This window comes from Macaca thibetana, chromosome 2 (assembly GCF_024542745.1).
Source record: "Macaca thibetana thibetana isolate TM-01 chromosome 2, ASM2454274v1, whole genome shotgun sequence".
Classification (NCBI taxonomy): Eukaryota; Metazoa; Chordata; class Mammalia; order Primates; family Cercopithecidae; genus Macaca; species Macaca thibetana.
In genome coordinates this window covers 52,917,713-53,054,191 of record NC_065579.1, presented here as the reverse complement: position 1 = coordinate 53,054,191, position 136,479 = coordinate 52,917,713, and the positions used below count along the sequence as shown (strand labels likewise).

At 37.8% G+C, this 136,479-nt stretch overlaps 1 protein-coding gene across 3 annotated transcripts; it reads right to left on the bottom strand.

Moving 5' to 3' along the window:
• Positions 1 to 62,899: 62,899 nt before the first annotated feature.
• TSC22D2 (TSC22 domain family member 2) lies at positions 62,900 to 120,805 on the bottom strand. Of its 3 annotated transcripts, XM_050779769.1 has the most exons (4): positions 118,286 to 120,805; positions 105,766 to 105,837; positions 71,934 to 71,985; positions 62,900 to 70,688 (listed from the first exon to the last, which is right to left on the bottom strand). In XM_050779769.1, exons 1-4 carry the CDS (start codon positions 120,241 to 120,243, stop codon positions 70,428 to 70,430), a joined length of 2,343 nt encoding a protein of 780 aa, XP_050635726.1. In that variant the 5' UTR covers positions 120,244 to 120,805; the 3' UTR covers positions 62,900 to 70,427. The 3 variants fall into 3 exon arrangements, with proteins under 3 accessions (XP_050635726.1, XP_050635727.1, XP_050635728.1); XM_050779770.1 differs by lacking the exon at positions 105,766 to 105,837; XM_050779771.1 differs by lacking the exons at positions 62,900 to 70,688; positions 71,934 to 71,985; positions 105,766 to 105,837 and adding an exon at positions 82,105 to 90,836.
• Between the last annotated feature and the right edge of the window lie 15,674 nt (positions 120,806 to 136,479).

The following is a 136,479-nucleotide window of genomic DNA, read 5'->3' as shown; positions in this document are numbered from 1 at the left end:
GTGTAATAAATGTATGTATTTACCTTTCTTTTGGATGCAGTTTGCACAGTTTTTTTCTACTCATTTATGTTCAATATCTCTATGTCCTTGTGTTTTAAGTATCTAGTATAAATATGTGGATTATAATTATGTTTTTATGTAGTTTAAAAATACTGTTTAATTCATCTACATACATTAAAATTAGTAATGTTTTGGACTTACTTTTACTATTATATTTATTGCCTTTGTGTTTACTGTATGTTTTAGTTTTTATTATTTTGCTTACTTTTAAGTTACTTCTGTTGGATTGATTGGGATTTGGGATTTCTCGCATGGCATATTCTCCCTTCCTTCCTTCCTTCCTTCCTTCCTTCCTCCCTCCCTCTCTCTCTCTCTCTCTCTCTCTCTCTCTCTCTCTCTCTCTTTCTCTCTTTCTCTCTTTCTCTCTTTCTCTCTTTCTCTCTTTCTCTCTTTCTCTCTTTCTCTCTCTCTCTCTTCTCTTTCTCTCTCTTTCTCTTTCTTTCTTTCTTTTTTTCTTTCTCTCTTTCTCTCTTTCTCTCTTTCTCTCTTTCTTTCTTTCTTTCTTTCTTTCTTTCTTTCTTTCTTTCTTTCTTTCTTTCTTTCTTTCAACAGATTCTTGCTCTGTCACCCAGGCTGGAGTGCAGTGGTGCAATCTCGGCTCACTGCAACCTCCGCCTCCTGAGTTCAAGCGATTCTCGTGCCTCAGGCCCCCAAGTAGCTGGGATTACAGGGATGCACCATCATGTCAGGCTAATTTTTGTATTTTTGTAGAGACAGGGTTTTACCATGTTGGCCAGGCTGGTCTCGAACTCCTGACCTCAAGTGATCCACCCACCTCAGCCTTCTAAAGTGCTGGGATTACAGGTGTGAGCCACCATGCCCAGCAACATTTTGTTTACTATAATGCTTACCTGTGGCTCTTGTATTTCGGAAACTGGTGGGGAGCTTTTCATTAAGTTGTATTTCTTTCCTCTCTCCCACTTTAGGGATAATTTGAGAAAGGCTTAATTTGTAGAAATTAACATGAAATTGTTTTTTTCATTTAGAAATCATAATTTATGTTTACATAAAGTACAGAAAACTGTAGCTTACCATGTAGCTTTTGGGGTGAAAATGACATTTTTATCATAATCTTTTGTACTGTAAAAATAATATATGTAATGCTTACTATAAAAAGATAGACTCTTTTGAATAACCCCATTATTGGGAAATACATGCCAAAATATTTAGGGGTAAAAACCCATGATGTATATAACTTACCCACAAATAGTTCGGGAAAATAATTATATCCAGAGAGAAAGAGAGAAAATAATGAAATGAATGGTATAAAATGTTGAATAGATAAATCTGGGTAAAGGGTATATGGCTGTTTTTGGTACTTGTAACAAAGTTTTTGCAGAATTTTATAACTTTGAAATTATTTCCAAATAAAAAGTTTTAAACTCCATATTTAGCAAAGGATTACAAAAATCCCTTCTTTGTGAAATTTTTCATTCACATTAAATTTTAAAAAGTGAATGATAGTATTTTTTATAATGATTGGGTTCCCCCTAGTGTTCAATTTTCACAACTACTAATCTTACAAATTCAAACCCAACTTCTTACAGCTGTATTTAGAAATGCCTTTTTGTTGATTTTTTTTTTTGTGGTGACAACATAAGATTATGTTTGTTTGTTTTTTTTCTTGAGACACAGTCTTGCTCTGTAACATAAGATTATGAGAAGAATGCGTATAATATCAACATTTGTATAAAAGAAAAATAACCACAAGCTACTAAAATATGAAACCAGACCCATGCATTATGATATCAAATGCAGATTTCTGCCTCCCCTAGGACCTTAATCAGTACACAAACTAGTTAAAACTGCAGTTTTTTACATAGTCTATGATAATTATAGGGCATAGAATTATTCAAAACATCCATTTACTGGAGGTGAAGTGGTCACAGCAGGAAAACTAGCAACACATTTTCTCCTTTTTTCTTTAAACAGCAGATGTTATTGTCTTTCATCCAAATAATTTCCTTACGACAAAAGAACAAGTAGGTTTAACATTTGTCTTAAGGTAAATCAGTATCGTAAGTTGTGAAAGAAGCATACAATTTTAAAACAAACATCAAAAATCAGTCTGCTTTAACAAACTTCACTCATTCTGATGATCTTCTAAGTCTTCTTCATGGATTGTGGCTATCATCAAAATTGTGCAGCGATTCTCTGAAAAACCGGAATGTAAAATGTTGAGTTCAATTTAAATATCCCTGGTATCTTCATCATTTCCTGTGTCATTGACTGGATTTAGGCATCATCTCCTGGAACAGAAGTAACCTGCTTTTGACAGTGGTTTGTCCTGGAAGCTCAACATGGACCTTTAGATGTCCAGCTTTATTAGTAATGTAATGTGAAATTATGTAACTTTGTTGTCTAGTAATCTTGCAAGCCCAGCCATATAATGTCCAAAGTCTTTATCCAAACCTTTTCTTTCCATTTCTTTTGACCAACAAAACATGTTGTTTCAGTTGGGTGCAGTGGCTCATGCAGGTAATCCCAGCACTGTGGGAGGCTGAGGCAGGCAGACCACCTGAGGTCAGGAGTTCGAGACCAGCCTGGCTGAGACAGGAGAATCGCTTGAACCTGGGAGGTGGAGGTTGCAGTGAGTTGAGATTGTGCCATTGCCCTCCAGCCTGGGTGACAAGAGTGAAATTCCATCTCAAACAAACAAACAAACAAACAAATGTTGTTTCTAACTGTCCATTTGCCAACATGTACATTAACTGAGCTTACTGGTCCATTCTCCTTTTCAGATTCATTCTCATTTCAGATTCATTCTCATTCTTACCACCATACCTATTTTTACCTTTGTTCTGGGCAGAGCTGGATGGAGGGCTGGGTCTTTATCTCCCTCCGTGGTGTGTGGGGCACAGCAGTCACAGGAGGCCTGGTACTGTGTGTGGGAGAACGTTGGCGCATGTGGGAGAGCGTCCATTTGAGGTTTCCTTATTATATTCTCCCCTCTGTATTTTTCATAGTTACACGCTCTATCTCTATTCTCTCAAAAACACCTTTTAAACATAATCAGGTATGTTTGATGAAGTCTAAAATGAATCTTTGTTTCTACTTTCTTCTTGAACAAAGCCTGTAAAATACTTTGATTTCAATTATCTCTTCCATATTTTACATTAATGTCATCTAGTATTTTTGCCCAAATTAGCTATTATTTTTTTTTTTTATAAGCATGCACTTTGCTTATCATTCCTTCTTGCATCTTATTCTTTCTGGGTTCCATTTTCTTTTTCCTGAAGTACATTCTTTAGTGTTCTTTCAGCAACCATCAAGGACAAGTTCTTGAATCTCTTTGTATGAAAATGTTTTGATTTGCCTTCTCTCTTGAATGAGTTGGGTATTCACTTCTAGGTTGACAGTAATTTTCCCTCAGCCATTAGATGTTTTTCTATTTATTTATGTATGTGTTTATAGACAGGGTCTCACTCTGCTGCCCAAGCTGGAGGGCAGTGGCATGATTGTGGCTCACTGCAGCCTCAACCTCCCTGGACTCAGTGATCCTCCCACCTCAGCCTTCCTAGTAGCTGGGACTACAGGTGCATGCCACCACACTCGGCTAATTTTTGCATTTTTTGTAGATATGGGATTTCGTCATGTTGCTCAGGCTGGTCTTGAGTCACCGTGGTCACCAATCAGATTATTTCCTGGCCTCTCTATTATTACTGTTATAAAGTCAGTTATCAGTTTTATTGTCTTTTGGTTTTTTTTTTTTTGAGACAGAGTCTTGCTCTCTCGCCCAAGGCTGGAGTGCAGTGGCACAATCACGGTTCACTGCAGCCTCAACCCCCCTGGACTCAGTGATCCTCCCACCTCGGCCTCCGGAGTAGCTGGGACTACAGGCGTGTGCCACCACACCCTGCTCATTTTTGTGTTTTTAGTAGAGATGGGTTTTCACTATGTTGGCTAGGCTGGTCTCGAACTTGTGACCTCAAGTGATCTGCCCATCTCGGCCTCCCAAAGTCCTGGGATTATAGGTGTGAGCCACTGTGCCTAGCCAGTTTATTGTCCTTCTTTGTAATATATATTTTTTCTCAGGGTCTTTAAGTCTTAAAAGTATTTTATCTTTGATTTTGGTGTTTTGAAGTTTCACTAAGGTACATGGAACAGTAGTTCTATTTTTTACTTTTCTGACTTTGTGAACATAGTGATCTCTGAATCTGGGGTTTATGTCTTTGACCAAGGCTAGAAACTTTTCTGTCCTTTATCTTTTCAAATGTCTTTGTTTTTATTTCTTTGTTTTATTTTACTTTTCAGAGACAAAGTCTCTCTCTGTTGCTCTGGCTGGTGTGTATTGGCACCATCAGGGCTTACTGTAGCCTTGATCTCCCAGGCTCAGGCCATTGTCCCACCTTAGCTTCTCAAGTAGCTAAGACTACAGGCTTGTGCCACCACTCCTGGTTAATTTAAAATTTTTTTTTTGTAGAGTTGAGAGTCTCATTATGTTGCCCAGGCTGGTCTTGAAGTCCTGGACTCAAGTGATCCACAAATGCAAGCCACTGTGTGCCTAGCTCATCTCTTCAAATTTCTCTCTCTTTCCCTCCAGAATTTCTATTAAAATGTTTAACCTTCTCATGTTGCCTTTACGTTTCCTAATCTCTTTGTTACAATCCTTTCTTTTTATCTCTCAGCAATATTTTGGATAATTTTCTCATATCTACCTCCTAGCTTGATAACGATCTCTTTAATTTGGTCCAATGGATTGTTTTGCTCATCCTTTGTGGCTTTGAAGTTCCAATAATTCCTTTTCACTTCTAAAATTACTCTTTTTTTCTTTTTCTTTTTTCGTTCTTTCTTTTTTTTTGAGACAGAATCTTGCTTTGTTGCCCAGGTTGGAGTGCAATGGCACTGTCTCGGAACACTGCAACCTCCTCCTCTCAGGTTCAAGCAATTCTCCTGCCTCAGCCTCCCGAGTAGCTGGGATTACAGGTGCCTGCCTCCACACCTGGCTAATTTTTGTATTTTTAGTAGAGACAGAGTTTTCCCATGTTGGCCAGGCTGGTCTCAAACTCCTGACCTCAAGTGATCCACCCACCTCGGCCTCCGAAAGTGCTGGGATTACAGGCGTGAACCATCATGCCCAGCCAACTTCTAAAATTTCTATTTGATTTCTTTTAAGATTTTTTCTGCGCTCGTGCTTGTTTTTTAAATAAGGTCTTATTTTCCTTGGTTTTTCTTTTTCTTTTTTCTTTTTTTAATTTGGCTTTCTTCAGACCAGAGGTTTTGATTTTTTAAAAACATATTTTTAATAATTTTAAACATAATTATTCTTTTTTTATTGTCTCAAGTTTTGGTACTTGTGTTTACTGACTCTCACTTCTGGTGGAATAATTCATTGTGCTTTAACAATTTTTTACAGTAGGACATCTTTAGTGGGGGCTCTGTTTTCCTTGAAAATTATCAGTGGCTTGAGTTGTAGAAATATTCTTTCACAAAAGGGCATCGGCTTTGCAAAGAGCCACGGGACCCAAGGATATTGTTAATCTCACATTATTTTATGTTAATTTTTCAGCCAAGGTTTGGGGGTTAAAGTTCTTGGATTCTAAAATTTTACACTAGACTGGGTGCAGTGACTCACGCCTGTAATCCCAGCACTTTGGAAGGTTTAGGTGGGCGGATCACCCGAGGTCAGGAGTTTGAGACTAGTCTGGCCAACATGGAGAAATCCCATCTCTACAAAAAGTACAAAAATTAGCCGGGTGTGATGGCAGGCACCTGTAATCCCAGCTACTTGGGGGGCTGAGGCAGGAGAATCACTTGAACCTGGGAGGCAGAGGTTGCAGTGAGCCGAGATTGTGCCACTGCACTCCAGCCTGGTCAACAGAGCAAGACTCTGTCTCAAATAATAATAATAACAATAATTTTACACCAGATCTGGGGTGAGGTAATTAGGCCCAAGATTTTAAAATTCAAACAAATAAATAAATTTTGTTTTCTGGACTCCATAGTCCAGAAAAGAGAAAGATAAGCTCCCTAATTAAGCATCTTTCTGACTTGGTAGATACATTTCATGCTGCTCCACTTTTTTACTCAAAGATCTCAGTATATTCACCTTCACCTCCCTAACCTTTGTGGATTCAAGAGTTTATCTCTAGTCCCTTTGTAGCTTCTAGGACAGCCACAGGATTATCTGCTGTGCTCAGTTTTCCATTCCTTCTTCACTCTGGCACTTGGAGATTCTCCTTTATAACTTGTGGGTTTAGCTACTCAAGAGGATTATTGTATTTTATTTAGCAGTTCTTTGAATGTAAGGGTCGATTTTCCTAGTCCTCTTATTGAAATTGGAAGGCTTGACCTTGTTAAAGGATGGTTTTCACTATATATATATATATTTTTTGAGACCAGGTCTCTGTCACTCAGGCAGGAATGCAGTGGCACAATCACAGCTCACTGCAGCCCTGACCTCCTGGACTCAAGCAATTCTCCCCCTTCAGCCTCTCAAGTAGCTGGGACTACGTGTGTCATCACATCTGGCTAATTTTTTATTTTTATTTTTTGTAGACATGGGGTTTCACTATGTTGTCCAGGTGGTCTCAAACTCCTGGGCTTAAGTGATCCTCCAGCCTTGGCCTTCCAAAGTGCTGGAATTATAGGCATGAGTCACTGTGCCTGGCCAAGGATGATTTTCAAAAAGAGGTAAAATTATGACTCTATACAGATATAAAATGAATGTGTTAAAGATTTTATTTAAGTCATTATAAATGAAGACATAGTAAGATGTTAAACAACGAGTTCAAAGAAGAAGTCAAAGAAGCACAGATTTATGTGGAGCAAAGCAATACTGCAATGAATTTACAAATGGATAGAGAAACTGACTTTTTCAACAGGGAGCAGAAAATTGGATCTCTAACAAAATGTCTTTGTAAACAACACTAACTTAGCACCATTATCATTTATTGACAATTTACAGAGTTGTAAAATAATTCAAAAGCAATGGAAAGGTACAATCAGATAACCTGATAGGTGGGTTCTAAATAGTGCTTAGTTTTCCATTTGAGATACCCAATAATCTTTTTTGCTATTTCCAAATGTTCTAACCCTGGATTTTATAGGAATTTTTCAGAGAAGACTTTCTTATACTTTTTTACCTTCATAGTGAAAGAAAACAGTATTTTTTCCTGTATCTTTTGCTCAGTTGATAGAGCCAAACTTTGGAGTAGGAGCCGGGGATAAAGAAAGAAAAGGAATTATAGTCAGGTACTGTATAGTAATGTTTTAGTCAACATTTGACCACATATATGATGGTGGTCCTATAAAATTATAATGAAATTGAAAAATTCCTATTTCCTAGTGACATCATAGCTGTCATAAGCCATCGTAATGTCATAATGCAATGCACTTACTTTTCTATGTTTATATATATTTAGATACACAAATACTAAACATTGTGTTACAATTGCCTACCACATATTGCCAGCAACATGCTGTATGGGTTTATCGCCTAGAAGCAATAGGCTATACCATGCAGCCTAAGTGTGTAGTAGGCTATGTTATCTAGGTTTAGTACAGTATAAGTTGTTCCCATAACTGTGAAATTGTGACATATTTCTCAGATGTTCCTGTTGTTGACACCTGACTACACTTTAACATCATTATTCCCATTTTCTCCAGAAACTTCTGAGAAACTCTAAGGGGCCATTAAATGAACACTTGATTCTAGCCACTGTCAGGGAGTTACCTATCAGGTGCTTTATCTGTTTATGGGAGAATTGGTGATGGGCAGTATGGAGCTATTGTTGATTTATGGAATATGCACAGAGTATACATATTTTAAGGTTCTGGGAACAGAAAATCCATTCTCCATTGACCTATGCCAAACAGTTCCCTGTGAAACGCATTTTGGAAACCACTGCAGAAGCTTGAAAGATGAAGTTGCATTCAGGATTTTCATCCAGATTTCAAGGTTAGGCCTTATCACTTTTGTTTCTAGGAAGGGAGATTCAGCAGATTTTGCTCCTATATTATTATCAGAGTTCTGAAAACACTTTGTGGACACCTCTGTGTGCCCAGCCCAGGGAACTCTAAAGGCATTGAGGGATAACTTGTTTTGAGGTGGGATAAAAGGCAGGAGAGATGACCTCTTCCTCTAGCAGTGGGCAAGCAGCTGGCTCTGCTTTTCACTGATTTTATGGCTTTGTCTGTGAAGCAACAACAGTGTTCCACAGAGAGGCACTTGACTGAGACAGTTGCTGTTAACTGAGCAAAAGAGAGCCAGGGGTACAGTAAAATGTGGAAAGCATTCTGTTTCCTCTAAATGTGGGAAGAAATGAAAAACTTACAGGGGAGAAAAGACTGGTAATTTTGCTCTGAATACTTAAGTAGAGTCTGAGGAGTGGAATTAATAGGTTGAAGGATATGTGCATATTATAATCAGTGTCATGTAGACCCTGTAAATTAATTTCATAAAGCTTATGTGGCAACAAGGTGACTTGGTAACATGGAAATCAATAATAAGTGAGAAGGGCAGGACATAAAATGTGTACTGATATATACATACTAAAATGGGAAAGGAATATGGAAAACATTAGCTTGGTGGATTTTTTTGTGGTAGGGTTATGTGGGTGTTTTTAAAAAATGTATAATACATTTGTTTGCTTGCTTGTTTTGAGACAAGGTCTCGGTTGCCTAGGCTGTAGTGCAGTGGTGTGATCAGCTCACTGCAACCTCTACCTCCCCGGCTCCAGCAATTTTCCCACCTCAGCCTTCGGAGTAGCTGGGACTACAGGGACCAGCCACCACACCCAGCTAATTGTTTTACTTTTTGTAGAGATGGGGTCTTGCTAAATTTCCTAGGCTAAATTGTTTATATTTTGATTACTGTGTCCATAATTTGATAATTTTAAAAAGCAAAACTAAAGAGGAAAAACGTGTTTGCTTATTGCTGTAATTCGTTGCAAGCTTTCACATTTTACCCTTATGTATAACCCTGAAGTGTATTAAATAACATATGATGTCAGGTTACTTAGATAATGGTAGGAAGCACCTACTATCCTGCAGCAAGATGATTTTGGGACTTGGTAATTTGTGTTCTCTCCAAATTTCGGTTCCGTAGGGCTTTCAGGAATGTTGCAGGATTAAAAGCAGAAGCAACCACAATCCAAACGTTCTCCCGACCTCTTGTAAAAGCCGGAGAAGCGAGGAAACCCGGCGTTGTGGAGGGTGGGAGAGCGGAGCTGCGGGTCCCCTGGGGCTGGGGGTGGCCGGGCGGGGTTTGGGGCGACCGTTTGGACGAGATCGCCGGTCCTCCAGCGAGGTGTGGAGGATGAGAGCGCCCTTACGACCACCGCGAGCGACGACCCTGAAGAAGTCAGTGGAGGTCGTGACAGACTGCAAGCGAGACCCACCCAGTTCTATCTGTGCTGCAACAGCGGAGGAGAGACGACACACGACCTAGATGACACCAGGAGGGAGGGTCTGAATTAAGGTAATAATAAGTCCGAGTTTGTGACCTGAGATTCATACAACAAACCCCGAGGAGAACGAGGGGGAGGACCGAGAGCTTTTGTCCCACGCTCGTGAGCTGAAGCCAGGTGTTTGATATGTTTGATCTTCTAGAAAGTCCTTGCCCACCTAAAGTAATTGGGTGCAGCTGAGGTTCTCAAATTTGAGCGTGCACCGCAATCACCCGAGGAGTAATTAAAACCTGGAGTGCACTTTGGGAGGCCGAGGCGGGCGGATCACGAGGTCAGGAGATCGAGACCATCCTGGCTAACACGGTGAAACCCCGTCTCTACTAAAAATACAAAAAATTACCCCAGCGTGGTAGCGGGCGCCTGTAGTCCCAGCTACTCCGGAGGCTGAGGCAGGAGAATGGCGTGAACCCGGGAGGCGGAGGTTGCAGTGAGCCGATATCCAGCCTGGGCAACAGAGTGAGACTCCGTCTCAAAAAACAAAACAAACAAACAAAAAAACACCTGGAGTGCTGGGGACCCCATCCCCAGAGTTTCTGATTCAGTGGGCCTGGGTTGGGGCCCGAGAATGTGCATCTCTAACAGGTTCTCAAGTGAAGCCGATGCTGCAAGTCCCGAGAGGGTGCTTCCACAACTGGTGAATGCTATGCTTTTCAGATAATTTGATATCAAACGTTTGCATGGCTGCAGCTACCTAAAGTGGTGTGTCAGTTTCACCAGAGGTTACTTTTCTTTTTTTTTTTGAGACGGAGTCTTGCTCTGTCGCCCAGGCTGGGGTGCAGTGGCCGGATCTCAGCTCACTGCAAGCTCCACCTCCCGGGTTTACGCCATTCTCCTGCCTCAGCCTCCTGAGTAGCTGGGACTACAGGCGCCCGCCACCTCGCCCGGCTAGTTTTTTGTATTTTTTTAGTAGAGATGGGGTTTCACCGTGTTAGCCAGGATGGTCTCGATCTCCTGACCTCGTGATCCACCCGTCTCGGCCTCCCAAAGTGCTGGGATTACAGGCTTGAGCCACCGCGCCCGGCCCAGAGGTTACTTTTCACTTTATATTGGCTTGGTTTACTTTCAGATTTAAGAGTGGAACATTTAGAGTGTGTTATTAATAGATGCATTCACAAGGCTCATTTGGAGGAAGCTGTTCCAGTGCTTTCACTTACTTTATAGATGACCGTAATTTTTGGAGATTTCCATGATATAATTAAAACTATGTCTCGGTCATTTGTGTGACCTCTTTCATATCTGTGTTATCTGGTTATGGTATTTCTCTTAATGTAAATATTTTAAAATATGTCTTTGGGTCTTTTTAGCAGCACTCCCATGAGGTAGAGCATTTGTTTTGCTTTTACGGTGTTAGTCACAGATCTAGGCTTAACTTCACATTGTTTCCCAGTGAGTATATGTGCAGGTAACATCACAGGTGTGATAAAAAGGGTGTGGTTACTGAATAATGAGAGGAAACCCCAGGCAATACAAAGGACTGTTAATTATATGACTCTTTGGGACTTCAAATAACGTAGCCTGCCCAGCTTGCTTCCTGGGAACCCTCCTTCCTGATAAGCCTTCAATTGGAAAGAGAAAGAGGCCTCAGCCATAAAGGAAAACCTTTCTTAGAGGGGTTCTGAGACCTAAAGGTCCAAATTCTGGCAATCCCTGAAGCCGCAAGGTTTCTCTGCCTCAAGGTTTCTCTGAAATCAGTTAGTGACTATCGAAGGCAGCCATGAAGAGGAAAAGTTAAAAATATACGGACTATGTGGCCCTGTAGAAGAGGAGAGAAGCATTTTGATCCAGTTTGCTTCAGTTATAGGGAAGTTCCCAAGCTAACTAGATTGGTGGGATAGCGCTTTTTATTTTATCTACACAATTTTTGTTACTGTGCTTGAACTTACATAGTAAAGTGAACAAATATTCAGTATACAACTAAATGAATTCTTTAACATGTATGTGTTCACAAACATACATACTCACACTCACTCTTGTACCCACCTTCAAGATCAAGATAGTAGAGCATTCCCAATACCTCAAAAGGCTGCTTTATTCCTACCCCCAGAGGTAACAGCTGCTGACTCTATTGCCATTGAATGATTTTACCTGTTCTTGAACTTTGTATAAATGGAATCATACAGTATGTACTATTTTGTGTCTGGATTCTTTCACTCAACACTATGTCTGTTAAATTCATCTATACTGTTGGATGTAGCAAGAGTTTGTTCTTTTTCACCCCCACCCTGATCACCCATTTCCCCAGCCCTAGGAAACTATTAATCCACTTTGTCTGTATAGATTTGCCTATTCTGAAATTTTCGTACAAATGGAACCATGATATTTTGTCCTTGTCACTGGCTTCTTGGCGTGTTTTCAAGGTTCATTCATGTTGTAGCATACATTAGTAGTTCATTTCCTTTTATTGCTGAAAAATATTGAGTATACCACATTTTATTTATCCATTCATCAGCTGATGGACTTTTGGGTTGTTTCCACCTTTTGGCAATTATGAATAATGCTGCAATGGACTTTTTTTTTTTTTTTTTTTTTTTTTTTTGAGACGGATTCTCCCTCTGTCGCCCAGGCTGGATGGAGTGCAGTGGCTTAATCTCGGCTCACTGTAAGCTCCGCCTCCCGGGTTCACGCCATTCTCCTGCCTCAGCCCCCTGAGTAACTGGGACTACAGGCGCCGCCACCACGCTGGGGTAATTTTTTGTATTTTTAGTAGAGACGGGGTTTCACCGTGTTAGCCAGGATGGTCTCGATCTCCTGACTTCGTGATCCACCTGCCTCGGCCTCCCAAAGTGCTGGGATTACAGGCGTGATCCACCGCGCCCGGCTGCAATGGACATTTGTATACAAGGTTTTGTGTGGAGAGTGGAAATACGTTTTCATTTCTCTCGGATATGTATGTAAGAGTGAAATTGCTAGATCATATGGTAACTCTATATTTAACTGGTTCAGGAGTTGTCAAACCATTTTCCAAAGCAACTGCACCATTTTACATTCCCACCAGCAGTGTATGAGGATTCCAATTTTCCCACATCTTCACCAAAGCTTGTTATCTGTCTTTTCTATTTTAGCCAGCCTAGTAGATGTGAGTGGTATCTTTCTGTGGTTTTGATGTACATTTTCCTGATAGCTAATGCTATTGAGCATCTTTTTGTGTGCTCATTGGTTATTTGCATATTTTCTTTGGAGAATGTCTCTTTAGATCATTTGCCTATTTTTTTAAAAAATGGGTTGTTTGCCTTTTTATTATTGAATTGTAATAGTTTCTTATATATTCTAGATATAAGTCCCTTATCAAATATACAATTTGTCAAGTTTTTATCTAATTCTGTGGATTTTCTCTTCACTTTATTTTATTTTAACTTAAATTAATTAATTTAGAGACAGGGTCTTGCTCTGTTGCCCAGGCTGTAGTGCAGTGGCACAATCATAGCTCACTGCAACCACAAACTCCTGGGCTCAAGTGATCCCTCCTGCCTTAGCCTCCCAAGTAGCTGGAACTACAGGTGTGTACCACCACCACTGGCTAACTTTTCACTTTTTCGATAGTGTTCTTTGATGCCCCAAATTTTAAAATCTTGATAATGTTCACCTTCTCTAATTTTTCTTTTGTTGTTTGTACTTTTGGCATCATATCTAACAAACCCAAAGTCATAAGATTTATGCCTTTTTTTCTAAGAGTTTTATAGTTTTAATTCTTACATTTAGATCTTTGTTCCATTTTTGAGTTAATTTTTGTATATATTGTAAGGTAGGGGTAAAATTTCATTCTTCTTCATGTGGCTATCCAGTTGTCTTATCATCATTTGTTGAAGACTATTCTTTTCCCATTGAACTGTCTTGGCACCCCGTCAAAATCAGTTGAGAGAGTTTGTTTCTGGACTCTGACTTCAATTCCATTGATCTGTCTGTCTAGTTTTATGCCAGTACCACTATCTTGATTTCTGTAGCTTTGTTGCTTTGTTGTAAGTTTTGAAATCAGGAAGTTTGAGTTGTCCAACTTTTTTTTTTTTTTTTTTTTTTTTTTTTTTTTTTTTTTTTTTTTAGACAGAGGCTCGCTCTGTCACCCAGCCTGGAGTGCAGTGGCACAATCTTGGCTCACTGCAACCTCCGTCTTCTGGATTCAGTAATTTTCCTGCCTCAGCTTCCTGAGTAGCTGGGATTACAGTGCATGCCACCATGCACGGCGAATTTTTGTATTTTTAGGAGAGATGGGGTTTCACCATGTTAGCCATGCTGGTCTTGAACTCCTGAACTCAAATGATCTGTCCGCCTCAGCCTCCCAAAGTGCTGGCCGAACTTTACTTTTTATCAAGATTGTTTTGGCTATTCTGGGTCCCTTGTAATTCCATATGAATTTTTCAGTTTCTACAAAGAAGCCATCTTGTATTTTGACAGTGATTGTATTGAATCCATAGATTAGTTTGTGGAAACATTGCTCTTTTAAATTAAATATTAAATCTTCCAATCTATGAAAATAGGATACTTTCCATTTAACTAAGTCTATAATTTCTTTCAACAATGTTTGTGTTGAGTGTATATTTTTGTTAAATTTACTCCCAAGTATTTTATTCTTGTTGATGTACTTGTAAATGGAATTGTTTTCTCAATTTCATTTTCTGTTGGCTCAGTGCTACTCTGTAGAAATACAATTGATTTTGTATATTGATTTTGTGTCCTGCTACTTTACTGAAAATTTTAATTAGTTCCAGTAGTTTTTTAGTGGAATCTGTAGCATTTTCTATCTACAGAATCGTATTGTCTACAAATAGAGAGAGGTTTACTTCTTTCCAATCTGTATGCCTTTTACTTCCTTTTACTTCTTGTCTCACTGCTCTGGCTAGAACTTTCTGTGTAGTGTTGAATAGAAGTGTTGAGAGTGGACATCTCTGTCTTGTTTCTGATTTTAGGAAAACAGCATTTGTCCTTCACCATTAAGAATGATATTAGCTGTGGGTATTTTGTAGACGTCCTTTATCAGGTTGACGAAGTTCATGTTTGTGGTTGTTTTTGTTTATAATCAGCTTAGCTTGCTGAAGAAAGTCCACTTCTATTCCTAGTCTGTTGAGTGATTTTACCATGAAGAGCTGTTGAAGTTGTAAATATTCTTATACATTCCTTTTTGGGTACATATTAAGTACTCATTTCTGTTGTAGCTATAACAAGGACTGGAAATGCTGAGTCATAGGGTATGAATAAGTTTAGCTTTAGCAGACATTGTCAAACAGGTTTTTGTTTGTTTGTTTGTTTTGAGACAGGGATCTGTCACCCAGGCTGTAGTGCAGTGGCTCGATCATGGCTCACTTCAATCTCTGCCTCTGGAGCTCGAGCCAACCTCCCACCTCAGCCTCCCAAGTAGATGTGACTACAGGCACGCACCACCATGCCCAGCTAATTTTTGTATTTTTTGTAGAGACGTGGTTTCACCATATTGCCCAAGCTGGTCTCAAACTCCTGAGCTCAGGTGTTCTGCCCACCTCAGCCTCCCAAAGTGCTTGGGATTACAGGTGTGAGCCACCACACCTGTCAGTTTTCTAAAGTGCTTGTACTAATGAACACTCCTACCAGCATCTTATGAGGACTCCAGTTGTTTTTGCAGGTTGCTGCTTTATTAAACTACTCGCTAAGGGCACCATCTGCTCACCTTTGCCATAAAAAATAGGGGACAACTGCATGCGCAGCCAGCACTATGGCTGTGAGCAGTGGTTCCTATACTTTCACAAATGCAGGAGTAGAGTCACCACTTCCATGGGCGCTTTGGTGGGAGTGGTTAGTAGGGTGGGGAAAATGAAGGGTTTTAACTTTTGCCAATATAAGGTGTGAAAAATAACACATTTTTGTTTTCCAATTTTTTAAAACTATTAATGATATTGAAACAAATTTTCGTAGCTTTCTTGGTCCTTTGTATTCTGTGGTTTTTTTGTTCATGTTCCTTGCCTTTAAAAAATAAGATACTTGATTTTTTATTGGGTTTTAAGCCTTCTTTATTAATAAAGTTGTTGTTCTATTATCTGTAACATTTATACATTTTTATTAATATTTTTCCAGAGCTTTTGTTTATTTTGGTGGTTTTATTTTATGGATGTGGAACTGCCAGTAAATTGCCAACTCTGTATGATTTTTGGCATTGGTATCACGTTAAGAAAGGTTTTCTCATCTAGAAATATACAAATATTCTATCTTTATCTTAGTATTCTTCTCTGTTTTTTGAGAAGGAGTCTCGCTATGTCGCCCAGGGTGGAGTGCAATGGCTCATCTCGGCTCACTGCAACCTCCACCTCCTGGGCTCATGCAATTCTCGTACCTCAGCTTCCTGAGTAGCTGGACTTATAGGCACATGCCACCATGCCAGGCTAATTTTTGTATTTTTTGTAGAGACGGAGCTTCACCATGTTGGCCAGGCTGATCTCAAACTCCTGACCTCAAGTGATCTGCCCACCTCAGCCTCCAAAAGTGCTGAGATTATAGGTGTGAGCCACCGTGCCCGGCCTAAACATTTATTCTTTAATGCATCTGAAATTTATTTTAATGCATGGTGCGAATTGGGGATTTAGTTTTATTTTTCTTTAATATGGAAAAAATATACAATAGTCTGTGAGTTTTCATTACCTTTAACAGGAACTGTGCATCTTTGCACTAAATTGATTAAGAGATAATTGCTACAGATTTGAAAAGAGAAGTTGTACTTTTTTTCCTGAATAAAGTGGTGATATTTGTTCATTGTAGAAAATTTGGAAACCATAAAAATATCTAAAACCTAAAATCAAAATGAGGTAATGATACTTGCCTCTACTTCAGTCTTATCTCAGTCCTGGCTCCACTCCTGTGTATTCCACGTGCACACTGTGGTAGTTTTCCATGACCACAATTTCATCTCTTCTTTCCTATTATCAGGTGAATTGGTAACCCCAGGGGCTCCTGCCAACCTCAGTTTAAGTTCCTGAGAATGTGACTAATCTTAGTTAACAAAAGAATCATGGAGTCAAAGGAGATCTTGATGATGTTTTTCTATTCATCCTTTTGACCTTGTGCAGGATGATATCAACAACATTCCAGAAAACTTTCATTCTGAGCTTTTGCATTCACCCCAAATTTCTTAGATGAAATGTAAGCTTATCATTGTTCGTCCCTTTCTCAAATCGAACACACAGCCACTGCTCATTATCTCTCATGGGACATTCTTGCATATATTTCAAGACTTTAGCTGTATTCACAGGGTCAGAGAGAGGCAGAGTATCTTCCTATCTGTAGGACAGCAGTGGTGTCCTGAATTGACAAGGAGCATTTTCTTATTGAATTCATCTCTCCTTGTTGAAAGAATGTTATTTAGTTTGGCATTTATGAAAGCAGATGCTGAGGCAGACTATCTAGGTTTTATTTTTGCGTGGCCTCAGGCAGGTCAACCACTCTTTCTGGGCTTTTTTCTCTGAACAAAAATAAAAAAGTTATTATTTCTGACCTGGTGCAGTGGCTTGCATCTGTAATCCTAGCACTTTGGTAGACTGAGGCAGGTGGATCACTTGAACCCAGGAGTTCGAGACCAGCCTGGGCAATGTGGCAAAACCCCACCTCTACAAAAAAATAGAAAAAATTAGCCAGGCGTGGTGGCTTGTGCCTCTACTCTCAGCTACTTGGGAGGCTGAGGTGGGAGAATCACCTGGGCCTGGGAGGTTGAGGCTGCAGTGAGTCACGATTGCAGCACTGCATACCTCAGCCTGGGTGACAGAATGAGACCCTGTCTCAACAACAAAACAGAACAAAAAAGAAGAAAAAATAAAAAATAAAAAATTATTAATATCTACTGTCCAATAGGATTGTTTTTATTATTTATTTATTTATTTATTTATTTATTTTGAGACAGAGTCTCACTCTGTTGCCCAGGCTGGAGTGCAGTGGCACGATCTCAGCTCTCTGTAACCTCCACTTCACACATGCAAGTGATTCTCCTGCCTCAGCCTCCCAAGTAGCTAAGATTACAGGCACAAGCCACCATGCCTGACTAATTTTTGTATTTTTAGTAGGGATGGGGTTTCATCATGTTGGCCCGGCTGGTCTTGAACTCCTGACTTCAAGTGATCTGCCTGCTTCTGCCTCCCCAAGTGCTGAGATTACAGGTGTGAGCCATGATATCTGGCCGGTATAGGACTGTTTTTAGACCCAAGCATAAAGAAAAAAAGTGTAGGGTTCTTATGTGGCACTTTGGCTTTTTGAATTAATTTTTTTTGCATTTTAAAAATTATGGTAAATATATAACACAAATTTATCATTTTAACCATTTTTTCTTTTTATTAGTCATTGTTACTATTTTTAATTGACATGTAATAATTATACACATTTATGGGGTACAGTGTGATATTTCTGTACATGTGTACAATGTGTAATGAATGACCCAGGATACTTATCATATCCATCCCCTCAAACATTTATCATTTATTTGTGTTGAGAAGATTTAAAATCTGTCCTTCTAGCTATTTGAAAATATGTAAGTTGTTGTTTTACAGTAGTCACCCTATAGTGCAATAAAAACACTATATCTTATTCCTCCTATCTATATGTACTTTCGTTTCCATTACACAAAGCAACTCTACTCCTTCCCTGCTCTTGGCCTCTAGTAACCATTCCTCTACCTCTACTTGTATGAGATCAACTCTTTTGGCTTCCACATAAGAGTGAGCACATGCGGTATTTATCTTTCTGTGCCTGACTTATTTTGCTTAACATAAAGCCTTCCAGGGTTATCCATGTTGCCATGAATAATGGAATATTATTCCTTTCTGAAAAATCACTAAGTAGTATTCCGTTGTGTATATATACTACATTTTCTTTACCTATTCATCTGTTGATGGACACTTAGGTGGATTCCAAATCTTGGTTATTGTGAATACTGCTGCAATTAACATGGGAATGCAGACTCTTTGACATACTAATTTCCCTTTCTTTGGATAAATACCCAGTAGTGGAATTGCTGAATCATATAGTAGTTCTATTTTTAGTTTTTTCAGAAACCGCTGTACTCTTTTCCATAATGGCTGTACTGATTTACATTCCCACCAACAGTGTATTTAAGAGTTCTCGCCAGGCACGGTGGCTCACGCCTGTAATCCCAGCACTTTGGGAGGCCGAGACAGGCAGATCACGAGGTCAGGAGATCGAGACCATCCTGGCTAACACGGTGAAACTCCGTCTCTACTAAAAAATACAAAAAACTAGCCGGGCGAGGTGGCGGGCGCCTGTAGTCCCAGCTACTCGGGAGGCTGAGGCAGGAGAATGGCGTGAACCTGGGAGGCGGAGCTTGCAGTGAGCTGAGATCCGGCCACTGCACTCCAGCCTGGGCGACAGAGCGAGACTCCGTCACAAAAAAAAAAAAAAAAAAAAAAAAAAAAAAAAGTTCTCATTTCTCCTCATCCTCACCAGCATTTGTTATTTTTTAGCTACCCTAACTGGGGTGAGATAGTATCTCATTGTGGTTTTGATTTGCATTTCCGTGATAATTAGTAACATTGAGTATTTTTTCATATAGCTATGGCCATTTGTACATCTTTTTTGAGAAATGTTTATTCAGCTCTTTTGTTCATTTTTAAATTAAGATTACTTCTACTTTGCTATTAAGTTCCTTATATTTTCTGGATATTAATCCCTTGTTAGATAAATAATTTGCAAATGTTTTCTCCCATTCTACAGGTTGCCTCTTAACTTTGTTGACTGTTTGCTGGGTGGAGGTTTTTAGTTTGATACCCCATTTGTCTATTTTTGCTTTTGTTGCCTATGTTTGTGAGGTCTTCTCCATAAGATTTTCGCCTAGACCAATGTCTTGAAATATTTCCCCTGTTTTCTTAGAATATTTTCATAGTTTTGGGCCTTACATTTAAGTCTGTAATCCATTTTGTGCTGATTTTTGTATATGATGAGAGACAGAGGAGTCTAGTTTCATTTTTCTGCCTATCAATATCGTTTCCCCAGCACGATTTATTGAAGAGACTGTCCTTTCTCCGATGAATGTTCTTGGTGCCTTTGTTGAAAATGAATTGGCTGTTAATACATGAACTTATTCTTGAGTTCCTTTGATCTATATGTATATTTTTATGCCAGTAGCATGTTGTTTTGGTTACTATAGATTTGTAGTATCTTTTGAAGACAGGTAGTTTGATGCCTCTGCTTTGTTATTTTTGCTCAGTATTGCTTTGGCTATTTGAGGTCTTTATAACTCCATATGAATTTTAGGATTTTTTTTTCTATTTTGGTGAATAATGTTACTGGTATTTCCTTAAAGATTGCACTGAATCTGTAGATTGCTTTTGGTCGTATGGTCATTTTAATTCTTCCAATTAATGAACATGAAATGTCTGTCCATTTTTTGTGTCCCCTTAAATTTATTTCGTCAGTATTCTGTAGTTTTTATTGTAGAAGGCATTCACCTTCTTGCTCAAATTTATTCCTAGACATTTTAATTTTTGTAGCTATTGTAAATGGGATTGTTTTCTTGATTTCTTTTTCTGCTAGTTCATTATTGGTATATAGAAGATCTTGATTTTTGCATGTTGATTTTTGTATCCTGCAACTGAATTTATCAGTTCTAAACGTTTTTTTTTGTGTGTGTATGTATGTGTGGAGTCTTTAGGTTTTTCTATAAATAAGATCATGTCATTAGCAATGATGGAAAATTTGACTTCCTCTTTTCCAATGTGAATGCCTTCTATATCTTTCTCCTGCCTAATTGTTCTGGCTAGGCCTCCCAGTACTGTCTTGAATAATAGCGTTGAAAACAGGGCCGGGCGCGGTGGCTCAAGCCTGTAATCCCAGCACTTTGGGAGGCCGAGACGGGCGGATCACGAGGTCAGGAGATCGAGACCATCCTGGCTAACACGATGAAACCCCGTCTCTACTAAAAAATACAAAAAACTAGCCGGGCGAGGTGGCATGCGCCTGTAGTCCCAGTTACTCGGGAGGCTGAGGCAGGAGAATGGCGGGAACCCGGGAGGCGGAGCTTGCAGTGAGCTGAGATCCGGCCACTGCACTCCAGCCTGGGCAGCAGAGCGAGACTCCGTCTCAAAAAAAAAAAAAAAAAAAAAAAAAAAAAGAAAACAGGTGTCTTCGTTTGTTCCCATTCTTAGGGGAAAGGTGTTCAGGTTTTCCGCATATATGACCTTTATTATGTTTAGGTATGTTCCTTTTATGCCTAATTTGTTGAAGAATTTTTATGAAGGGATGTTAAATTTTATAATTTTGTTTTTTTTCTGCATCTATTGAAATGGCCATATCATTTTTGTTTTTTATTTTGTTGATGTGATGTATCATATTTATTTATCTGCATATGTTGAACAATTCTTGCATCCTTGGGATGAATCACTTGTGATCATGGAGACATGATGTGTTGTATATAGTTTGCTAGAATCTTGTTGAGAATTTTTGCATCTATTTTCATCAGGGATATTGGCTTGTAGTTTTCTTTTTTTGTTGTGTCCTTGTCTGGTTGGGTATCAGAGAAATACTGGGCTTATAGAATGTGTTAGGAAGAATTTCTTCCTCTTTAATTTTCTGGAATAGTTTGAGAAAAATTGGTTTTAGTTCTTTATACTTCTGGCAGAATTCAGCAGTAAGGCTATCCAGTCCTGGAATTTTCTTTGAGAGGAGAGTTGTTATTACTGATTTAGTAATACTGATTGCTCATAATTGGTCTGTTCAGGTTTTCTGTTCCTTCTTGGTTCAATCTTGTACATGTTCAACAATTTATCCATTTCCATTAGATTTTTCCAATTTGTTGGTATATAAGTGTTCATAATAGTCTAATAATTTTTTGTACTTCATGGTACCAGTTGTAATGCCTCTTTTTCAGTTCTGATTTTATTTGTGTTCTTTCTCTTTTTTCTTGGTTAATCTAGCTAGTTGTTTACCAGTGTTATCTTTTCAAAAAATGAACTTTTTGTTTTGTTGATCTTTTGTATTTTTTAAGCCTCAATTTCATTTGTTTCTGCTCTTTTTAAATTCTCTCTACTAGTTTGGGGTTTGGTTTATTCTTGCTTTTCTAGTTCTTTGAGATATATAATTAGGTGGTTTATTTGAAATCTTTCTATTTTTTTGACTTAGGCATTTACTATTGTAAACTTTCCTCTTAATACTGCCTTTGCTATATCCTATAGGCTTCGGTATATTGTGTTTCTATTTTCATTTGTTTCAAGACATTTTTAAATTCCCTTCTTAGTTTCTTTGTTGACCCATTTGGTTGTTCAGGAGCATGTTTAATTTCCATGTGTTTGTAAAATTTTGGAAGTTCCACTTGTGATTGATTTCTAGTTTTATTCCATTGTGGTAAGAAAAGATACTTGATATACTTTCAGTTGTTTTAAATTTGTTCAGACTTGTTTTGTAGCCTAACATGTAGTCTATCCTTGGGAATATATCACGTGCTGATTTTTTAAAAAAGTATATTCTGCAGCTGTTGAATGAAATGTTCCATAAGTGTCTATTAGGTTCATTTGGTCTAAAGTAAAGTTTAAATCCAAAGTTTCTTTGTTGACTTTCTGTCTAGATGATCTGTCCAATACTGAGAATGGGGTATTGATGTCCTCAACTAATACTGTAGTAGAGTCTCTCTCCCCTAGTAGATCTAACAATATTTGGTTTTTGTATCTGGGTGCTCAAATGTTGAGTGCATATAGGTTTACAGTTATATCCTCTTGCTGATTTGATCCTTTTATCATTATATGATGACTTTCTTTGTCTCTTTAAACAATTTTTGACTTAGTCTATTTTATCTGATATAGGTATAGCTACTTCTGCTAGTTTTTGATTTCTATTTGTGTGGAATATATTTTTCCATCCCTTAACTTTCAATCTATATGTATTTTTACAGGTGAAGTGAGCTTCTGGTAGGCAACATATTGTTGGGTCATGTTTTTTAATCCATTTAGTCAGTCTATATCTTTTAAGTGGAGAATTTAATTGGTTTACATTCAAGGTTATTACTGATAGATGAAGATTTACTTGTTTAATTAAAAAATTGTTTTCTGGTTGTTTTGTATATTCTTTATTTCTTTCTTCCTCTCCTACTATTTATGATTGTGGTTTAGTGGTTTTCTGTAGTGATAAGGTTTGATTCTTTTCTCTTTCTCCTTTGCGTATCTGCTCTACCAGGGAGTTTTATACTTTTGAATGTTTTCATGATGGTGATTATTGTCTTTTTGCTTACAAGTATAGGAATCCCTTGAGCATTTCTTGGAAGGCTAGTCTAGAGGTGATACATTTCCTCAGTTTTCCCTTGTCTGGCAAGGACTTTATTTCTCCTTTCTGAAAGATAGCTTTGCTGGGTATAATGTTCTTGACTGGCAATTTTTTTTTCTTTCAGTACTTTGAATATATCATCCCAATTCTCTTCTGGCCTGTAAGGTTTCTGCTGAGAAATCTGCTACAAGTCCAATGGGGAGTCCCTTATGTGTAACTTTTCACTTTTCTCTTGCTGTTCTTAGAATTCTGTTTGTCTCAAAGGGATCTAATTAAACGAAAGAGTTTCTGCACAGCAAAATAAACTATCATCAGAGTGAACAGGCAACCTACAAAATGGGAGAAAATTTTTGCAATCTATCCATCTGACAAAGGGCTAATATCCAGAATCTACAAAGAACTTAAACAAATTTACAAGAAAAAAACAACCCCATCAAAAAGTGGGTGAAGGATATGAACAGATGCTTCTCAAAAGAAGACATTTATGTGGCAACAAACATGAAAAAAAGCTCATCATCACTGGTCATTAGAGAAATGCAAATCAAAACCACAATGAGATGCCATCTCATGCCAGTTAGAATGGCAATCGTTAAAAAGGAAACAACAGATACTAGAGAGAATGTGTGGAAATAGGAACACTTTTACACTGTTGGTGGGAGTGTAAATTAGTTCAACCATTGTAGAAGACAGTGTGGCAATTTCTCAAGGATCTAGAGCCAGAAATACCATTTGACCTAACAATCCCATTACTGGGTATATACCCAAAGGATTATAAATCATTCTACTATAAAGACACATGCACACGTATGTTTATTGCAGCACTGTTCACAACAGCAAAGACTTGGAACCAACCCAAATGCTCATCAATGATAGACTGGATAAAGAAAATGTGGCACATATACACCATGGAATACCATGCAGCCACAAAAAAGGATGAGTTCATTTCCTTTGCAGGGACACGGATGAAGCTGGAAACCATAATTCTCAGCAAACTAACACAAGAACAGAAAACCAAACACCGCATGTTCTCACTCAGTGGGAGTTGAACAATGAAAACACACGTACACAGGGAGAGGAACACCACACACTGGGGTCTGTCAGGGAGTGGGGGACCAGGGGAGGGATAGAAGTAGGAGAAATACCTAATGTAGACGATGGGTTGATGGGTGCAGCAAATCACCATGGCACATGTATACCTATGTAATAAATCTGCAAGTTCTGCACATGTATCCCAGAACTTAAAGCATAATTAAAAAAATATTTAGAAACAAACCATTCTCTTTGTCTCTTTGTCTTTGACTATAATATGCATTGGGGAAGACATTTTCAGGTTGAATCTATTTGGAAACTTTTGAGTTTCCTGAATCTATGTGTCCATACCGCTCCCAAGGCTTGGGAAATTCTCAGCTATTATTTCATTAAATATGTTTTCTACACTTTTTGCATTTCTTTTCCTGCTGGTATTCTTATAATGTGAATATTTGTTCACTTAATGTTGTCCCTTAAGTCCTGTAGACTTTCTTCACTGTTTTTCATTTCTGTTCTTTTGTTTCTGACTGGATAATTTCAAATGACTTACCAAGTTCAGAGATTTTTTTTTTTTTTTTGCATAATCAAGTCTGTTATTGAAACTCTCTGTTTTGTTTTTTATTTTATTAAGTTTTTCAGACACACAATTTCTTTAGTTCTCTTTTATGATTTATCTTTGTTGAATTTCTCATTCATATTGTGAATTGTTTTCTTGGTTTCATTAAATTTTGTATCTGTATTTTCTTGTGTCTTGTTAAGTTTCCTTAAGATCATTATTTTTGCACTCCAGCCTGACCCTGACCAACAGAGTGAGACCCCGTCTTAAAACAAACAAACAAAAACGTCATTATGTTGAATTCATTTTCTGGAAATTCATGATTTCCTTTTCCTTGGGGTCTGTTACTAGAGAGTTGTTATGTTCCTTTGGTGTGTCGTATTTCCTTTTTCATGTCTCTTGCCTTTTTGCATTAGTGCCTATGCATCTGGTAGAACAATCACCTCTTCCAAACTTTTTAGAGTGGCTTTTATACAGAAAGACTTTCACCTGCAGTTGAGTCTTAGTGTGCTGGTTGGGAAGGGTGTGGTGACTTTGTATCCAGGTAGGTGCAGTGGTATAGACTCCGTTCAACTTCTTTAGCTCTGTGCAACATCAGCAATAACTATAGCCACCTCAGTTGTCTAGGCTGTAGAAGTTTGTTGCAGAGACCATGGTGGTGTAGGTTGTTGATGCCCTTAGTAGCAAGGAGTTTGGGGAATCTTTCTCTTTTCATGGGGACACAATGGAAAGACATAGCCAAGATGATCCTTCTTGGTGTCAGGTCTGACATGGCCTACAAACAGCCACAGTGGTGTTGGGTTCCAGGTGCAGGTGTTTGGAAGAACTGTGGGGCCAGGGTCCTAGGCTCAGAGTCTCACAAAACTATTCTGGTACGTGGGTCTTCGGGTGCAAGTTTTCTCTCTGTGGCTGTGTTGGATATAGGTTACCCACAGAGCCAAGATCTATGACTCTGGGACACCCCCTAGTAGCTCAGGTTCAGGGGGCCAGGTTATAGCTGTGATTCTATCACTGGAGGGAAGGACACAGCACTGGCCTATTTCTGGGAGAGATGTGCTCTGAAGGTTTGGGCCTGGGGAATAAGGTAAGCAACAATTTGAGAACCTGAGCCAATAGGGTTCAGTAGCAACTTGGGTCCCAGGGGATGAGGCACCATGTGGTGTGATGCTAGGCCCTGGGGTGGTAAGGCTTGGCAGTACCCCAGACTCTATGAGGCCAAGTGCAGTAGCAACAAGTATCCCCAGAACGGTGGAGCACAGCTGTTTTTTGGGCTCTGGGGGCCAGGGACCATCACAACAAGGACTCCACTCCCTAGGGAAAGAAGTGTCTCAGCAACTCATTCTCTAGGGGGCTAGTCCAGCTTCAGAAAAGCAGATTACTAGATTTGGTTTTCCTGGATGGCACTGTGTCTCAGCACAGCCACTGCTTCATTTCCTTGGAACATGGGGTACTGTGTCAGGTCAGCTCCAGGATGTGCATCTGCTCAGTTCAGGTAAGGCACTAATTCTCTGGGAGTGATATGCCACTGCAGCTCAGGCCTGGGAGTGTGACTGTTCTGGGTGGCCCAGGCACCATTTCCCTGGAATGCAGGGCACTGTCCCAGCTTAGGTACCAGGGTACATGACTGTGCTGGGTGGCACCATTTTTTGAGAGGCAGTGTGCTGCTTCAACTTAGGCACCAGGGAGGTGTGGCTGTTCTGGGAAGCTAAGGCACCATTTTTTCCCGGGTTGCCTGGTGTTGCTTTAGCTCTAGTACAAGGGGGAAGGGTGCAGCAGTGACTAGGAGGGTTATGTGAAGTGGCTCTGCCAAAGCACTATTTCTTAGGAGGTAGTGCGCAGCTGCAGTTTGAATCCTGTGGGGCAAGGCACAGCAGCAACTAGGAGTTTTTGGAGGAGCTCTGCTAATCTACCATTTTCTCAGGTGGAGGTTCATGGCTTCAGCTCATGCCCCTAGGGATAGGGTGCAGCATCAACTGGGAAGGGCAGGTGGTACAACTCTGCCAAGATACCATTTCACCAGGAGTGGGGACTCAGCTTTAGGTCTGGCCCTGAGGGGCCGGACACAGCAGTGACTAGGGGAGGTGGATGAAACAGCTCTGCCTCAGCACCTTTTCTCCAGGAGGACATATGTTGTTTTAGCTCTGGTCCCTAGGTGTAGGGCACAGCAGCAGCAGCAGCAGCAGCAGTGACTGTGAAGGGTGGCTGGAGTAGCTCCACCAAGACGCCCTTCCTCCAGGAGGGAGTGTGCTACTTCAGCTCCAGCCTGGGGGGGCAGGTTCCGCTACAATTATGAGAGGTAGATAGAGGGTTCTGACAAAGTACTGTTTTCCCAGGAAGGATTGTACAGCTTTGGCCCCAGAGGAAAGGGTGTAATAGCTGCTTGCAGTTCAACTTGGGGATGTGAGGCCACCAGGTGAAGGTGGTTTGGTAGCTTAGTCTCAGGGATGAAGGCGTGCCATGGCTACTTGTACCCAGAGCAAGACACACTCCAACATTTGTTCATTTGCTCCAAGATAAGGTAGTGCAGTAGCCCTGAGGGCCACTAGGGGCAGGGCACAGTGTCAGCTCCTCGTCTCAGTGGGAAGCACAGCTGTGGGGACTCCACGTGGCTCCCTCAGCTGGTCTTAGTGCTTGTGAGAACTGCAGGGGATCCCAATGGTGAAGACTTTGCATGTCCAGGGTGTTGATGGGGGCTGCTGGGATCCTCCTGCTTACCTTTTTGCCATAGGGAGAAGTTTCTCCTGGTTCTCTGCTGATGCAGCCTGAGGTATGTGGTGGTGGAGTCCCTTTGTTTCCTTCTATGCTGTATGTGGCTACCCTCAGTTTAAGTGCTAACTTGGGTTTTGGTCACTCCTTCGATGTTCTCTGGTGCTATTCTTTATTATTGCTAAAATGTAGTTGTTTGTTCATTATTTTGGCTGTCTTTGTGGTGGGGATGAGTGTCAGGATTTCACTCTATTTTATCCCATTTTAACTATTTTTCAGGGGAAGCCTAATTTTTAAAAAATTGTGGTTAAAACACACACACACACACACACACACACAAGGCTGGGCGTGGTGGCTCACGCCTGTAATCCGAACACTTTGGGAGGCCGAGGCGGGTGGATCACAAGGTCAGGCGTTCGAGATCAGCCTGGCCAACATAGCGAAACCCCGTCTCTACTAAAAATATAAAAAATTAGTCAGGCATGGTGGCAGACACCTGTAATCCCAGCTTAGGAGGCTGAGGCAGGAGAATTGCTTGAACCCAGGAGGCGGAGGTTACAGTGAACTGAGATCGTGCCACTGAACTTCAGCCTGGGCCACAGAGTGAGACTCCATCTCAAAAAAAAAAAAAAAAAAAAAAAAAAAAGAAGTACCATTATAATAATTTTTAAGTGTACTGCTCAGTAAGGTTAAGTATATTCATCATTATGAAACAGATCTCCAAAACGTTTTCATCTTGCAAACTGAAACCCATTAAACAACTTCTTTCCCCACTCCCCAGCCTCTAGTAACCACCATTCTACCTTGTTTTGGTGAACTTTGAATACTTTAGGTATCACCGGTAAGTGGAATTATACAGTATTTGTCTTTCTGTGATTGGCTTGTTTAACGTAGATAATGTCTTTAGGTTTTACCTGTGACGTAGCATGTGTCAGAATTTCCTTCCTTCTTAATGGCTAAATAATATTACATTATATATATGTAAAATATTAAGACATCATATTCCATTGCATGTACATACCACATTTTATTTATCCATTGATGGATAATAGGGTTGCTTATACTTTTGTTTTTTTAAAAGTAATTTTTGCTATAAGGAATACTTTTGTGATTTGAGGACAACATTCATTTGAAGGAAAAGTACATGGAAAAAGAATTATGGGCGACTTCGCCGGGTGCAGGTGGCTCACACCTGTAATCCCAGCACTTTGGGAGGCAGAGGCGGGCAGATCACCTGAGGCTGGGAGTTTGAGACCAGCCTGACCAACATGGAGACCAACATGTCTCTACTAAAAATACAAAATTTGCTGGGCATGGTGGCACATGCCTGTAATCCCAGCTACTCAGAAGGCTGAGGCAAGAGAATCGCTTGAACCTGGGAGGCGGAGGTTGCGGTGAGCTGAGATCACACCATTGCACTCCAGCCTGGGCGACAAGAGCAAAACTCTGTCTCAAAAAAAAAAAAAAAAAAAAAAAAAGAATTATGTGCCACTTCATGGTATTTATTTATTCTAAGCATCTACACAGTCTTAGAAGAAAGTCTCTCCTAGTACATTGTGTTAGTCTTTGTGACACTCTGATCACTTGTGTTACCCACAATTGTAATCCCCATTATCCCCACGTTTCGTGGGAGGGACCTGGTGGGAGGTAATTGAATCATGGGGGTGTTTCTCCTATGCTGTTCTCATGGCAGTGAGTCTCACAAGATCTGATGCTTTTATAAGTGTCTGGCATTTCCCCTGCTTGCATTCATTCTCTCTCCTGACACCCTGTGAAGAGATGCCTTCTGCCATGATTGTAAGTTTCCTGAGGCCTCCACAGCCATGCAGATCTGTGAGTCAATTAAACCTCTTTTCTTTGTAAATTATCCAGTCTTGGGTATTTCTTCATAGCCGCATGAGAATGGACTAATATATGAGAACAGTACTGCAGAGAGTGAGGTGCTGCTATAAAGATACCTCAAAATGTGGAAGTGAATTTGGAACTCTGCAACAGGCAGAGGTTGGAACAGTTCAGAGGGTTCAGAAGAAGATAGGAAGATGGAAAGTTTGGAACTTCCTAGAGACTTGTTGAATGCCTTTGGCTAAAATGCTGATAGTGACATGGACAATGAAGTCCAGGCTGAGGTGTTCTCAGATGGAGATGAGGAACTTGCCGGGAACTGGAGTAAAAGTTACTCTTGCTATGCTTTTGCAAAGACACTGGTGGCATTTTGCTCCTGCCTTAGAGATCTGTGGAACTTTGAACTTGAGGGAGATGATTTAGGGTATTTGGTGAAAGAAATTTCTAAGTGACAAAGCGTTCAAGAGGAAGCAGAGCACAATAGTTTGGAAATTTTGCAGCCCAATGTAGCAATAGAAAAGGAAAACCCATTTTCTGGGGAGAAATTCAAGCCAGCTTCAGAAATCTGCATAAATAATGAGAAGCTGAATGTTAATCACCAAGACAATGGGGAAAATGTCTCCAGGACATGTCAGAGAACTTCACAACAGCCCCTCCCATCACAGGCCCAGAGTCTTAGGAGGGAAAAATGGTTTTGTAGGTCCGGCCCAGGGCCCCACTGCTGCTCTGTGCAGCCTTGGGACTTGACGTCCTACATCCCAGCCATGGCTAAAAGAGGCCAAGGCACAGCTTGGACCACTGCTTCACAGGATGCAAGCCCCAAGCCTAGGCAGCTTCCACATGATATTCAGCCTGTGGATGCAGAGATGTCGGGAATTGAGGTTTGGGAACCTCTGCCTAGATTTCTGAGGATGTATGGAAACACCTGGATGTCCAGGCAGAAGCTTGCTGATGAGGGGGAAGCTCTCATGGAGAACCTCTGCTAGGGCAGTGAGGAAGAGAAATGTTGAGTTGGAGCCCCTACACAGCGTACCCCCACAGGAGCCCTGCCTAGTGGAGCTGTGAGAAGAAGACCACTGTCCTCCAGACCCCAGAATGGTAGGTCCACCAATAGCTTGCATTGTGCATCTGGAAAAGCTGCAGACACTCAATGCCAGCCCATGAAAGCAGCTGGGACGGGGGCTGTACACTGCAAAGTCACAGAAATGGAGCTGCCCAAGGCTGTGGAAGCCCACCTCTTGCATCAGCATGCCCTGGATGTGAGACATGGAGTCAAAGGAGATCTTTTTGGAACTTTAAGATTTAATGAATGTGCTCTTGGATTTTGGACTTGCATGGGGCCTGTAGCCCCCTTTGTTTTGGCTAATTTCTACCAAATTTTTTTTTTTTTTTTTTTTTTTTTTTGAGACAGAGTCTTACTTTGTCACCCAAGCTGGAGTGCAGTGGCTCAATCTCAGCTCACTGCAACCTCTGCCTCTGGGTTCAAGCGATTCTCATGCCCCAGCCTCCCAAGTAGCTGGGATTACAGGCACCTGCCACCATGCCCAGCTAATTTTTGTATTTTCAGTAGAGACAGGGTTTCACCATGTTGGCCATGCTGATCTTGAACTCCTGACCTCAGGTGATCCACCCACCTCGACCTCCCAAAGTGCTGGGATTACAGGTGTAAGCTGCCATGCCCAGACAATTTCTCCCATTTTGAATGGGCGTATTAACCCAGTGCCTATATCCCCACTGAATCTAGGAAGTAACTAACTTGCTTTTGATTTCACAGGCTCATAAGCGCAAGCGACTTGCCTTGTCTCAGATGAGATTTTGGAACTTGGACTTTTGGGTTAATGCCAGAATGAGTTAAGACTTTGGGGGTCTGTTCGAAAGGCATGATTGTGTTTTGAAATGTGAGAAAGAGATTTGGGAGGGGCCAGGGGCCAAAAGATATGGTTTGGCTTTGTTCCCACCCTAATCTCACCTTGAATTTTAATCCCCATAATCCTGACATATCGTGGGAGGGATCCAGTGGGAGGTAATTGAATCATGAGGGCAGTTTTCCTCATGCTGTTCTCATGGTGGTAGTGAGTGAGTTCTCACAAGATCTGATGGTTTTATGTGTCTGGCATTTCCCCCTGCTGGTACTCATTCTGTCTCCTGCCACCCTGTAAAGAGGTGCCTTCCGCCATGATTGTCAGGTTCCTGAGGTTTCCCCAGCCATGTGGAACGGTGAGTCAATTAAACCTCTTTTCTTTCTACATTACCCAGTCTTGGGTATTTCTTCACAGCAGTGTGAGAATGGGCTAATACAGAGAGGTTAAGTATCTTTCTCAAAGTAACATTGGAACTAAGTGCCGGTGCTGGGTTATGAACTTTGGCAGTCAATTTCAGAGCCCATGGGTTTAAATCAACGTTTATAATATGAAGTAATGTGTTTGAGAATTTGAAGTGAGTAGGCTTGCATACATTTTGCATTTTCTTGTAGTTATAAAAACTCAGAATGCTTAAGAAAAAAAGAAATGTTAATATTAAGCCAATTGTGCATTTTACCCCCATGTCTATTTTCATTTACTGGCCCCCATTGAAGACCAGAATTATGAAGAATATCACTAAGTTTTTTTAACTAAAAAATTTAAAGAAGACTCATCTCTCAACATGAGGAGTATTCTTGCATATTTTCATCTTCTACTTCCCTTTCTTTTGAATCCTCCATCAATCTTCAGTCAAAGTAGTATCTACTTCATGCACTCTGATCACCCATGAAGATGTGGTTTATTATTATTTTTTCTCTCTGAAGAAGGGCCCTTTGTCTCTTTCTCTGCTCCACCGCTGTTGTAATCTAGGCTTTTCCAAGAGCAGAAACTAAAATATTGAGAGGTTGCTGCTTAAATGAGTATACATTGACACAAAATGAGCTCCTCTTGGATCTCCACACCTGTGACCATGACAATTTAGAACAGAAGAAAGGTCTTGAACCCATACTATGGTATTTCATCAATTCTAAGATGACACTGATTGTAGGAAGGACCATTATTTTATATGTCACTAAGAACAAAAGGGAATGTTGCCAATTAAACTAGGATGCAGTGTCTTAGCTGTAATACTTATGCAGTAATTGATTATACTAACCTCTCATTGCTTTAACAATTCTTTCATCTATTCTGAAGGATTTGGCAAGATCTCCAAATATATTCAGGATGCATTTCATAGCATGTGCTATGCCAATGTTTCTCACATTTGACAGGGCAGATAAATCACCTGAGTGTCTTGTTAAAAAATGTTAGGTTCTGACTGAGTAGGTCTGGGGATAGACCTGAAATTCTGCATGTCCGACATGTTTCCAGGTGACATGGATGCTGCTGGTTGCAGACCAATCATTGAGTAGCAAGGTGACAGGTGATCTTTTACATACATCTCCCTAACCAAATGTAGCTCCTCTTCATCTACTTGTGGGTCTCTTCCTTTCTTAGATCTCATAAACTACTTGCTTGTTGCTTCACAGAAAAACAGGGTTATGGTAATTCCTCCAACAACAAATATTTCCTTTACAAATAATCAAACTTACTTTCCACCTTTGCTACTAGGTCTTTCTTTGTATGCCTTTTTGTTTTAGCATTGAATTATACTGTAAAATTTTTGAAGACATTTTAAAGAGCAATTAAGCTGAACATATCCAATAGGAACAATGCACATGACTCAACAGAAGTGAAGGTAATATGTCAGGTGCAGTGGCTTACACCCGTAATCCCAGCTACTGGGAGGCTGAGGCAGGAGGCCAGGAGTTTGAGACCAGCCTGAGCAACATAGCAAGACCCTTGTCTCTAAAACCAAAAAAGAAAAAGAAAAATAGTAAAATGAATAGAATATAAACAACTATGGCCAGGTTCATGAATCACAGGCAATGACATCTCTATCACAGCTACTGCCTGGCTAACAGCAAACACAAGACACCATCAGATTATATGACTCATCCCAATTTCTCTGCAGTATTAAAATAAGAAGACAGTAGAATTGTGAAAGACAGTATATTTAAAAGAGCAAGACAATAAGAGGGCAAGAAAAGATATAAGAAACAAAACTACATGAAGTGCTTTGCATTTATTTGTTCATTCATGTTATATTTATTGATTATTGACCATAGGTAAGGCAGTACACGCTGAGATAATAGTGATGAACAGCACTTCCACAGCTCCTGCCCTCAGATACCTTACAATTCAGCAGGGAGACTGACATTAAGGAAATAGAGTCAATCCTCATTATTTGTGGATTCTATATTTGTGAATTCGCCTTTGGGTCAGTCTACTAGGGCTGCCATAACAAAATACCACAGACTGGGCGCTTGAGTAACAGAAATATATTTTCTCACAGTTCTGGGGGCTATAAATCCAAGACTGAGGTGCTAGAAAATTTGGTTTCTAGTGAGGCCTCTTTTCCTGGCTTGCAGATGGCTGCCTTCTCACTATTGGTCATATTGTGAAGAGGGAAGGAAAGAGATGGAGGCAGGGGAGATAGACAGGAGAAGAGAGGAAGCAGGAGGGAAGGAGGGCTCTCTGGTATCTCTTTATCTTCTTATAAGTGCACCAGTTCTATCAAATTAGGGACCATTCTTATATAAGACTGCATTTAACTTTAATCGCCTTCTTAAAGGCCTATCTCCAAACACAGTCACATTGGGGGTTAGGTCTTTAACATATGAATTTTGGGAGGATACAGGACAGTCTATAACAGCCTGCCTGCTAAAATTTGCTTGTAACCCCCAAATCAATACTTGCAGCACTTTGTGGTCATTTACAGACATGTGCAGAGCAGTAAGAGATTTGTGTTGTCCATTGCACACATTCTTAGCTGAGGCTGAACGAGGCGACTCCCTGACTTCTTATTTCGGCTCCCATATTGTAAACAAGTATTCTTTTTGTGGTCTATTAGTCCCATATTTTTCTCATTTTTGTGCTTTTTGTTGATGATTTCACTGTTTAAAATGGCCCCAAACATCATGCTGAAGTGCTGTCTAGTGTTCCTAAGCAGAAGAGTGCGATGTGTCTTACATATAAAACATATGTTAGATAAGCTTCATTCAGGCATGAGCTGGCCATGATTTCATTGCTAATGAATCAACAACATATATTAGGCTGGGCGCAGTGGCTCATGCCTGTAATCCTAGCACTTTGGGAGGCCAAGGCGGGCGGATCACAAGGTCAGGAGATAGAGACCACGGTGAAACCCCGTCTGTACTAAAAATACAAAAAATTAGCCGGCCGCGGTGGCGGGCGCCTGTAGTCCCAGCTACTCCGGAGGCTGAGGCAGGAGAATGGCGTGAACCTGAAAGGCGATGCTTGCAGTGAGCTGAGATCCGGCCACTGCACGCCAGTTTGGGCGACAAAGCGAGACTCCATCTCAAAAAAAAAAAAAAAAAAAAAAAAAAAGAAGCTTTCTCTATTCTTGGTTCTTACGAGGAAGCAAAACAAAGAAAGAAAAGCGTAGATCAGTTTTTAAAGTTTTTGTGATAATTACCTTTTTTTCCAGTTTGAAAACATTTTCTAATTAAATAATTTGATCTCATGTACGTAAGGGAGGCACTGAAGTGATTATTTTTCCAGTTCCATTAAGGGCTTGTGTTCTGATTTACAACCACCAGGTGGAGACAAAACAAAACTAACGTATTTCCCATATTTTGTGCTTTATATTGAATTTGAGCAATTCTTTAAATCAGGAGTAAGGAGAATTTTGTTTTTTTCTTTTCTCTTGTGAATAAGCCACTGACCTCATAGGGCCAAAAACTTCATAGGTCAAAGATCACATACAAATTCAAAACAAGCACAATTTTTGAAGAGAGTCATAATGTGTTCAAATCAGTGTTAAAATTAAAATTGGGAAATATGTATATTTTAAATAAGTTTTTAAAAAGTAAATATATTTTCATCCTGCAGGAGCCAGATAAAAAAATAAAATAAAAAATAAAATTTCCAGGTGACACTATGGCCAGTTACAGAATGTGAATGATGAAGTAGAGAAAAATAGGAAAAAACAAAACAACAAGGAGAAGAAAGAAAGAGGAAGAGCAAAAAGCAGACACAGACACAGACAGGCATACACAGAGTGAAACACTGAGTGGCTGAAGCTGGCCTAGAGTGTGAGATTGACACACAGAGGTGGCCAAGGCCTATGCCTATTATGGGGCCAGCATGGTTTTGATCCTTCTTCTCCAAGTGTACTGAGGGTATCTGGGTCAATAGTCCCACAGAGTTCTTTAACGGGCTGATTAACCTCCAATCATCCCCTTTCTGAACTGGGAATTGGTTCTGCTTTTATTTTCAAACTTCAAAGTTTAATTTCAAAATGAAGATTTCTCTTTCCACCAAAAGTGAAAGATTTTTCCCACCCTATGTAAAGGGGGTAGGAAAACCCCTTTAAAAACTCGAGTTTCTAAAAGTTCCCTCTTTGTAACTTTAGAAATTTGGGGGTGATATAGTTAATATTCACAGGTGGTCAGGTAGCTTTATTTCTATTATTTTATATTTAGGGGTTTTTCATTTCATAGTAGTTGGAAGTTGTAATTCTTGTGGCCATATACTTGTTCTGAACCTTATTGGCAATCAGACCTATTGTGTGCATGTGTGTGTATGCTAGCAGTCACATGCCTGTGTGCCTAATTAGAGCCCTGTGAAGATGTTCTACCATAGGAACAAAGACAAAATTTCCTCTCCAGGAAGATGAGGTAACAGCAGACCCTTCTTTCTGCCTATTGAAGGATCCAAGAGTTTCAGTCACCATAGCTCACCACAAAGAGGAGGAAATGGCCCTCGGTTTGCAGCTCACTTCTCATTATTTACTAGGAACTGGATGCAATGAAGTTAGGAGCAAGGTCCCAGCAATGAGCTGAACTTCTCCATGAGTCTCATTGTTCAGATGAAATGTCTGGCACAGTTTGTCATGGTACCTACAAACTAACGGGGGGGTATTGGAACGAGCCTGTTTTAGAAAAACTCATCTCATAGGCATTGTGAATCATTACAATTTACCACATTTGAGACTTTGGTAAAATTATATGAAAGTTGGTAGCCTTTTGACAAAAATGTCACATTTCTTCCAATAACACTTGGGGATTTTTAAAAAATTGGAGCAAAGGCCGGATGCATGGCTCATGCCTGTAATCCCAGCACTTTGGGAGCCCAAGACAGGCGGATCATGAGGTCAGGAGATTGAGACCATCCTGGCCAACATGGTGTAACCCCATCTCTACTAAAATACAAAAAAAAGCCGGGTGTGGTGGTGTGTGCCTGTAGTCCCAATACTTGGGAGGCTGAGGCAGGGGAATTGCTTGAACCTGGGAGGTGGAGGTTGTGGTGAGCCAAGATTGCACCACTGCACTCCAGCCTAGTGACACAGCAAGACTCCGTCTCAAAAAAAAAAAAAAAAAAAAAAAAAACAACTGGAGCAAAAAAATAAAGTCAACACTGTCTTGTTATTTAACAAGTACCTACTTACTTTTTAAGAGCATTAAAATTGCCTCACTGGAAGCCACTGTGTGACCTTGGGCTACTCACTCAACCTCGCTGGGTGTCTGAGTCTCAAAGGTGGAGCATGCAGTCCCGGGGACATGGGTAAGATGACCCACTGAGGAGCTGGAGGAAATGTTAGAATTTACTTATAATTTTCCATCGAAAATGTAAGGGAAAATGTTAAGGTTTACTAATATTTGATATATGGATTGACTGAGTACAAGTATATAATTTGTACATGTACAGATTAGGGGATGTGTGTTCAAACATGCTTTCCTGTTACTGGTGTATGATTCCAAAATATATGGAGATTACTGAACTATATCATTCAAAGATTAAGCCAGATTTGGTGTTTTTTTTTCTTTTTTCTTTTTCTTCTTTTTTAGACAGAGTCTCACTTTGTAGCCCAGGCTGGAGTACAGTGGTACAATCTCAGCTCAGTGCAACCTCCACTTCTCAGGTTCAAGTGATTCTCATGCCTTGGACTCCCAAGAAGCTGGGATTACAGGCACACACCACCACACCTGGCTAATTTTTGTATTTTTTTTTTTAGTACAGACGGGGTTTCACCATGTTGGCCAGGCTGGTCTCGAACTTCTGACCTCAAGTGATCCACCTGCCTCAGCTTTCCAAAGTGCTGGGATTACAGGCATGAGCCACTGCACCCAGCTGATTCAGTGTTTTTTCAGATTGCTAGTTACAACCTGCTTGATGGGTTGTGCAAACAATTTAGTGAATTTTTAAAGAGTGAAATAAAATATCAATGTCATTGCTCATAGTAAGAATTAGGTGTTATCCGTGAAAATTTACAGATGAACACATGTGTGAGCTTTGGGTTCTGATGTAAAGTATATCTCCCATTGTGGGTTATCTTTTGAAAAATTGAAAGCAATGGATGAGAGCAGTGTTTCTCAGAGTGTAGTCCTCAGACTATCAGCAGCATCACCTGGGCATTTATTAGAAATGCAAATTCTCTAGGACCATCTAAGATTTACTGTGTCAGAAATAGATTATTAGAAATGCAAATCTCTAGGACCATCTAAGGTTTACTGTATCAGTCCACAGCTATTTAATGCTTAGGTAATTTTTTTTTTTTTTTTTTTTTGGTGTAGTTCTTTTTTTATTTTAGTCAACTATTTTCACCTCTAAAATTAAAATTAAAAAAAAAAATAGGCCGGGTGCCGTGGCTCACACCTGTGATCTTAGCACTTTGGGAGGCCAAGGTGGGCAGATCACTTGAGGTCAGGAGTTCAAAACCAGACTGGCCAGCAGGGTGAAACCTCATGTCTACTAAAAATACAAAAAAATTAGTTGAATGTTGGGGGTGTGGAGGTGCCTGTAATCCCAGCTACTTGGGAGGTTGAGGCAGGAGAATCACTTGAACCCAGGAGGTGGAGGTTGTACTGAGCTGAGATCACACCACTGCACTCCAGCCTTGGTGACAAAGCTCAAAAAATAAATAAATAATAAAAACATTGTATAATGAAAGTTTACGTTTATGATATCTTCTGTTAATCTCAGTACTATTTTTACCTTGTATTTTTATCTGCATTTAATGACATATTTTTGCTTTTTGCCATTTATTTTATTTTTTAATCCAGTCAATTTGACACCTAGCCATTTATTTTAATTTATTTATTTTTGTTTATCTTTATTGTGGTAAAAATACTTAAAGTGAGATCTACCCTCTTAACAGATTTTTAAGTGTACAATACATTATTGTTAACTATAAACACAATGTTGTACAGCAGATCTCTAAAACTTATTCATCTTGCATAACTGAAACTTTATACTTATTTCCACCTCCACCCATCCCCAGGCAACCATCATTCTACTCTCTGTTTCTATGAGTTTGACTATCTTAGATACCTCATATAAACAAATCATGCAGTGTTTTTCTTCTGTGACTGGCTTATTACACTTAGCACAATGTCCTCTAGTTTCATGCATGTTGTCACATATGGCAAAATTTACTTGTTTTTTAAGACTGAATAATATTACATTATATGTATATGCCACACTTTCTTTATCCATTCATCTGTTGATGGACATTTAGGTTATTTCCATATCTTGGCTATTGTGAAAAATGCTGCAATGAACATGGGAGTGCATGTATCTCTTCATGATCTTGATTTCAATTCTTTGAATATATACCCAAAAGTAGGACTGCTGGCTCATATCAACTGAAGAATAACGAGGTTCATAAATTTGGTAAGGATAACTTCATTTCTCATAAAGTGTTGCAGCCTGCAGGGTGACCATTCTGAAAGGCTGGGAAGTGTAGCCTCCAGCCAGAAGCCAGAAACACACTTCAGGGAGGGGCAAAGGGAACAGGAATTTATGCTGACCAGGGTGGCTGAATATATATATATACATATACACACACACACACACACACATATTTAATAAGCTAAAGGAGGAGTCATGAATATTTATGAAAGGAGAAACTTGCACATGCATAATTGAGCTTCAGGCCTTTCCATGGAACCCATGTTCAAAAAATGGCAGTATTAGCATAATCTGAGGGTGGAGTTTTTGGCCCTCTGATATCAAAAGGTGAAGCAGAAGACACAAACCTTTACTATGCATCCTCTGTAGACTAGTCATGAACCACTCCAGAGTTGGTGGTCTCTTATCAAGAAGGGGAATGCTAATTGTTTGTTTTGTTGAAACTATAAAAGAGAGGGGCAGTGTAGGGCAGTTGGTTGATATCAGAGGTGGAATGAGTCCAAAGGGCTGGTTTCTGTTTAACTCTTAGGAAAAAAGGACTAATGACAGTAGGAAGGGAGGGAATACAAGGTGTGTCTGAACTCCCATCATGTTATTATGGCTGGAACATAGCTCCCAAGGTTTCTCTGGAGTCCCCTTGGCCAAAAAGGGGGTCCTTTCAGTCAGTTGGGGGGCTTAAGATTTCACTTTTGTCAGTCATATGGTAATTCTGTTTTTAATTTTTTGAGAAATTGCCATACCATTTTTCATAGCAACTGCATCATTTTACAACCCCACCAACGGTGTACAAGGGTTCCAATTTCTCTGCATCCTTGCCAACACTTATCTCTTGGGTTTTTTTGATAAAAGCCATCCTAACATGTGTGAGGTGATAACTCCTTTTCATCCAGATCTTCCTGATGATTAGTGAAGTAGAGCATCTTTTCATATGTTTCTTGGTCATTTGTATGTCTTCTTTGGAGAAATGTCTTTTCAAGTCCTTTGCCCATTAAATTTTTTTTTTCTGTTGAGTTGCAGAAGTTCCTTGTATATTTTGGATATTAATCTCTTATCGAATATATGATTTGTAAATATTTTTCCATTATGTAGCTTGTCTTGTCATGCTATTGTTTCCTTCCTTCACTGTGCAGAAGGTATTTGGTTTGATGTAGTGCCATTTGTCTAATTTTGCCTTTGTTGCATGTGTTATTGGTGTCATATCCAAGAAATCATTGCCAAGATCAATATCAAGAAGATTTTTCCCTATATTTCCTTCTAGCAGTTTTATAGTTTCAGTTCTTATGTTTAAGTCTGATATGTTGATCTAAAAGGAAAAAGCTGAGGCAAAATTATTATAAGTAGAGAGTTTATTTGGGCCAAACTTGAGGATTGCAACCCAGGAACATAGATTCAAGTTGCCCTGAATATACACTCTAATTAGCAACAGTTACAAGTACGTTGTTAGAGGAAAAGAAGAGGCCATTCCTAGGTTGCTTACTGAGAATTTACATTAAAACAACATAAGCTATTTATTGGATATACATTGTTCTTTTTATCACAAATTCCAGGAACATGAAGATAATGGGGGAGAGAGCCAGTCAGGAAAAAAATACCTTTAAACAATTGTCCCAGGCATGTGTGTGGGAGGGGGATACAGGGTAGGCAGAAGGGAGAATGATTGAAGTCCCATATGCATGTCTCTCTGAACCTGATACCTCACAGAGCTCAGATGGCTCTGAGTTTTCTTTTTTCAAGTCTATTTTGAGTTCATTTTGTATATGGCATAAGATAACGGTCCAATTTCATTATTTTGCATGTGGATATCCAGTTTCCTTGGCACAAAGAGACTATGCTTTCCCCACTCTGTGTTCTTGGAATCCTTGTTTGAAGATAAGCTGACTGTATATGCATGGGTTTATTTCTGTACTCTTGACTCTTTTCCCTTGGTCTATAAGACTGTACTTATGCTAGTACCATAGTTTTAATTAATATAGCTTTAAAATGTATTTTGAAATCAGGAAGTATGATGCCTCCAGCTTTGTTCTTCTTTCTCAAGATTGGTTTGGCTACTTAGTGTCTTCTATGGTGCTATATAAATTTTAGGATTTTTTTATTTATCTCTGTAAAAACTGTCATTAGGATTTTAATAGAAATTGCACTGAATCTGTAGATCACTTTTGGTTCAATTCATGAACATGGTGTATCTTCCCATTTATTTCTGTCTTTTAACATTTCTTTAATCAATGAATTGTAGTTTTCAGTATATGATTCTTTCATTTCTTTGGAAAAGCTTATTCCTAAATATTTAATTATTTTTAATGCTATGACAAATGGGATTGTTTACTTATTTCCTTTTCAGATAGCTCATTGTTAGTGTATAAAAACTCAACTAATTGGCTGGGTATGGTGGCTCATGCCTGTAATCCCAGTACTTTGGGAGGCTGAGGCGGGAGGATCACCTGAAGTCAGGAGTTTGAGATTAGCCTGGCCAACATGGCAAAACCCTGTCTCTACTAAAAATACAAAAATTAGCTCTGTGTGGTGGTATGCACCTGTAATCCCAGCTACTCGGGAGGGTGAAGCAGGAGAATTGCTTGAACCTGGGAGGTGGAGGTTGCAGTGAGCTGAGATCATACCATTGCACTCCAGCCTGGGTGACAGAGCGAGACTCCATCTCAAAAAAAAAAAAAAAACAAAAAAACAAAAAACACTCAACTAATTTTTGTATGTTGATTTTGTATCCTGCAACTTTACTGCATTTGTTTATTAGTTCTGACAGTTCGTGTGTGTGTGTGTGTGTGTGTGTGTGTGTGTGTGTGTGTGTGTAATTTTTGGGATTTTCTGCATATAAAATCATGTCATCTACAGAGATAATTTTACTTCTTCCTTTCTGACTTGGATGCCTTTTATTTTTTTCTTACCTGATTGCTCTGGCTAGGACTTAAGTACTATGTTGAATAGAAGTATTGATGGTGGTGCTATGAAATTCCCCTTAGTACTGCTTTTGCTGCATCTCCTAAGTTTTCATATGTTGTGTTTTCATTTTTATTTGTCTTGAGATATATTCTAATTTCTTTTTGGATTTTTTTGACCCAATGGTTGTGCATATTCATTTCTATGTATTTGTGAATTTTTTCTTTTGTTTTTGATTTCTAGTTTTATTCCATTGTGGTTGGAGAAGACACTTGATATGACTTTAATCTTCTTAGACTTGTCGAGACTTGTTTTGTTACCCAAAATGTGTACTATCCTAGAGAATGTTCCAAGTGTACTTGACAAGAATGCATATTCTGCTGTTGTTGTCATGTTCTGAATATGTCACTTGGGTCCATTTGAAATATAGTGTTTATTTTCTGTTGCTTCTTTATTGATTTTCTGTCTGGATGTTCTATTATTGAAAATTTGATATTAAAGTCTGCTACTATTATTGTATTACTATCTATTTCTTCCTTTAGGTCTGTCAGTGTTTGCTTTATATACTTAGGTACTCTCATGTTGGGTGCATATATATTTATAATAGTATATCTTTCTGATGAATTGTTCCATTAGTTATTATATAGTGACCTTGTTCTCTTGTGACAGTTTTTGACTCAAAGTCTATTTTGTCTGATATAAGTATAGCCATTCATGCTCTCTTTTGTTTACCATTTGTGTGGAATATCTTTTTCTATCCCTTCACTTTCAGCCTTTGTGGGTCTTTGATTCTAACATGAGTCTGTTATAAACAGCATATAATTGCATCTCATTATTTTTTAATCCATTCAGCCCCTCTATTTCTTTTGATTGTAGAATTTAATTCATTAATGTTTAAAGTAATTACTGATAGGTAAGGACTTAGTATTGATGTTTTGTTAATGTTTTCTTTTTTGTAGTTGCTCTTTTGCTGTCTTCCTTTGTGATTTGTTGATATTTTTCTTTTTTTAGTGATGTGCTTTGATTTCTTTTTCTTTTATGTATCTATGATAGGAATTTTCTTGTCGTTATTGTGAAGCTTACATAAAACATAATTATAACTTTCTCTTTTAAGCTGATAGTTTCAATTGCATACAAAAACTAACTTTGCCTTCCATATACTTTGTTACTGATGTCATACTTCACATATTTTTATATTATGTATCCATTAATACTTTTTTTGTATTTATAGTACTTTTTAATATTTTTGTCTTTTAACTTACTGGAGCTAAAATTATTTACATATCATGATTATACTATTACAGTATTCTGTATTTGTCTATAAATTTACCTTTACTGAGTTTAATGCTTTTATATGCTTTTATGTCACTGTTTAGTGTCCTTGTATTAGTTTGTTTTCACACTGCTGATAAAGACATACCTGAGACTGGGTAATTTATAAAGAAAAAGGGGCTTAATGGACTCACATTTCTACGTGACTGGAGAGGCCTCACAATCATGGCAGAAGGCAGAAGGCATGTCTTACATGGCAGCAGGCAAGAGAGAATGAGAGCCAAGTGAAAAGGAAAACCCCCTATAAAACCATCGATCTTGTGGGACTTATTTACCACCATGAGAACAGTAAGGGGGAAACTGCCCCCATGATTTAATTATATTCCACTGGGTTTCTCCTACAACATGTGGGAATTATGGGAGCTACAATTCAAGATGAGATTTGGGTGGGGACACAGCTAAACCTTATCAGTCCTTTTTTTTTTTTTTTTTTCTGAGACAGAGTCTGGCTCTGTCACCAGGCTAGAGTGCAGTGGCATGATCTCGGCTTACTGCAACCTCCGCCTCTTGGGTTCAAGCGATTCTCCTGCTTCAGCCTCCCGAGTAGCTGGGACTACAGGCATGCGCCACCATGCTCAGCTGATTTTTTGTATTTTTAGTAGAGATGGGGTTTCACCATGTTGGCCAGGATGTTCTTGATCTCCTGACCTCAGGTGATCTGCCCTCCTTGGCCTCCCAAAGTGCTGGAATTACAGGTGTGAGCCACTGCACCCAGCCCATATGAGTCCTTTTATTTCAACTTTAGGAATTCTCTTTAGCTTTTCTTATAAGACAGGTTTGGGTAGTCATGAACTCTCTTAGCTTTTGTTTGTCTTGGAAAGTCTTTATTTCTCCTTAATTTTTAAAGAACAGTTATACTAGATATAGTATTCTTGGTTGACAGTTTTTTTGTTTCAGTGCATTGAATATATCACTTCACTGCCTTCTGGCCTGCGAGGTTTCTGCCAAGATATCCACTGATTGTCTCATTTGACAGGTGGCAGGGGGGGGGGGTGGGGGGCTTGAACATGAGAAGTTTATAATCATTATTTCTTTTTTAATTTTTAAATTATTAGTATTATTATTTTAAAATGTTTAATTTTAGATTCAGAGGGTACATGTGAAGGTTTGTTACAAGGGTATATTGTGTGATGCTGAGGTTTTGGCTTCCTGTCACCCAGATAGTGAACATAGTACCCAATAGGAAGTTTTTCAGGCCTTATTTCCCGTCCTCCCTCCATCCTTTTGGAGTCCCCAGTGTCTGTTATTCTTATCTTTATGTCCATGTGCATCCACTTGTAAGTGAGAACATGGAATATTTGGTTTTCTGTTTCTGTCTTAATTTGCTTAGGATAATGGCTTCTAGTTGCATCTCTATTGTTGCAAAGGGCATGATTTTATTCTTTTATATGGCTGCATGTTATTTCTTTAAATAGCCTTTTTGTTCCTTCCTTTCAGGACTCCCATAATGTGTATATTGGTTCACTTGATGGTGTTTCATAGTTTACTGAGGCTTTCATCACTCTTTAAATTTCTTTTTCTCTTTGTTCCTCTCAGTAATTTTAAATGACCTGCCTTTGAGTTTGCTGATTCTCTCTTCTGCTTGATCAATTGTGCTGTTGATATTCAGTCTAGTGAATTTTTTAGTTCAGTTATTCAATTCTTCAGCTCCAGAATTTGTTTGTTTTTTTCTTTATCACTTCTATCTCTTTATCAATACTTTTGTTTGGTATATGTATTGTTTCCCTGACATTTTTTTAAGTTGTCAATTTGTGTTCTCTTGTGACTCATTGAACTTCTTTGATTATTTCAAATTTCTTATTAGGCAATTTGTAGATCTTCATATCTTTAGGGTCAGTTACTAGAGATTTCTTTTGTTCATTTGATTGTATAATGATTTCCTGATTCTTTATGTTCCTTGTAGATTTGCATGGTTTCTAGCACATTTGAAAAAAGTGGCTGCCTCTCCTAGTCTTTATGTACTTGCTTTGACTGGGAAAAATTATCACCAGTTATCCCAGATATAGATTCTGGGTCTTTGTTCCTAGCTGTGCCAGGCATCATCCAGTCCTTTTTTTTTTTTCAGATGGAGTTTCACTCTTGTTGCCTAGGCTGGAGTGCAATGGCATGATCTTGGCTCACTGCAACCTCTGCCTCCCAGGTTCAAGCAATTTTTCTGCCTCAGCCTCCCAAGCAGCTGGGATTACAGGCATGTGCCATCATGCCCAGCTAAGTTTGTATTTTTAGTTGAGACGGGATTTCACCATGTTGGTCAGGCTGGTCTCGAACTCCTGACCTCAAGTGATCCACCTGCCTCAGCCTCTCAAAGTGCTGGGATTACATGTGTGAGACACCACACCTGGCCCCTCTTTAAAAAAATGTCTTATGTCACTCTGTGTGAGGTGAGATAGAGCCTGGCCCTTTGGGCAGTACACTGAAAGGTGGGGATGTTGGGGGCATATTCCATTTCACCCTCCCTCGTGGAGGACAGATCTCAATTCTCTGCTGTCTCTAAGCCTCTCACAGCTATGCTGGCCTTGGGAAAGTGCCTATCCCCTTAGCTGCCCCAGGGATCTGGACTATGCAGTTCTTTTGGCACTTTTGGTAAAATGAGGTAGAAGCCAACTCTGTGGGTATTATACTGAAGGAAAAAAAAAAGAAACAGGGACATTGGATATTTGCCACACCATCTCCTCTAGCCCCTCAAATAGAGTCCCAATCCCAATCTCATTGTTGAGCTATACAGCTTGGGGGAGGGGCTGATGCAAGTAAAGTGAAATTGCTCTTCTTACCCAATTCAGTGCAGCTGATCTTGATTTTATGCTTGTCTACAGTCCTGTAACTTCCTAACTGGATTCTAGACTTCTCATAAAGGTATTTTATTACTTATGTCATTGTTAAATCTGTGTTTTTGTGGGAAATGAGGGTTGAGACTTCCTTTTCTGCCACCTTGCTATTGTCACTCTCCAGGTGATTCAGATGAATGCTAAAGTTTGGAGCCACTTGTCTAGAGTGTTTCTTGGACTAAACCAGTTGCAAAAACTTAGGACTCTACTAGATATTTGTGTAACTAACTAAGGCAGTGTTTCTGAAACTTACCTGATCATAAAAGTCACCTGCGGTGATTTTAAGATTCCCTCACAGATCATAATTAAGCAGTTCTTGAGGGAGGGAAGGCCAAGAAATTTTATTTTTAACAAACATCCTTGGTTTGTGACTTTTGTGATCAGGTAAGTTGGGGAAACACTTTACCAAAAACTATGAAGATTAGAGACAGAGTGTGTAGACAGTAACTATTTCACAGAGCAGAAAACAGTGTTACAGAGAAACCAAGTATAAGTAAGGGAAGTAAGCAATTTAAAAGAGAACCCAAAAGGCTAAGAATTATCTGAGTATTTCTAAACTGAATGAAATGAACTTTGTTTCATTTTGAGTGCTAAGACTAAGATACTCTCTTCTGAAAAGCTTGCTCTGAACTTTTTTACAGCATTTCAAATCAAGAACATGGTAGATAAAAGGGCTAGTTACATATCAATAATATCTATTCCTTAGGCAGGAGTCTCCTGTTCTTGGACTCAGAGAGCTTGAAGCAGGCACAGAGGAGGTGCTCTTAAATTCCTTCACTGCTGGATTCGGCAGATTTCAAAGATGTTGTTAGGCTAAGGCCTCACTTTTAGAAGTAACTGTTAGCTGGATGCAGTGGCTCATGCCTGTAATCCCAGCCCTTTGGGAGGCTGAGGCAGGTAGATCACGAGGTCAGGAGTTTGAGACGAGCCTGGACAACATGGTGAAACCCGGTCTCTATTAAAAATACAAAAATTAGTCAGGTGTGGTGGTGCATGCCTGTAATCCCAGCTACTCAGGAGGCTGAGGCAGGAGAATTGCTTGAACCTGGGAGGAAAGGTTACAATGAGCTGAGATTGCGCCACTATACTCCAGCCTGGGCAACAGATCAAGACTTTGTTTTAGAAAATAAAAAAAAAATAAAAAATAACTGTCACAACTGACTTAGTTTTCTTACTGCTGAAACTGCATTCCCAATTGATTTTAATTAAATATACATCTTTATATCAGAAAAATTATGTCTGCCCATTATAAAAATATTCAATAAAAATATGTATAAAAATCTAAAAATCCTCTGGTACCCCTTTCTTCTCTGCCCTAGCCCAAACTTAATCATTGCTGACACTATGGAGAATATTTTTCTGATTTTTTAAGTACATATATTAATACATACAGAGTTTTGTTAATAAAATTATTATTGATGTATTCCATAGTTCTTCAGTAAACCTAGGTCCTGAATAGTCATATGTATCTTTACATATCTATGCAGTTCTTTTGGGCAGTGGGTGATTTTAAATGTTTAACATTTACCAAATGTATTTGAACACTTTAAACATTAGGATGTATTTTCACTGAATATCTACAAGAGAACAAGGCAGATAATGTGTGCTTGGTTTGATAGAGACTAAAAAATGTCTCCTAAACAGATTATTACTGCAAGAAATTATATAAATAATGTATTGCATTTAAAAATCTTTATACCAAGAACAATATTAAAAATGAAAAATCCTTGTATTTCTAAGATCAGTATGTCTCATATTGATATGAATAAAATGTTGTCATTTTGTTTTGTTATAAAATGTGACCTAAAAGCCAACTCTTAAAATAATAGTGTTTTGGGGCCATTTTATCCATAGTGTAATAGCTGCAATATTGTTTTGGGGTAAGAAATGTTTTATGTGTTAGAATGTCAGATTTGTTGCTACATATTGTCTCATCATAGCACAATATAGAAAAATCCTTTTTTTTAAATATAAGAATGCTGTAACAGAAGAAAGAAGGGCATGGACACAGTAGAAATATTTTACAATCTCTATGTATTCTTGATTTACATGCTCTAAAAAGTCTTAATTATATCATCTTTTATAGCTCTCTGTTGATTTTCCTAGAACTTTATGGGTACTATCATTCATTTTTATGTTTAACCACGTTGCTCTTTTAATTCACACACAGATTTTGAACTATAAGACGAGTTTTCATTTCTTCTGTCAGCCTTAGATTCATGAGGAACAAGTTTGTATGTGTTTCATAATACCATAAACATCAAATAATAACCTCAAATATGTGTGGCAATTATGAGATAAGACACCTGGCAATGGAGCCATCATACAGGAGAGGATGTGCAATGAGACAGTGGTGTGTGCTTCCCAGCATGTGTGCACTCAGGAAATAGTTACACACTTTTGCATGAGGTATTTTTCTCCTTCCATTTCCTGGTATTATGGGATAGGAAGCAACCTTAGTATTCTCTGAAGCGCTATGGTTTAGAACACAATTGTTATATTTAGTAAGGGAATAAATAAATACTGATAAAATGCTATAGATTTAACTTTTGGGTCCAACTAACGTCTGATATCAGAGTCAAACTCTTGAATCTGGGTTATTTAACCTAGGACTCAGGCCCAAGGGAGGATATTCCTTTACTGAGATATCTATGACTAATTCAATTAATACTGGGGGACAAGATGGAAATATATTACTTTCAACAGGATTTATAGCTTTGTTTTGTAGTCTACAGAAGCATTTTTCTATATATTACCTCATTTAGCCCTTAAAAACACCCTATGAAGTAGGTATTACCATTTTACAGATGAGGAAACTGAGGCTCAAAGTGGTAAAGTGACTTGTGCAAGGTCCCTAGAATTCAAATTTGTATTTGTTTGATATCAAAGCCTGTACTTTATTCACTATGGTGGGATTCCCTATGCTTCAGTCACTTGGCCACCATTAAGATTTTTGCTTTATGTACCACTGCTTTATTTCTTAAGATACATTTTTAAATTGACCCATTTGGGGGGCATTAGAAGCATATTTTGTTTTATTATTATTAATGTATTTATTTTTGAGACAGAGTCTCACTCTGTTGCCCAGGCTAGAGTGCAGTGGTATGATCCCTGCTCACTGCAACCTCCATCTCCTGGGCTCAAGTGATTCTCTTGCCTCAGCCTCCTGAGTAGCTGAGACTACAGGCGTGTGTCACCACACCCAGCTAATTTTTGTATTTTTAGTAGAGACGGGGTTTAACCATGTTGGCCAGGCTGGTCTTGAGCTCCTGACCTCAGGTGATATGCCTGCCTTGGCCTCCCAAAGTGTTGGGATTACAGGCGTAATCCCATGCCCAGCTGTAAGCATACTTTGAAAAGAAATTTAGATCAGTGGTCTTTGAAGTGGGGTACAAAGACTTTTACAAAGGAAATCAGGCAAGAATAGCTTTAAGACAATCAATTTTTGTATCTTCAACTTCCATAGGTACTCTTTCCTAACACTGTTCTACTGAGAATGCACCCTTCCTTCCTTCTTCTCCTCATACTGTTCTTGCTGTGTGGCCTTTCCCTGGAGTCTAAAAAGCTCTGGGGTCCAAACAAATGGACAATTTGAAATATCACCTTGGGTTTTATTGACTAGGTAACAAGTCCTTTTGCAAAGCAGGAATTTCTCAATTTTTGATTTCAGCAAAATTGAAGAAAGACCTAATTGAGTTTTTAGCTTATTGATCATGTAAAATAATATCTGAAGAGCAATCACTATGTAAATTTTGGCATAGAACTCAATTCAAAGATTGATGTTGATGTAACAACACTCCCATTCTTATCTACTTAAGTCAACAAGGTTTTTCAGAGCCAACATCTATAAAAATGAAAAATAGAAATAGAATTGATGCTTGAAACAAAACTAACTCAGATTTTAAAAAAGAAATAAAATTGATGTTAAATATGTCTTGTTCTACCATCAAGTAATTTTTCTTTTTTTGAGATGGAGTCTAGCTCTTTCTCCCAGGTTGGAGTGCAGCGGCATGATCTCTGCTCACCCTCCGCCTCTGGTGTTTAAGCAATTCTTGTGCCCCAGCCTCCAGAATAGCTGGGATTACAGGCATGTGCCACCATGCGTGGCTAATTTTTGTATTTTTAGTAGAGAAGATATTTTGCCATGTTGCCCAGCTGGTCTCAAACTCCTGACCTCAAGCCATCCACCTGCCTTGGCCTCCCAAAGTGTTGGGATTACAGGTGCGAGCCACTGTGCCCAGCAGCAAGTAATATTCATCTATGATACATGAATTAACTTTTAAAATTACCAGCCATAGGCCGGACACGGTAGCTGAAGCCTGTAATCCTAGCCAAGGCGGGTGGATTGCCTCAGCTCAGGAGTTTGAGACCAGCCTGGGCAACATGGTGAAACCCCGTCTCTACTAAAACACAAAAAATTAGCTGGGCATGGCGGCATGTGCCTGTAGTCCCAACTACTCGGGAGGCTGAGGCAGGAGAATTGCTTGAACCCAGGAGGAGGAGGTTGCAGTGAGCTGAGATCATGCCACTGCACTCTAGTCTGGGCAACAGAGCAAGACTCAGTCTCAAAAAACAAACAAACAAACAAAACCCAACAAAACCCAGTTTTTATAATAATCTAAACATTATATTCTTTGCATCTATTAGCATTTGTATTAAATGTTTTTGCCAACCTAAAAACATGTGAAAAACAAAAAACAAAAAACAAAAAACATGTAAAAGTATACATAGGGCTGGGTGTAATCCCAGCACTTTGGGAGGTGAAGGCTTGAGCTCAGGAGTTCAAGACCAGACTGGCCAGCATGGTGAAATCCTGTCTCTACCAAAAATTCAAAAACACTATCCAGGTGTAGTGGCATGAAATTGTAGTCCCAGTTACTAGGGAGGCTAAGTAGTGGGAGAATTACTTGAACTCAGGAAGTGGAGGTTGCAGTGAGCTAAGATTGTGCCACTGCACTCCAGCCTGGGCTGACAGAGTGAGACTCCATTTCAAAGAAAAAAAGAAGAAATTCTGTTAACCGAGAATTCTATATTCAGCAAAATTATTCTTCAAAAATAAAGGAGAAATAAATTCTCAGGCAAATCCATTGCCAGTATACTTGCTTTAAAAGAAGATACTTCAGGCTGAAAATGAATGGTACCACATAGTAACTCACATTCATACATAGAAATGAAAAGCATATTAAAAAGTAAATAGGTAAATAGGAATATTATATATACATAAAAATATATAAGCATATATGCAAATCTTTTAAGTTTTATAAAATGATAATTATAATCTTGTATTGTTGAGTTTGAGTTTATAACCTTGAAGTAATATATGTGACAATAATAAAATAACAAAAAGGGTGGAATGCAGTTATATTGGGGCAAATTTTTACAATTTTACTAGAATTACATTCATATTAATTTGAAGTAGATTTTGTTAACATGCATATTATGATCCCTAGAGCAAACAGTAAAAACATTTACAAAACTCAAAACAATGTAATAATTTTTTAAAACTAACAAAGGAATAAAAGCAGCACACAAAAAAATATCCATTTAACACAAAAGACAGTAAAGGAGAAACAAAGGAAGAAGAAACACATGGGACATAAATAAAATAGAAAAAATGGAAGACAGACATTGAACCGTATCAATAACTACATTAAATATGAACAATCTAAATGCTATTCAAAAGTCAGAGATTGAGTGACTAATAAAAGCAAGATCTAACTATATGCTACCTACAAGAGACACACTAGATTTAAAGATAAAAACAGGTTGAAAGTAAAAGGATGGGGGGAAATGCCATAAAAACAGTACCCTAGGAGAGTTGGAGTGGCTATATTAATAGACTTTAAGACAAGACATATTACTAGAGACAGAGGGATGCTTTATAATGAATATGTAACAATTATAAATGTATATGTACCTAACAACAGAGCTCCTAAATACATAAAGCAGAAGTTGATAGAATTAAAAAGAAAAACACTATTCAAAGAGACTTCAATACCCCATTTGATAGAAAATTAGTAAGGATATAGAAGACTATCAACCAACCTGATACAACTGACTGACATTTTTAGAACACCACACCTAATAACAGCAGAATACTCATTCTTTTTAGTGTACATGGAACCTTCTCCATAATAGATTGGATGCTAGGCCATGATACAAGGCCCACATTTAACAGAATTGAAATCATACAAAGTATGTTCTCTGACCACAACAGAATTAAATTAGAAATGAGCAATAGAAGGAAATTTGGAAATCTCCAGATACTTGGAAATTAAATAACATGCTTTTAAATAACCCATAGATCAAAAAAGAAATCATGAGGGAAATTAGAAAATATTTTGAGTTGAGTTAAAACGAAAACACACACAAAATCAAAGTTTGTGGGATGCAGTTAGTGCAGAGAGGAAATGTATTAAACACATACATTATAAAAAGAGAAAAATCTTAATCTAACCTTCCACCTCAAGAATCTAGAAAAAGGAGTAAAATTAAAAAGTAGAAATCAATGAAATTGAGAAAAGAAAATAAAAACCAATAAAAATCATGTTCTTGGAAAAAAGTCAACAAAATTGAGAAATCTTGAGCTAGACTAACCAAGGAGGAGAGAAATGGAATATTTTCAAAATCAGAAATGAAACGGTTCGTCACTACCAGTCCTATGGAAATCAAAGAGTTCACAGGACTACTATGAACAAATTTACATTAACAAATTGGAAAACTTAAATGCAAAGATTCTTAGATACAAATTACCAAAACTGACCTAAGAAGAATTAGAAAATCTGAATCTACCTATAACAAGTACAGAAATTCATTTAATAGATAAAATGCTTCCCATAAAGAAAAGCTTGGGTCCAGACAGCTCTGTATTCATTTCCTATCGCTGTATAACAAATTGCTGTAAATGTAGAGGCTGAAAATAACACCCTTTTATTAGCCCTCAGTTTTGTATTCCAGAAGTCTGACATGGTGAGACTAGAAATCAAGGTGTCTGTCAGACTGAGTTCTCATCTGGAGGCTCTGAAGAAGAATCACTTCCAAGCCCACTTAGGTTGTTGGCATAATTCATTTCCTTGACCTTGTAGGAGTGAGAGCCCCATTTTCTTGCTGATAGTCCCTCAGGGGCTGCTTTTAGCTCCTAGAGGCTGCCTGCATTCCTTGTCATGTGGCCTGCTCCATCTTCAAACCACAACAGTTCATTAAATATTTCTAGTGCTTTGGATTTCTAGCTTTCTCTTTTTCCATCAACCAAAAAAATTTTCTGCTTTTAAAAGGTTCATGTGGCTAATCTCCCTTTCTTTAAGTCAACTGTTTCATATAACATAAGCTAATCATAAGAGTAAAACCCATTATATTTACAGTCCCAGGGCATCTTAGAATTCTGCCTACTGCAGCTTCATTGGTCAATTCTATCAGCTGTAGTTACAATAGCCAAAGCAATTTTGAAAAAAAAATTAGTAAATTTGAAGATTTATACTATCTGATTTCAAAACTTGCTATATAGCTACAGAAATCAAGACACTGTTGTATTGGCATAAAGATAGGCATATAGCTCAACAGAATAGAATTGACAGAAATAGAGTTTATATTTACATTTAAAGGTTTTACATTTATAGTCAATTTTTGACAAAAGTACCAAAATCGTTCAATAGAGAAAGGATAATCTTTTCAACAAATAATTCTGAATCAATTGGATATCCATATGCAAAAGATAAATTCATACTGTTGTTTCATACTATATACAAAAATTAAGAGGGATCAGAGACTTACATGTAAAAACTATATAAAATTTCTAGATGAGAACATAGGAGAAAATCTTCATGATCTTGGGGTAGGCAAAGATTTCTTCTTAGACTCAATGTGAACCATAAAAGAAAAGTTTGATAAATTGGACTTTGTCACATGAAAACTTTCTGCTCAAAATGAAAAGGCAAGTCACAGACTGGAAGAAGTTATCTGCAATACTTATATCTGATGACATTGTGTATAGGATATACAAAGACATTCATCTTGGCTGTGGTTGTGGTTTCATGGCTGTATCCTTTTTCAAAACTCAGCAAGCTTTATTTAAAATGTACATTTTAGTGAATAAATTATACCGCAATAAAGGTGATTAAAATATATTGCAAGGATACCTTATCTTATTTTATTTATTTATTTTTTGAGACGAATCTCGCTCTGTCATCCAGGCTGGAGTGCAGCGGCGCAATCTTGGCTCACTGCAACCTCTGTCTCCCGGTTCAAGCAATTCTCCTGCCTCTCGAATAACTGGGATTACAGGTGCCTGCCACCACACCCAGCTAATTTTTGTGTTTTTAGTAGAGATGGGGTTTCACCATGTTGGCCAGGCTAGTCTCAAACGCCTGACCTCAGGCGATCTGCCCACCTTGGCCTCCCAGAGTGCTGGGATTGAGCCACCACACTCAACCTAAAAGGATATTTTAAATAATATTTACATGCTTTGATTAGTCTCCTTGGAGCACTGCAGCTTAACCATTTTTTGCTTTTTCATCCACTTGGCTTTTCCCCCTAGGGATAGGTAGTTTTTTAGTTAAGTGGAACAGAGGGACATAAGGGGTTCAAATAAAATATAAATAGCCCTGTGGCATCTTATCAGAATATCAATATATTTGGAGGCTAGACTGGTGCAGTGGCTCATGCCTGTAACCCTAGAACTTTAGGAGGTCGAGGTGGGCAGATTGCTTGAGCTCAGGAGTTCAAGACCAGTGGGGCAACATGGCAAAACCCTGTCCTTACAAAAAATACAAAAATCAGCCAGGTGTGGTGGCATGAACCTGTAATCCCAGCTACTTGGGAAGCTGACGTGGGAGGATAGCTTGAGCTTGGGAGGCAGAGGTTGCAGTGAGCTGAGATCCTGCCACTGTACTCCAGCCTGTGTAATAAGAGTGAGACCCTGTCTCAAAACAAAAAAACAAAAAAAAGAGAAAAAAGATACATATATTTGGAGGCTAAAAGGAATCTGGGTTTTGGAGCTAGGGAACTGAGTTTCTACTCTGATTACATATCAAAAATTCCTAGCTTTACCCTTTGTGAGCCTCAGGTCTCTACTTTTCTACAGTATAATGCCCTACCTATGGCTCAGCGATTTGTCTTACTCACATGATGTGAAGGTAAAGGGCTCAAGAAATGTTGGCCACTCTTATTCTAAAGAAATTCTCATATAACTAGACAAAGATGTATAGAGAAACAATTTTGATTACAGAAAAAAACTAAGTGCCATCTAAACATCCATGAGTAGGGGACTGTCATGATATGGCTTATTATACAACACTATGCAGCTATTTAAAAGAATAAAGACAATCTCTATGTTCTGTCATGAAAAGATGTCCATGATTACTGTAGATTTGTAGAAAGCAAGTTGAAGAAAAATATGTTTAGTATAATCTCATTTATGGTAAATGAAAACACGAAATGTGTGTATGTCAATTATGTGCAGAGAAAACTTAGCAGTTTTACTCTGCAGAGTGGGATTGCAGATGAATAGAGAGGGCAGATTTTGCCTTTTTTTGAAAATTAACTTCTTTACTGAAATATTTCAATGAGCACGTGCTACTTATTTTTTTGAAGCTTTTTTAAAATTATTATACTTTAAGTTCTAGGGTACATGTGCACAACATGCAGGTTTGTTATGCATGTATACATGTGCCATGTTGCTGTGCTGCACCCATTAACTCGTCATTTACATTAGGTATATCTCCTAATGCCATCCCTCCTCCCTCCCCCTACCCCACAACAGGCCCCAGTGTGTGATGTTCCCCACCCTGTGTCCAAGTGTTCTCATTGTTCAGTTCCCACCTATGAGTGAGAACATGTGGTGTTTGGTTTTCTGTCCTTGTGATAGTTTCCTGAGAATGATGGTTTCCAGATTCACCCATGTCCCTACAAAGGACATGAACTCATCCTTTTTTATGGTTGCATAGTATTCCATGGTGTGTATGTGAGCATGTGCTACTTATTAAGAAAATACACCTTTCATTTCTTTTTCTTTCTTTTTTTTTTGAGATGGAGTCTCACTCTGTCGTCCAGGCGGGAGTGCAGTGGTGCCATCTCAGCTCACTGCAAACTTCACCTCCCAGGTTCAAGTGATTCTCCTGCCTCAGCCTCCTGAGTAGCTGGGATTACAGGTGTGCACCACTAGGCCCAGCTAATTTTTGTATTTTTAGTAGAGACGGGTTTTCACCATGTTGGCCAGGCTAGTCTCAAACCCTGACCTCAAGTGATCCGCCTGCCTCAGCCTCCCAATGTGCTGGGATTACAGGCGTGAGCCACTGGGCCCAGCCAGAAAATATACATTTCTAACAAATAAACAATCAGCACCCATCCTCTTGAACTGAGAGTGTTCTGATTGAAGTCTGTTTGGTGTTTTGTGGATGGAGACTTACCTTTCTTCATTCCAAGGAGTGTATATTGTCATATATTGTTCTCTTTTGCCCATCCTAAACGGCCATATCTTGAATCACAGAGCTGCCTAATGAAATCAAGTAGATGAATCAATGAATAAGAATAAATTTGGTACAGTTTCAACATAATTTTTTCCAGAAAAGGAGTTCTTTCTTTCTGTGACCTCTAACCTATTCAAGCACAATGGGGAGAAAAATGTGGGCTATGGCGTCCCATGGGCTGGAATCTAGTTCTACCACTAATCTGATCTGAGATCTTGGGCAGGTCACAAGCTCTCCGGATTCTCTGAACCTGTTTCTTTATCTGTCAGATGAGCCAAACACTTGCTTTCCCAAGGCTTACTAGGGTAGTTTTGAGGTTCTAAAGAGATAAAGGAGGAAAAATACACCTGAGTCCAGGAGGTGGAGGCTGCAGTGAGCTGTGATCGTGCCACTATACTCCAGCCTGGGTGACAGAGTGAGACCCTGTCTTAAAGGGGAAAAAAAGGAGGAAAAATAGATTTTTTTGTCAGGAGTGCTGTAAAACTTGGTAGTGTTATTATTTGGAGAAGGTGATTAGACCTATCTAGGTGACCTTGGATTTATCACAGGTGCTAATTGCCTAGTCTTTTTCCCAAGCTTTTGGTCAAAAAGCAGTGAGGAGAAAGAGCGTTGCTTCAACCAGATGCCTAGAAAGGGGTGAGAAAGAAAGCAAGAGCCAGCATTTACTGCATGTTTGCTGTGGGCCAGATCCCAGTTGTGTGATTTACATATTTTATATTGTTTGATCCTCACAACAAGGCTATGATTTGGTTATCTCAGGCTACATTTAGAGATCAGAAAGCTCAAGAATAAAGAATACGTAAGATAGATGTGAACCCTCATTCATTCATTTAATAAGAGTACAATCATGTGCTGCATAACAACATTTAGGTCGACTGTGGGCCACCATCAGTAAAGTCATAGGGCAACGCTTTACTCACATGTTCGTGGTGATGCCTGATGTAAACAAATCTACTGCGCTGCCAGTCGTATAAAAGTCTAGCACATACAATTATGTATAGCACATAATACTTAATAATGATAATAAACAACTGTGTTACTGGTTTATGTATTTACCATACTCTACTTTTTATCTTTTAGAGTGCAGTCCTACTTATTAAAAAAAAAAAAAAAGTAGCTGTAAGACAGCTTCAGGCAGGCCCTTTTGGAGTTATTCCAGAACAAGGCATTGTTCTTATAGGAGATGACAGCTCCATGCGTGTTAACTGCCCCTAAAGACCTCTTCCAGTGGGACAAGATGTGGAGGTAGAGGGCAGCGATATTGATGATCCTGTTCCTGTGTAGGCCTAGGCTAATATATGGGTTTGTGTCTTAATTTTCAACAAAAAAGTTTAAAAAGTTAAAAAATTTAAACATAGAAAAAAGCTTATGTAATAATATAAAGAAAGAAAATATTTTTGTACACTTATAGAATGTATGTGTTTTAAGGTAAATGTTACTATAAAGGAGTAAAAAAGTTACAACAAAATTTCAAGTTTATAAAACTAAAAATTACAGTGGCTGAGCATGGTGGCTCACACCTGTATTTCCAGCACTTTGGGAGGCCCAAGGGAGAATCTCTCAAGGCCAGGGGTTCAAGATCAGCCTGGATAACAAAGGGAGACCCCCATTTCTGTAAAAAATTAGCCAGGCCCAGTGGCATGTTGCCTGTAGTCCTAGCTACTCGGGAGGCTGAGGTGAGAAACTGCTTGAACCCAATAAATGAAGGCTGCAATGAGCCATGATCATATCACTACACTCCCACCTGAGTGACAGAGCAAGACCCTGTCTCAAAAAAAAGGCCAGGCGCAGAGGCTCACGCCTGTAATCTCAGCACTTTGGGAGGCCGAGGCGGGCGGATCATGAAGTCAGGAGATCGAGACCATCCTGGCTAACATGGTGAGACCCCGTCTCTACTAAAAATACAAAAAAAATTAGCCGGGCATGGTGGCGGGTGCCTGTAGTCCCAGCTACTCTGGAGGCTGAGGCAGGAGAATGGCGTGAACCTGGGAGGAAGAGGTTGCAGTGAGCCGAGATCGTGCCACTGCACTCCAGTTCGGGCAACAGAGCAAGACTCCGTCTCAAAAAAAAAAAAAAAAAAAAAATTACAATAAGTTAATGTTGATTTATTATTAAAGGAAATGTTTTAAAAAATAAATTTAGTGTAGCCTAAGTGTACAGTGTTTATAAAGTCCACAGTAGTGCACAGTAATGCCCCCAGGCCTTTGTATTCACCACGCACTCACTGACTCACCCAGAACAAATTCCAGTCCTGCGAGCTCCACTCATGGTAAGTGCCCTATACAGGTGTACCATTTTAAATCTTTTATACTGTATCTTTACTGTACCTTTTCTATGTTTAGGTGCACACATACTTACCATGTGCACAGTATAGTATCGGTACAGTGACATGCTGTCCAGTTTTATAGACTAGCAGCAATAGTTATACAATATAACCCAGGTGTGTAGTAGGCTAGACCATCCAGGTTTGTATAAGTACACTCTATAATGTTTGCACAATGACAAAATCACCTAACGCCACATTTCTCGGAATGTATTCCTGTTGTTAAGCAATGCATCACTGCACTGGGTACCAGGAATACAACTGTGAATAAATAAGAAGTCTCTACTCTTACAGAACTTTCCCTTAAACGGGGCCCAGTTTGAAGTTTCCCAGCTGTCAAAGGGCAATGAGGGGATTCTCATTCCATTTTACACCACTCAGCTTCTGTCTCTAAGTACTGGCACCCTCTCACCCCAAGTTTCCTAGGCTCTTTGCTTTAAACCCCCTATGTAGGGCCCAGAGCCCTTTCTCCTTCTCCCCCTGGACCTCCCCTCCTGGGGCTGACATTCTCCTCCTCCTTTTAGAACTCCCTTCTGGGGGATGACATTCTTGAGTATCCCAGGGTAGAAGATTGTTGTAACCTTTTTTCCCTCCCAGAGTGTGATTATCTGAGCAGAGGAAGCCTCCAGGAAAGCTGCATTCCCAGATGAGTCAGCTGTCATCACAGCCATTACCTAATGCTGAACTGGGATGGGTTCAGGAAGCTGAAGTCAGTGAACATAAAACTAAGATTCACAGGTTTGGAACTCAAGGTTGCTAGAAGCAAGAGGCTGGCGGTGTTTCCACAGCTATTGCCAAGTCTCCACTTGTTCACTCTCTCCAGAGAACAGAACAGGGAGGTCTTCAAAATTTCCATTTTAAAAGAAGCTGATACTTCTGAGAAGGGACTCTCCCTTTACAATTTTTCTCAGTGAATGCTTTAGCACGAATAGACTACTCGGGGCAGGATGGAATGTGGGGAGGGGAGAAGAACAGGAGACAACACTGGCTGGAGAATGGTAGGTAAGAGGAGTCATTAATAGGAGGGTCCCACAGACCTTGATTATCGCGCTGACCACCTAGGTTCTTAAGCTAATGTCCCAACACTGAAACCTCTTAGTGCGTTCCTTATGGGAAAGACCATGAGGATGATAACAAAATTGGTCTCCATGGAGATTCAAGACACAGATACCAAAGGCAATAGAACACATCAGCACCAGAGTTGCTGATCTTTAATACTTAAAAGTTAGGCCGGGCACGGTGGCTCACGCCTGTAATCCTAGCACTTTGGGAGGCCAAAGCGGGTGGATCACAAGGTTAGGAGACTGAGACCATCCTGGCTAACACGGTGAATCCCCGTCTTTACTAAGAATACAAAAAATTAGCCGGGCGTGGTGGCGGGCGCCTGTAGTCCCAGCTACTCTGGAGGCTGAGGCAGGAGAACCGCGTGAACTCAGGAGGCGGAGCTTGCAGTGAGCGGAGATTGTGCCACTGCACTCCAGCCTGGGCGACGGGGCAAGACTCCATCTCAAAAATAAATAAATAAATAAATAAATAAATAAATAAATAAATAAATAAATACTTAGAAGTATTGTTGCATGTTGGCCGGGAGCAGTGGCACACGCCTGTAATCCTAGCACTTTGGGAGGCCAAGGCAGGTGGATCACCTGAGGCCAGGAGTTTGAGACCAGCCTGACCAACATGGTGAAACCCTGTCTCTACAAAAATACAAAAATTAGCCCGGTGTGGTGGCGCATGCCTGTAATCCCAGCTATTAGGGAGGCTGAGACAGGAGAATGGCTTGAACCTGGGAGGTGGAGGTTGCTGTGAGCCGAGATAGCACCATTGCACTCTAGCCTGGGCGACAAGAGCAAAACTCCATCTCAAAAAAAAATAAAATAAAAAGTATTGTCGCATGTGCTAAATGTTACCTACCCCATGCAGCCTTTCTTAGTAAGTTTTCTGGTTCATGCTCAGATTGCAAGGAGAATATGCGTAGTCTCCGTTTGGCAGAAAGTAAACCCACAAAAATCCACTGCTCATTTCTGTAACTCTTCACTCTCTGAATCCGTGGGCTAACTGACCTGCTTTTCTTACCTGCAGATGCTTCTTCTGAACCAGCCCCGCCTCTGCCCAGATATGGGGCTTCCCACCCCTATCCCCTCAAGGTACTCTTCACTTAGAAGTTACTCCCAGACTCAGCAGTAAACAGACAAATCTTCAGGTCACCATTTTCTGTTAACAACTTTTTGGGGGCTTTTTCCTGGCTTCTCTCTACTAACCCCTGAGTCATAGCATCCAAAATCAACTCGCTACATTCTCTTTGCCTTCTTCCCAGAATAAAATATCAGAGTAAGTCTTCCCTAATCATACCTTATTTATTTTTATTCCTTGGTAGGTACTCATTATTTTGAAAACTGGGAAATAAAAGGAAAGAACTAAGCCTCTCCCTTTCTTATACAAACTGTACCACAGGGTAGCTGAATAGTTGGTAAGCGCAAGTCTCTCTTTAGAGAAGTATTTTGCTAATGAGTGAGAAGGGATAATAGAATTAATACGCTAATGGGTCTAGGTAATGATTATCAATGCTCAACATCACAAAATAGAGACAGACATTATATGATGGAAGTATATACCACCACTTACGAATTAATCTTGACAAAATATAAATCTGATTAAACTTCTAGAACTAATTTAGGAAATACAGGGACAGAGGATTCTACAAGAATGCAATTAGGAAAACTCAGACTTCAGAAAAAGCTATGGGGCAAATAACTGAGATTCTTGAAGAATTTCAAGGGGAAAAGAGAGGTATGGGGAGCCCACATATTAAGAGGGACTTTAGAGGCCTGCCAACCAATTGCAGTGTATGGACCTTATTTTGATCCACATTCAAACAAATACACCATAAGAAATGTATGATAATCAGGGAAATGTGGACATTGAGTAGATTTTTAATGATATTAAGGAATTGTTAATTTTGAGGTGGGGTGATAGTATTTTGGTTATAATTTTTCTTTAAAAAATCCTTGTCCTTTAGAGGTATACGCTGAAATATATATGGATGAAGTCTACGATATCTTAGATTTCCTTCAAAATAATCCAGAGCATCATGGATTATTTCTAAGTGTTGGCATCCTCTCACCCCAAGTTTCCTAGGTCTTCACTTTAAACCCCATATGTAGGTCCCAGAGCCCTTTCTCCTCCTCCACCTGGAATTCCCCTCCTGGGGCTCACGTTTTCCTCCTCCTCTTAGAACTCTCTTCTGGGGGGTGACATTCTTGAGTATCCTGGGGAGGGGAAATGAGTGGGAGTATAAATAATGCAAGATTGGCCATGATTAGATACTTTTTTAAACTAGACGATAAGTACATGGGAGCTCATTATACAGTTCACTTTTGTATATGGTTGAGAAATCCAGAACAAAATGCTACACAAAATTGTAACCACTGGAAGAATGCATATGGAATGTATACTTCCCAACCAAAAGAGGGATCAAAAATGAGTGAGAAACAACTGAATAAAAGTCAAGAAAAGGGAAAAAGGGTGTGTGTGTGGCGGGGCGGTGGCCGGGGGTGGGAGTGGGGCTTGCCTAGAAAGCATTTTAAGGAGAAAACATGAAATAAGGTGGCAGAAATACATCCAAATATGCCACTGATGAAACAGACATGGACTAAATTTTTCTATCAAAAGACAGATTGGGTTAAGAAATTAAAAATTCAAGCCAGAAACAGTGATGGATACCTGTAGTCCCAGCTACTTGGGAGACTGAAGAGGGAGGATTGTTTGAGCCTAGGAGTTCAAAGCCAGCCTGGGCAACATAGCAAGACTTCATCTCTATAAAAGAAAAAATTGGGAACACTTATTCTATTTTATGGAATGAAGTGTTGCCTGGTACAAAAAAGAAAATTCAACTATATACTTTTCATAAGGGAAACTCTTAAAAAAAAAAAAAGTAAAGTTAGAAAATGAAGAGATAGAAAACTACTAGAGTAATGAAATGATCATAAAGAGAAATTAGGAGTAAAGCAGTTCAATAGATATGGGATAGAATTAGCAACAAAGTGATCATCAAAGACCTTGACGAGAACAGTTTCAGTGGCACAGTGGGAGCTAAAGCCAGACTGCGTTTGTGATGAGCTGTACTTGGAAGAGGTAAAAGTGGAAAGGAAGCGGAGGGAGCTGAAAAAACAAGTGGAGGGAACACATTTTCAGTTAGGGGAGGTGGGCTACTCATTTATTGGCCAGTTATTTATTGAGCCTGTATAAATACTGATGTGAAAAAGCCATAGGAGAAGGCGAAGTAGAAGAAACAGGTAGAGGGGGAAGATATTCCTGGGGAGGAAAGACACTGAACATGATGAGACCCCAGGTACCAGTGGAAACATTAGCAGCAGACAAGATGAAAACATTATTTTATTTCTAATTTATTAATTTGTCATTACACAAACAATACATGAATGCATATTCAAAAACATCAAACATTACAGTTAAAGCTAACGCACGCTACCAAACTACTGTTAACAGTTTGGTTAGTATCCTTCCAGACCTTCTCTCTATATAATACACAAATATGTACTTGTAGAAGTACACTATACAGTATTTGTGTGTGTGTGTGTGTGTGTGTGTGTGTGTGATGTAACATCAATAGTATCGTATGTATTACAGGTATTGTCTTTCAATTTTTTCCCCCAAACTTTTAACATTGTCTCCTGGAGATTCTTCCATGCCAGACATGTAGGACTTTCTCTTTTTCATTGATACTTAATATTTCATCATGTGTACCATATTCCATCCTCTTGATGAGTATTTTGGTTTTTTCAATTTCATAGTATTACAGTAGCTCCCCCATCATGGAGGATATTTTGCAAGACCCCCACTGAATGCCTGAAACCATGAATAGTACCAAACCCTCTATGTACTATGTTTTTTTATGATCTGATAACAGAAATGACTAACGGGCAGAGAGTATACACTGTGGATACACTGGACAAAGGGATGATTCCTATCCCAGGCAGGATGGAGAGGGATAGTGAGAGATTTTTATTATACTATGCAGAAAGGTTTGAAGTTTAAAACTTATGTTCATTTCTGGAATTTTCCATTTAATATGTTTGTATTGTGGTTGACCTTGGACGACTGAAACCTCAAAAAGTGAAACTGCAGATAAGGGGGTCTACTGTACAAACAAAGGTGCAATTGACATAATTGTACAAGTTATCTTGTGAACACATGTATGTTTCTTTAGGACATTAAAAGTTGGAATTGTTAGGTCACAGGGTATGTGACTTTTAAAATTTAATGGGTGATACACAATTGTCTTTAAAAGAGGCTGTGCCAATTTGTATGCTCACTAGCAATGTATTCCTGTTTTTCCACACCCTTTGCAGTTTTTGATATGTATGCATGCTAAATATTAGTTGGATCTGAGATGGTTTCTTGTGTTTTAATGTGCACTTTCCTTATTTTGCTGAGATGGAGCATCTCTTCATAACCGATTTGTAAAGTTCTTTGCTTATGTGCATTTTCAAAGGGAAAGGGTATATCGCTTCCAATTTCTAAAAGGGAGTAACCAAAAAGTAGAAGACTAACAGCTAGTCTAGCTGGAGTTAATTTTTGTGAAAGATCTAACTTTGTATTTTTTCTAAATTGTTATGCTATCCCATACTATTTATTGAATAATCCATTTGTTCCTTACTAATTTGAAATATCACTTTTATTACTTACTCAACATATATTTGTGTTTCTGTATTCTCAGCTCTATTAGAGATTTATTTTTGGCATCAGTCACCTGAGTTATTCTTAACTTGGTTCATTGAATGGTAGCTGATTTTGTCAGCCAAGATAGTAAGTGTGTTGCTTATGAGACAATAGACAATATAATTCATGACACATGAATCCTATTCTAGTTAACTTTGATTTAAATCAATTCCATTATCTACAACTTAGAGTACTAAAAATGTGTAAACTTTTCTCAGATTAGTTCCTCTTTTTTAGGTAATACCTCACAGGCTCAATGTCGAGGTGGGAGGCTTTTCCCCTCCTTCTAAAAGTATTATTTGATGTTAAAGCTTTATGGTGATTTAAAGTTGTTTCCTGGCAATATCAAAGGATTTTTACATGGCATGGCAATATTACTGTTGATTTATAAAAACCTTTCATTTAACAAATGATATAAGGTTCACAAACTATAACATATACTCTGAATAAACAATATGGCACTTTAACTTTTACACTTACACTGGACTGAGCTCATTGGAGCACACAAATCATGTCCCAATCATCTTTCTATCCCCAAACATCCAGTACAGGTTGCAGCACCTACATTGAAATAGAATTAAATTGCATGTCAACATTTTTAAAAAATAAAATAATGAAGCCTAAATTTCTTGAAAACGTCACTTTTAGGGTTTTACAATGTCATACATGTGTCTTTTTAGTAGAAAAACTAGAATTAGACACTGACCTGTTATTATTTCAGTCTCAAGTGTGGGGAAAATGTTCCCTTGCTGTCTCTGATCTCCCTCAGGTATGACCTATCTATAGATACATTGCATGCCTGTGAAATGACAGCAAGAACTGTGATCTGGATAACATTTGGATTGCAGCAGGCAAGAGTATTTTACAGTTGTTATATGGAAATATTGTAGGAATGCAAAAGAATGAAGAGATGAACTTTTTTATGGAAAAGTTGAACTGTGGCATTTGCCTTAAAATTCAGTTGTTTTTATGATCCAAGCACACCTTTTCCTTCCCTCCAAAGGGATAAATATGGCTTCTGTGGACAATGTCGTAGTCTGTAAACTTAGATACTCTGGACCCATGACCGTAGACAATGGGAAAACTCCCCAAACTGCCTAGTCTATCAGTTTCCCTGCTGAGAATGAAAAATAAAGCTAACTCACTCACCATCCAGGTATGCTGAACAAACTCAACAACTAAGTGGACAGCGCCAGTGCAAAATACCAGCGTCTTACTTGGCCATCGCCAATCTGAAAATCTGTCTTATTTTTCTTATTTGATGATTCCATGGCGAGGTGTGGGGGGGAAGCAAGAATGTCTGTGAACTTTAACTTGCTTCAGAGTGCCTCACTTAGCATTTTCATCTATGAACACAGCATGTCATACCAATTGTACTCCAGGAAAGATATAGTTACAATAGCACTTGTATAAAGTAATCCTTGCAACCTATGAAGGAAAGCCATACATTTAAAGGGATCTTGCTGTAGAAATTCTGTGAACTGGTACAGAAATACATGACAAAGATTTATCTTGAAATGTTGAAAAGGAGTAAATAGGGTGCAAGTATACATCACTAAATAATAAACTATTACTACTGTTAGGAAATAGAAATATGGATTATTAAGAGGCTTGAAGCAGAAGGAGGTGGGAGAAAAGGTCTAGTTTGGGATAAGCAGGAGACTTAGAAAAAAGAAGCCTGCAGGACTGACCTATGCCAAAGAATAAAAGGCTAAAGCCTAGCAAAACCTATTCTGCCTTGGGTTGTCAGTACCTACAGTGGGGGCCAGAACCAATATTATCCTTTCCAGGGAGCAAGGAATAGATTTTAGGGAGACATTGGAATCATCCTAATCCTAGTCACTATAAAAGGATTACATTTAGTTTACCTTTAGGGTAGAATTGACACAGAGGCATAGTGACAGCAAAGGTTCCATTCCCCCGACCCTTTTGTTAAATTCTTGAAATTCCTTTAAGGAAACAAAGACTTTCATTTCACAGATTTATGACTGTTGGAAGGAAAAGACTGAGTCAAACTTTCAAGTATGAGTTGGGACTCTTTAATCTTTTTTTGGAGGGACAAGAAAATAGGCAGCTGGGTGTGGTGGCTCACGCCTGTAATCAACACTCTAGGAGGCCCGGGCGGGCGGGGGAGATTTGAGGTCAGGAGTTCAAGACCAGCCTGGCCAACATGGTGAAACCCCGTCCCTACTTAAAATACAAAAATTAGCCCGGCATGGTGGCACACACCTGTAACACCAGCTACTCAGGAGGTTGAGGCAGGAGAATCGCTTGAACCTGGGAGGCAGAGGTTGCAGTGAGCCAAGATCTTGCCACTGCACTCCAGTCTGAGCAACAGCGAGACTGTCTCAAAAAAAAAAAAAAAAAAAAAAGGAAATAGGCACCTGATACCTGATACTGGGAATGGGATGTTCATTGTGCAGAGGAAAATGGTACAGAAAGACACAAGACAAACTTCCTTCATGAGCTTCACAAAATTGCCTTTGTAATTTTGCCTTTTCATCGTTTATTTTCTGGATTATCATCCCTCCTAAATTATTTCTCAGCTTCCAGTTTCAGCTACTCTAATCTACCTCCCATCTGCCACTGGAATTGTGCACATCCAGCAGAATTTGAGCACAGTATCCCATTACTTAAAACCATTCAATAAATCATTCTTGCTTTCTGAATAGATGCCAAACTACTAGGTCAGGGGGAAGTCACTGTCTGCCTGTCTCCAGTGCAATTCTGTGGCTGCTCTAGGAGCCTTGTTTATGCTCTTAAGCCATTAAGTTCTCTTTTCTTGTGCTTGGAACGCCCTTCCCTCTGGCTCTTATGACCTTCAAGACTCAGGTGTCATGTTTTTGAGGAAACCTACCCTGAAAAAAACCATCCCTGACTGTGTATAGTAACAAGTATTTCTCGCTGCATTATTAGTTGGCTTATTATGTTCTCAAATTGTCAATCTTGAGGGCTGGGTTTTGTCCTTTTCCTAGGATTATTTAAGAAAATTGAGCCATGTCACAAAGTGCTTGTCACTGAGCCATAGTTTCTTTTAAAAATGTGACTTCAAATCTTAAAAGTTGTTTCCAGACAATTAGCTATTTCTGGTTCTGCAAAGATAAATTTTCAAGAACAGAGATATTCTGGTACTATTAAGACTTTTTTTTTTTTTTTTTTTTTTTTAAGGTCCATGAATTACTGGAGTTTGCAACTTGGAGAAACATAATCATTCACCTGTGAAAATTCTTGTGAATAATGGCAGTTGTGATCCCCAATCACTGGAGGCTTGATTATAAAACGTTATCTCAATACTTCTAAATTAGTATAGGATAGTATAAATAGAATTTGAAAAGTTCAGCTATTTTGGACAATCAGGAGTTAAGGAAACTGTACATTTAACGCCTCCTAACCCCTACTATTTGTTTTTGGTGTGGCAAGCTGTGAGATCACATTGGAACAACCTAAAATAAATTTTATTTGGGGAAAGTTAGGTTTGAACTGTAGACAATTACCGTATCAGAAAAATTTTTACTTATGATTTATTGGCTAAAACAGAAAAGCTTATGTGGGACCTTGCTCTATGGGCATTACACTGACAGAATTAGATGGCATTCCTGTAAGACTCCAAATAGCTGGAGACTCAAATAGCTGAACTGGAAGTTACTTAAGATCCTAAACAATGAGCTGGGGGAAGGGTTGACAGTAGGGATAGTTTGGATTTTGACAGCAGGGGGGGATGATGGGAAAGCAGAGGGCAGGCACGACAATAATTTTGCATTTTTGAACAATGCACCATGAGTTGAGTATCTTCTGTCGTTACACTGAAAAGCTTATTATTTAAGGCTCTTGAAACATATTGCCAAATTACTTTCTAAAAGTACACAGGAAAGCCTGTCTTTCTATGTTAAGTCCTGCTACTTTGGACACTTATTACAATTCGCTAAAAATATTAATTTGCATTTTTTAGGTTACTAGAAGTTGAACCTTTAGAAACTGCTCTCTTCTGTGAACTACCCATGTTTTCTCTCCTTTTCTATTTTTTTTCTTAATATAAAAGTAGTAATAACTGCTGTTACCATTTTAAACCTTAACATATTATTCATTTCCTTGGAGACTATTACTTTGTTTATAAAGTGTTTTTCCAGCCCCAGAATCAAAATGGAATCCATTTTCACAAAAATCCCACCTCTTTTTCTAAGACTAGTTTTTCTCCACCTGTATTAAATATCACATATCACAGCACTGGAGGGGCACAGCCAGCAAACCTCTCTGGTTAACAGTCCAACAGCGAAGTTTCACATTCCATTAAGTATCTCACCTGTAGCAGCTCTACTTGGAATCTTACTACACATCCTTAGGGTTGCTTACTCAAGCCTATGTACTTAGTTCCTTTATTTATAATGTTATTCATTAACATTTTGTTCAATGTCTTACGGCGCAACTAGAATAGAAAATATTTGGCAATCTCATGTACATCCCAATTTTATGCCTCGTTTGTGGCTCATCTGATTAAATTTTTACTTCAAATAAACACGTCTTTTAACAGGGAGAACTAACTACTGGTTCTCATTGACTCTGATTAGCTAGCTGGCTACAGATGCAGCGCATATTAATTTCTACAGGCACCTTTCTGAATTCAAGTAAAAGTTTTGGTAGACAAGGATTTCCTACTTCAGTATCACTAACATAATATGAATATTGAGTACAAATATTGCTCACTATTCTTGCATTCTTTAAATTGTTTTAATTTGAAAATTTAAGAACTATCAGTAAGTCATTATTAACAGGTCTTTAAGGAGTATTTTGAATTGTGAAAATACAAATCTAGTCAAATTTTGAACACATATAGAGCCAAATATTTCAACAAAACTGCAGTTTAATTTCAGAAAATGTGTTAAAATATATATTTATACATCAATTTCTGACATACACTTAATGTGTTAGTATACACAAAATGATGCTTTCTTTTGAAACTGTATTTATGAAATGTACATTTTAATTTAAATACTCAGTATACACTGCACTTAATCTGCATGTTGCATTTATTAAATACATTAAAATCTGCAATGTAACAAAACGTTTTCTGCATACGAAATTCAAAACACCATTTTAAATGAACAAAAGATGGCTCACTTTTTTTTTTTTTTTTTTTTTTTTACAACTAGTGTATTGTACACTAGCTCAGCTCCACCAAACTACCTGTTCGTTCTCTTTTATTTGACATTGTTCACAGACTAGTACATATTACAATAAGAGTGCTGGATAAAAACATGAGGTACGAAAGTGGTTCAAAGATTATAGGTCATGCAGATCATGCTAGACAGCAAAGAAAATTGTGACTGAGAAAACACTAAATAAAAATACATAAAGAATGTGCATTATAAAAAAAAAGACAAAAAAAAAAAAAAAAAAAAAAAAAACCCAAAAAACTCCATTACACAGCTTTGCTTCTTTGGTTACAAAGTAGGTTGAACAATTTCACAGCTTTTTATTCCCACCCGAAAAAAAAGTCATACGAAATGTTGAAAAGCAGAGGAATCGTGGCAATTTCTCTTAGAAAGTAGAAACAAATGAACAAAGTTTTCTTCATCAAAATAGCCCAATTATTTATTATATCACAATAACTGGTGACTACCTGTACAGTTGCACTATGTTCTTCATACTTACACTATACAAAATTTACATTCAAGCTGGGTCTTTACTACTGAAAATAAATACCAAAAGTAAATTGCCATTAGTGTTAGAAATATGCCAGGATTCTTTTGTTCAATTATTGCCTAAACGTTTTATCTATTAAATGCAATCCTGTCTTTCACTTCCTTTACTGATACTTATAATTATTCAAAAAAATTAAAAAAGTTCTGTGACATTGTTCATGTACATTATGAAAATAGCAGCCCTGTAATAAATAAAACACAAATAAATGAAAACTTATGTAGGCAAATGTTACTGATATTGAAAGAAAAGTGGCTCTTTAGATGAACTGTTATTTATAATGTGATAGGAAGGCTCAGGGTAAATCCAAGGGTAATAGGAAACATGGGAGAGCCACCAAAACTCTTAAAGACCCCACTCATGCGCACCAGGTAAAATGCAGACTTTGCTCGCTTTAATAAACCCCATTATTCTCCTTGTGTACTGATGACATAGAACTGGACATCAACAGCGCTGCATGACATTTCAGAGAGAGGAAAAGCTCTTGTAGAATGATTGTCTAATACTGAAAAGGCCAAACACACAACCAAAGCATGGCTACTTGCTTTCGTATAAAGTGGAAAGAACACCAGTGGCACACAAGGATAGATTGCTTTCAGTTTTTTTCTTAATGAGGCTTAAGAAAGCTTTATGCTGAGGAGACATTCGGCTGCTGTGGAGGTTGCGTTGGCTGCGGAGGCTGTGCTATCACTGCTTGCTGTTGAGAAGTGCTACCAGGATTGGCCTGTTGGGTTGGGAGTTGGGATAATTGATCATTGTTTGAAAGAGATTTTAACAGTGCATTTTCTCGTTCAAGTAAAGAGTTTCTTTCAACTAATTCTTTTATTTGTTCCTTTAAAACTTCCACTTCTTCTCTTACTGCATACATCAAATGGCTTTTCACCAGATCCTGTGAAAAACAAAATTAGGAATGTCAAAGAGTGAAAAGGTAAAGGTGGTGCTATCCGGTTCTAGCCTACTTGGTGCCGTTTAAGTTTTTATATTAGTTTTCCTGCTCTTGCTTTTAAGATTTCTGCTTTATCTTGACCGAGCCTATGGAAGATGGGTTGGAAAAAACCCAGTTCCCAACTAGAGCAGTAAGCTCAGAATTTTCTTTTCAAAGTTTGGGACAATTTCCAAAAAATACCAGCTTCTTAAACTGTCAACTCTTTAAGCTTAGAATAAAAAAAAAAAAAAAAAAGGTTAAAATCACATGCTTAAAATGGTAGATCAAGAGAACAAAGGAACAATATTCCAACGGAAAGCTGTTTGATGTTAAACTAGTCATAGTACTGCTTTAAAGATAACATTTTGGACTTTAAAATTTTAGGATTAAAAAAATGGTTTGAGACTAACAGTCCTGTAAGGTCTCACACCTGTAATCCCAGCACATTGGGAGGCTGAGGCGGGTAGATCACCTGAGATCAGGAGTTTGAGACCACCTTGCCCAACATGGTGAAACCCCGTCTCTAAAAATACAAAAATTAGCCAGATGTGGTGGTGTGCACCTGTGGTTGCAACTACTTAGGAGGCTGAGGCAGGAGAATCGCTTGAACCTGGGAGGTGGAGGTTGCAGTGAGCCAAAATCGTGCCACTGTACTTCAGCCTGGGTGACAGAGCGAGACTATCTCAAAACAAACAAAAATACCAACTTTTTTTTGTAGAGACAAGGTCTTGCTATGTTGCCCAGGTTGGTCTCAAACTCCTGGCCTCAACTGATCCTCCCACCTCAGCTCAAGTGCTGGGATTACAGATACTGTGCCTGGCCTACTTACACAGCTTACTTATAGTCTACTTCCATCAGACCTCTAGCTGTTTTTGCTTTAATACTCTTTTTCGCTCTAAAGTATTTTCAATGCTGAAATATTTGGGGAACATGTTGTCTTTAAATATGTATGCCCCCTCACCAATGGTCCTTATCAATGATAATGCATGAAATGTGAGATATTCAAATGGGAGAAATATTTACTCAATTAGTATTTCTAGATTAAAAATTCTCAATGTTCTAGCATCTACAACGAAATCTCATTATCAAAAAACATGATTTGGTCATCTTTGGTTTAAACAAATTATTTGTTTTCTAAAATTGAGAAAAGCTAAGTGTTCCATACAACCAACAATCTATGAAATGGGAGAACTGTAAACTTTTACTTACCATTGCTTGTTCTATTTTGTTGTCAATGGCTACAACACCTCCCCCAGATGCACTGGAAAAAATTAGAATATGTCATTAAATTATTCTAAAAAATTTAACCTCCCTTCCAACTCTTAAAAGAATGTAAAAGACATTCGTGCTTCACTTAAAACCAAATATATAGTAATTTAAAATAGCTTATTCTGTTCTAACAATTTCAGTACTCAAAGCTCTCATTTCTAAAATGAGAGTCTCAGTAAATTGAAGACTTCTACAGGTCCTTTGTAGTGCCAACATTTCTAATTTGCCTGTGATATATGTATGCTACTTTAACTCTCAATTGTATTAAGAATTTCTCTGTTCAGTGGTTTTAAAAGGATACATTTTAAATGGGCAGTGCCTTCTCTGTATCTCTTAAATTTCTTCATTAACCAACTATATATTCTAATTGCCTTTCATGCAGAAATTCCAATAATTACTTATTGTAGTAAAATTCAGATGATGGCTTGACTTTTTTTTTTTTCCTAGTCCTTCCTCTTAGTAAGACTTTTCTGCTATAAGTTTTATAAACATCTAGTTTTTTAAAAAAATTTTAATGGCTTCTAAAAATGATTCAGAAAGCCTTTGGGCAGGATTGGTTAACAAGAAACTCAACATTCAGCCGGGTGCGGTGGCTCATGCTTGTAACCCTAGCACTTTGGGAGGCCGAGGTGGGAGATCACTTGAGGCCAGGAGTTCCAGACCAGCCTGGCTAACATGGTGAAACCCCGTCTCTACTAAAAATACAAAAAAAATTAACCAGGTATGGTGGCGGGCGCCTGTAATCCCAGCTACTCAGGAGGCTGAGGCAGGAGAACTGCTTGAACCCAGGAGGCAGAGGCTGCAGTGAGCCGAGATCATGCCATTTATTGCAATCCAGCCTGGGCAACAAGAGCAAAACTCCATCTCAAAAAAAAAAAAAAAAAAAAAGAAAGAAAGAAAGAAAAGAAATTCAACATTCTGGCAGACCTACATGTCTTTGTAGGTTACTTGCTGGCAAGAATAACCTACAAGGTTAGAATCACCTATAAGGTATGTGGTTTCGATCAGTTTTTCCTGGGAATAACTGAAAAGTTATCCAGCCTGTCAAGCACATTCCAAGTTCAAATATCACCTTAGCAACTGTACGATAATAACACACAAGGCTGAATAATTGTCCTCTTTGGTGGTTTATATTCTACCATGTATTAAGTAGTAAGAATAGCTGGAATTTATACCCTTTTCTTTTTTTTTTTAAATTTTATTTCAAAAAACAGTTATTAGGTTTTTAAAAATTACTCTTGTAAAGAAAAATCTGATACTTTAGCTTACTGTACCAATACAAAAAGATAATTTTTATATATTACTAAATACTCTTCATAAAGTATACTCCACGTAAGATTTTAGTGCTAAGATACGTGGAAACTACTTTACTTTGATGGTGTGGACCCACAATGTCATATCAGATTGAGGCTCAGAAATATCCTGTCCTATGATTTCCTGCTATTCATTTCCTATGTGACCATCAGCAAATCACCTATTTAACTTCCCTGGATCTCAGTTTCCCCATCTGTAAAACAAAGGGGTTGATGTCAATGCCTCATGGGATTTTCCACTTCTAAATCCTTGAAACCTTAAATCATTAGATGGAAAACTAAGTTTATTTGAGCATTAACCACATTAATTACAGCATACTACCTTCACTTCTTGCTGCTACTATTTCTAAGATGAAAAGAGGTTTTGTGTATCTAGTATCTAGAAAGGATTTATGGATCATTAACAAATACTTTATACGTGCTGGGCTTTAAATGCTTTTAGTGAGCTGTGCAAAGTGTGACTATATGTAACTATAAACTACAGAACCACTAAGTAAACCATAAGGCTTTAATAAGTACTTCAGTGCCAGATACCGTGCAGATATATTCACCACAAATACTGAACACATTTTGGCAAAAAAGACGGTGACAGGCATTTAGATTAGCTTGCTTGGGAATCCCAGATTATACGTTCTATATTTTTATTGACATGGCAAGGAAAGATTGAATTACTTTTAAGTCATTTCATGACTTAAATCATTTGATTCCTTCAACACATTTGGTTTAAATAGCACACCTTAAATACTAACTACAACATCAGTTTTATGTATTAATAAGCAGTAAAACAACAAAAAACTCCAAAACCCTTAAAAAAGGGTTTACTGTTTTGTTTTGTTTTTTTGATAATTAAAATCAGTCAGCAAGTTTTAAAATGATTCCCATAGCTAAGGAAGAATAATTAGCATGCTATTCTTTGAATGCTGATCTAACAAACTATTTTCCTAAGATCTCTTTTGACAACAGAAGAAACAGGTTTGCAAGATATAAATAGATAATGATGAAGATGTATCCCTTAACAGGTATTAATATTTCAACTATTAGGTGTTATACTCTAATAGAATAAATCAGTGTCAAATATAATTACTACCACTATAGTGACCTTTAACTATCTTGAAGGCTATTATTCAAGAATTCTATAACCTACTGCAGGGGTCTCAAACTTTAGCACGCACCAGAATCATCTGGAGGTCTTGTTAAAACGCAGGTTGCTGGGCTTCCCCCTCAGAGTTTCTGATTTAGTAGGCATGGAACCAGGATTCTGCATTTCTAACAAGTTCCCGGATGATGTGGAATCTGCTGTCTATGCTTTGAGAACTGCAGGCTTACAAATGAAAGTTATAGGAGGAAAAATTAAGAAGCCTAATTCTATTTTTAAAACTTTTTAGCCTGGTACATAAAATTCTTTATGACTTTGACCTCTGCCTTATACAATCTGTTTTCCTCTTATACCCCATCTGCCTATTGTGTTATGGTCTTATATAACTATTTGCAGTCTGTTGAAATATGTTCTCTCAGGTTTCCTTGGCTTTGCAGAAACTGCTCCCTCAGCTGGAAGTGCTCACAGTTCCAATTCATCTGGCTATCTTACACCTGTCCCTTAAGATGCTCCAGTGCCATCTCTTCTGTGATGCTGTTTGATTTTCTAAGGTAGAGCCAATTACTCCATCCCTTCTGGGGTCTACCAATCTTCGCAAACTTTTTGTAGTGCAAAAAGGCAGAATAGCAAATTCTGGCTCCTCCATATACTCACTATATGGAAATTATTTAACCTTTCTAGACTTCAGTTTTTTCATTTAAAATAAGGATTATATGCCAATTGTGAGGATTAAATGAGTTTAATGCTCAGCATAGTAGTTGGCACACTGAGCACTCAATACAGACAGTGATTACTTTGAGTATTATAATACTACCACTGTTGATCCTATTAGATTGAGCTCCTTGAGAAAGGTTCCATAACTTCTTTACCTTTGTGAGTAAGTGAATTCAGTGCTTAGCACACAGCAACTCAATGCATACTGACAGTAATTAGATATGATAGACTTGAAACAATTATTGGTTCATATGAGGAAGGCATTAAAATTCTTTAAGTTCAGATAAATCAGTTCTCAAAGTGTAGTCCCTGAACTAGAAGCATCAGCATCACGTGGAAACTTGTTAGAAAGGTAAACATTTGGACCCACCCAGACCTTGTTAGAAATGTAAATATTTGGACCCACCCCAGATTTACTCTTGAGGCGGGGCCCCGTAATCTACTTTAAAAAAACTCTCCAGGTGATTCAGATAGAAACTAAAGTTTGAGAACCACTGCTTTAAACAGCCAGATTTACAATGAAGACACCAATATGGTAGTCTTAAGCAAATAAGAGACTATTTTATTTCAAGATCCCAGAATATGGTTTAAAAATACTGTTTCAATGAGGGTATCAAGATGTTTTCTATTATGTTCAAAGTTATCATAGTGAGATTTGACTCTCTTTTAAAATGAGAAAGATCAACTGAAGCAGAATCAATAATTTCCTTCCTTCACCTAATATTGTAATACTATATACCTTGTTTTCCTTTTAATTATCACATTCAGCACATTATATTTTGATGGTTAACCAGTTTCCAAACTTAAGCTCCCTAAGAAAACGCTTTCTGTCTTTATTCCCAGCACAAAGTATATATACCCAGTAACCTATAATGGTGGTAGTATAAACAAATATTTCAGATTAGTGTGTATGTGTATATACACACTCAAACTGAAATACGTCAATTTTAAACCAAGTGTTACAATTACTGCCACAGAAGCATGAGGGAAAAATGAGTTCAGAATTTTCTTTTTTAAACTATTATGGTAAACTGGAAGTGCTAAATAAAGTCAAAAGATAATTTTTAAAAATAAACTTTCTATTTACTATGAATTATTCTTAGAATAAAAATCAAGCATTTATTAGCATTTATAGATGCATTAAAACTTGTGGATATGGAGAGAATGAACAGAAATATAGAGCTGTGGAAAGTAAGAAAGACCTATAAGAAAGTATTTATTTACCGGAATTGTTGCTCCAAAATAAATAAATGAGCTTGAATTCAGTGTTTAAAGCTAATTATACTTACACTCACAGAAAAAGTAAAACTCAAAGTATCAATGCTACAGTAAGACAGGTTGGCTTTCCATGCTGTTCATCTTTTAATTGATCCTAACTGGTTCCCCACCACAGCTTTTCCTCCTAGGTTTCCTTACTCTTACCATGAGATTACTTGCAACATCACTGAGAAAGCAAGAGGACGGATGAAGAATTTCCAACTTCACAAGTTAAAATCACTAAAGAAACAGGTAATCTAATTTAATTTTTTGTTTTGAGACAGTTTCACTCTTGTTGCCCAGGCTGGAGTGCAATGGCGCAATCTTGGCTCACCGCAACCTCCTCCTCCCAGGTTCAAGCGATTCTCCTGCCTCAGCCTCCTGAGTAGGTGGGATTACAGGTATGTGCCACCACGCCCGGCTAATTTTGTATTTTTAGTGGAGATGGGGATTCTCTAATGTTAGTCAGGCTGGTCTCGAACTCCCAACCTCAGGTGATCTGCCTGCCTCGGAGTCCCAAAGTGCTGGGATTATAGGCGTGAGCCACACGCCCGGCCTTGATCTCTATTTTTAAAAAACTATGAGAAACCAACTTTTTTCTTTATCTGTAGTAATGTGGACACAGACATCATGACTACTTATTTAAAATAAAAAAATTCAGCCTGGGCAACATAGTGAGAACCCATGAAAGAAAAGAAAGAAGAAAAGAAAAGAGAAAAGAAAGCAAGCCCATGGTCCCAGTTACTCAGAAGGCTGTGTGGGAAGCTTGCTTGAGCCCAGGAGTTCAGGGTTCATCACTGCACTCCAGCCTGGGTGAGAGAGCCAGACCTGTCTCTAAGAAAAGTAACTACTTCTCTTTTTCCCAAAATGGACATATTTTGACTACTTTGTCTTTCCATCTTCCCCTAGATATAAATGCTAATTAACAAATTAACAAGATAGAGGAAAAGAAAACTTAATGATTGTCTACTTTAGGGCAGGCACACCTTATCTTAATGAGTCCTTACAACAAGCCTGAGCAACATTCTCATTTTACAGTTGAGGAAACTGAGGTCAAGTAACTTGCTCAAAGACACAACACTAGGAACAGGATTCAAACCTGGACCTAATGTCAAAACACATGTATTTTCTTCCATAATAGTAAGACTGTGAAAAAATAATCTCTAGTGACCTGAAATAAATCCAGAATTATGTAATTATTAAGAATGCTTTAATGAAGTACCAAATGTTAAGTTGCGAAACCATAAGCATGGATCCAAAGATTAAACCATGCTCAGAATATGCCATTTATCTTATCTGGCATATTCCTAGAAGAGGTTCAGCTCTGAGAATAAGGGAGGGAACCTCTTAGAAAAGGCACTTGCTTAGTGATCTTTTCATAGCCAATATAGTTTACCTAATTGCCAAGAACGAAAATGTTCCTCTGGTTTGTTAGAAAGCTGAAGATGTCTTAAAAATATTATGTATCTTTAATTAGAATACTGCAATAAATAAATAAATAAATAAAATGCCTTGTTTTACTCAGACTCCTCTAACTTTGCATTGAGTTACAACCACAACTATAAATGCACTACAGGAACTCTCCAAATTACACAAATTTTTTGTAATACAAACTCCTTTGAGTTGGCAAATCTGGCGTACTTCATGCTCACCCCCCCTTGCCCAAACCAACTAAAACTGATTCTTCAGAAACGCACAAGCAGAAGGAAGCTATACCTTTCTTTGGGGGCAGTCCTCAGGAATCATATACTGTTTCCAGTAAATCATCTATAACCTTTATTCCACCCACTCCCATCTCCCAAAATAAGCACTGTAATAACATCATTACTACTAAAATGCATTACTTCTAACCTGGGTAACATTTTGCCCATTCTCTAACAAATGCATGTTTTGTTTTTTAGAAAGAAAATTAAGAAAATGCAAGTCACTGATTACAAAGGAATAAATCGAATAAATCTACAGTTCAGCAAGCTTGTGAGGTTATATATAATTTTAAAAATCCACCACTCTTCTGTAAGAGGGAACTAAAAACATATTTATAGCTTACTCAAGAACAAATAACAATTTTCCTTTCAAAAGGGCCTAAATAAATAAAATTCATGTAGACAATCTCTAGCTGAATGCAAACCTCTATGGTGAAGAATAAAAATTGGGTGAAGTTAATAATAAACTAAGAACTCAAAATGTTATGTTATTCTAATTATTGACCATCAGTTCTACCAATATAAAACAAATAATGTTTAATTTCATGATTAAAAAAAAGAAACCCAAAATGCCCCATAGAGATTATTATTAGCAGTAACACAAAATAAGTTATTTTAAAGCTATTATTCATCCTGAGCAAGCAGGTAACATTTCTACTTACAAAACTTAAGTGTTACTTTTTCTCAAGTAGCCAGTCCTGCAATGGTGTGATAAATGCTTTTACCAAGAAACTATTAAAAACCCAGTTAAATACTTATATAATGATTGATATTTATTGTCAGCATCTTCTATAAAAACCTTGTTCACCAATGCCCTCGGCATATTTTATATTTATATTGTTAATTTTATCAAATGGCTAGCCAGTAAAGCATAGATGAAAGAGCATGCAATCTATACGAAGTCCATCTCCTACCTTAGACTCCCTTTGTCTAGAATCAGTCTTATCATCTGTACTAAGAACTTTAAATAAAGCCATTTAATTAGAATTCCTTTAATACTTTGGTGAGAGAGGACTATGTAACTGCATGCCTAATTTTTTTTTTAAAGTTAAAAAGTCTCTAATAATTTTCCTAAAATCTGTAAGACCAGATGCCCAATAGAAAAATGGAGGGAATTCACACTGAACATTAACAAGAAAGACATGAAAAAAGACTCAACATCTGAATCATAAAATAAAAATACAAATTAAAACTATAATGTAATACTATTTTCCAAAACAGATTTCTCTCCTTTTCCCTCTCTTCTCTCCTGACCTCCCCTTAATTATTCACTCTTTAAGCCAGCAATCATTCATCTGGGAATTTATCCTCTAGATACTTTATATACATAGCAAATAATGTATTTAACAAGGCTACTCATTACAACACTGTTTATAACAGCAACACTTCTGGTTAAATGAATCATGGCATAGCCATCCATTCAATTAAATAGTATGCATCTATTAAAGAACCATGAAGATACTTTTCTAAGTACTGAGATGGGAATAATGTATCCTGGAGATCTTTAAAAGTAAAGGTACAGATGTGTGTACAATACATTATAATTTACATTAAGGAAGATAATACACATTGGTTTTCTTATATACACATAAAGAAAGATATACACACATTAAGGAAGTGGCTATCTGGGAAGGCAGGCAGATGCAGGACAGAGATAGAAGCAAGAGTACTTTTACTACATCTTGAAGAACAATGAAAACCGTGTTCCAAAATGAAAATGACTCATGAAGGAGCTATCTTGTACAGTGTAAACTCCAGACATGAACAAATGGCAGACAGGAAAAGTAATGATAGAAAATAGGAAAGGGAGAAAGGAGGGAAGAGGTGCCAACTCTATTTTCTCTAGGAACTATTTCATTCTGCAAGATAAGGTACTATATTCAACAAACAAAACAATGATCAACGTAAGTGATATCTGTGATTTGTAAAAATTCCATTTCTTGGTTTAGAGTGAATTATAACCATCTGCAAATATGATGTAAATTATGATTATAGCTCCCAGTACAGTGATTTCTGTTTATTCAAAGTAAATCTGGTAAGCAAATGATAAAAATTTGCGGTAAAGATCTATACTACAAAAAGTTATGTAAACTTACACAATAAAAACTACATTAAAAATTTATCCCCCAATATATATACAAGATTAAAATTAACATTATCTTCTTTATCCAGATCTCTTTCACATTTCCAAGTTATGATATTTTGGGGGGATCATTTTAATATTTGGTAGTAAAATTCTGATAAAATTACATTTCTCTTGTAGAGCCATTTTAAAGAAACTTCATATTAAAACTAGCTGAACTAAAAATCCACGAAAATATTCAAAATCGAAGAGATAAGAACTTAGTCTGGAAAAATTGTAGACTGGCACAAAAGTAAAATTTGCACAGCAGTCTCACTATGCAGTCCAAATATTCCAAACAAAGTTAAATATCCTATTTCAAGTTAACACTTAAATGTTATAATAATATAGAGTTACATTTATTTAAGATACTTGACTTTGTGTGCTAGCTAGTTGTTGTTTTTTAGAGATGGGGTCTTGATCTGATGCCCAGGCTGGAGTGCTGTGGCATGATCATGGTTCACTGCAGCCTCAAACTCCTGGGCTCAAGCAATCCTCCTACTTCAGTCTCAGTCAACCGAGCAGCTGGAACTACAGGTGTGTGCCACCATTCCCAGCTGATTTTTAAAATCTGTTGTTTAGAAACAGGGCCTCATCCTGTCGCCCAGGGTGGTCTCTAACTCCTGGGCTAAAGCAATCCTCCCACCTCAGCCTCCTGAGTAGCTACGATTACAGGAACCGGTCATCCTACCTAGCATTATTTCTTATTAGATGAAATCATTACTTCTTAATAGACTAACAATAGGCAAGGTTTAACAGGTTGAAAAGATTATTTCCTTCCTCTGAGTAAGATCTAAGAAAGGAAAGGATAAAGGGATATGAGGAGGGTGGCATTTTCCTTGATATTGAAGTACTTAACATTTAGAGCAGGCTCTCTTGAAAGAAATTTCATTTTACTGTTTACATGGCAGCAACTACCTAATCTGATGACAGTATATTATTGAGGAGTGAATAATACATACCAAGTAATTGGTAATACATACCAATAATAAGCTCAAATTAAAAACTTGACACTATAATACCTGCTACTTTAAATTATTTCTTGGTGACTGGAAAAATAGTATGACTGACAGTTACCTAGACTTAGATGCACACTGGTACCTCAGAGGAAAAAAAGGGTGAGAGGAATTAGAAAATATTTCAAGTTTCAATTGAAGCACACCGAATCTTGAGAGATCAGTGAGATGATAAGGGAAAGAGACTATCTATAACAAAGAAAATGCTAAGGATGCCTAGGGCTTTATTCTTGGAGCAACTAGGAGTTGGCTGGTGTATTACAGAAGGTGGCTACATTTTGGGGAGGATGAAGTGGGGTGGGGAGTAGGTGGTGCAAATAAAGATGTGCAAATAAAGCGCTGCAAATAAAGATGAGAAAAGAAATTTAAGTTTCACTTGGGACTACTGAATTTGGGGACATGGAAATGTAGAATCCTGTTGGAGAAATACAGAGAGAAGGCTGCTGGAAATAGGTATTGAGAATTCCAGAGTAGTCTCTGGCCTAGAAATCTAGATTTGAAAGCTATAAGAATGCAGTACACGGCTCAAACCATAGGAGAAGACAAACCTGCACAAACAATGAAAAGACAAGTGGGGCCAAAACACTGGAGAACACTAACACGTAAAGAGTCATGGAAAAAGATGGGCTTGGGAAGAAACTATTCTTAGGAATGCTACTTATTCATCTAATGGCCTCACATTTGCCTCCTCATTCTCAACATATTATTTCTTTTTATTAAAGTCATTCTTATTTAGATACCTTGTTTAAATATCTTCTCAATCCCATTTCTACAATGAGACTTGACTAAAGTAAAAATGAGACTATCCCCTTTGGTATATGTATATACCAAAAGCCAAATACCAGTGAAAAGTACATCATTTTTGCTCATCTTTTCATTTTGTCTCTTTCTTTTGACTATTTCTTGAAAGTGCAGAAATGTTAGTTAAAATAGCTTTTTAGAAAAAGTATAATTCTATGAACAATGTATTTGACAAAGTAAAATTATATTAGACTAGTCACTAGGATTTCGTGACTACAATTTGCTCCGAAGTTATTAAACTAATTTTTCTTTGCTACTTTAAGTCTCCTTCCTAATCTGTCCCCCAAAGTCCAAGTACAGTAATAAATAAAGGTTGTCACGGAACCGTTTCAAAATAGGGCGAAACTCAGAAGAATATCATCAGGTTTTTAAAGAGACAGCTGCTTGATTCTGATTTAGACTAAAGGGAGAGCACCAAGCATGGTCATCATTCCTTAGGGAAATGAACAGAATATATCATATTGGGGGTGGGGGGGAAGCCTAGTCTTTATTTTTAATAAACCAATGAATGTTTTCCATTTGGAATATTTTCTAAAATTATAGTGGATTGGGTTCGAGCAAGGAATTACATCTTTCTTTTTAAAAATGTTTTTTTGTTGTTTGTAGAGACAGATCTCACTCTGTTGCCCGTGCTAGTTTCAAACTACTGGGCTCAAGCGATCCTCCTGCCCTCGCCTCCCAAAGTGTTGGGATTATAAGCGTGTGCCACTGTACCCAGCCAAGGATTACACTTTTCACTTTCAACAAATATAAAGGCAACGCTCTAAATATAGGCCTTGAAGAATTAAAGTTGACTACGTTTCAGTTTACTATCTCTTGTCTAAAGTATTTTCTGTTCTCTACTTCATTCTGGGGTCAGACATTGAGGGGTAAGACAACCTCTCACTCAGCAGTTGCCTAGCCTAAGCAAAAAGTTGAATTCAGAAAGAATAATAAAATGGTTTAAAAGCATAGGCTTTAGAATTAGACTTTTTTTTTTTTTTTTTTTTTTTGGAGACGGAGTCTTGATATGTTGCCTAGGCTGGAGTGCAGTGGCACGATCTCAGCTCACCACAACCTTCACCTCCCGGGTTCAAGTGATTCCCCTGCCTCAGCCTCCGAAGTAGTTGGGACTACAAATGCACACCACCATGCCCAGTTATTTTTGTATTTTCAGTAGGAATGGGGTTTCACTATGTTGGCCAGGCTGGTCTCGAACTCCTGACCTCGTGATCCACCTGTCTCGGCCTCCCAAAGTGCTGGAATTACAAGTGTGAGGCTAGCTGACTTTTAATCCAAACTCCACCCACTTACTGGTGGGGTGATCCTAGCAAGTTAACATACTGAAACTAGTTACCTCAACTATAAAATGGGATACAGTTGTACATATATTAAAGGACTGCTATAAGGATTATGTGAGACTGTTTACAACAGTACACACAACAACCCAATTAGTTCCTTTTATCATTTGGATCAATTTGGATTTTCACACTTTATAAGGTCTACTTTCCCAGTGTATCTTGGGAAAATTAAATAAGAGTTAATCTCCCAATGCAGTGAAACATGAATAAAAATCAATTATGATTAGTATTAAGAAACAGGTTTTATATTTATGTTTCACCCAAAATAAAATCCTAGTTATTCCTTAATAAATTGATTTTTTTGTATTCAATTAGATGTTAAAGATTTAATGCAGCCACAAAATATATGTTAACAAAAATTGTTTGACTTGAGATTTATATTTACAAAGCTTATTATTATTATTAGTAGTATTATTTGAGACAGAGTCTTGCTTTTGTCACCCAGGCTGGAGTGCAATGGCATGATCTCTGCTCACTGTAACCTCTGCCTCCTGGGTTCAAGTGATTCTCCTGTACAAGGCTTATTAAACACAGGATTCCTGTGGATTGGACGTCAATAACGTTCTTATGGATCTTCTTTGGGATCTTGGTGTTTCATTATTTAGAGTAAAATAAACTTATCTTACTGTGGGAAATTTTTCCAAAAGCCACTGAAATATAACCAATTTAATTCAAATAAAAATTTCCAAAAAAGGGTATTTAAAAATATCCCAGGTCTTCCCTTAGTACTGTTATATGAAAATTCAACACTAAATATTACTAAAAGCAAGTAAGAAAAGTGGTATAAAGTGTTGTTTGCTTTTAAACAAATTATTACCTTAGCTAAGAATCACTGCTTTAGAATTACCTTATTCAAAAAGGGATTCTGATGTAAAGCAGAAAACAGCACTACTATAAAATCTAAAGGGTCATTAGGTTTTTTTCACTCAAGCAAAACTGTACTCAAGTAGGCACATTTTCAGAGACAAAAAGTTTGACATCCAAGTTTTTATCATTTCAGTCTAGATTCATGTCCTTGAATTCTTTTAGGCAATAACAATTCTAATAATTAAGACATGGTGAATGATAGAATTTTACAACTGTTTGTGTGAAATCTTTTATGATGAATTCTACACTTACATCATGACCTGAAATTTGTTAAATCGATTTAGATTCCAGAGATAAGACCGTCACTTGAGATGGAATGCTCCACCTACATTTTCCTTAGCCTTCTTCCTTTCTTGCCAACAGGCTCCACTTCTCTGATTCATCCATGATTTTTTGTCTTTATCAAATGTTCCTTTCTCTTGAATTAAACCTTAAAAGCAGAAACTGTCCATCTCCAGGATCTACTTATTACAACACTACTCTGCATATAATTGATAGTAAACATATTACTTGAAGAAAAAGACAGAATACAACTTACAATATATTATCTAATATATATTTTTGTAAGTTTGGTATAAACAGATGTTATATTGGGCTCATCATGCCAGGACAAAGATCTAAGAAATTAACCAACTATTTAAACTATTAGAAACTAATTTAAGAGTATCGCTGGAACAGAGTAAAATATGGGCAGACCTCAAGACTTTTTTTCTCGCTAATAAAGGTAAGTTTTTGATGTTCCTTGAATCTGGTTGTTACCCACTGAGAAAGAAGAAAAGTGTGCCAGTTTCTATACAGTATAGGCAACTGATGTAAATAGAAAAACGGTTTTAAGTTTGAGTAACAGAAAAGGGCTAGGCTCTATGAATTTCCAGGTTACCGTTGCCATGGCCAGTGAAACTTGGTAACTCCATATACTGATCATGATGATGACTAAATCATAGAAGACTTCATGGACAATAAAGTGGATGTTAAAAACTCTTAATGATCTTAAGATAAAAACCCTGACAGAGACTTTTTTACATTAGAATCATGGATTTAAGGAGAAACCATTTGTAAATCTAGTGAAAAGCTTGGTTGTATAATCATGCCTCATAGTATCTATTTATGGGTTCTCTCAGCTGACTAATCTCACTTTCTATTCAATCAAAATTAGGTCTACAGGGAGAATTAAAAATCCTAAAGGCTTTTGGTCAGATAAAAAAGACAATTCAAACTACCATGCCTTTAAGCATGACTCATGAATAAGTGCAAGTTCTATGTAAACTAGACCCAGGAGTCTGAAGATATTCACATTTATTTCACTCTTTTTTTACATTGAGGATCACGTCACACATAAAGGTTTCCCACGAAGTCCTTGTATCATCACCATAATCAATAAGTAGAGAAACGTCCTTGTGATCTCTAAGGTATTAAGCAATGTCTCCTTATCCATTTTTGAAAAAGAACTTTAGGACTATGTACTAAAACCAGTGACTTACGGCCATGAACTGGAAACCACATTCTTGATTATAGCAGCTATGAAAATACAGAAATAACTAGAGGATGTATCCAGTTCAATATCTCCACAGACTTTTTAGTGCTGCTTATATATGCTTTAAGTGATGGCAATCATTTGATTTCTCTGCTTCACATTTCAAGATTCTGTTTTACAGAAAGGGTTTATGGGAGGTTTATAAATACAAAAAGAGACCAGGATGCAAAGTAAGATATCACTGGAGGTGTTGAGAGACTAGATGACAACTTGGAAGGAACACTAGACATGATCCAAGTACAGGATAGGTGGTTAGAATAAATGACCACTAAATTCCCTTCTAACTCAGCTTTATAATTCAAAACTCAGAAGATAAATTCGGAGAGGTGGTATTAAATAAAAGGGCATTGGTTCTGGAGTTATACCCACTTTGGAATCCCATCTCTCATCTTATTTTATAACACACAGTCTTGCTGTCTCCCAGGATGGAATGCAATGGCGCCATTATAGCTCTCTGCTGCCTTAAACTCCTGGGCTCAAGTGATCCTTCTGCCTCAGTGGGATTACAGGCATGTGCCATGATGTCTAGCTAATTTTTCCTTTTTGCGGGTAGGGACAGGGTTACTCAAGCTGCTCCTGAACTCCTGGCCTTAAGCAGTCCTCCTGCCTTGGACTCTCAAAGTGCTGGGATTACAGGCTTGAGCCACTGCACAAAACTGAGATAATGACTTTAGACAAGCTAATATTTAGCCTCCCCAAAGGACAATAATAGGACCGGGTACTGGGATTCAGAGATAATGCATTAGTATCTGGCACATGGTAAACACTTACTATGTTACCTAATAACTTGCAGTAATAATTTATAGTGGTCAAAATCTAAATGTCATGAAATACACAAAAAACACTGACTTAGGAGTTAGGTAATGTGGTTTCTACATTTGAGTCTTGTCTCTAATTCCATACAATAATCTCTAACATTATTTTCAAATACCAAATTTTGTGATGCTACATTCCAAAGGGGTTGTAATGAACTTAAAACATTTATCAGACACGGGGGATACGTCAAATAAACATAATTCCAGAGTTTGTGAGTTTACAATTAGTGCAGGAGATATACAAGATGTTAAGGGTGATAAGTGCTAAGACAGAGCAAGATCTGAGAGGGTGTTCTGGGGCCACATAATCAAGCTCTTGGATCAGGAAAGAGGAAGTGACACAGTTGGGTGGAGAAAAAAAAGACAGGTACAAAAAAATGTTCCAAGTAAAAAGAACAGCAGGTGCAGTTGGCCACATTAGAAAACTCAAACGACAAGGACCAGTCAGAAGGTTGTTGCATTTTCACATAAGAAAGGATAGTGCACTGAATGGGGACAAGAGATGGATAGGCTGGCAAAACACTCAGGAGGCAGACATGGCAGTACTTTGTGATTAACTGGCTATGAGAGATCAGGGAAGTTTGAATGTAAGAAGAGATACCTAGGCTGGAAGTAATGGGTTTGAGCACCTTAGAGCACACAGGTGACTTCCTATAGCATAAAGATGGTATGTGCCTGGAAGTCATCTATAAGCTCTTATTACGATGAAGAATGTAAGAAGAAGACAGGATTCTGACGACTCCTTTATTTATTTATTTATTGAGACCAAGTCTCACTCTGTTGCCCAGGCAGGAGTGGAGTGGTGTGATCATGGCTCAATTGCAGCCTTGACTTGTCAGGCCCAAGCAATCCTCCCACCTCAGCCTCCCAAGTAGCTGAGACCACAGGTGTGCATCACCATGCCCAGCAAATTATTTCTGTAGAGATAACTCCCTATGTTGTCCAGGCTGGTCTTGAACTCCTGGGCTCAAGTGATCCTCCCACCTCAGTCTCCTAAAGTGCTGGGATTATAGACATGAGCCACCATGCCCGGCCTCCAATAATATTTAAAAGAACAGACAGAAGGGAAAGTCTGCCAACTGGTCTGAGAAGCAACAACCAGCAAGGCAGAAGGAAAAACAGGAGGGAATGGTATCACAGATAACAAATATCAGTTAAAAATTAAAACCTATCACGTATCAGTATTAGCTTTAGTTTTAACTAAATAGTCTAAAAACTATTGAAAATCTACTTATCTACCATGATTGCAACTATTAATATATATGTATTCCAAGTCTGGGAATATGCAAACAGTAAGATGGTAATTGTTAAAAACTTGGATTAAGTGTGATTATTCTTATTCTATTTTCCAAATTTCCCAGTTTGAATTTTGAAAAGGCAAACATATTACTACTACAGAAGTTGGGGTACAAATGTATTATTTAAAAAAAAAAAAAAGACTTTTAGATAGAATTCTCATATTCTGATGACCTATCAAGTTGTGCATTTTTAACCATGGTGCTAAAGAAAGTTTATACTAGATCTGCAGACTGTTTCAACATCACTCAGAAGCAAACAAATTTTAAGCAGTACTATTTATTGTAGATTCAACCTTTTATTATTAACACTTAAAAATAGGGAAAAGGTTATAAGGCGTGGAGCTCATCTGAGAGTAAAATTAAACCAACAAAAAGGATATGACAAAGTACAAGAGAAAACAAAACCAAAAAATCTCATGTATCCCCCAAAATTAATTTTGCCTGATAAATGCTTTAAAAGTGGGCCAAAAAAAGAGGTTTCTCAATAGAATTATTCACAACTAAAGGCAAATGGAAAACTCTTACATAGCATTTAATAAGGGTTTTACATGCAATATATCCCACTATCCCAAGAAATATCTGCAGTTCAAAGCTGCTTTTTAAATCAATGCTTCCTAGTGTTTGCTGTTTATAAATCCTAAATATGAAAGGATGAGTTCCTTAATAACACTATTCTAATAAGTACTAAGACTTTAAAACATATATTTGCATATATTCATAAGCATTAAATCTGAAAAGAATTTATTTTTTAATGCAATTAATACTTAACTTTTAGATAGTAAGCAACCTCCAACATTTATTTTTTGGCAAATACTTTAAAAGATAGTTTTGTAATGGAGGATGACCCATTGCTATTTAAGTTCAAGATAAATCAAATTTATGAATTCACATCTTCATACAATATAAAATTCTCCTTTATCTTATCCTTCAAGTTTTCAGAGGATATCAGCATACCAGCATACTGATACCCAGGGTTCCAGTTAGTAATAAGATTTGAATTCTAGCTCCAGAACTCAACGGCTATGTGGCTTGAGCAAGTTACTTAACTTCCCTAAGCTTTCAATTTTCTTCTCTGTAAACTGAGGATATTGATAATGTCTATTAATATATGACTTTGTGAAAATTAAATGAGATAACATGCCAAAAATATTCAGCACAGTGCCTGACACTCAGTGGCCAAAATACAACTACTTTGCAGAAAAATCCAATTGACCCTTGAGCACAGAGACTGACAGTACGAAATTCCTAAACTAAATGTGGCTTGGCTCTGATTTGTCCCATCAGTCTAATGGGCATTTATAGTAACCCAGCACTGAATAAACATCAGTAAGAGTCATAGGATCAATGTTCTTGCTAGAAATTTTTCACGAGTCATACTTAGGTGTCTAACAAGGATTGTCCTTTTGACACAAAACATTCACTAGCAATGTTTCCTAACTGTTTTTGACAGACGAAAATTTGACAAACGCCCTGAAAAAAAATCTGACAAATGCTCTGAACCTTTCACAGAAAAGTGAACATAAAAAAATTCTACCCAAAATTCCACATGGTTCATGATCTCCTGAATCCCAACCACTGACTACTAAATATGGATATCCTATACTAGAGAAATTAGAAATTATTTTCCTGATTATCAAAGTTATGTAGATTATAGAAAATAAAGAAAATACAAAAGTACATGGAATAAGAGATAACTTAATTAGTTTGTTGTATTTCCCTCCAGACTACTATTGATTGTAATTACTAGCTTAAGGGACTTAAGCTTACAGAATGTAATGAAATCATGGAATACTATATCAGAAACAATTTAGAATATTATTCAAAAGGCAGAATGGGCAAGGGATAAAATAACATGTCTCTGGTTAAGGATAAAGTTGGAATATATATATAGTGGCCTGTTTAGCTGGTATCAACCCATACCTTCTGGCTTTTTTGGAAAATAATTAATTTCAAATAATTCTTGACTGACATGCAGGATATGTATACCACACTTTAATGAAAACATGAATTCTACGATTATATGACCTTGGACAAATAATCCAGACTCCTTTTCTTCATCTACAAAATATTATGATCTTCAGATTAAAAGGTATAAGGTCTTATCCTGAGCTAAACTCTACCCTTCCAATGGTCCCCCTACAAAATACGGCTGTATAAAACAAAGCAAAATAAGAAAGTGCACAAAACAAAGTAGTTTTTTTCTAAGCAGAATACAATTCTGAGAGAAAATTAATTTTCAGGGAATATAAAAAATGTGCAATGACTTCTAATATATCATTTTCATATGATACCAGCATCTTAGGTATTCTCAATGTAAGAACTGAAAAAATTTTATTGGCTTTATTTTAGACATTTAGAGGAAACATGTCTTTTATTAAGAAATAAAATCCCCCAAAGCAATACAATTAAGCTATATATTATTAAGAAAAATGGATTTTTTTTTAAAGAAAAGATGAATATATTATTTCTCAAATATCTCCTGGTATAACACCTAGAAAGTATTTGGGTTCTTCACTATATTGTAGGCATCTACAGCAGATGCAATAGCAGTATTTTAATAATCTTACTATAATACAGGATTTCACTTTCTTTTTTTAAACTGATGTATTTAGTAAACACCACTGCAAAGATACGGTCTTCAGCCTCAAGAGACTTTGAAAGGCTTACATACTCCAAATATTTAAAATTCCAAGTTTTAACTTATATTTAATATTGTACTCTTACACAATGTGCTCATTTTGTTCATAAATATTCATCTCAATACAATAACATCAGGTATAATACATAAAATCTAAGCCATTAAGTCTTACCAATTTATGACCTGATGACACTCTTGTGGACAACATTCAGTCCTTAGAAGCTAGAATAACCCTCCAACCATGTGAGGGCATCACAACTTTTAAACTTTCGGCTTTCGATCATTATTATGTCACATTCCTCCTCCGATGCTGAATTCTAAAAAAAATTCTAGCAAAGAGTTTAAGTAAATAAGTGTTTTAATCAAATAGCCTTTAAAAATCTTTTATAGCAAAATTTTATGTTTTACCATGATTATACAACTGATATTCTGTACTTTAAAAAATGAAAATAAATTTCATATTTGATCTGGAAAATTCAAACTTTAAATTTCAACATGGATTTTCAGGCCATCAGGATACTTGTTAGTAAAGAGTAAAGTAGAAATGGAACCAATTAAAGGTTTAAGATCATGATCCAGAAATTATGATTTAACACCATAACCTGATACAGACAGCTTTGTAGTCCTGTAGAACGGCATTTGAGTTCTATTGTTTGGTCCACATCCATGTATATGAGTTTCTTATTTTATTTTATTTATTTATTTATTTAGAGACGGAGTCTCACTCTGTCGCCCAGGCTGGAGTGCAGTGGCGCGATCTCAGCTCACTGCAACCTCCACCTCCTGGGTTCAAGCAATTCTCCTGTCTCAGCCTCCTGAGTAGGTGGGATTACAGGCACGTGCCACCACACCCGGAGAATTTTTTTCTTTTTTTGTATTTTTAGTAGAGACAGGGTTTCACTATGTTAGCCAGGATGGTCTCGATCTCTGACCTCGTGATCCGCCCACCTCGGCCTCCCAAAGTGCTAGGATTACAGGCATGAGCCACCATGCTGGGCCGAGTTTCTAGACTTACAGCATGGGTGGCTGGATCAGTAACAATCCATACCGATCATTTAAGTGCTTAAGAAAGAATTCCATTTTTATATCTAAATCTTCATGTCTCTACTATCCCCGATTTTGAAAACAGACAACATAATGGCAAGAATTAAATTTTATTATGTGCTTTATGTAATTGACATAACAATGTATCCTATGCAGCAGTGGTCCCTATTGCTCATCTGTATATGGGCAGGGAAGAAAACTGGAGGAAGAATGATTTAATAATGGCAAAAATCACTTCATTAAAAATATCGTGTTAAATTTATTAAATTTTACCAGAAGGTTTTCAATTGGGCATCTATGCTAATCACTGAAGAATAGTATCATTAATAACATTTTCTGTCTGATAAGAATGTACATTTATATTTTTGGTTGCCAGTAATCCACAGAAAAGGAAATCCATAGATTTGTGGGCACAGTTTTGCCTAAATTAACTCCCTAAATAAAACACTATAAAGGGGCAGAGGGGATGGGAGAAAGAAAAGGGCCCTTACTGAGGATGATCAATACGCATAAAGCTATAGAAAACTGAAAGACAGCATTGCTCTGCAGCTATCTAAAAAGATACTTGACCCGAATGTACTGGATGGCTCATGCTGTTGCAGATTTTAACTTTCAATAGAACTTTTCTATTACACATGGTCACTTAAGTCTCTCACATAGCCTGAAAAATTATTAGAATTTTTCCAATATAATCTTTCCAAATGTAATCTCACAACACATTTGACTTCAATATAAATCATACAACTTTATTTTGTCTTCTGTGAAAGCACAGCCTTATAATGTAATCACCTGGTGAAGGCAAAAATCCGTATTTATGAGGATAAGTAGTTTAAAGTTGTGGTCATTTCATTAACATATTACCAAATGTTTCTAGAAAGTGTTAATAAAACTCTTATCTCCTATCAACTAATATACTAAAAATTTTTAAATCTTTTGAAGATTTACTTTTTATAGGACAAACATACAGTCATATTTAGTAAATACTTCCTGAAATACTTATCTATAATGCTGGTAAATCTGCTTGTCTGCAAGGCTTTGATTTAAGGTCATTTAAAGGGCCGACGGCTTGACCCTTTGTTAAAGGGCCTGCCAACAAAAAAGCCTTGTTATGGTAAATGCTTAGAAAGTATTTTTGGAAGATACAATTAAACCAGTCATGTGAAGCAGTTATTTTACTGCGAAAACGTACAAAAAAAAATTTTTTTAAGAGTGTGTACATTACACAAATGTATGGTTAAATCAGGACTTTAGAACTGTATACATTTTAAAAGATACAAAACTTATGTATCAAAATTTTCCTAAGCATATAATTTCAAAACTAGTTGTTACCAAGTCCAGGGTCATATTTCAAGAGTTTAAATCATTAAATTCCAACATGTAGGACATCCTTATTAACAACCTGAAATGAAACTGAGTAAAGTGGTTACAGATGAACAGCATTCAGATTAACCAGATACCCTTTAAAATTTAAAATTAGAATTCTTCCTAAAAATGAATATTTAATGAGAAAACTGTACTAATATTATCAATGATAATCTTGACTCTCTGGCAAGACTGCTACCAAAACCAAATCCCACGTATTCCCTATAGTTTTTTATCATTTCCTTTTGTGAGAAGGTGAATCTATATTAAAAGAAAAAAACAGTGAAAGGGGAGGAAGGTGGATGATTTATAATTTCCAAGTAATTACTTGAAAATGGATATGTTAAATCAAACAGGTCTACAAGAGTTCCTAAAGGAACCTGGTTTTCTAATGAATGTGCTTATCTTAGTTTGATAGAAAATTTTGTTTTCAGGTTTAAACCACATTTCCTTAAAAGATTCCGAAAATTCTACAAGATTATCCATTAATATAGCCATATTTTCACCCTGCTGTTCAAAAAAGTTCACTACATTGTTTGGAGAAATCCTAGCCATGATAAACCAATGCTTGGTCAGAAATACTTATTTTTAAATGGAAAAAGGGGGCAAACAGGGCAATCCTTTATGTCCTCCAATAAATTACACAGAGTCATTCCATAGGTTATATATTGAAAAAATAAACTTTAAAATATCAAAGATAAATTTACTTTAAAAATTAGTACAAATGTACCTAAATAAAAACTGCTGGGAAGACAGTATGTTCCAAAAAATTAACATATAAAAAGACGGGCCAGGTGCAGTGGCTCACGCCTGTAAGCCCAGCACTTTGGGACACCAAGGTGGTGGATCATTTGAGGTCAGGAGTTCAAGACCAGTCTGACCAACATGGAGAAACCCCATCTCTACTAAAAAATACAAAAATTAGGCAGGCATGGTGGTGAGCGCCCATAATCCCAGCTACTCAGGAGGCTGAGGTAGGAGAATCGCTTGAACCCGGGAGGTGGAGGTTGCAGTGAGCCCAGATCGCACCACTGCACTCCAGCTTGGGTGACAGAGCAAGACTCCATCTCAAAAAAATAATAAAATAAAAAAGACACACATAAAAAGACACACAACACACAACGACAAGAAACTTCATCTATCTGTGGTTGATCCAAGATATCATTTAAGACACAATTAGCTATACCAGAAACTAAATATATATAAGCATATATATACATATATAAGCATATGTACATATATAAGCATATGTACATATATACACATACATATATAAGCATAAGTACATGTATATACATATATAAAGTGTTGGGTATTTATGCATTAAATCAAATGCACCTATTGGTAGAAGAAATACAAAATATACAACTTAAAAAATTTCATTAATACAGCTTTGAAAAACAGCTCTAAGAAGATAGGCTATTGGTATTTTTAACATGCTTATTCTCAAATGATTTATACACTTGATCCTTTCAAAAGGAGGAGAAACAGCTTATAAAGAAGGCAAAGGAAAAAGATATTGAAATTAAAGGTAGAGCTCCCTCTAAAAACGGAAAATCAAAGTAAGTATAAGCCAGTTACATAACACTCAAATATATGTATAATAAGGAACTGCATGTTTTGTTAACAGAAAGCTGAATATTTGGGTTGGACACAGTGGCTCACACCTGTAATCCCAGAACTTTGAGAGGCTAGGGCAGGGCGGATCACTTGAAGACAGGAGTTTGAGACCAGCCTGGCCAGCGTGCTGAAACCCCGTCTTTATGAAAAGTACAAAAATTAGTAGGGCATGGTGGTGGCGCCTGTAATCCCAGCTATTCGGGAAGCAAGAGAATCACTTAAACCCGGAAGGCAGAGGTTGCAGTGAGCCAACATTGTGCCACTGCACTCCAGCCTGGGTGGCAGAGCAAAATTCTGTCTCAAAAAGAAAAAAAAAAAGCCTCCTATTTTTTGACTCTGAGCTTAATAGCGGCTAACACAAAAGAAACGGAACATTTATTTATATACTTATTGAGACAGAGTCTCACTCTGTGGCCCTGGAGTGCAGTGGTGCAATCTCGGCTCACTGCAACCTCTACCTTGTGAGTTCAAGCAATTCTTATGTCTCAGCCTCCCAATTAGCTGGGATTAAAGGCATGCGCCATCACACCCGGCTAATTTTTGTATTTTTTGTAGAGACAAGGTTTTGTCATATTGCCCAGGCTGGACGCAACTCCTGAGCTCAAGCAATCTGCCCACCTTGGCCTCCCAAAGCGCTGGGATTACAGGCATGAGCCATCATGCTCGGGAGAAATAGAACTTGTAAAGAGACCATAATATATTATGCTTTTTGAAGAGATGGTATCTCTTATTTCTTGAAACAAAAGTAGTTATGACCACTCTAGAAAAATACATTTAGCAACATTTTCTGGACTAAGTACTATCTAAAATAAAAACAGCTACTACGAATAAATGCAGACATTTTCTGAAGACCAATGGTTAGCATCACTGTGAACAGGAGTGTTATTAGCCAGACACTGCAACTCTTTTTCCTCCTTGTTCCCCTTCCAATAGTGTGTAGGACTAGGGAAAATATACTTCTTTATTAGCAGGCAGATATGTAGAACGATGTTTCTGTCTTCTATGACAAAGGTTACATATATTCTGAACATCTTGCTATTGGTAGAAAATACGTAGTTACTATGGATACCACCATTAGTATTGATACTGAAGTCACAAAGAAAATTCTCAGTATGTGGCCATATAAATAGCTGGGGACACTGACAGCCATGCTGCCTGCATACATACTTTAACTTAGTGAAGACACCACTATTTTTGGGCCAAATTATCACACAATTAAGTGAAAAATACAATAGCACCTTCCAAATCTTTTAGTATTTATAACCAACAATCTTCAAACTTTGAAACAATTGGGAGATAAACTGGCATAAAAATGTTATTTCTTAAGGATATTTACTAATGGATAAACTCTAAATTATTATCACTTATTTAAATTTATTTCTATCAAATATGAAAAATACTTTAGAAGTAGCCAACTAAAGCTTAAACACAGGAGCTAATTTTTGGTAAGCTAAAGCATTTAAAAGCTCTGTATCAATCACAAACATTTAATATATTCCCTGATTTGAGTAACTTGGAATATTATGAGCATGTTTATACACACAAACTAAAAGAATGTCAGGCTAGAATACAAAGAGTCAGTCATCTCTTTCTTCTACCTCTACCTACTACCTCAAATCTTAATAAAAATAAAAAATTAAAATAATTCCATTAATATTTCTTTCTTCCCAAAAGGTTGCCCAACTGTGGACTTAAATACAACTGAAGAGATGTGAATTTAAAATTTTAAATTGCTGAGGACTTGAATGGAAAAACAAAACAAGAACGACAAAACTCAAAAAGATGCTCTATGTTTATCTGGTTCAACAATTCCGGGTTCCTTAAATTTCCTTCTTGTCTGAACAAGTTCAGTTAGTTTTTTTGTTTTTTGTTTTTCGTTTTTTTGTTTTTTTTAAAGCTCTGCAATAGAATTTTAGATTCTGTAGAAAAAAATACATTGAGTTTGGCGAGTTAGTTCATATGTACACACATACATACACTTTTCTGTTCTATTCAAAGCCTTGGTTTACTTAAAATCTATTTGATTGAAAAGTTAAAAGAATTGAATAAATGAATAAATAAATAATAAAGAGACCTTACCAGCTATTCCCACATTTTTCAAAACTGTTTCTCAAATTTCACCTGAAAATAATTATCAAAACATCTCAAAATAGGCTGGGATGACTTAGGTTGAGAAATTTATTAAATAACATATTAAATTTACTAAAGAGGAAGGTGGTAGACATATTAGCAGAAAGCATATATAATGGTGGGTGAGCAGTTAAGAAATAATTTCTCTTTGCCAATTCTGAAATCTAGTAATGTGCTGAAAATAGATGTCAGAATGTCTAGTGTCCCACTTCAGCTAGCCATAGAAAAGTTTAGAGAAGAGATGTTTAGGGTCCAGTGAAACACCACTTTGAATAATGAGATTCGGATTTGTGGTTAAAAATCTCACAGCAGACAAGACACCTAACACAACTACCAGAATAAAACTAAGAGGATACAACAGAATATAAAGGATAGCAATACATAATTTGCAAACCCAAATGGTGATGTAAAATGTCTTTAAAATTATACTATTTTTTCCAACTCAAAATAATTAAAAGCCCAATTTAATACATACATACAAAAATCACAGTACGGAAAGGGAAGTACACAAATATTCTTCAATTTCTATTGTAATGGACACATTAATATACAAATGTTCTCCTAGTCTTGCCACCCACCACCCCAACTTTGAGCAATAAAAGACCTCCCCTTATAAAACTTCACCAATTCTAGTAGTTGTTTCAGCTGGATTTTAGGCAGTACTCCCTTGCCTCCCAATACTTCCAATAACAGAAACTAGCTAAGCAAGTACATTTTTTTTCTAGTATTTTATCCAAAACGTTAATACTGCCTTTTTTGTAAATATCTAAATTTTAAATAATCCTATAGGTGACTAATACAAGTACTCACATATTCAAACAAGACAGGAGGGGAAAAAGACAACATAAGTATAATTGGTGAACCTATACTGGCTCTTCTAACAGATTAAAAAATGGCTATGAAGGATATGATTGTAATAACTGACAAAATCTGAATATGTACTATATATTCATATTTGATAACAGTACATTAATATAAGATACCCTGAATTTGGTAATTACATTGTTGTTAAGAGAATAATCTTCTTAGGAAACATACACTGAAGTATCTTAAGTTAAATGGATATGGTACTTCCTATCTACTTTTTTTTTTCTTGAGACAGAGTCTCACTCTGTCACCCAGGCTGGAGTGCAGTGGTGCAATCTCGGCTCACTGCCAGCTCCACCTCCTGGGTTCACACCATTCTCCTGCCTCAGCCTCCCGAGTACCGGGCACTACAGGTGTCTGCCACCATGCCTGGCTAATTTTTGTATTTTTAGTAGAGATGGGGTTTCACCTTGTTAGTGGTTCCTAAAATAATATGTTAGGATGATAAAGCAAATATGACAAAATGTTAACAAACATTGAATCTTGGTAAGAAGATTGAGTTCTCTGTACTATTGTAATTTTTCTGTAAATTTCAAATTATTTCAAAATAAAGATTCAGACATTTCTCTTCTTTTTGATTGGAAAATAATATCCTCAGAATGTTCTAATCTCTAAGACCAATCATCCTCTTCAGACTTCCTTCTGTTCTCTAAATACAGGTGATATTGCCCAAGGTCCTGGCTTGACCCTTTACCCTACTCTAATCCTTGGCCTTTCCTAAAGCTTGAACTCTAATAAAACATTCTTAAATCTCAACTAGCTTTAATGTCTATATCAAGCTGCAAGTCTGCAGCCTCAGCTGTACCCCAAATATTTTCACCTCGACTTTGTACCAGCCAGTTTTTTGGATGTACTTATCCAAAAAACAGCTAAAACCAAAAACCTCATCACTACTTTCTCCTTCCCAAACTAATTCTTTCACTAATACTTCCTAACAATACCAGCATTCCCTCAGTCAATTAGGTTTGGCACTTTGGAGTCAGGTTTGACTGCTCCCCTATCATGACCAATCAGTTGTAAAATCCTGTAATTCCCATCTCATCCCCATTGCCTAATTCAGGCCTCAGTACCTTTCTAGAATCACCGTCTCTAATCTAACTGCTCTCCTCTCCTGTCTTCAAATATGTTATACACCCACCAAATTTAATTTTATCCTTATCATATAAGCCCAGTACTTTCATAGTGGTGCACAGTATTTCCTCTAACTGGAATATTCCCTTCCCCTCAGTTCTTTAATTCTGCGTGACCAAATTCTACCCACCTTTCAGTTTCCAACTCAAAAGCCACCTCTTGAAGAAACTTTGACCAATCCCTCCAGCTGTACTTGAGAGACATGAAGTGCTTACATTTTATATATTATCACTTTCAATCACGTGATAATGTCTTTACCATTTTCCATATTAAGACCAAGCTCACTGAAAGCAGTTACTAAATCTTACTGTTTCTTCTAGTATTTAATTATAGGAGAACAAACTTTTGCTGAGTCAAGGAATTGCAAACGTTCCTGATATTTTCCCTTAGATTCATTCAGAGCTACTCTAAAAAAGTGAGATTTTTAAGGTTTTAGAGTCTTTTGGTTGGAAAAGGTGATGTAAGACCACTTGAGATGGTAACAGAAAAATGCCTTAAACAGCAAGTACCTATAATTTGGGACAAACATGTATTGTTAAACAGACTACTTTATTAATATGACCAAGCATCTAATACTTTACTGAGCTTCCCAAGTAGCTTTTCAGAACATTGTAGGCACGGGTTTCAAACAGTTTTAAGTGGCTTCTTTCATTAAAATTCCAATGACCTACATTCACTACACTCTACATACAATTGTATTTCTTTCCTACATACTACTCTTATTTCCAGATCAACAAGAATTTGAATTGTATTTTTGAGAGCATCAATTTCATAACCAACCATGTGGCTTTTAAAAACTTGGAGGCCTGGTTTTCCCTATGGTCCTATGACTGTGACCTAGACTGATGATACCCATTTATATATATAGTCCATGATTTCTAAATGAAGTTAACCTTAAATTCTGCCAGTCAGTCTGTAATGTGTAGTTATTTCTCTCCATGAGTTACTCTACCTCCACTTGGCACCTGGGTATGAAGAATTCACTAGTTTTTAAGATGCTGCTGAAATGATCAGCATGGTGTTAACTGGTGCCTAGTTATTTGTGGGGCTTCATTTACCACCACTATCTACGGCAATTCTCATTTCCAAATAAGCTTACTGTCACTCATTTTCTTCTGAGGGAAGCTCCACTGGTTTCTCTATTCAGACCAACATTTACTGCCTCTGACATGGAATTCTTTCCTAAAAGAGCAGAATAATTTGCTAGTCTTCCATTCCTTAAGCAAATACACAGCTCTTTAAGGTTTACTGATAATCACAGCCAATAATGACAAAACAAGTAAATGAGTTCAATTCCAATGCTTGTACTTACCTCTTTTCTTTTCCATTTAGAAAAGTGGGGGAAATAAAACTCCAGCGTAGGCATTTTAAAGTAACTAAAACTAAATTTCACTTAAAATCAGCATCCTTGGTTAACAGACAGGAAGATAGTGATGGCAAGACCATTTCCCAAGGGATCTGTTTACTTTTAGCAAGCTTGCTCAGGTCTGCCTATTGCAATACCCCTGGATGTGCAAGTAGAGTATAAAGAAATTTGGTTTTCTAGTTAGTTTTGTATTTAGAACAACTATTCTGTAGAAACGGAGTACAACAGATTAGTCACCATCATTTCTTACTCTAGTTCTAGAAATATCACCTAAAATCACATTAGTTGTGGCAGCCCTGTCACTTGCTAACCAATACTACAAAATGCCATTAACACACATATCTAAGTATTTTTTTTTTTTTGCTATAACTAGTCAACCTAGGTTTCAACCTCCCTGAATTTACATGTAAGTTCTTCCAATTTCTTGTTTTCTGTATTTGTTTCAGTTAAATTTATAAATGCTGTCATCCTCAATGGCTGTCACTTCCTTGATTTAACGTCATCTGAACATAACCACACCCTGAGGTTTCCATCTAAATCAGAGATTCAAAAATGAGTTTTAGAATGAATATATAAAGCTTTCATCCTCTAAGTACCACTGATTACCTGCCCCTCCTACCCTGGGCCTGTCCCATTCCCCACTTAAGAACTACAGATTAAACTACTGATGAAAACCTTACTTAACTGACTCTCCACACCAATAAGACCAGACTTGGTACTTACTATGTTCAATAAAGGAACAGTGCTATGTTACAAATTAAAATGGAAGACATAATGACTAAACACAATGTGGAATCCTGAATTGGATCCTGGAACAGAAAAAGGACACTTAAAAAAGTGGAAAACTTGGTAAAATTAAAATAAGATCTGTAGTTAATAGTATTCTATCAATGTTAACTTCCTAACTTTGATAATTGTACTAAGGCTGTACAACATGTTAACATTAAGGGAAGCTAGGTAAAGGACATACAAGAACCCTCAGCACTATTTTTGCAACTTTAAAATTATTTCAGATTAAAAAGTAAAATAAAAGGAAGGAAGGAGAGGAAGGGAAGAAGGAAGGAAGGAGGAAATGAAGGAAGGAAAGAGGGAGGGAGGGAGGAAGAATAAAAGGTGACAATCATTAAAAAGCTATACTCTATTAATTTTTAGCTTCCTGGACTATCCTCTACTAGACGTCTTTTAGTGGAATTGGTTGAAATATAATCAGATAATAAATTATGTAAGTACTAGGTACAAATTAGTAAGGAATCTGTTGGGGTTGGTCACAAAATGGTTCAGGTACATATCCTCAAGATACTTACACATAATCACTATAAGAGAACATGTAACCAATACCAATCTCCAACAAATAACTTACTTGAGTGATTCTTTAAAATTACATAGTTCATATCTACAACTATGCAGAACCATACAGATGAATCTCAAATATAATACTGGGTGAAAGAGGTCAGACACAAAACACATAGTGTATAGTCCTACATATATAACACATTAGAAATTAGGATTGGGAGGGGAAGTGACTGATGGGGGGCACGAAGAGGAAATGAAAGGGGCTTATAATATTCTGTCTTGATCTGGGCGCTGGTTACACAGGTGTGTTCAATTAGAGCTATGTATTTATGAATGGTGCACTTTTCTTATACAAATTATACTTCAATAAAAAAATTTAACAAGTCCTATCACCAAGCATTCAAAAACTAGATCAGCTAAGTTGTACAACTTGAGTTTTACCATTTGAGATAACAAGTACTGGTGGATGTTCATGATGGAGCCAAGCTTCTTAGAGATGAGTAAAACAAAATAAATTGTCTCATATGGTACCAAAGGTATTTATGATACAAGCAGCTTAGTTCTAATTTATTCCTAGCTTCAAAAACATCTCATAGAGAACAATGATAGGAAATACTGGAAGGCGTTCCCTACACAAAATACTTGAGGCTATTGAAATACGAAGACTTTTTTTTATCCAATAATTTTAAAATTAGAGGTAATAAATGTAAGTGAATAATCACTGTAGAAAACAATCTGAGAGATCATCAATTATCTAGTGAAAAAATTTAGGATAAACTTACTAGACTTTCATTTTAAGTTAATAACCCATGTCTACTACTTTCCTTATAAACTTCTCTCTAAATACTGATGTTATCATAAGGATAGACAAGCACACCTAGCAACTGTTCTCTCACTTGTTTTAACAACATTTATGCATTTCTTAATGAAGACAAAAGCTCTGCAAATGCTTATCAATAGGGTTAAAGCCTTACAAGCTACCTAATTTCTTCCTTTAGTCTAGCTGAAGTTTCTTCCCTTTAGTACTCCTTTACTTTAGTGACCTGGTATTTAGAAGAGGGTAAAATTGTTTGCTATAAATTCTTACGCTGAGCTTTTGTAAACAAAGGACTCCCAAAGATAACCTGCTCCCTGCACCCCAGTGATCATCAGGATAGGTTTCTAAACTAATTCTGCCAATTTAACAAAGCAATGCCAAGTATTAACTTCGGAAAACTGTTGTTTAGAAAATAGGAAGTCAAATTTTAAAGTTACTATTCTGAAATACCAATAGGCTAGGATCTCATGAAAAATTAACTCCTCCATAGTAAGATAATCTCCCAGAAAGCTACGGCAGTTATAGTATTTATATTTAGTAAAGAGTCAACTCAAAAACAGTTTGGGCTACTGAAGAAAGGGTTGGATTATTTTTGAGTTATCAGTATCTACTGTCCCTACATTTGAATGGTTTCAGCTAATTGATTCCCTGAGGACTCTGCAAATGGCAAACAGAGAAGACAGAAACCATGATGGCACCTACAGAAAAAGGGAAAGGAAGGCTTGAGGGTAGCTTCAATTTTAGTACAATAACTGAGTAAAGCACTGGATATAAATGCAAGGAGAAGTATCTAAATATAGGCAGAGGCAGGCTACTTGGTGAAAAGTCTATTAATTTGCCAATTATAATTTAAATATGGAAGGAAACAAAGGGGCCATTAGAGAATTTTAAGTCAATATGAGAAAGGTACATTAGTCACTTATATTTTAAAATATATTCTGCTAAATTGAAAGATTTCCTGGGGAAAAAAGGAGATTCTTGTCTTTCGAGTTACGCAAAATCAAACTAGGGATATTCAGCTATTTAGGGCAGGTTTACTGAAAATGGGCACTTAAAAGCTGCCCCTACTGAAAATGATTTCCAACATTCACAAATAGGAGCCTAAAATTTGTTATCTAGCAATAGTGAGACAAATCTATGCCTCAAAATAAATAGATAATGTAGAAGATAACGTTAGGGACTTGCAGTCCCTTAAACTCCCAAACATCTCTCTTTTTCTTTTTGAGATGGAGTTTCGCTCTTGTCACCCAGGTTGGAGTGCGATGGCGCAATCTCAGCTCACTGCAACCTCCGCTTCCCAGGTTTAAGTAATTCTCCTGCCTTGGCCTTCTGAGTAGCTGGGATTATAGGCGCGTGCCACCATACCCAGCTAATTTTTGTATTTTTAGTAGAGATGGGGTTTTACCATGTTGACCAGGCTGGTTTCGAACTTCTGACCTCAGGTGATCCACCTGCCTCAGCCTCCCAAAGTGCTGATATTACAGGCGTGAGCCACTGCGCCCAGTCAATGTCTCTCTTTAATAGTAGAATCACCCCTGCCAAATACCTCTTTGACAAATTAGTAAAATAAAAAATCCTGAATTTATAAGAGTAAAAATGAACAATGTAATTTGGTGATGTCCAAAACAAACAAGGTCAGAAGTTATATTTAATATTTTTTAAAGCTTAACACACACAAATCTTCAACCCGTTTGCAAGGAATAAACGGTCTCACGATACTTTATCAGCTGATACACCTATCAGTAATTCTGTAGTTACCAATTGAAAGTGTAGATTATTAAAACTAACAAAGTTAGCCATGATTGCTTCTCTCAATGGAAAATTTAATAAGCTAGTTGAAAAGTTCAAAGAAAGCCACTAGCCAGTTTCTGTTGGGTTGGGCTTGTCACCTTAGTACCAACAAGGCCAATTTACAGTGAAGAATGGCTGATCTGATTATATTTTGATTTTATTATATTTTGGCATTAACACACTACAGACAAATATCCACTAACTTCTTTGGCTCTGAACAACAGGCTCCAAGGAGAAGATAAAATAAGTATTTTCAACCCATGAGAAACCATAGATACGCAACCTGCCTCATTTCCGATACTTAAAAGTTGCTGGTATCTAAAAAAGAAAACATATAAGGAGTATTTAGCTGTAACAACAAATGATGTACAGCCAACTTCTATGGTTGTTTTATTATGACACAAAATAAACCTTTCAATATTAGATTCAAATTATTAAAAATATAGCTCAAACCTTTCTACACTGATAAAAATAATATATATCATTCATATTGACACCATGACAGCTCAAAGTTAGCTATTTGAAATAAATCATCAAACTTTTGAAAGCTACTCTTATTACATTTCTAAACAGAGTGCTATTTTTCCTTTTTCTAAGGGAAACTATAAAGCATACTCCAAAGTACTCACATTCTGGCTACATTTGGAAAACTATCTGAATGATTAAACCTTCATGTTTATTTCATCTCACAATTTACATTTATGTATTAATTTAAATGGCTAGAGAACTATTTAAAAATTTATTTTATAAACACGGTACTACAAATTTTAAAACTTCCTGTTCTAAAAGTAACTATTTAAAAACATTTCTGGAACACAACATCAAAAAAAAACTGTTATTTCCCTAGAGTGACACACACAAGCAAATCAAGCCGAAGAATTAAGACTGTTTTAGCATTTCTAGGCAATGTGTATCATGTCTTAATATGACATGTACATGCACTTAGCAATACTCTTTTCTAATGAAAGAGATGGAGTTGAGTTCATGAGTGTTATCCAAAACTATGGCAGAAGACACAAATGCGTTGCCAGGCAGAGTTAAAAGAATCTAACGAGCTTTGTGTGAATTTTAAAAACATTGTTTGAACTCAACTTCTATTAACTAAACACAAAATGATGGAGTGCTAATAAATATTCAGCAAAACGATTGAACAGAGCATACACTACTTAAAATGTGTGTTAAGCAGAAAGATAAACCAAAGTATCTTTTGCCATAAAAGAACTCCAAGACTTCATTCTGTATTTTTAAAAGTTAACAGTAAAATCTATATAGCATTTCTGTAAGAAAGCAAACTGTTTTAGGGGCATACAAATCAGTAATGCAGACCTAGTGAATTCTAGCAAACAAACTTGAAGTTAAAGTTTCTTGCCAAAAATTAAACAACGATTACTTTGATACCTTGGTCTTGTTCCTCCTCCAATTTCATAATTTGAAATAACATTTTGCTTTGAATCACTATGGCTTTTACAGGAAAAAAAAAAAGAAAACATAAAATAGCACAAAAATTAAAATATAGTTTATTTTATAGAATATGTATTTGCATTAAAATACACTGGGGAAGTGACTATTTCATATCAAAAATTCAACACAATAGGAACCCTTCAGAAATATAGATATACTTAAAGTACACAGGATGCAGAAAAGTATGTTTATTTTCTATATAAAATATAGATTGTCCTTTTGGTTTATTTTGCTGCTTTGTCCCATGCTAGATACCATGTGATTTCCCCCCCATAAAATAACAAAGATCAGTTTTAATGATGAGAAACCAGTACAGTGCAAAGCAATTCATGCATACAGTTTTGCATGTATGCATTCCATATGTAAGTATTCATACCTATCCCAGAGGCTCTTTGATTCCTGTAACGTGTTCAAATGGAACGCTTGGTAGAAAGCAGTTGAAGGATTCCTGTGAGATCCGAGAATCAAATGGAAATGAAGTTGAGAACGTACAGTATAATCACTACTTTTCAAAAGAAGATGGAAGATTTTAGATTTCTAAAACAGTGTAACTTTTAATAATAAAAAGATTTAAAAACCACGTAAGTTTGCTTAAAACAACACTTCGAAAGAAATTAAAAACTGGACAAAATCCAGCAGACTTCAACAATAATTCAGGATCACAGTTATAAAGAGGTAATGCAGATGAAACTAAATACTAAGTAGCATCCAATTTTGTATGTGTGTGCTTATAAATATGACTAATTCATAGCCTAATCAACACTGTTCTCTACCAAATGCCTTTATAAATATCGATCTTGTTTAACAGTTTAACAAGGCTATTCTCAGGTAGAGTATCCACATAAAGTAAGTTAAGCTATATCTTCACAATGTAAAAACTTTTCCTAGGCTCTGTTAAAAGTAGCAAAGGTTTGATAATTAACAATGAAGAGTTCTTTCCTGGGTTGGACTTGACACATTTCCACCTTCAAAACCCATTTATTTATATGTGTTTTTTTTCTCGTATAGGGCAAAAAAAGGCGCTGCAATTGTTTGGCAGCTTTCTAATTCTAGCATTGGTACTGTACCACTTTAAGGGGTAAAAGCCTATTTATCGTAATTATTTTTCATTTCTAACATTCCCTAGGGATACGTTCCCTAGGGCTATCACCATAGACTCTTAACTGATGGGCTCTTCTGGACTGTCTCCCAGTAAGTATGATTCACCTCCTATCTAGGGACTGGTTCCACGGGGACCCAAACTTTTGACAAACCTGTTCCCTCCTCCTCAGCACGCTTTCATAGTCTTCCCCCACCTTCAACCTGTAAGTCTGGAAGCTAACAAAAACTTTGCCATATAACTTTGTAGCAGAACAGCAGTGGTTAAGAATGTATTTATTAGGTACCACACACTATTTTAACTGCTTTATACTCATTAACTACATTTTGACAATAGCCCTAAGAGGTAGGAACCACTATTCCCATCTCATAGATGAGAAAACTGGGTCAGATAGAAGTAACTTGGCTTACATCACTGAGCTAGTAGGTGGCAATCTAGTTCCAGAGTTTATGCTCTTAAACCACTACGCTAAACACATAGCAGCATTAGTTTGACCTCTTTAAGTCTGTCTCTTTATCTGTAAACTGGTTACATTACTACCTAGCTTTGCAGGATGGCTGAAGAACTGAGTCTAAATGTAAAGTTCCTGGCATACAGTGAATTCTTAATAGCTATTATTTTAATCTACAAAATGAGGTTTAGATACAACATGGCAATTCTGGAGTCCTATTAACAGCCTTAAACTCTGTGCAGAATTATTAGTACAATTAAAAAAAAAATGACTTCCAAGATGCCAGAGAATCACTAAAGTAACTGTTTGATTAATTAGAAGACTAATACGTGTATTTCTCATTGCTTGCCCTACTTCAACTCCTTTCTATTCTTTTAACCCCTTCACTGCTTTTCTCCTAACTAGGTCTAAGGCAATCAAAGACACTGATTAGACCTGCTAATAACAAGAAAAGCTTAAGAGGTTTCTAACTACTGTTTGTTTAACGGCTTACATCCTCTTAAGATGTATTTGTCAGGCCACTTTTTTCGCTGTACTTAGAAGTCAGTCTGCCAAATCAAATGAAAACTGAACCAACTGAACATTCAATTTGGTTTTTTTTGGTTGTTGTTTCTTTTTGTTTTTGTTTTTAAAAAAAAAAAAACAGGCTTGCCCAGGAACATATGGGAACTAGTTTGCTCTCCTCAAAGGTCTGTCTGGAAACCTCCAGTTTAAATGGAGTGACTCAGAGAGGAAGGTAGTATACACAAAAGAATAAGAAAGAGTATACTTGGAAGTTATTCTTCAAGTCTACAATTCAAAATTCATTAAAGAGTACTCACAATATATTTATAGGAATGATATTCTTTAAAATAACTATTATTTATTTATTTTTTGGAGACAGAGTTTCATTCTTCTCACCCAGGCTGGAGTGCAATGGCACAATCGTGGCTGTACTGCAAACTCTGCCTCCTGGGTTCAAACAGTCTTCCCACCTCAGCCTCCCGAGTAGCTGGGATTACAGGTGCCCACCACCACACTCAGCTAATTTTTGGTAGAGATGGGGTTTCACCATGTTGGCCAGGCTGGTCTCAAACTCCTGACCTCAGGTGATCTGCCCGCCTTGGCCTCCCCAAGTGCCGCGATTACAGGCATGAGCCACCACACCTGGCCTCTTTAAAAGAACTTTAGATCCTCTGACTTTGGAAATATAAATATTTAATTTGAATCAAATTCATATTCCAGGTAAGTTGGTTCCAAATGAAGTCATATGACTTGTTATAAAATTCCAGCAGTTTTACAGAATAGTGAAATATCTCTTAAGTCAAATGTAAAAGTGAAAAACAAACATATTTGTAGTTAGTAGTAAATACTGGGATATGTAAAGAACCTGTGAAATAAAATACTGTATAAATGGATCAAAAGTTTTTAGAATATATTAGAATACACTTAATTAGAAAAAAGCTAACAATTAATAATCACTCTACATATATTCAAAGTGAAGAAGCCACAGTACATGGTTTTCTATAGTACATAGTTAAACAATCTATGTACTACATAAAACTTTAAACAGTCTAGATTTTAAAGGTAAAAATTTAGACAGTCTTATAAGCTATGAAATTTTGTTTCTGGGATACTTCAACTGGGATGTTATCCATAAACTGAGGGATTTCTGGCAAACAGCAACAATAATTGGTCTCCAAACACTGATTAACAGGTATAGATTAAAGGAGTCAAGTCTGTGAAATTACAGATCAAGAAAGTAGAAGGGAAAAGAGCCATTTGTAAAGATTGAAGGGCCTGATCATCAGAGAGACTTCTATTTTGGAATGGCATAAAATTGAGGAGATTAAGAGCCCAAGGAAAAGGCTGTTAATGGGATCATTTCAAGGTTACAGTCTATGAAACCTGAAAGCATGAAGAGGCAACTGAAATTAAATATTTTATTAGAACGAAATACTGATTTTTTATGCAGCTGTGGTCACAAATTCTCTTCCACTCAGGAAGTAAAATTTGAAACCAGCTTTCTAACAATTTATTTGACATCAATATAAACTACCACTCTAAATATAGAGACAACGAAGCAATTCTAGGAAGACTGAGATGTGGTTTACACTGTACTTCAGCCACCTAAACAAAAATGCTGTTTTCCTATTTGTAAACATTCTTCAACACCACTGAACAAAATATATTCTTTTCTCCCTGACTTTACATACTCAATAGTCCATCACATTAATTTCCAAGTAAGTCAAAATACTGTATCAGAAAATGACTCAAAGCATGTGGCATGTCTACCCGTTTTTGCAAGATACTACTTTGTAGGGTAACTGACTACAACAGGGAGAAAAACACAAACATTCCATACCTCAAAACTAAGCTACAAAAATTGTCAAAGCTTAAAGCATAAGGTACTTGAGCACTCAACAAACACCTCTTTCTCTTATCTATGCCAAAATATGACTTCAGAGATCTCTAAATAGAAACCAAGGAAATACGATATGAAGAAGATCAACAAGCACCATCTCCAATATTATTATCTGGGGAATTTAAATGATTAAAAATATCCTTTAGGTAAAGGGTTACAACACAACAAATCAGTGGCTATGGTAGCTCTTCCTTCCTCCAAACTTACTGTCTGCCAAGTAATAAAACAAATTTGTAACTCGGAATATTCAAAAGCACTGGCTTTGGGTTAAAGGTCTGAATATGAGTCTATGCTTTGTCACCCAATACCTAGGTGACTCAAATTCTAAGAGTTTGTTTCCTTAAACCATAAGAAAGGAGGAAGGGAAGAAACCACTTTCTTACAAATTGTTGAAAAGATCAAATGAAAGTCTATATACATAGGACCTGACACAAGTAAGTTTGCTTTTTGTTTAATATAGGGTTAGTTTCCAAATTACGCTGCCTATAAATCAAATTTTGGTAGAGTATCTCAACATGTACCAAATGTTCTGACATTATCAAGGTAATATTGAGGGAAACAAAATACTTAAACTTAGAGCTAGGTGTACCAAAATATTTGGCATATTTCATTAGATAAGAATTCTGATTTTTGGGACTCAGCACTCCGAAGGTATTCCCTTAACACAACTTTATCATAAGATTATAATTTAAAATGCAATAATCACTGAAAGGATACTGAAATCATTTCAAGATATACATTATTTTAACAATAAAAGCTTCAATAAACACCTTTAACAGCAACTTACTATAAAAATCTAAATTTCTGGCCAGGCGCGGTGGCTCACGCCTGTAATCCCAGCACTTTGGGAGGCCGAGACAGGTGGATCACGAGGTCAGGAGATCGAGACCATCCTGGCTAACACAGTGAAACCCCGCCTCTACTTAAAAAAAAAAAAAAAGAAAAAAAAATTAGCCAGGCGTGGTGTGGGGCCCCTGTGGTCCCAGCTACACAGGAGGCTGAGGCAGGAGAATGGCATGAACCCAGGAGGCGGAGCTTGCAGTCAGCTGAGATCTGGCCACTGCACTCCAGCCTGGGCGACACAGCAAGACTCCGTCTCAAAAAAATAATAAAAAAAAATAAAAATCTAAATTTCTTACCATGACATTTAAGTCCTTCACTCTGGTTCCTGTCAAATTAATAATACCATTTTCCAAACGATAGATTCTCACTCTTTCACAAATCATTATACAAACTACCTTTTATCTCTGCTTGGAAAACTATCCCCTTCTTTTCTTAGTGACCTAATCTGAATGACCATTTTAAGATTTAGTTCAAGAGTTAGCCTCAAAAGAATGTACAAGTAATAATGGGTACTTCTAAGGATAAACTGGGTGGCTAGAGGACAGAGAAAGCAGAGAGGCTTTCGATTTTACTCTTTTATATATTTTGAGTTTTGAACTATATAAATACCTATGCAGAGAATAATTTTTAAATAGAAGTCAGTCTACTACCCTACCAATCCCAACCTGATCTGATGTCTCAAACTGTTCCCATTAGCACCTTATATTACTCCATCACCACCTACAATGTATATCAAAGTATACATCTGATCATCATTTTCATGATGATGAAAATGCCTGAGATCTAGGAGGGCAGGATAGTCTCATATTTGTATTCCAGTGCTCACTACTCGCAGAGCATCATGAAAGCTGAATGACTGATATGCTGTTTTAAATGTTTTCTTGGGCCATCAACCTACTTAATGAGTATTTGCAAACTTCATTTATTGCCACACAATAGTCAAGTGGCAGGAAAGGGGTGACAAGGTTTAAGTTTGCTGTTCTCTCATGAAGCACACCTGAATGTATGGTCTCATATACATAAGGCTAGAAGAAATCTTAAAATTTGACAAAGTCTCAAAAAAGAAAAACAGACAAGTGAAATAATTTGACCAAAGAAACCAGCTAAATGATAGAAGAGCCATGACTGGAACACAATTCCCTATACTTCTTACAACATCATGACTCCTCTGCACTAAAACATCATCTCCTTTTTTCTGACTACAACCATACCATACAATTATGCTTTCATACTAAAATGGAAGATTCTTGGTATGATTTACAGCATGTGAAGGGGTGATCTGGGAGAACAGTTTGGACACTGAAATATTAACATTTCTGTGACATACGTTTGCCACATATATTATGTTACAGACTGTTCAAATTACTTGCATACATCATTTAATCCTTTAAAACTCTCCCAGGTAGGTACAATCCCCATTTTTCATAAGAGGAAACAAGGCATCTACGCCAACTAGCTCAAGGTCAAATACAGCAGTTAGATTTTAGCCCAGGTATGTCTGACTCCACTGTCTCTGTAATGGTCATTCACATATGTTAACACATAATTAAACATGCTATTGGTTTTATTTGATCAAAACAGCTCCTCTCTCCTTTGTTTTGTCTTCAAAGACTAGGTAGACAGTATACCAAGCAAAGATTTGTTTTGCTTTAACATACAAAACCACTTGATAAAAACTAAATACTAACTCTACTTTAGAAACTAGTGGGCTTTACACTTAGCTTTGGGAATCCTTTATTCAGGTTAAATGATATACTTGTATAATAATGAAGATGAACAGCCTAACACTAACATTTAAAACTATGCCATCATTATTTATAATAATTGACACATTAATCACAAACTCCATCTTCTACAAGGCAATATTCTTTAGACAAATTTTAGTAAAGGCTTATGGGAAAAGAAGCTTTAAGTAATTTAACATTTAGACTTTACTTATTTGTCCTGCCTACCCTAATAATAGGTATATGTCCCAGGCAAACACTAATAAAATTAACTCAATTATCTGCAGAATTTTCACTTAACATCACAAATAAATGTACAATTTAAAAGGATGGAAGCACTTTTTCTTCTTAAACAAAAATTAGCTTGGGTACAAAGAAATCAAACTAAATACTAAATACTAATTATTTAAGTCTGATTTGCGGCTTTAAATTTGAGACAAGTAATCTAGATGAAATTTAATTCACCTGATTTAAGAGCAGAACTCGCCGGGCGCGGTGGCTCAAGCCTGTAATCCCAGCACTTTGGGAGGCCGAGACGGGCGGATCACGAGGTCAGGAGATCGAGACCATCCTGGCGAACATGGTGAAACCCCGTCTCTACTAAAAAAATACAAAAAAACTAGCCGGGCGAGGTGGTGGGCGCCTGTAGTCCCAGCTACTCAGGAGGCTGAGGCAGGAGAATGGCGTAAACCTGGGAGGCGGAGCTTGCAGTGAGCTGAGATCCAGCCACTGCACTCCACCCTGGGCGACACAGCGAGACTCCGTCTCAAAAAAAAAAAAAAAAAAAAAAAAGAGAGCAGAACTCATGCAATACTTTCATATAAGAAACAATCCATCAATACACCTTTAATATTACTAAGCCAAATTTGAAGAGTATACATCAAAGTATGCTTATTAAAGTCATGGAACGATGTATAGGAATGGTGCAAACTGGCTACTATTCCTACCTTTTTATGAGGGAGACCCAGTTTTTGCCCTAAGCAATGCCAGATTAAGAATATAACAAATATTGAGTAATTTGATACGTTCAAGAATTGCTGTGGGAAAGACATTATACCAATGATTCAGGTATACATATTCTTTGTGGACTCAATAATTCACACAATACCACTGAAAATAGTAGCCTCAAATCACAAGCCCATTGGTTTAGTATAAAGAAAAACCATACACTTAAATATCAGGAGTTTTGCTACACATACCCCTTAAATATGATTAATATTTCTTACTAAAAATCTGCTTTTCCAATTAAGGAATTACTTATGGAATATCATTCAGGCTATGTTTAGCCAGACAGACCTGCTTTTGTAAGGCCTCTCCTTCCTCATACTTTAAGTATTTAAAGAGTAATGCAATTAAGAAATAAACAGAATCTTCAGAAAAGGAAATACACACTGGACTAAAACAATTCTTCAAAGAAAGAATTAGAACACCGTTCCTCAATATTCACAAGTGTTCCTATTTCTTTTGAGACTATATTTCATGCTATTCCACTGTATTTTCTTCCACCTTGGTAATCTGCTATCATTCTACACTTCCCCACCCCCAACTCCTGCCATTTTAGGAAAGGAAGGTCAGAATCCTTTTATACTTTCCTAACTACTATTCCTCTATTAGGAAACAGATTTATTTGGGTTTCTTTACTACTTGATTGGTGGGGCTGCCATTTGTTCATAACTGCTTCTGATCTTTTCTGGTGCAGAGACAGATAGACTCCCATTCCTAATTGGGAAGTACCAGATTCACAGATCCAGTACTATATTTCACTATTTCCAAATTAGTGCTATCATAATTATTTTTTCTTTTTCTTTTTACAGACAGGGTCTTGCTGTGTGGCCCAGGCTTCAGTGCAATATTATAACATAGCTCACTGTAGCCTCCAGCTCCTGGGCTCAAGTGATCCTCCTGCTTCAGCCTCCCCAAGTAGCTAAAACTATAGGTGTGGGCCTCCAGACCTGGCTAAGTTTTAAATGTTTTGTAGAGACAAGGCCTCGCTATGTTGCCTAGGCTGGTCTCAAACTCAAACATCAAGCAATCCCGACCTTGGTCTCCCAAAGTGCTGGGATTACAAGGCATGAGCCACCACCCCTGGCCCAGGATTCTTAAATAACAAATGAATTGGCATTATATTTATTCTCAGGAAGTAGAGAACATATATACCCCTACCACCAGTCCTATATAAAATGACTTCTCATAAAGGTGATTTAGTTCAGGGGTTGTGATCTCCTAAAGAGAAAAAACAAGTGTTACTAAAATAGTTGGAATCTGTATTATTCACACACATATAAGCCATTATGTTTTCTAAAAATATTTAACAATGTTTGGCCTATATGATTTAGTTCACATAAAGTTTTATACAATATGTGTCACTGTGAATATAAAAGGCCACACTCCTACAGATATAGCTCATGGTTTAGGAATTTCAGGTACTTCGGAAAACCGTAAGCCTTTTTGGAAAACTGTCATTTCCTTTTACTTCGAGCCACGTTTATGAATAAAGTATGTTTTAGTAATCCATGTGGCGCTCCTGATGAATACATCAATATCAGTTTTTATACTAAATAATAATATCACATATATATGATCTGACATTTTTATTACTAACTCCTCAGTAAGAACACTCTTAAACATGTAGATAGGCCTAAGATAGTATCTAGTATGTAATTCACACATCAACTGTAAACCTACAAGAGCAAAATTACCTTCACAATTTAACAGATAAATGTCAGCTTCCAAGAAATATATTCAAGACAGAAATGTCCATCTTTAGAGACTTCAATTCAGTGAGACTTTCATATAACAGAGATCTAAGATTGAGACAGTTCTGCCTCCTGGTATACATTTACTTAATCCTCTCACTTAAACTTCAAGTAAAAAAAAAGCAGAATTTTGTTTAAAATATATATAAATGTACAAACAAAATGTGTATTTATGGCACATACCAGGACACACCACTTAACTTTCACAATGTATAATACTTTATCAGCGGTCATTAGCAAACCACACAAATAAAACCACTAACAAGACATAGAAATATCTGCCACCAAAGGATCCTTAGAATCAGGTTTTCAACAGTCTTTTGGCCACAGATGACAGCTCACAATTGCAGCCATTCATAAGAGTTCCTGGAATGCGGCCTACAGAGTTCACACTGGTCGGCTATCTATGGAAAGTGATCTGTACTGTGGTCCTTTTCCAAAAGGGCCAGTAATACTTTGCACCTCCTCTCATTTATAGGAGACTGTTAAGTGTGTATGCAGTTTAAACAAGTTTTGTAAAGTTCACTATAAAAGTAGCTACACATTTAAGAATTATATTTTCAACCATCACATCCACCAGTTTACACAAAATCAATTTGAAAAGTCTCAACAACTGACCATAAACCTTTCTAATGAAAATGGCCAGAAAGATAAACTTTATGGTAATTAATGTAGAGTCAATAGGCAATGCTAATTGAGAACCTTCTGCATATACAACCATCAGCCTTTTAAAGGTGTGATAATATTAAGATGTATTACTACAAGGCCCAGTTCTTTAATTCTAAATGATCTCAAAATTAAGCCAATATAGAGCTTTGTATTAATTAGGTAGTGGAATCAAAATCTCAAGATAGAGTTTTCAATGTATCAACCTAAACCACCTCAATCTTTTTGTTAATTTCCCATTTTCCTTCATAGAGCTTTGTATTAATTAGGTAGTGGAATCAAAATCTCAAGATAGAGTTTTCAATGTATCAACCTAAACCACCTCAATCTTTTTGTTAATTTCCCATTTTCCTTCCTTTTCTCAAAGAAATAGACTTTACTAAAGTCCTAATTTTTTTTTTTTTTTTTTAAAAAGCATACATCTTATTTACAAATATTTCCTTAGGATCTGAAATTTGTCAAACTACTTGCAAAGTTTAAATCATAATTACTCAAGACCTCTCACTCCAGTTGGTTTTATTTCAAATTTGAATGATTGCATATAAAACTGTATGCAGATTTTAAGGCGGTAATCCAAAATCACATTAAAATTAAAATTTTCAGTTAAGATAGTAGCCTCCTCAAAAGTACTCATCTCAGTAATTTAAACATATGCCTGGAAAACTGTTATTTAATTTCAAACACAAAATTTTAAAATGCCCTGTTTTTTACTAAGGCTTTCTATTAAAACAAAACAAAAAAAACCCAACTATTTCTACTTAATGGATTTATTCCTTCACCAGGTATGTTGGACCAGTGACAAAACAGTCAAATGTGTAAGATTACATCTTGGAAACTAACATGTTAAGTTAAAAACCAATGAAAGACTATAACAAAAATTAGAAATGAACATTTGGTAAGCGATGTAGATTTTAAATGATTGGGGTGAGGGAGGTAAGTGTCATGTTTAAAATAGGACTGCACATACATCAAAACTCCTGCACTGAATTAACTGTTGCAATTGATAAGAACACTGATACAGTAGTATCTGTAGTTCAAACATTCACAAATTTGGAAATGAGATTCTTCAGATTACCAACTGTTAACACAGTAAGAGGAAAAATAAATGCATTTTTGATGTCATATCCTAAATACATTTCAATTTCCATCTATCAACAGAACTATCTGCTTCATGCCTTATCATCATACTAAAGTTCTGAGGAATCTAAGTATGTATGCTGTGAACTGAGAGGTGTGAAGAGGAGAGAAAATGTAATCTGCATTCTTGGGTGGAGGGGTGTGTGTGTATAGAAAGCAGGGTAGGTCAGGAAACCAGTCATCATTTCTTGAAGAGAGATGGGGCAGTATGGCCAGTATACAGGAACAGAGGAAAGAAAAGGTTATTTGCCAACTTATCAGGAAAAAATTGGCTTGTGGCAGCTAGAAAAGAGAAGATGCCTGCTGATTATTACCAAAAGTGAAAAAATAAAGCTCAATCTGTGTTACAGGTGTGTCCCTGTGTGTGACAATGGGAGCAACCATAAAAAGTAGACAGATTTTTCTGAGTGGCTCGTGTAATCAGTTTACTTGGTAGTCCCATCCACACAAAATTTCTCAATGACTAGCTAGCTGAGCGCACTTATGGACACGTGGTGTTCTCTAAGCGTTCTCAAGTGAAGAAAGACTCCCCATAAGTAAGTCACCTACAAAAAAAGATGAACTAAGAAGATGAATGAATTTCAGTGAGTATTCTTCAAACCAACAGAAGTATATAACAAAAATACAAGGCTAATTAGAAATGGGAGGTAAAGAAACATGAAGGAACTCAGAAGAAACCATAGAAAGAGAAAGCTTTAACATATACGTCATTGTATTCTTCCACACACTAATTATTCTGGAAATCCATAATACCACTTTTCATCTTTTAAAAACACCTAAAATTAGCCTCTCGCTAAACAAAAACCCCAGCAAAGAAATGTCTGTGAAATTCGTGAAACTTTTTCTATAATTTTAAAATATAATTTTAAAACATTGCAACGAGTCAGCTTTTAAAAATTTGCAATATATATGTCAAATTTACATGTGACACTTCCTCAAAACCACAAAAATCCTCATTAAACCATAACCAAATATCAGCTCTTGTGGTATTGGTGTAGCAATACACCAATTCTTATTTAGGCCATTAAAAAAGCATCCCTAAATACAGGGAGCCAGTTATTAACATTTACACTTTTATTTAAAAATTACTCTTAAATTTCAAGAACTATAGCTTTCACTACAGTTAAAGGATCGATCTCAACCTCCCTTTCCTATAGTAAATAGACTGATGGAAGGTAAGAACATCTTTCCAGTACAGTTTTTGCTTAACAACAAAAAAAGTATCTTAGAGAAGTCTCTGGGTGTACCTTCTTTAATCAAAAGGCTGAACTAAGTATGATCTTCAAAGCCGGGTTTGACATTTCACCATTGTGTCTCCAGCCTTTCCAGATACACTGGAGGAGATTCTTCACATGGATTTTTTTTTTTTTTTTTTTTTTTACTAGAGGGCCTTCTGGTTTTCCAGAAAGGAAAATTTGTAAGTAATATGATGTCTCAGCCTCAAAACTCACACTGACAAATCTCTCTGCCTTAAGTGTTCAAGTGTGACTGATATGTAAGAAAAGAACAAATCTATGGGAGCATAACATACTAGCTACTACCATTAAATGGTAAGGATTAAGCTTAAATTCACCTTTTTTTGAGTAAACAATGTTGCATCCTGACCCATTTTAGTGCTTTTAAACAACTGTGACATGACCAATTCGCTCATTACACCCTTTGACATCAGCAATCTAAATCAATTTTACCAAACACTAAATTTTGTATTTAAAAATGCTAAGGGCCTCAGTTGACAACAAATCTCCCAAAGTTGCATCCTAAGCTACAATGTTGGCCAAGCATTTCTATCAAATATTTAAAATAGATATTTCCATACCTGTCTTCATCACCATCAACAGGAATAGCTATGCTGAATACAGAGGTGGCCAGACTGTTCATAGGTGTTAACTGAAGGGGGTTTGCCAGGGCATCTGCAACAGGCGGCTTCACAACAGGCTTATTTTCAGCAATGAGAGAAAGTGGTGGTTGAGGTAGGGGTTCTGATTTTCTTCTAGTATCGTCGACTTGCCCGACTAAAGGTTGGGTCTGAGTCTGAAACTGGCTTAGGTCAGACTGTGGTAGACTTGTTGGTGCACTGTGTGTGCCTGGCGCTAAGGGCAGCCCAACGTGCTGGATTATGCTGCTGCTCCTGCTGACTGGCGTATGGCTGCTCAGCTGTTGAGACTGGGCCAGAGGCGCGGGTACATTTGGCATAGTAACAGAAGTGGTAGACACACTAGGCACGCTTGGAGCGGGCACGGCTGCAGGCACGTTTGGAACTCCGGGCACCACGGCGTGAGGGCCACCAGGTACGGCTGACAGCGGACCACTGCCACCCATCTGCGGTGGAGGCACGGACTGGGGCTGCCCAGCCCCGGCAGGACCCATGCACGGCTGCACCACGCCTCCCACAGTAGCCGGGGGCACTCCAGCCGGCTGACATGGCGCGGCCTGCCCACCTTGCGCTGGTCCCGTCCGGGGGGCCATGGCTTCGCTGGGCTGGGCAGACGCGCCCAAGAGCTGCGCGCCCACCGAGGAGACATTCTGGCCGGTGCCCACGGGAAGGCTAGCCGCCGTGGCGGGGCTCGCCGCGGCGCCGGTGGACGACGGCTGCGCGGGGCTTGGCGGCTGCAGGCCGGCCACGTGCTGCTGCAGGTACTCACTCTGGCCCGAGGGCTGGACGGGCAGCAAATGTCCGGGCGGTATCTGAGGCTGAGGATACGCGAACTGCTGGGGCTGCTGCGCAGCAGAAGCGCCGACTGCAGGGCCCGGCTGCGGAGGCAGGGACATAGCCGGCTGCGCCAGGGTTACATTCGTCGGCGGCAGAGTCTGTCCCCCGGGCCCCGTTCCCTGGGGCTGACTGGGCTGCGCGGCTGCTATCATTGGCGACGGCCCGGTCGCGGCTCCAGGGAACGGCGGCAGCGGAGCCGAGGTTTGAGCCACAGCCCCACCTACGGGTGGCGGCGGCGGCTGTGGCTGCCCAACGCTAAAACTCTGCGGCTGGGCCGGAGTGGGCTGGCTCATTTTCTCCGACGGGGGTAGCTGTGACACAGCAGTCAAGGAGCTGTCAGTTCCCGACTCGGGCCCGTGCGCCCCCTGCATGGAGGCCACTACTACCACCACCGACCCTCCGGTGGCGCCCAGGCCGCTGTCCCGCTCCGCAGTCTGGTCAAAAGTATTGCTGTGTCTAATGCAATCCCCGGATCTAGTCAGGACGCTGCTGTCTGAATCCCGCTCATAGTATTCCATACACGTCCATCGGCCGCGTCGATAGGGCTCTCCGCTCCCGTGGTCCAGCTTGATCACGCGAAAACGGGAACTACAAGTGGTGGGAGGCTGAGATGGGGCTGCAGTCACTGGCCCGGCGGATGAGCCCGCGACCGGAGGGCCGCCGGGTGCTCCTGAGGCGGGGGCCGAAGTGGCGGCCGCCGCCAGGGTACTGGCGAGCGCCCCAGACACGCTCCGGGCCGAAACGACTCCTCCTCCGTTGGCGGGAGCAGCAGCCGCCGCTGCCAGCTGCCCATCCAGAAGGAGGTTTGGGGAGACGGTCCCGGGAGTCTCCGCATCCCCAACATTGTTAAGCGTCTCTTCGGAAGAGCTGCGCTCGCAGACCTCCTCAGGGCCATAATCCGTGGCCCGAGAGACGTCGAAAATCTCGGAGGAGACGTCCTCTGTACGTGACTCGTCCGGGTCGTCCAAGCTCTCAGTGTCCTCGGTGATGCTAGTGGCCACCTGGGCCGTGGTGACACTGGTGATCTGGAAGCAGCTCTTCTTTTTGGCCGGCATCTTGGACATGGTGAAGAAGGCTGGAGGGCAGAGAGGCACGCCGGCTCCTCCGGGTCCTGCCGGAAACCAGGGAGGGCAGAGCACGGGCCCCCAAAGACAAAAGTCCGAGTCTGCGCTGGGGTCCGAGGCCCGCCGCTGTAAGAGTCACGAGCTGATCCAGGCGCTGGTCGCCCGGTGAGACATCCTCCTCCTCGTTTCCTTCTCTGTGTCTGTCTCTTCGGCTCTGCCCCCGTCTCAGTCCCGCGGCGGCTCCTCCTTCCTTTTCAGCTCCCGCAGCCGCGGCGCCTCAATTCAATTCCCTTAGAGGCGGCGAGAGCGCGAACCCAGGGGCGGGCCGGCTGCTTCCTCTCCCGTCTCCGGGCAGCCGTGGTCAGTCCAGCTCGGCGCTCGGCGCGGTCAGCAGGCCTTGGCTGGGGGTGGGAGTGGGAGGGCGAAGAGGAGGAGGAGGAGGAGGAGGAGGAGGAGGAGGAGGAGGAGGAGGAGGAGGAGGCGGTGGCGGTGGCGGCGGCGTGAGGGGCGGTGCTGCCCCGCTCGGGCTCCTCAGGCCGGTGCCGGCGTCAGCGCTGGGCTCTCCGACTGAGGGAAGGAGTGGCGAGTCCGGAGTCGGAGATGCCTGATTCAGCCGGGAGCCGCGGGCCGGAGCTGGCTGAAGGTCCGCCGGCGGGCGGTGGGGCTGCGGCGCGGGCAGGCGGCCCTCCCTCCCCGGCTCTAGCCGGAGCTCAACCCCAGGGACATGTCGACTCTCTCTGGCGGAAACCCGCTCTGGGGGAGGGGAAAGCCGGCTCGGTCCTCCCCTTACAGGGGGAACCACCCCTGCGGGCGGGCGGCGACGGCGGTCTCGGCCTCCCCTCGCGGCTTCTCTCACAGAGGGGCGGCGGCGGCGGCAGACCGCTGGCACGGGAGCGGAGGCACCCCGGCTGTGTGAGGTAGCGGTGGTGGCTTCTTCGGCTCCTTCTCGGTGCGCCCAATTCCTAAACCCCGGAGAAACTGAAATTCAAACTGCTGAAGCGGCGGCTGCAGCTCCCTCCGCTGGGCCAAGATGGGGCTGAAATGGCCGCGCCAGGGATGCTGGGAGAAGCAGCAGCCCCGCTGCCGCCGCCGCTGCCGACTAAAATGCCGCCGCTGCCGCAGCTACCGCCAGCGCCGCAGCCGCCGCCGTTCCGTGACGCACCGGCGTCGTGACGTCACCGCTCCGCCCCCTCCGGTTTCCTGCAGTATCGCGTGGAACCTGGGGGGGGCAATGGGCGGAGCTAAAGGTTAAAAAAGGGAGCGGTTTCTTTATTTAAAATTTTTAAATTTAAATTTTGTGTTGAAGGTTCTTTAAGAATTGACGAGCTAAAGACAATTTTTAAATTCCAAGCCTAGGGAAGCTTACAATGGAACTAATCAGATGTTTTTACGTCGGTTTGTTCCGAGACATTGGAAGACTGGAGGTCATGTGCTTGTGTCTAATGTTTAGCAAAATCTTAGTGAAACGAGGGCGATAGGAATGGGGGCTGGGGAAAACTTAGATGGGATAAAGAGAGATGCGGCTGGAAGAACTAAATCACTTTAAAACTTCTGGAAATAAATGTTGACCATTGTCGTCAGAGGAGTAAAATGTTCAGAGAAATGGGGATGATTAAACAAGAACAGCAAGCCAGATTGAGTCAGAAAATTATCTTCCTGCCAGAAATTCTGTCTCCAACAACGGCATCAGGGGATGGTTACTTGCCCAGGGTGAAGTCAGTTTTTAAAAAGCTTAAGGGTTACCAACGTATTCCTAAATTTCCTGAATTTGCTGTGATTCCAGGATTCATTTAAACTCCTGACACTGTTTTTACTTTCGGCACGAAATCAGCTTATAGGCTTTATAAATGTAGAACCTACTGCATTATAGTTCTTTTTGTTTATTCTAAAACTGTTAGTAGCAGCCAGGGTGTTATATGATTTGGATTGGGCCACAAACAACCATAACGAGTGATAAAGCACCCTTTCCTGTTGCAGTACAAAGCATAACTATGAAAAGAAAGTACTGGCAAATTTATCATCTTGTAGCTAGTTCCTGGCCAAAGAAAATGGTAAGGCCATTCTTTTAAGCAGTTAAAAAAAAATGGGGATGGGCTCCTAAACTTTGACATACTAAAGCAGTCATCATTTAGGTAAAATCTAAGTCTTAATGGAAATCGAGATTTCATATCTACTGCAGCGTTAGCAATCACATTATGATAACTTAAATCAGTAAATCGTTGAACTCGGTTCTCTAATCTTTGAAGAATAGAAATACTTTTTAATCCCAAAAGGTGTTTTGAGAATTAAATTTGCAGAGAATTTTTTAGGTCTTTAGTTGTAATTTATACAACTAGGTCTTTTAATCTTAGTGGAAACCATGCCCTCCAAACCCAAGTGACTAGAGTCAGAATGTGAAATAAGACCACATAAAATCCCTGTTTCTTAAGGGGGTGGGCGAAAGTAATGGAATAAAATGTAACGTTATGCTATTGTGGCAGCGATAGCTAATGGAATGTTTCTTTTCTAAATCTGTAATTTCAGTAATTGTCAGAGGCAGTTTTCCATCAATAAATTAGATCAAATGGTTAAATCCAATATGAATTTATAAAAGCTTAATTTAATTTTGGATTGATTTACCAGATTGTTTAAGGTGGTTATCAATGGGTAGTGTTGATGGTGGTGCTTTTGGAAAAATGAGTATTATATGCCTGCTCATCCCTTTACATTATTTTATCATATAAACTTCTTGATTACTCGTTATAATACTCTTAAATCATATATTTAAAGGAAAAATCTTAAAGTAATCTGTAAGACCATTTCTCCTTAAAAGGATATATTATGAGATGAAAGGAAAGATAAAGATAATTTAGAAGAGATCCAGAAGTGGACTAAATTTCTGGTAATGAGGGTGCTAAAGGTGTTCAAAGACATCTTAGGAAAAGCGTATGATTTATAACTTTTAAAAGTCTCGTTTAGATGTTTAAGGATTTGTGTTTGTGTTTAATAGTTCTCTTGAAAATACTGTTTTCCAAAAGTTTAAAGGCCCTAGCTACTTTTATACATTTGCCCTTAAAAAAATGTACAGAATTTATTACATCAAACTGCTATGAAGAAATAAGAATTCTGATTTTTGCAATTAAGTTTGAAATCAATGTAGAGGACAAAAAGTGGCATAGTTATATCTAAATAAAAAAGTATGTAATTCATAAGTTGGTCCACAGAGAATTGAAAGCCTTTAAATAACTAATTTAAATGATAGAAAGCAGGATGTATATGCAAGTACACATTCTCCCTGTATAAAGTGTTGTTAATAAGTAACATGGTAGCCTAACTCACTGGAAGAAAGAGATCCCTGGAGTCCCAAACCTCAAGACTAGGAGTCTTAATGCAGTTACCAGGCTGCATGCCTGCACCCAGAGACCATACTAGAGGCTGTGGGAATCCTCGATTACTGCTCTTAGAGCCCCCAATTTGACTGTTTCTTCTGTACCTGGTACTTTTTTCAAATATTTCAAATTGCAGTGATGCATGAGGTACATTTATAAAACATAATACAGGGGAATAATAGCAGTTAAAAATTAAGGAGAATTTCTACTGATATAAAATAAAAAACTGCTACAGCAAGATCTTTTCATCATCTGCAAACATCATACCCCCAAATTTTCGTAGGTTATTATCTAACCATATCAGTACCAGATGGTGCATTATTTCATAGAAAATCCTGGAATGTAAACTCTAGATACTCAAGAAAACCTGACTTTTTTTTTAAATGAAGATATAATATATTTAAAATAATAATGATACATTAAACATTATGGGATAAAGAAAATACTTTCCATAGAAATTAAGCAACGGCCTAGGCAAAGAGAAGTAACCCTTTAGCATTAATACTACCAGACAGTGACATTTATTGAACATTCTCTGTGTTGTGTATTAAGAATTGGACTACCTATAGCCCAGTTAACAATTTTTTCCGGAGTTTAGAAATAGCTTATGCTTATTTTCTGTGTTTTTTATTACCAAATTATTAGAGTTTGGTGCAAAAGTAATTGTGGTTTTTGCCACTTACATGATGGCAAAAACCACAATTACTTTTGCGCCAACCTAATAGAAAAATACAAAATGGAGAAATAGTTTTCAGGTTCCAGAAAGCATTTGGTAGAAATAAATATCAGTTGTCTAAATAAGTGGTACTTGATTTATTAGTATGATTTTCCTAGGGTTCCATTTCTGGAACAATATCATATTAATAAACCCCTTCAGTGAGTCCATTGTGTGGTATTGCCCAAAAAGGAAAAAAAAAGTAATGAGAAAGAACTAAGGCTAATAAAATTCCATAAATACTTTCATAAAGAAAAATATAATTTGACTGAGATGCACAAATGCCTACTTGATAATGAGGTGTTTTAAGGAAACTTCTATTAAATACTCTTTTTGAGTTTAATATACTGTGAAACAATGATGCCTTTTTTTTTTTTTTTTTTTAGTGAAGATTTCCTTGATGTCCAAAGACCTTTGATGTTCAAGCAAAATGTAGCAATTTGGTAAAAGTAAAGGGTGCATTTCAAACTGATAATAAACATAATGTCCTATTAAGGCCTGTGTTATATTTTATGGAATTTAACTTAGAATGTAAGATATTAACTCTGTGGTTTTACAAGTTGTTTAAATGCTGCAATATAGGGCAACAGAAAATCCAAACAAAATCCATTAATGACTATATTACTTCTTTATTTTTCTTTTTAAATATGATATGTGGCCACTCAGGATAAAGTTTTTTTTTAAACTACATTTCCTAGTTGGATAGATCAAGAGTAAGCTCCGGTTTTGCTATAATCTTGTTTTGTGATTGCTGACAAGTCTATTAATCCCTCAGTTTCCCTATCACTAAAAAGAAATAACATTGTGGTAAAGGAGTGTTAAACTACCAAACCGACTGAAAAACTTTGGAAAAAGGTCACAGATGTGGCAGTGCTTTGGCATCTTCAGAAGAAAAGATAGCAACTCAATGTGATACTACTGGCAATACCATTTGTTAATTTCAGAAAAAAAAAGAAGAAAGCAGTTACTAGATATCCATGATTTTATGGAGAAGCCATATTCTGTCATAGATGAGCTATTTACAGACTTTCAATGACACATTCTTTGACAAAGTGAATCATCACTGTCTAGTCTTTCTTGTATATGAATTTGAAGTATTGATTAAAGTTGTAGTATACCTGTAATTTTAAGTTGTAAAACTTTAATACTCACAAAAGAACATTGAAAGACTGCAAATTTCTAGACTTGGGGGTAATAATTCCCTCTGTATGTTACTACTATCAGCTTGTAAAGTTTTTAAAAATGTGAGTGTAGAAACTTATATAAACTGTATTCACACATGAAGGATAGCCTAAATGCTCCGGACTGATAATCTGAAGGTCATTCTAACCTGGCTGATTGAACTACTTTTATTCATAGAAGCCAAAGTTTTGAAAGGTACAGATAGAATCTTGACTACCTTGCATTCCCAGTTATGTTTTAATTCCAAAATAGCTAGCTCTTTAGTCACTGGAAACAAAACACTTTTAGCATTTAACTTTAGAATACTTGAAATCCTACCTTGAAAGCATTCATACTCATTAAAAGCTCAACACATGATCCATGTTTACATAAGGATTTGGGTGTTACTCAAAATGGTCATGTAATGAGCTGCTTCTCTGCAAATTAATATTCACTCCCTTCCCCCATCCTTACTGTGGGATCTTTGAAGGAAAAGGAAGTGACCAAACTAAAGACATAGGGAAATGCAAAATCAAGGTGAAAAGTTAACCAGAGGGTTGTTTTAATTTTGGCCATCAAACCCCTAGTGAATAATGGTAACAGTATTGTTTTGACCCCCTTTTTGTGGCATTTACCTATTGTTAAACTAAATTGACTAGATGTAAATATATTTTCATCTTCAAATGTTTAGAATTTTTATCCTTCCCCATTGTTTCTGGATTTTGATACTAATCTTTTTTCTTTGCGTATTGTGTATATTTACTCAACAACTAATCTAATTTCAGATTTTTAGCTTATCCACATTTCATTTTTGTTTGTTTCATTGGTATTTCATCAATACAATGACTCTACCCTCCAAGGAAAAAAAAATCAGCCTGTCACACAAAAATGCATATATTCAAGAAAGATAAATTACATTGTGATGATTCTAATCATAGTAAGTATTCACCACTGAATTTCTTTAAGCATAACTACTGTGTTCAAAATAATTTTTGTACTAATATTTCATTTGAGATATTTTATTTCTGTGGAATAAAAAGATTTATCATAGTAACATCAAGCTTGTATCTTGGACAAACAGCTCCAAATATAATAATACCAGCTCTACTTCTTCATGCATTCAACATAAATTTAGAAACCTGGCTGGGCACAGTGGCTCACACCTGTAATCCCAGCACTTTGGGAGGCCGAGGTGGGCAGATCACTTGAGGTCAGGAGTTTGAGACCCGCCTGGCCAACAGGGTGAAACCCTGTCTCTACTAAAAATACAAAAATTAGCTGGGCATGGTAGCAGGCACAGGTACTTGGGGGACTGAGGCACGAAAATCACTTGAACCTAGGAGTCAGAGATTGCAGTGAGCCGAGATCACACCACTGCACTCCAGCCTGGGTGACAGAACAAGACTCCATAAGAAACCTACTATGTTGGCCTCTTTGCTGGACTTGGGGAAAATAGTTGTGAACCAGACATGAAAAGCAAAGTCCTTGTTCAAATAGGTCTTATATTTTAGTGGGGGAAACAACCACCAAAGAAATAAGCAAAAAAATATAATTTCAAATATTCGTAAGTGTTAAGAACAAAATGAAACAACAATGCAAGGTGAGAAGAGAGACAGTGTACCTTACTCAGGTTACCTGCAGGTAGGCCTGAGGAAGTGTTCTTTGAGCTAAGGACAAGCTCATCAGGGGAGCATTTTAGGAAGGGAGACAGATGAGGACAATGCCTTTGTGCTAGAAACCAGTATGTGGTTGGAAGGGAGTAGGGGGCATCTGAGTAGTAGGCAAGGGCCAGATCATATGGACATTGTTGGCCAAGTGGAGGAACAGATATTTTATTTTAAATGCAATGAGAAGCCACAGGCAGATTATAAGCAGAGGATTAACATGATCTGATTTACACTTACGAGGAAACCTTTTTAAAAAATCTTCTTAACCTCTAATAGTTTATAATATATTGTGTATTATGTTTACAGAGATTTAAAAATAACTTATATGGTCAAAGGTAAGTTTCTTTTTGTAGGACTATACTATTTGTGTAATACCAAAATGGAAGAAATATTCAACAATCTATATGGCATTTCTTATAGAGATTTAATAACTTTGTTGCAAAATGACTAAGTTTTTGTAAGAGAGAAATCGTTTTCTCAATGAAACCTTAACTTTAATTTAAAGGCAGTGATTTCAATATTTAAGAGAAGCTTGAAATGCCCCACTTGAAAAAAAAAAAACAACTCTGGACAACAGGGAAAAAGAAGTCATTTTGTTTAAATGTAATTATTAGATAAGTGTGACAAAAATAGAGCTAATTTTAGGGATGCTCAGGGCTGAGACTCCTTTTTTTCAGTGGATAAAAATATCCATAGGCAAATCTAGGGACACTTTAAAGAGTTCAAGTAGTCATAAAAGGGCCTCAGAGCGGGGGCCTCTTCTGAAAGAGGTCGGTGGAAAGGCCATGCGTTTTGATACTGGTGGGTTGCTTTTCTTGTAGAAACTACTTTCTTTTCCTTGTCCAGTACAATTGAACAGTAGATGATTATTACTCTGTTTCATGGGCTATTTCTTTATTAGCAAGGTTACACTCTCAAGCACCTGTGGGGACAACTGGCCTGGGCACTTTCTTCATATCTCCCTTTATCTTCTCTCAACTCAGGCCTATATATACAAAGGTTAAATTTGTTCCTAATCAGCTAAAATCTAAAGCAAGGCCACCATAGGCCATTATTACTTTCTCTAGAGCACACAAAGGTAATCTGTTTTCCTAGTTGAACATGAGAGAAGAAATAGCTAGATGTTTTATACCATAGGCTCCAATGTAAATGTGAATAGATGATATAAATTCCAAGCAAAAAGAAGAAAGTTTGCTTATCTTATCCAATGCTTTTGAAATATGTTACTATTTGATGGCATTTGGTGTTTTATAAGATATGATAAAACCTTAAGACTAAAAAAGGAAGGCCAGATGCGGTGGCTTATGCCTGCAATACTAGCACTTTGGGAGGCTGAGGTGCACGGATCACCTGAGGTCAGGAGTTCGAGACCAGCCTGGCCAACATGGTGAAACCCCATCTCTACTAAAAATACCAAAAATTAGCCAGGCATGGTGGCAGGCACCCGTAATCCCAGCTACATGGGAGGCTGAGGCAGGAGAATCGCTTGAACCTGGGAGGCAGAGGTTGCAGTGAGCCAAGATTATGCCATTGCACTCCAGCCTGGGCAACAAGAGAGAAACCCCGTCTCAATAAAAAAAAGGATAGCATGCCAAAGTTATTGTGTAAATTCCTTAAAAAGGGTACACATGCTCGTGTTGCATTTTTGTTAAATATCATCCTAAAACTTAGATTATTTTACAACTTAATTATAAAGCTTACAAATCCTGATCATATTGCTTTAAAATAGCACCTTGTTATGGGTAGAAAAATATTACTCAAACTTTATAGCCCACCTTATTAATGAACTTTGCCTCTAGGTGACTTTTTTGTGTGTGTGTGTGACAGAGTTTCACTCTGTCTCCCAGGTTGGAGTACAGTGGTGCAATCTCAGCCCACTGCAACCTCTGCCTCCTGGGTTCAAGGGATTCTCCTGCCTCAGCCTCCCGAGTAGCCGGGATTACAGGCGCCCACCACCATACCTGACTAATTTTTTGTATTTTTAGTAGAGATGGAGTTTCACCATTTTGGCTAGTCTAGTCTCAAACTCCTGACCTTCTAGTTGACTTCTGTTTTCAAAAGTCAAAATCATTTTGAAGATGAACATTTGTCATTTGTTGAAAATTTTTAAAAATGTTAAGTATGTTAGAATACCAAGTAAAAAAATTTAAAATTATATCATGCCTTTTAAAAATTACATGTATGCATAGGGAAAGAGTTTGGGAGAAATACATCAGAACTTTAATAATGGCTATATCTAAAGGATGAGATAATAGGCTTTTTTTTTTTTTTGCTTTATATATTTTTTTCAAAATTTCTGCAATGATCACATATCATTTTTATTTAAATATATTACTTTCATATATTTTAAAATGTACCTCCAGACTCCAGGCTAAGCCAAAAATAATTTTGTAAGGGTGTATTAACAACAGCCAAGATTATAGTTTTAGCTGTTGTGATCGACGATAGTTCATAAATGCTATCCAAAGATAAATTGTCCCTTGGGAATAGTATATATTTGAATGCCCTCAAAGATAATATTAGAAATAATTGGTGCCTTTTCAGTTGAATCAAACTAATGCAGAGAAACTTATAAGAGTTAATTTATGAAATACAAAAGGATTTTAGAATGGAATTACAAGGACAGACAGGACAGAAAAATAATTAAAATATTATAAGCAAAGTTGAAAGAGACGGACGTCAGGAAACCTTTGTTCTGTTACAGTCTCTGCAGCATTGTGTCTAGTTGTGTGTCCCTGAACAAGTCATAGTCTTGATGGGCCTCAGTTTCTTTAACTGTAAAATTACAGAGTTGGCTGAACAAATGACTATTTTCGGTGCCAATACTTCAAGAATCTAAATTCCCCAAACAAATTTGGATTCTTGTTTTTACGTGCAGCAATAAATATATAAATGGGTCCAGAAGATGTCTTTGCTTCAGCATTGGTAACACTCAAGTGTGCTGGTTATTGCCTGATTCCACTTCTCTATCATTTCCCTGCTTTTCTGTGCACTCTTGCATTCCAGGAATGGGGTGCTCTGGCCCTCATCACCAGGGATCCCTTGTCTTCCCTGGGTTTAGCCAATGCGAACTGCAGGCAGGAGGTCAGAGGGTAGTAGAAAAAAGAACTTGGGGTATTTCTTTCCCCCTCCCTTTGAGCTAGGCTGAGATTCTGGTAGTGATGCCATCCCTCTACAACTGCATCCGGTATCAGATCCCCGCCCATGGCTCTAACTCTTATTGGGCTGCTTCAGATCCAGGTGTGGTGATAGAACCCCAGTGTACTAGCCCCGGAATGCCTCAGCATTCCTTGTTTGGACTCTTAACTGCCCACATTTCTGTAATTGTTCTTTACATTAGTTTGTACTCAAAATCCCCTTGGAACTGTGCCTTCAGTTTCTTGCTAGAACTAGGTGAATACATCCAAGTCATTTCTATTTTTCTGATTTGTACAACTTTGCTCAAATTCATTGTTTCCTGTCATACTCAGAATGAGTCAAGTCTTAACAATAACCTGTATGATTTGTTCTGTGCTCACCCTACTCCAGCCACAGTGATCTCCTTGCTATTCTTGTAGCCTACCAATGTACCCTCCTGCTTCAGGACCTTTGTACGTACTATACTTTCTCCTTATTCCCTAAGCTGTTTGCATGACTAATTCCCTCATCTTCAGATCTTGGCCCAAATGTCACCTTTTCACTTCCCTGACTACACTATTTAAAACCACAAGCCTCTCCACCTCCCATCCCTCTTTTCAGCTTGATTTTTCTCTAGCACACTTATAACCTTCTAATATACTATATTATTTACTTATTTTGTTTGTTGTCTCTCTTCCTATACTGAAATGGATTATTCCAAGAGGAAGAGGGTTTTATTCTGTCTTGTTCATTCTTATATTCTCAGAGTGAATAATATAACCTGGACATACTGGATTCTAAGTAAATGTTACATAAATAAATGAATGTTCCATTTTTACAACATGCTTCAACAATTTTATTCAATATTTATGAAAGTAAATAAACATGCTGAAAAGCGTGGAACATTGGTAAAGTGGGAAATTCCCTGCAATGACAGATACTTTTGAAACATGTCTTTTTTTTTTTTTTTTTGAGATGAAGTTTCACTCTTGTTGCCCAGGCTGGAGTGCAATGGCATGATCTTGGCTCACTGCAACCTCCGCCTCCCGGGTTTAAGCAATTCTCTTGCCTCAGCCTCCCGAGTAGCTGGGATTACAGGCATGTGCCACCCTGCCTGGCTAATTTTTGTACTTTTAGTAGAGACGGGGTTTCTCCATGTTGGTCAGGCTGGTCTCGAACTCCCGACTTCAGGTGATCCTCCCGCCTCCGCCTCCCAAAGTGCTGGGATTACAGGTGTGAGTCACCACGCCTGGCCAAAACATGTCTTTTTTAAAGGGAAAAAAAGAAAGATACTATTTTAATTACAAGATAAAGGTTTCTTTACCTTTTTATTGATGCATTTCATTTGTTGCAAAATTTTCAGAAAATATGCAAGGTATGTATTGGATCATATGTTGAAGTCCTTGAGAAAATAGCTTATTTAGTTTTTAGAAAGTATAAGATTAAAATCTTGATCAAGAATACACGTTACTTTGACACTAGCCATTCTTAATCATATTTAATTCAAGACACATTGAAATATTTTAAATATTTGGTATAATGGCTAAAATAACCTTTGCATAGAAAAATCTAAAAAATATAGACACTCTAAGGGTACAAACTCCTTAGTTTTTTAAATGTAGGTCTATAGATATGTCACGGTAGTAACGAAGTATTAGGAAAAGCTCTATTTTGAATTCATAGAGTCTAAATGCTATTGATTAATAATGAATACTTAGATTTTAAAAAAATGTCTTTTATAGACTCCTTGGGCTTTGTTTTCTTCATCTGTTTGGTTTGGCTGCTCTCATTTACATACTTGCTCTCATTAGGGTTTGAATTTCAGAGCTGGCCTCACTCTGCAATGAGAACAAATGTCTTGCCATGTGATACTAACTTTCCATTACATGCTGAAGCATTTGCAGTCCCAGAGGCAAAGAATTTATGGTTGGTACATGAGAGATAGAACCATCACATAAAAGAAGCCAAATTTGCAAACATATTTTTCTTTAGTGCTAATATAGTTTCAGGATAATGAGAACTCAGAATAATCAGCTAATGACCAGAAATGAATCATTATTAAAACACTGGGTTTTTTTTTTTTTTTTGGCATAAAATAGCTGATGTTTCTAGTTGGTTGATAATTTTCATAGCAACCATGGTATTTGGCACGTCCTAAACCACTTTTCACTAGAAGCCTTCAGACCCCTCTGAAGCAGTTCATTATACTCTGAAATAGTTCTGAGAATCAGGGAGAATAATATACAAGTTTTGCTGATATTCTGTAACTGTATAGCCAGCATTGTGTAGCAAGTACTTAAAATATCCTACAAGATTTCTCAGTAATTCTCTAGCCAAGTAGGAAATTAAGTAGATGCAGCAGAAGAGATTCAAAAGTATTGGAAGTCAATCCCCAAGTTAGAGTTAGATCAGAATTTCAAGCTTGTTTTATTGTTTCTTAAAAAGTAAATAAACAAGTTGTTTTATACTTTAATAATAGGGTCACCAGTAATATTCATAACATTTACATGGCATCATATTTCCAAGGGATTCTGTATATGTCCCAACTTCTTGTTATTACTCATTATGCTCTGTGAGATTTTTTGGTGGCATATATTATTTTGGTTTTGGCCAGAAAGTCAAAGGAAAAGAGTATTGAGAATAGCAGCCAATAACTATGAAAACTCATCACAGTTCTGTTCATATATCTGGTCATACCCTGCACACATATAGCACTCTATGGTTGTCAAAATCTTGGCATGCATGATACCATTTGATCTTTATAACCCTATATCTGTGTGACCTTGAGCAAATCACTCAGCCCATGGCTGTGACTCATGTTTGGAAGCTGGGTTTAATAGATACCCTCTACTAAGTCTATAGGAATGCTTCAGAATTAATAATAGAGTAGTTCAATGCATTGTGAATTCTGTAAAAGAAAGGTATTATTATAAATGCAAAATTACTTTATTCACCTAGCTTGGGACCCTAAAATTTAGGGAGACTAAATGAGTCGGCTGCAAGTGTTTAACCACATTGATCCCAGGAAACACACAGAACCATGGATTAAAAGGTTGATGTTTTCTGGTTTAGATAAGGAGCATGAGATTTTATCATAAAGGGCAAAATACTACCTCATAAGTAGAGAATATTGCTTTCTAAAGAATATAACCACATATTCATTCTGAACCATGAACTCACTACTTTTATTTAAATGTGTCAAACAGTATGATTTTATTAGTTATTGATCAATATTCAGGCTACATGTAACAGTGGATGGCAACCAGTTTTCTTGAAAAGATATCCAATTTGGAGGCAATTAATCCCAGAATTATTGTGAATTACATAAACTGAGAAGATAAATTGATAATATTTCTGATCAAAATAATATTTTCCAAATACATATATTTTCTGAATAATATTGTATAAACAATAAAGTGGTCAGCCTTGTCACTAATGTTTGACGTAGCTCATGTATTAGTATAAAACCTGCTGAAGAACATGAGATATTTGATAAGATATGTCAATTTCAGTTAAGCTAGGTTTTGCACCAACCTAATAAATAAAGAACAATAATTCAGAAGCTAGGAAATATAATTTCATTGAAAGATGGAAAGGAATGAGTATCTAGCATGAGCCAGGCAGTGTGGTAAATACATTTTAAATGTGTCTTTATTTAATCTCTATAACAGCTCTGTAGGATAAGCATTATTATCTCTAATTTAGAGATAAAGAAATTGAACCTTCAAGAGATTGAGGGCTTCTTCAAGAGTTTATAATCAGAGCCACATTTGAGCTGGATCTGAGTGATACCCAGGTGTATGTTCTCTCCATTACTCCATTTTATAATTTAGGAACCACCAGATCAGATGTTCCCGAATTTGTGAAGAGGAACTACATTCTGGTTTTTTGTTTTGTTTTGAAACTTCATATTGGTGGAGGGAGGGGTCAGGAGAAAGAGGTTGAAACTGATGTGGATAAATGTGAGGATAAGAGCCCCTGATAGTGAGGGGCTACAGGCACGCGCCACCAGGCCTGGCTAATTATTTTTTTTAAAGCTTTTGTAGAGATGCAGTCCCTTGCTCTGTTGCCCAGGCTGGTCTCAAACTCCTGGGTTCAAGCAATCCTCCTGCCTTGGCTACCCAAAATGCTGGAATTACAGGTGTGAGGTTCTTCACAGGGGGATGAAGTGAGCAGAAAGTAGCTGCTTGACAAGTGAAAGAAGCAATGGACCAGTGTAGGCTTTAAGGTGCACCTGTTAGGCTGGTGTGTTGGGAACTGCCGATGTGGTTGGATGATGCTCTCTGATGGTCTTTCTGTTATATTAAGGAGTAGAGATTTTAAAATATTAGATAATTTTATGTTTCTATTCCTAAAATGGGGTGTGTGTGTGGGGGGGTGTTGGTCTGTCATTTTATTTCACTTCAAATGAAGATGCATTTTTATCTGTAATGTATGTGGAACTGTCTTGGAATTTGGCTCTCCAGGGTCAGACTATGTCCACACAGCATACAAGCAAATTCCCAGGATACCAGGCTGCTGTTTGAGGTAGGCTGCTGCTACTTCCTCTCCTAGAGAAGAAGACACTCTAGTTCTAGCCCCAGCTCTGCAACTGGCAGATCACCTCACCTTTCTGAGCCTCTGTTCTTCCTTCTCTGAAAAATAAGGAGGCTGAACCAGACAATTCCTAGGCCTCACTTCCAGTCCTTCTGTTCTGCAGTTCCATGAGAAACAGAAAGCATAGCTTATCCTCTAAGCCCTCTAAAAGGAAAAAAACCTAAAACAATTACCTTCCATGGTAAAACTGTCTGCTATATACATTTTAATGTTCCAAAGGATTAAAGTCCATCAATCTTGTAGACTCGTGGGGAAACAAGTCAGTTGGCATTTTCACACACTTTTTATTTCACCGTGTTTTAGCATTGTTAGAACATTTTTCTGTAGGGGAAAATTTTGCTAGAAGTTAATTCGAGTTTTTTATATCTCATTTTGAAATTTAAAGTAAATCACTTGTTTTGAGTACCTTATATAGGTGCTTTTTAAGCCACAAATAATTTTGTCAAACTTTGCAAAATTACGCTCTGCCCTCAGAAGTTATTTTAGGTACAAATTACTTGTTATATTAAATTGAATCGATGAAAATTTAAATGCTGTAATATTTAAGTTATTCCAACATATACACTTTGATGATGAATACATGCTAACTGGAAACAGTTTACTGTAGTTTTACTTTATGCTTTTCTGCTAGTAATGTTCATAAATTCATGAATGGGTGGATAATCTTGGTAAGAAAATGAAAAGACTTTTAATTGTGTAAAAGTATGGATTTGTCTTCTTTTGGAGTTGTTGCTTACTCAGCAGACACGTGTTGAGTCCTGCTAACTTGACAAGCACTGCACTACTTGCTGAGATTACAAAGATAAGTAAGATATGCTCTGTGGCTCTGGAAAATCAAAAGCTAGTAGAAGATGCCTGTAGTTCATCTGGAAAAAGAGAGCTTATAAAGTTTTTTCTACAATATGACCTCATTTGAACATATGGGGTACTGTTATTATTTTCCTTATTTTACACAGGAAACTGAGTCTCATGGAGGTTAAGTTATAATGCTCAACTTGTTATTACTTGCCCAGTATCTGTTATCTCTTAAACAAGGACTGGGACCATGTCTCTCTTTTTCACTCTGTAGTTCCAGTGCCTAGCACAGTACCTGGCACATAATAGATGCTCCATTTGAGCACCTATTTGATGGATTAATAAATCCACCAAACATATTGATGGATAGTAGCTCCAACAAATACTGGATCATAGGAAAACATTACTAGCATTAGTCTTCTTACTCTTGAAGTAAGTACTTTTTCACCATGCCTTGCTGCCTCTGTAATTATAAACCTGTTTAGTATTAACAGGATGAATGCTTGAGGTATGGAAAACGAGCTATATGTACTGCCTAATTTTTTACATAAGGAAAGAGATTGCCTTTGAAAGGTAGAAGCTGAACACCCGTGGAAAAACAATAGTATAAATTCCCCAGAACTCAGACATCTTGGTACTCAACCACAAAAGCATTCTTTTTTTTATAAAGAAATAATTTGGTCATATGTGTCAAGCTTTCTCATTATTTAGTGGTTTGGAATAATTTTAAATTGGCCATTAGAAGTAATGGCAGCAGGTTTGAGGGCCTAGAAGTATTATATATTGTGTACTTTATCAGTAATTTTTATGATATTTA

Excerpts from the sequence above, each read along its gene's own strand:
- TSC22D2 (XM_050779769.1), bottom strand. The coding sequence starts at position 120,243 with ATGTCCAAGATGCCGGCCAAAAAGAAGAGCTGCTTCCAGATCACCAGT. Across the intron at positions 105,838-118,285 it reads GTTGATGGTGATGAAGACAG|GAATCCTTCAACTGCTTTCT; the intron begins GTATGGAAATAT and ends CGGATCTCACAG. Across the intron at positions 70,689-71,933 it reads ACAAAATAGAACAAGCAATG|GATCTGGTGAAAAGCCATTT; the intron begins GTAAGTAAAAGT and ends TGTTTTTCACAG.